The sequence below is a fragment of the Muscardinus avellanarius genome, assembly GCF_963383645.1.
Source record: "Muscardinus avellanarius genome assembly, chromosome: 15".
Taxonomy (NCBI): Eukaryota; Metazoa; Chordata; class Mammalia; order Rodentia; family Gliridae; genus Muscardinus; species Muscardinus avellanarius.
Window position 1 is genome coordinate 54138472 of NC_137801.1, and position 144179 is coordinate 54282650.

The window sequence follows — 144179 nt, forward strand, 5'->3', positions numbered from 1 at the left end:
GAAAATAATCACATAATTCTGAAAAACTAAAATAGCCACAATGCTTTAATTTTACAGTAGTAAATAAAAGAGGAGGCAAAGGCCTTTTTCTTTGTTTCTAAGTAACAAAATAATTGATGACAAATTCTCAGAGATAGGGATGGCCAAGAAACATGAAGATTAATAGTATTTTGTTTTCAATTTTAAGCTGTCTTTATTTTGTGCTGTGTCATGGCCTCTTCTATTTTATCCAAACTGAACCTTAGTATTAATTGCACACAATAGCTTTGCAGTTGTGGTGCTTGTGTAGGGAGCAAACAAGACGGAGAAGATGTATGTGCATAAAGTGACTAGGAAATAGGAACAGCCTGAGGAGGCTCTAAGTGGAAAGAAATCAATGAGAGTGACCAGGAAAATAGGACATTCTTTCCTGAAATTCCCAAATATTTTAGAAATTGACTGCTTTCCCATATGTGAGATGAGGCTCAATCATTTTCATGAGGAAATGTAAAGGTGGATCTGGGATTACCAAAGTATTTGCATGCTATTAATCCAAGTTTATTAAAATGAATTTGAGTCCAAAATTCCAAAGATGATGATCTTAACCATTAGTTAAGAACAGATAGACCAAAGCAAATGATACTTGTTAAATTAATACACTAAGTGCATTATGCTCTAAACTTTACGAAGCACTTTCACCTCCCTGATTCAGTTGACTCTCCCAAGCTCCCTCTGAAATAGATAGCAAATTATTGAAATCTTATTTTTCACAAAATTTAGGTAACCAAAAATCCCATAGTTAAGAAGTTATACTTCAGTGTATGTAGGTTATGCTTTGGGTATTTGATTAGGGTTAAACACAACTCAAAGAATTGGTTACAAAATCCATATGGGTTGTTATGATTTATGAACTCTGGTATTCAACATTAATATAGAAAATGTAGAGGGGACATTTGCTAAGCTGAATGCACAGGTCTTTGGCGTCTTGGACACACAGAACAATATGTAAAGTAATAGCAAAAACAAACAGCTTAGGAAAAGCAAGGTATCTTTGTAATTCTTGGAAAGGATTTGCACCCTATATAAACATGACTCATAAACCCATTGGCAAATAGATTCAAGCTCTTTCAGGGAGAAGTTTCATTTATATATAGGAACTAAAAACTCAGGAGAAGAGAGGGTCAACAACACAAAAAAGATTGACATTACTTAGATACATAATGCCACAATAAATGAGTATCCTGACATTTTAGTTATAGACATTTGATTTTAATTTCTTTAGCACCTGTGCTCACTTTCTAAGGACAAGCCATGCCAGTAATCCTCTCAGAATTTGAGGTGTTGTATATCCTCATGGGATATATTCCTCTAAATTTTGAGAAAGTTCCTTCCTTACTTTTCTATTTTATGGTCACTAGAAAAAGCCAGATTGTATTCATAACTGAGAATTAAAAGAATTTTACTCAATTTCTGCTGTATATGAGCTGAGCAACTTTCAACAAGTTACTTAGTTTTATCTTTTTGGCTTTTCTATCAATCAGTAGATATCTATTGACTTTATATCACATTTAAAACACTATATTTGCCAAAATGGCCAATATGAACATAAGAAAACATAGCATTTGCCTTCAGGTAACTAAACATTAATCATATTTGAACTCTAACTTAAAGTAAGGGAGCAGATATTAGAATAGTGCTGGCATCTGGTAGGTACTCCAATAAATATTTTTAGTAATATAAAAGAATATATGCAGATAAAAAATAAGAAGGAATGTCTACATACATTAATCTTTAATATTTTGGTATTTATCCTATCAAACTATTTTCTATGCATGTGAAAGCCTGTGTATAGATGGTAATATACTATATATGCTATTTTCAACCTGATTTTTCTTCTCTTGATAGCACACATACAGAACATCGTTTAACACTAATATCTGTTAATATTTCCTTAAGAGCTAAACATTTTAGTTTTAAAATCTTCTTTAATAAATGGGATCTGTTATAAACATCTCTTTCTAACCTATGCTAGAAATTTGAGCGTTCCACGGTTCAGTTTTCATATACTTGTATATGCAGATTTTACTTAATCATATAAAAATTTATTTTTGTTTTATATAGGTATGATATATGTATGTGTATATAAAATGTACTTTGATATTATATCATAGACACTTTCAATTGAAGTTGAATATTTCTAATTTCATTCTTTGTCTTGGTGTATATATACAAGTGTATTCAATCATATCCTCACTGGTGAGTAGTCAGATTATTTCCACATTTTAAAATCTTCTTTAAACAATGGTCCAATAAATGTGTTTTTATTGTATCTTTGTGTATTGGTATTTCTACAGGACAGAAACACAGAAGAATCTTAGATAAGAGTTTGCTTATTTTTAATAAATATTGACTGATTGCTGTCCAAAAAGGCTTAGCGATTCACATTTCACTAAGAATGTATAAAAGTGCACCTTCCTCCACATCCATAGCAGCACCATGTTCTGACCCAACATGAACTTTCAGGGATTCTCTTGCTTTCAATTATGAATAGGTGTCTCCATCTGGATTCAAAACCCTCCATAACATAAATTCTTGGTAAATGAATCCAGGTTTTATTCTTCATTATAGTTCTGCCCTGCAGAAATGCTTCTCTTCAGCCAAGGCAGTTGCATTGTTTCTAAAGCCAAATTATTTTTTCTTATTCTTCAGCTTCTGCTCAAGGCTATTCGTCCATCTCTATTTGGATTATTTTCCATCTTGCATCTTTCTTTCTGTTCAATTTTTCCATTTTTCAAGCTCTGTGTTCTTTCTCGGTCCTTCTGAAACTCTCAACTGTTCCTTTCCACTCTTTTTATTCTTCATGTTTTATTCATGTCTGTCTTCTTGCTCTTTTGTGTAATGCATTGTGTTGAGTACAGTTCTTTACATCCTTGTTCGTTGCTTATACTAAATTTCTGAAAATGCAGGATCTCTTTCTCATTAGGATTTTTCATACTGGAACTTAATCTTTTAAAATCAGGTTGAATTGAAGGGATCAGTGAAAAAAAGAGACCACAATTTACTCTGTGAATTTAGGGAATGAAGCAGAGGAAACATTCAAAAATAATGAGCTATGTTTCACACCCGAGTTACTGGGGACGTGGGAAATTCCTTTCTCTAAAAATTAGAAACTAGAGGAGAGCATAGTTTGGCAATGATGATAATATTGCGCAGGATCCATTTGGGAAACTGTTGGGCCATTCAGGTCTTGTAAGCAGCAAGAGGTGGCTGAGTGCAATGCTGACTTTGAAGAAAGTTGGAACTTGGAATACAGATAGAGGCTTTCCTTAATTAATTAATTAACTATGGTACTTGGGATTGAACCCGTGAACATTCTGCCTCTGAGCTACAACCCCAGGCCTTTTTACTTTTCTTTTTGAAACATGGTCTTACTAGGTTTCTGAGAGTCTCCCTGTGTTGCTGAGTCTCTCCTTGAACCTGTAGTCCTCCTGTCTCAGCCTCCCAAGTTTTGAAATTACAGGCATGTGCCACCGTGCTCAGCTCCTAAATTTATTTCATACGCTTTTACTTTGAGGCTAGAATGAACAACACATGGGGAATAAATAAGAGAAATAATTCTCTTCTATGTGTAAACACTATACAAAGTGGAACTGCCTGGCAAAACAAACAAACCAACCAACCATCCAACAAACAAACAAACTGGCCCAGAGCATTCAAACTTTCATTACTCATTAGTCATTACAGGAAACACACAGACATTGGAAGTCTATTTCTCAAGTGATGTGAGTTAATGATGGTCGCACTTCTGACTTTTTTATTGTTGTTATTGTGCGTGTGTTTGTGAGTGCATGTGCATGCATTTGTTTTGTTTAACCTGATGAATATTGTTCTTGGTCCTCTCCGGAGCTAGATGACATTTGGTAGCTGCCCCACACCTGTACAGTTATCCTAGTTTTCAAAATACTGAAATCCTTCTCTATCTATGTTAGATCACTTAGCACAAGTCTCTTCAGTACTCCCTTGCCATCTCCTTGGCAGCCTGAAGTCTTCTCTTAGAACCACTCTCCTCACTTTCACCTCTTCCACTCAGACTTCCTCAAGTGCTGGCAACCCAAGAGTTCATACCTCAGGAAATAGGACCCTCCACAATTCTGTTGCAGCTATGGGAACTGATGGGGTCTACACACTACTGAATCTTCACCACCCAGATGCTTAACCATCATATCACTGAATCCACATATAGCGTGATCCAAGCTCCTCCCTGTTATTTAGAGAAGGAATTACTTGCTTTGTCATCTGAACCAGAAAATTCTTTATTCACAGAGCACCACTTCTTGATACGTGGTTAGTGCATTAATCCAGATCTGCAAAAGCTAGCAATGTTGGAGAATAAGAGGTTTGCTGGGCATATCATGAAGAAAGTTTATATCAGGGAAGACAGATATATGCAAGTCCTTCAATGTTTGCATTCCAAAGTTAATGACAGATCAGATGAGGAAGCGAGCCCATTTGTAAATTTAAGTCTGATTTTTCTCAATACAGACTTTTACCAAGGAAAGCACCAAGGGAGGCTCTGTGCTCCCGATATTGCCAGCATTATTTACCTCATCCAATCTTTCCAATAAAAAATGCTAAAGAAATAAAAAAAACTATTGATCTTTATTTATTGACTTCCTTGTGAGTATAGTTAAAGTTGACAGAGATCAATCACAATAAAGTTAAATGAATGATATAGTATAACACGACCTGTGATTGCAAGTGAAGTTTTAATTATAAGAATGTTAACATTTTCTTGTATGCAGATTGGGTAAGGATGGGATTTTTCAACCAATTAGGGATGCTGGGAGTGAAGGTTTCTTTTATCACCTCACATGTTCCTCAGTAATCTTTTGAGCCTCTTTTGAAGAACAAGGAAGAGGAGGAAGAAAAGGAAGTAAAATAGCTATTTCTCAAATTTCTTATTAAGTCTGTTCACCCTGTTCTTCATTGGAGGTCTTAAGTGAGATTAATATCTGACACTGTTAAGAGGGAGGAAAGAGAGATACACTGATGTGGTGAAACATCCTCCAAAAAAGCAGAATGCCAGCCTTCTGCTTGGAAGAAAAACATAGTAGCTTCTATTTCATGATTCTACCCCATATACTACATCAGTAGGAATTTCCCTTCTGCTTTTTCTCCCATCTCTTTTATGTTTTTTTATCACGAAAGTAAGAGATATCCTTTGGGAAAAAATGAATGTTATCAGTGGAAGTTTTCCCATCCCTTTGTTTGGAGTTTACTTGGTCCAAACAGCTCAAACCCCAAAGTTCTGGAGCTAATGACAATTATTTCTGTTTCTTGTGGAAATGAAAATAGCAACAACAAGTCTTTGCAGGTTCTTGTCCTTCTGACAATGAGAATGTATTTTCCTCAATCATAAATATATTTACTCTTGGTCCATTTGAAACCTAATACCAATTCTTGTCTGAAATCAAGCAATCAGTTGAGAAGTTATATAGATAATTTAAGGGATCTCAGTGGGGATTGAAGCCTACCTACTTTTGCCTTGTTCAGCTAGTGTTATGGAGTGGACACCCCCTCAAACAGGTTCTTGTTACTGAAGACCTATGGCTACTGACATTATTTGTGTGCCCAGGTACATTGGAACTGGAGTATTTATAGGGTCATAGGGGAGTGTTATATCCTATTATTGGTGGTACATAAAATATTGTCATGTCTGTCTTTCATATCTGATTTTAATACTGAATATCTTAGATTTCAAAGTCAATAATATTAGTAGAATTTGAGAAAAGGATATGGTCCTGCTTTCTATGGTTTTCCTATAAGACTTAAAATGATAAACTCTTTTGTTGGTGCTCAGAAACATGTTCTCCATCCTATGTATGGGCTTCTCTCCACTCCATCCCCTCCACAAAAACCAGAGCTGACAGAAACCGTCTGTGCTCTTATGTAAAGGTGAAAGAAATAGGACTGCTTTTCAGGGAATAAATGTTTCTTTGATTTTCTTTTCCTTTTCAATTTTTTGCCATTAATTTTAAACTTTCCTGGCATTTCCCAGGCAATAAGAAGAGAAAAGGGAGGGGTCTCTGGAGGGGGATTCTGGCCCTTCTTGCAAATTAGTCACAACTGGTTGTCTATTTTGAAACACAGCCTGCCTGAATACAAAGAGATCACCACCATCTTTCACATTCAAAGACAATTGACAGTTTGTCCAAATGCAGGAAATAAGGGTCATAGCAATTTCCATAAGGGGCATAGTTAATGTGATTCTGGCCACTCTTAATGCTGCATGAAAATACCAAGTTTTGTGCAAAAATCAGCTTAGAGTGCCTACCTATATCACCAAGAAAAGAGAGACCACCCAGTCTCTTTTGGGAAACCTAAAAATCTCGGATGGCCTAACTCATTTTTAGCGGGTAGTGACTTCAAGCTTCTCATTGCCATTCACTTAAAAGGTTGATTGTGATGCCCACCGTATTTCTCCTGATCCAGGAGTTAGGGTAAGGAGGATAGGATGTTTGGAGGAAGGAAATTGTTTCTTAGGAAATAAAATGTTGTAAATAAATTGTTTTAAAAAGGCTATTTAATATTTTTGTTTTGATTAAAAAGCAGCTCTAGTTCTAGTGCTTGGAGATGTTTGGGGATTCTCGCTTCACGTAGAAATTATAGGACCTTATGGAAATCCCTTACTCTTTCTGTTTTGTTATTTTTCTTAGGTTCTTTTTTCTTACTTGAATATACATGTATATGTAAATATATATATATATATATATATATATATGTGTGTGTGTGTGTGTGTGTGTGTATATGTATAAACATATTTAAGAAAGAATGTATATGTATCACTATTGCTGTGCATTCATCAAATGTTGATGAGTCATATATTAATTAGGATTAAGTTCAGCTACTAGTTTAAAAAAGTAGCAATTGGCTTAGAAAGAAAATTAAAATTTTATTTATTTTTTACCTGAAACTCTGGAGAAATGAATTTCAGGGCTGATATAATAGCTTTGTTGCCCAAAGTCCTTCCAGTTCACCACTCCAATATCTCTAGACAAGAGTCCTCTATCTCATGCTCTCATGTGGCATTGGTGATGAAACCTGCAGGATAGAGGAAGGGTGAAGAAAAAGAGAGCAAAGGAGAAGCATTTGTTCTTCTTCATGAAAGAGTGATAACCACCTTTCACTGCTAGGAAGCTGTGGAATATAATCTTATTTCTGCAAAGTTCTGGTTGAAAATTACATTAATATGAAAATTGGAGAAAAAATGGAGTGATAGTATCAGTGTCTTTTGCAAGCCATTTACCTAATCAAAACACATAACACCAGAGAGTATGTAAGACACTCCTATCCTTTATTTATTGAAGGGATACTTTGGAAAACATCATAGAACCACAAAACTTTCAAAGAATTTTCTAGCAATGCAAGGTACGTCACTATTCTGCTTGTTCTATGACACTGTAAAATTGATAAAGTCATCACAAGAGAAAATATGAGGCCAAAAAAACAATGTAAGTTGTTTGGTATGACTCAACTAATTAGTGTTATTTTACCTGATTGATGTCCTGCATCCTTACCTAAATGTGTTTGTTTTAGGACTTGCTTTGGATATGTAGCTTTGGATGCAAAATGTTATGCTGTCCTTCAATAGTTCCATGTTTTATCCATGGTAAATTCTGGCTTTGAAAATTATATGAGCATTTTTGTTGTTGTTATTCCTTTGTAATGTCTTGGTGCCTATGGCGTTTTACTCTTTCTATCTTTCTTTGTGTCTGTTTTTATATTATACAAGTATATTCCATGATTAATTCACAAATTCTTGTTAGATAACCTGTAGAAAGGTCATCTTGAGTGCTCCTTGGTCAGTAAACACAGCCATGCAGTAGTAGTCAGATGATCAGGACCATGGACAGCAACCCCACACTTCCACCCAAGCTTTGTTTACGTATGTTGAGTGTTGTATCAATCCTGGCACAGTAGAGATTTTATAAGAGATTTTGGAAGAAGAAAACTCTATGAAAAGTCTACCTTGCTTTCTACCCACTTTCCTCATCTTTTCTCACCACCATTCTTACCTTACCAACCAGAGAAATTTTTTCTTCAATTTTCTCCCAACCCTTTATTAATGTCCAACTTCTACCTCTAATACCAGACCATAACAATGGTCTACTTCATATGGTTATTCATAATTTTTTTCATACTACATTTCTTCAACATTTGGCACCTTATTAGTTCAAACTTTGTTTTCAATTCAAGTGAATGTATCAGGCATAATTTATTTGATATATTGCCAGGATTAATTAAGATAAATTCCTAGACTCTTGAGTCACTGGGTCCTGTTTGTTGTCACTCAGCTAAAATGCAACTTGTTCTAATGGTTCTGATTCATTTCTTCATCTTCACACTTATTTTTAATACAGTGACACTAGAGCCCAAGTCTTTATTTTGTGGGTAATTAATTTAAATTTGAGAAAAAAATTGTATAATGAGCTCAGTCACATGGAAGATTACTAGCAGATTTGGGCATGAATTACTTGTTTTTTGGCCACAGACTCACCCTCACCACCACGTTGAGCTAGTCTAACATATTGCTTCTTTGAGACATGAAAAGTAGTCAAATATGAGATGGCTAGAAAAAACCTGTAGCTTGTGGTTACTGTGGAAAATATCTAGTTCAATGACCTTTCTGAAACACATCAAAGTTTGTGCTGTCTTACTCTCCTATTTTCCACATCTTTCTTTGAAAGTAGAACCCTTGAGTATTGCACACTGTTTATTCTCACAATGCAACCTGTTCTAGTTGCTTGGGCTTAGTAGCTGGTTCCTGATGAGCCCTGAACTAAATACATTCATGAGATTAAGAGCTCTCATTCAGGTTTGCTGAGCCAGAATCTTTTTTTCCCCACAGTATTTGGAATTGAACCCAGGGGAATTCTACCTCTGAATTCCCAGCCTCTGAACACCCGGCCCTTTTTAATTGTTTTAAAAGCTCTCACTAAGTTGCTGAGGACCTTGCTAAATTGCCAAGGTTGGTCAGGAACCTGTGATTCTCCTGTCTCTGCTTCCCAAGTACTAGGATTACCAGTGTGTGCCACCACGTCCTGCCGAAGACCAGTTTTTAAAAGTTCCCTCCCTGTACTCCTTATTAATGCTTGCCTTGGTGATCTGTAATAATGTGTGTGACCGTATGAAATTTTTTATTTTAGTACTGATATAATAGTACTGATAATATAATAGTACTGATATAATGCATTTTTTACTTTGAAAAATTCCCAAATGGGGGACTGATAAGACTTGGGTCAGTATAATTTCAAAAGTAAAATTTAAGAGCATTTAAAACATAGCACAGTTGTTTATTTTTTTGTTTGTTTTGAAACAGGTTCTCTATAGGTTGTTGAGAGTCTTGCTAAATTGCTGAGGCTGTCTTGGAACTGCAATCCTCCTGTGTCAGGACTGGAATTATAGGCTTGCTCTACCACGCCAGCTTCGCTTTTTAAAAAATCCAATGCAGTGTCATGTATGTGTGTTTTCCTATTTTCTTCTCATTTTTGTTGTTTTCCTCCCCTTTATATTAATGTGGCCATATCTAACCACATTCACCAGTACTCCATAAGAAGGCCAAGTTGCCATGCAGGAGTTTTACCTCACAGTGGGGAGATATTAGTTAATAAGATCCACCTTGTTCAGATTTATTGCTTTAGCATATTTCATGCTAAAAATATTTTTCTACCATCTGCTAAGATTAGCACTCTAGTGGTATAATAAATTTACTCACCCTGTTTCTGTGATGTAGTTTGGAACCAACTTTATACTTTATTCGGCCTAATTGAAAATAGGCTAAGATAAATGATGCACTTTGAATTTCTCTCTCAGACATACCATTGTTCATTACTTCAACAGGGGATAAGCACATCTGATTGTAATTTTAGTGATTCAGTAAAACAAAAGTTCCCATGGCAAAAATTCAGTGCTCACTATCATCATCATCTAGTAGAATTTTGTAAAAATATTTTATATTGTTGTGCCCTCACATGAAATATTGGCTTTCATTTAAATACAAAACTGGCGGCCATCTTTCCAAAACATGCTGTGAAAAAAAATTCATTTCAGTGAAAATATAAGACTTGATAGATATTCATTTACATTTGAGGCTGAATCTGAAGGCCAAATTTAGAAGTTGATATATTTTTGGCTTATTGGGAAATTTGGTTTTCCTTCTCGTCTTCAGTCTTCTGCTTAGATTTGAATTGTTTTAATCATGTTGAAAGAAAAGACAGAATACTTAAGGTATTTATTTTGTGCTTGATTACTAGAGCTCCATGCCTTTGCATACTTCCTTCCAATTTTCATCCTGGCTTAACCATGACACTTTCTTTGTCCAAGAAGACACCAATGAATGTGACATAAGTGGAGGTTTTATTTTTCATTTTTTATTATTTTATTTTATTTTATTTTATTGGGGACATTTGAAATTGAACTTGGAGGGGGTGTTCTACCTCGGGGCTGCATCTCCAGCCCTTTTTATTAAGTTATTTTTATGTCAAAACAGTGTCTTGGTAAGTTGCTAAGCTTGGTTTCAAACCTGTGATCCTCTTGTCTCAGTCTCTCAAGTACTGGAATTACAAGCATGTACCACTATGCAGAAATTTTAAAAGTGCCTTCTGATTAGCACTTGGAAACAAAGTTTCTATGTTAGGAAGCACAGGCTAGCTTGCTGGAGACATGCAAGCTATCTGACAGAGCATTAACTGTGAGACCAGGCAGTGAGGCTCTCTTAGGTCCCCTAGCCCTGCTGAGTCACCCACCAGGCAACCATATCTGTCTCAGTTTACTCTGTAATTCCATCAGAAGAGTGTTGTAGCTAAGCTCAGTCTAAATTGTTGATCTACATAATGATGAATATATAAAATCATTTTTAATTTACTTAAGACTTTAAAATGTCTTACAATTTAAATTGTGGTAAAAACACTCATAAAACTGTTTTGTTTTGTTTTAACCCACAGATTTCAGTTGCCATTTGTCATGCAACAATAAATAACCAATAAAATTCATGACACACCCTCTACTGCCAAGAAACATGGAACTCTATGATTAGTAGAAGAATAATGGAGAGACCACAGCCTAGAAAAGGTTGTATATATGGGTGAATGGAGATAAAGAACAGTTTTGAAGATCAGGATAAGAAAATAAAGAACCAAACATATGGATTATTACTATTTAAAAATTTTTTATTGGTGCATTGTAGTCATACATCTTAATGGGATACAAGATGGTGGAGACATACATGGACACATCACCCAATTAGCCCTTACCCAATTCCCGCCCCGTTTCTTCCCCCTCCCTCCTTCTCATACTTGGCTTAGTGATTGACTTTGATATGTTTGTTAAAGTACATCAGGTATATTAGAGAATTTTCCCCTTCCATCCTCCCATCCCCTCAGTCACCTTATTGCTCATCTCTAGATTATTGCTATTTAAAAGCATTATAAATAGCATTTTCCCCACCTGTGAAATGGGAATGAGTTTCTATTTAAAGAGGATCCATAATCTACATGATAACTCAAAGCAAGTCTGGGCACAGAGTAAATGAGAGTAAGCATATAATATATATTGCATACTTGTACAACATTTGCATAATGCATATATACGCAGATTTTACATATACATATATGTAGTTATCATCCTGTATGCATAAAATATTAGCAAACAATTGGTCAAGTAGAAAAAAGTTTTCTTGCAGCTATGATATCAGTGACCCATAATGTTAAGACACAATAAACAGAGATGGTTAGACTTTGTTTCTAGCACTTCTAGCACACAGTTGACAGGTGACGGGCATGTCATGGCCCAGATGCAGTGAGCTGGCTACAAATTGGCTACTAGACATTGCCAAAATCCTCTGTGGGATGGTTAGGGGTAAGCCACATTAACAATGCATCTGGGATAATATTTTTAGAAGAAAAGATTTCCTCAAATGTCTGGTTTGAACTGTCTCTATACCCTCCGATATGAGAAAAAATAAAAATTCTACATTATAACAGAAGACATATTTCTATCTACTTCAATTTTCCATGCCCAACCATCTTCTCCATGTAGAAAGAACAATTAAATAATTAATATGTGATATTAAATTATTGAAAATAAATAAAATCTTAGTAATTGAATTCTCTCTTCTTAACATGGACGGTCTGCTGATGAGGAGATGGAAGTCTGTACTTGAGGATAGGTCTCTAAGCACATGCATACTCAGTAAAAGGATGTTCCCCCACATTTCACCAGAAAAGATGTGTTTGGTTGCCAGAAGGTGTTATTTGTGTAATTCAATCAGAATTTGGATCACAAAGATGCAGCCCATGTTCAAGGGAGAACAATGTTGCTACAATTCTCTGACCAGAGCCTTGAGGTGCTACTGAAGTGCCCAAAGTGCTTGATTGTCCCTCCCCATTCATTCCCTTCCTTCTTTCTTCTCTCTTCTCTCCCTTCCTCCCTCCCTTCCTTCTTTCCTTCCTTTTTCTTTCTTCCTGACTTTCTTCTTTTCTGTTTTTGTAGGTAATAAGAACAGAGAGAGAGGAAAGATATATGTTTATTGGAATGTTATCATCTGCTATGTTTCTGATTTTCATCTACCGTTTCTGACTTTTTTCTGTTGTTAAAAATTAAAGCAAGCCTGATGTGGTGGTGCACACTTGTAATCTCAGCATTTGGGAGGCTGAGTCAGGAGGATCACAGTTCATGGACAGCCTCAGCTACTTAGTGAGGCCCTTTGCAACTCAGTGAGACCCTGTTTCAAAATAAAGAATAAAAAAATAGGGCTGGAAGTGTAGCTCAGAGGTACAATGTCCCTGGGTTTCATCCCCAGTGCAGAAAAAAAAATAGCAAATTATTTAGCCTATTTATTTCTCCTCTTCATTATCTCTTAAATTTGTGAAACCCTTGAAGGAGTGAGATAGTTGATAATAAATTCTATCATTTGTCTGTAAACACAGTACATTGTGGTGGTTAAGAGTCTGAACTTTGGGTCTGAAAATCCTGGTTTCCCATCCACATGTGATATTTTCTAGAAGTCTGAAACTAAGCAGGCTGATTTGTTTCTTTGAGACTTGGTTGCTTATCTGTTAGAGTGGTGCACACTTGACATACCAGCATTCGGGAGACTGAGACAGGAGGATTGCAGTTTGCAGACAGCCTCAGCTACTTAGTGAGGCCTTTGCAACTCGGTGAGATCCTGTTTCAAAATAAAGAATAAAAACTAGGGCTGGGGGGTGTAGCCTGAAGGTAGAATGCCACTGGGCTCCATCCTCAGTACAACAAAAAATGCCTCACCTCAAAGAGTGGTTAAGATGATTAAATGATATTATCTATACGACAAAAACGGTACATCAATGCTGCTCAAAAAAGGAGGATATTATTATTTCACTTAAGAGTACATGCTGGACTACATTATGAAATTTCATGGCTCTATACTCTCTGTCCCTAACCCTACTCACTTATGATCAACGGGTATAACACAATTGGCCATGGATTGGGTCCAAGGCCAAGTCTGTGCATCAGCAAAGGCCTTACTAAGTGCTAAGCTCAAACTTGTGGCTATGGATGCAATCACTCTGACATCCTGATCTCACCCATTCACAGACAGCTTTTGTGCTTTCAACCCATGGCTGCTTTTAAATGAAAAGCAGCAGAAACAACATTTGGAACCCTCATGGCAGCTGTAGTTAGAGAAGACACCAGAGATGATTAGTCCAACCTGCTCATTTTTCAAACTGTGCTATACAATATGGTAACTGCTAGCCACATGTGACTAATTAGCACTTGGTATAAGGCTAATCTAAATTGAAATGTTCCATAAGCATAAAATATACCCTGATTTTTGAAGACTTAGAGTTAAAAAAGTAAAATATTATATTAATAATTTTGTATTGATTACACATTAAAATAATACTGTTTCAGACTTGTTAGATTAAATAGGATATTAAGCTCAGTGGCTCACATCTACAATCCCAGCTACTTGGGAAGTTGAAGCATGAGGACTGTAAGCTTGAAGCTTCTTCAACTTAGCAAGATGGTGTCTCAAAAAAGGGGGAGGGGGCTGAGAATGTAGCTTATTGGTAAAGTGTCCGTGGCCTCAATTCTCAATATACTCAACCCTCAAAGAAAGAAAATGAAAGTAGTTTTGCCTTAAAGTTATCTTCAATGCGACTACTAGAAATGTATAATTACAAGTGGGTTCACTTTATGCTCTTACTGGTATTGTTATTTCAAACAAAGCAAATCAGCCTCAGAGGTGTGAAGCAAATTGCCCAAGGTAGCTCAGCTCTCATCAGTAGAACACACTATCATCCTAGATCCCCTGGCTTACAGTGTTTGTCTCAACATGCAACCTTCTCTTGCTGAGAACACACAATAAACATGTATTTATACACATATACATCTACACATGTTTAGAGTGAGATATCGATACACATAGATATTTATCTCTTGACACTGTAAGAGTGAGTCCCTAAAGATGGTCAAGTCGCTGAAAACTGAGATTTTTTTTTAAAACCCTGGCAGCACCTCCTCTGTGACCAGCTGTGCTTCTCTCTCCTCTCTCCTCCTCCTCTTCTCCTTTTTCTCCTTCTTCTTCTCCTTCTTCTTCTTCTTCTTCTTCTTCTTCTTCTTCTTCTTCTTCTTCTTCTTCCTCTCTCTCTCTCTCTCTCTCTCTCTCTCTCTCTCTCTCTCTCTCTCACTGTCTTGGAGACTGTACTTGTTATCCATTTCTTGTTTTGGTTACAGAAATTGGTATTGTATCTAAAACAATTGCTGTTATTAACAGGTTAAGCTGCTGGGATGTTAAAATAAAGGCTTCCCAGCTTTAGTGCATTTTGTTGTAATCATCTCCCAGATGCCTTGTCGGAAATCAATTCAGGTTCAAAACTGGCTGGAATTGGGAGGTCAAGGCTTTGACGGACTAAATATTTTATCTTCTGCTCATGTCTGGAGCTTTTAAAGATGTGGACTGGGGGCTCTTTTCTCATACCCCATCTGGACAAAGATGATTGGCTTTGCCATTTGCCCAGGTTAGGACAAGGTTAAAATCAATTATAATCAATTATTAAGAGTCTTCTGTGGCCACATTGCTTAAAAGGGGATTTTAAAAGTTTCTCAGTTCCTTAACATGCATATCTTAGTTGCTGCTGGAGATGTTATTCTAGAATGCCAAATATAGATGCTATCAGCATCAAGAGTAAATACACAGAATTTCTACCTCCCATTTTCTCGATACTTATGTTTCAGGACAACAGGAAAAGACTTAAAAGATTGAGATAATCATCATTGTGGCACCAAGTTGAAAAATCTTGTTACCTTCTTATATGTGTTAGACAACTAAAGCTATTTATAATTTGCTCACATTGTCAGACTATTTCCTAGGAATATATTGAGATACTCGCTGTAGTTCTTATGTGATCTTTTGCAGTGTGAATGCACATAGAACTCCTCAGTCTAAAAGATTGAAATAAGCATAGATTTCTAATTCCATAATAATATTCAGACAAGCTAGATCTAGTCCTACATTTTATAATAAAAACACTAAGACTTGGAAAATTTAAATGATTTCCCGTAAGTCTTAGAGATGTTTAAAGAAAAAATTATATCACTTAGTTCCTAAATACATGTGTGGCCTTTAAACAGCCAGGTGAATCTTTTCCTTTTATACAATTATTTTCATATATTAATAATTTTCTTCATAATGATTAGAGAAGAAAGCTTACTCATACAAATGAGTATCACTCTCAACTTAGGAACAGCAGATGATTTCAACAAATAATATAATTTTAATGTGTTCTTAAATGTTTGCTTAAGCCGGGCGTAGGAACCCACGCTTGTAATCCCAGTACTTGGGAGGCTGAGACAGTAGGATCCGGGCTCATGGACAGCCTCAACTACTTAGTGAGGCCCTTTGGAACTCAGTGAGACCCGGTTTGCTTTGCTTTATTCTTCATCTCATATTCTGTAAACAGAAGTCCCATGTATTTCCAGGTTTCATCTGGAACCAGTAACTGAAGGTTCAAATTCTACCAGAAAAGTATTCTATTTTGTTTGTCTGTGTCAAAGGAGACCTGTAGCAAATATAATGAGAATTTCTCCTTAGACATGTCCAATAAGAGCTACTGAATGAGGAGTATGGTAGTTTCGTAACCTTCATAGCATTATTTTTACTATTATACTCTTTATGACTTAATTTCCTGTGTCTACAGAATGGGAAAAGATTTTTATCACTTATTCATCAGCAGACAAAGGTCTAATATCTAAAATATACAAAGAGCTTAAAAAGCTTAACACTAGAGCCAGGCATTGTAATGCACGTTTGTAATCTCAGCATTTAGGAGGCTGAGACAGGAGGATTGCGGTTCACAGACAGCCTCAGCTACTTAGTGAGACTCTCTGCAACTCAGTGTGACCCTTTTTCAAAATAAAGAATAAGAAATAGGGCTGGAGGTGTAGCTCAGAGGTAGAATGCCCCTGGGTCCCATCCCCAGTACCGCAAAAAAAAAAAAAAAAAAAAAAATCAAAAAGTGGGCAACAGAACTTAACAAATGTAACATAGTCATTTTAGAGAGTAAATACAAATGGCCAACAAAAATATAAAAAATGCTCAATATCTTTAGAAATAAGGGAAATACAAATTAATACCATGCTGAGATTGTATCTAATTCTAGTAAGAATGACAATCATAAATAAACACAAATAATAATAAATGCTGGTGAGCTTGTGGAGAAATAGGAACCCTGTTACACTGTTGGTGGAACTGCAAACTAATATAGCTGCTAAGTAGACCAGTGTGGAGGTTTCCTAAAAGACTGAAAATTAAACTAATTTATGACTCAGTGTTATCGCTCCTGGGCACATCTTCCTTTGTTTATTTTGTAGAAACACAATTTATATGACTGAACCCTTCAAACTTTTCACTGTTAAAAGTCCACGATGTTCATTTGAATTCTCACTCCTGTCACCCAAAATGCTTGACTGCCAGCCACAATAGAAAGGAAGGAAGACTGATTTAGTCACAGATCTGGAAGTCTCATTCCATGTTAGACTGGTTATATCTGAGGAGCTCAGGACATTGAGGTAGGAATCAGAGAGAGTGAACAAGTGTGGAAGATGAGAGAAATATGTCGTCCCCAAGTTATCTCTCAGTGGTCTACCTCCTCCATCCACCTCCCTGCCTACCTTCGCACTCAGTAACTTCATTAATCCATCAATGGACTTATCTGATGAAATTAGAACACTCATGATTCGAGTATTTCACCTCTGAACATGTTGCATTATCAATATATTAGCTCTTCTAGGGGACATTCTATAGCCAAACCACAACAGGATCCTTGGTTTGATTCTAAGAATAGTTTGTTGCATATGCAGTGAAAACCTGATTCTGTTATCCCAAGGCTACTAAATTGGTAGAATTCTCACTATTTCTTTCTGTACTCAATCTAAGTTTGTAGAATATGGTATTAGAACAAGATTAAAAACCTTTGAAATTCAGCAGGCAGTGATGATGCCATGGTTAGGGAACTATGGAGTGAGATGGACTAAGAAGTATTGTAGTTCTTTATCTACGAAAAAGAAAGAATAAAACATTATTTTGGATGTTTAATACAGTGCAAGTAAAATTCTTATCACAATGCCTGGTACATGGTTAGGTGCTTTTTAAGTGGCCGCTACAATTTTAATATTCATTTTGTGTACTCATCGGATTCAAACTATGGTATTAATTTAAGAGCACAGAATAAACATTTAAAATATATTCATTCATGGTGTCAACCTACAGAAACTGATTGGTTGACAACTTTTATGTGCTGGTGTGCTAGTCCTAGGTGGGAAATGTTAAGAGAGATAACCTTGAAAAATGAAAGGGAGGGCATCAGTGGGTACAATAACAGAGAAAAAATAGGCACAGAATTTCAGTATATTAAATTACAGCTTTATTGCTTGTCAATTCCTGTTAGGTTTGGTAGCAGCCTTGGCTCTTCTCATTGTAGCTACCAGCTCAGAAGACCTGGCTTTGGAATCTGCGCATTCCACATGGACATGCTTTGCTTTGAAGTTGTGGAGACCTTTGTTTATATAGCTCCTTAATTCAAATATCTTATGCTTTTAAAACTGACTCAAACCTAGTGTGTAACTTCCTCTCTGAGAAGAGAAACTAAAACTGTACCCTACCTGTAAGAGTGTGGATATAGTGACAGATGAAGAAAACGGCCCTCCATTTTCTAAAGTACCCCGTGATGTCCTATCCTCGATTTTCCTGCCTGGGTATAGTTTCTTTTTAATTGGTTTTGCATCTGATAAGATGAACGTTGAACATTTGCAGTATGTTTGCCTTCTGCTGCCAAGCACAAGCTCCCCATCACCAGCAGGGCCTGCCATCCTTGCATTCAGCACCAGCATGCCCCGTTCTATTTGGACCTACTGGCTTAGTACCAGACATGGAAGCATATGAAGGAGTAAAGGAGAATGAATAACCCTGTTTAGTTTTTCTTGAAGCAGAAATTATTTTGGAGGAGAGAGTACCCCAGAGGTCCCCTATTTCCTTTACCTTTGTGAAAGGAACACCCTAACTTTAAATATGATTCATGTGGTAAGCGATACATTCAAAGAGTAAACGCAGAGATGAAAGCTTCTATTTATTCTGTATAGCGAGAATACAAATCTGGAAACAGCATCTGCTTCTCATTTAAATGTATTTTTTCTAATTATTTAGATGTATAGAGGCACCAAGCCAGGTTTCAATCAACAACAAAGGTCTTGTGGTATCTAAACAAAATATCATTTCTGAAACCACTGGTCCTAACCCTTAAAATGGCTTAAAGACCTCAAGGTGGCTTTTTAACACAAAGTAGTTGTAAAGCTGGGGCATGAGCCAATATATTTTTGTTTTTTAAGTCAAGTTTGAAAGTAGAAATAAATATTGCTAGAAAGATATTCCCTGATCCCTAAATATACTGCATAATTAATCCTGGTTCAGATTCACCACACCTTTGGAAAAACAAACCATGGAATTTTTGCCTCTTGTTTTCAACAAAGAAGAATGAAGAATATTTATTATTTTGGATGACTTGGAAATATGGGTTAATTATCAGAAACACTATAAAAGAATTCAGTGCCTCAAATGTCAACTCATATAATTTACATCTCCCCAAATTTTACGACTTACAAGAAGTCCAAATAAAGGAGTCTGATCTTTTTTGAAACTCTGAAGCTATTTACAATAGATAGGCTACACTTTAAGAGAAAAAGACATTAGACATTTGAGAAAAAGGGCCCTAAGAACTTTTCAAGCCTCCTTAACTATTCAAGCCTGATATGGGAGCCCAGCCTGTGTGAGAGACCTGTAGCTTCCATGTATCTTCTCAGCCCAAATGGGGCCACAACCAAGAGGAAGCTGGAAGCAGAGGAGAGTCAGAAGAAGGAGAGGGTGTGCTGTCCTGGCTGGTTTAGAATGAGGCTGCGTCACTGTGCTAGAAAGTGGGGAGCTCCTACTTCTGTTTACCCCTCTCTCCATGAAGATGAGGCTTCTAGTGTCCTATTTTTTTTCCTAGTCCTAGACACTACTCTTCACAATTTTTATTGACCTCAGATTCACTTAAGCTAAGTTGATCCCTTGTCTCCTAATTATTCTCTTACCAACTTCTGGCTGATTAAGACTAGAGGCTGAAAAAATGGAGAAATTTTTATTTTCTATTGTTTTTTTTTTCCAGATAATTTTCGATGTGTTCTGTAGATATAAAATAAAGGGCATAAAAAAGAAAAACTTTCTCTCTCTTTCTCTTCCCCACCATCCTGCCTCTCTGGCTTGCTCACCGTACCTATTTTTGTCTTATTTTACTAGCTTTCTAACCTACTGCACTCGTGACCCTCTCTGATATATGATAATTGAATTTAGGGCAAGAGTTTACATTCTTATATATTTTATGCTTCATAACCTGGCTAATTTCAAAAAGGATTTGAGGCAGCAAGAGTAAATGGCACTGGGAGTTTCATGGATATTTTTACTCTACATTTGGCCCATATTCTTTTAGGCTGCATACATTTCCATAACTCTCAACAAGGATTGCATTTGGATGACCTTTTGTCCAGGGCAGAATTTGCAGAATTGCAGAGAGTGAAACATGAATTCTTCGGTGTTTATAAATTTACCAGATGAATTAGATGTTTCTGCCTCGTTTCAGTAATGGTTCTATTTATTTATTTTAATTTTTTTTTTACTTACAAAAGATACATGTTCTATTCTGGAAGTTGAGGACAGATGTGAGATTTAAAATATCTCCTGTTTGGCTGTGTGACTTTGGACAAAGCACTGGCCACTCTGAACTCTAGATTTTATGCTAAATGGGAATAATAAATCAATAGCATCTTTATTATTGGGTCTTTGTGAGGATCAAATGAGATAATGTACATGTAAGACTTAGTAAACAATAAGTCGCTGTGTATTATGCAGTCAGTGTGGGTGAGTGCTTTATTTACTTTAATCTCAGCTTCATACAGTGAGAGAGACCAGGCCCTCGCTCTCTGGGATGCTCTAGGAAAAGTGCCTCATTGTGTTTGGGCTTTATTTATTGAATGCATTTGAATGAGCGATCATTCTAAGAGCAGAGAGTCATTCAATTTGATTTCACAATGGGGTGATGGGTGAAGCTGGAACTGCATTCTCAAACGCATTATCCAGAACACAGGAAACAAAAACACTTTCTAAAAGTGACTCATCTTTAATATCTCATAGCAGTTCTGAAACACTTCATTCATTCATTTTTATAGCAAACTCTTAATTGAGATTGTCATAAACTGCTTGCCGAGAGAGGTGATCATGACCTGGGAAATGAGGTGGAGTAATTTACAAATCGGCTTTTGTCTGGCTGGAGTTCTAGCTTATTCAGGATGTGCCTTTAGGTTATAATTCCACACCCTATTAGCACTATGCATTTTAGGTGCCCACTATATGTTAAAATGAAAAAAGTGCATGATGTGGCTTTCTCCCCTAGAAAGTCCTTTTAACTCTTTTGTTCTAAGAAACAAACACTATCACTTTCCTCCTTTAGAACCCTTCTCTCCTCATCTGTCTACTGTCTATCCAACTTTCTTCCCACATGGACCTTATAAGTATAAAGTGAATGAATGTCCACTGGGCCTTTCCAGCTCTTCTCTATGAAACCAACAGTGAGGTCCTTCTTCTCATAAGTTCTTTACCATGTACAGTCTCCACAGTGTACCACTTTTAAAGGTATTTTATCTTATCCTTCTTTAAAAAATTCCTTACCCCTTATACCCACTCTCACTATATTCCAAGCTATATGAAGAATTCTGACTTTCATGGCAGATGAACTAATTCTGCCTTTTTCTAGGTGTGGTACCTTGATGCCCAGGGATAATAGTAATTACTTCTTAGGGTTGTTTAAAAAGGCAAGAGAGGTATTTTATATAACACATTCCAAAGAAAGTAAACCCTTAATGAGAACCCTTTTCTTGTCAGCATCCATGATAGGAGTGTTAGCATCCAACATTCTTTCCCTAACTCACAGCTCACGATTGGGTAGTGCATATCTATTCATACAAGGAGGATTGAAAAGGCTGAGCCAAACCCTGTTAACAAAACAGTCCCCTGAAGGGCTATAATATTGCTCAGTAGTAATATCATCCCTATGCACTTTATCTTGTACATGAAATCTGGGCTAATTATCATTTTCTCATATAGACATTTAGACCATTGTGTTTCTGTGTCCCTGCCTAGTTCATTAAGCAGGGTTTTACAGCTCCTCCAGTAACAGGATTGCTATTGACACTTTCATTAGACCCATAATTCAAATGCTTGTCTGCCTTCCAAATGGAAGCCTCTGAGTCCAGAACCGCAATCTGGCCACAGACCGTATGTTGGCTTTTAGAACTGTCATAAACTCATCATCACATTCAAGTTCTTGAAGGGTCAAAATCTGCTTTCTTGGTGAACTGTCTCCATCCAACAAACAGTCAACGTGTTCTCCAAGAATAGGGAGCCAAGTTTTCTCTGTTGCATTCTGAAACTCCCTTCCAGACAACTCTCAGTATAGTGTGACTATAGTACAAATAATTATTGTCTATATTTGAATATCAATTATCTGATTTATTCATTCATTCTAGTATCTTAACCACTAATGATCAATCTACCAAATATTATGACAAAAGTTGTAGTGATTTAAGAATGAATAAGATGGCCCCTGCCTTGGAGTATCTTATGGTCTAATAGATATGTGTATAAACTACTATACAATTACATGAAATGTAAAAAAAGTTTTACTACTAGGTTGCCAGCAATGAAAATGGCTTTGATTACATATTTCTGTGCTCTAATAGCTATATCAATGCTATTTTTTCAGAATGGTTCAAATGGAAATAGCCTCTATTGGCCTATGTAGAATTATTTGTAGATATATAAATTATATGAAATGTATCAGAGAACATAAACTTAGGAGCAGATGAAGTCCCCAGAAACAGTTCCAATGAAGAATAAGGAAGATGGGCTATATCAGAGATGGCAATACATCTAGTGATCATGAAAAATACTCAATAAAAATTTGCTGTAAATATCTGGTTTAATTTACAATAAAAATCTTCAGGAGTTTCCACGAGGTATAAAAATTTCTGCTTTTAATTTTTGCAGAAGTAAATATATTGAGCCTTAGTGAAGAAGCAGTAAATATTATCAGACCATATAGCATCAAATGTGTAGTTGAGGTTTTTATACTTTACAGAAGGCTTTTAAATATTTAAGTGAACATGCAACTGTAGGCCATATATTTCAATGTACAGTTAATTATGTGTTATTTAAAAGCTGCTGATTGGGTGTTTTGCTTTTGCTTCCTGGCCAATAAAACTGCAGAGAAAAAAATTGTTTTGGAGTAGTTTCACCTTACTGGTATCTATGCTTTTAAGAAAAGAAAGAGAGAAAGAAATGGAAAAGACAAATATAGTCTTGTATTATTTATTCAAGACCTTTTATGTGAGTCTTGACCTTGTCTAACCACACACATTGGATTACCTGCCTCATTTGGTTCCTTCCAACCAAACTCACAGCTGTATTCCTGAATCAGGAAGGCCCTCCGTTGGAATGGATTCAGACCATTAAGGAGAGGAGGGGAGTGAGGCTGGACTCCACTGCTGATTGGGGTGATGCGACTTCATTGTGCAGTGATACTGCTGCGCTGTTGGAAAATGACTTCAGCATTCTTCCCACTGCATTTCATTCTATTGCCTATGCCTTCATAAACATGTCCAATTGCCTGATGGAGGTCAACGACAGTGTAGAGTTTAGAAATTGTTGCTTGGAAATCACACTCACTTAAATACCCGAATCTGTCCATCAGCCGTGCCATAGCTTATTTCAAGCCCGTGCAGAAGAGTGATTTGCAATCTCCTTGCTTTTCATTTCAAGTAGCATCACTCACTTTAAGCCAGATATTCAGGCCTCTTGAGAAGCCTCCAGGGTGAAGGACATGTTAGAAGAAGCTTATCGAATCTTTCACAACTGTGGCCGGCTGCATCTACTTCTGTATCAAACTCAGTACATCTTTCTTTGGTTTTTTATTTTTAAAATCACACATCCTTTCTTCTATGTGACAAATAATGGGGATTTTGCCACATATTTTCATGATCCAGATGGCTCTTTTGTGGTTCTATACATTTAATTGATCACTGTCCAGGTGGAAAGTGAGGCCAGAATGTCTGGGATAGTAGGAAAGAACATAATGTTTATTTGTTCCAGCTCTTTCTCTTTGTGCTATCTTCTCTTCTTTTGTAAACTCAAATTGCATAACTAAATTTTTTTTCTGTTTTCTTTTTCACTCACAGGGACCTACCAATTTGGGCTTCATCCAGGAGCTGAAAACCGATTACAAATACGAAGCAGATTTCACTACTGGACTTGAACTCCACATTAAAAATAACAAGTTCTTCAAAATAATTGCAAAAGATTCTCACCCAAAAGTAGCTACCATGTGAATGGCAGGAGATCAAGAAAGTAAGAGGTAAATTTTGAATGAAAACATCTTTGCTTCATAACAGTTACACAGAAAGTATTCTTCCAGGCTAAAGGTATCAAGGTACCATTCTTTCTCAGGTAAAGGTCAGGGGATGGAGGATTTTTCTAATCAGGTAAAAACTTAGATGATCCAAGTTCTTTTGTCTGTTGGTCTATCTAGCTGTTAATTGTAGAAATATTAGATTCTTGCTGAAAGGATCATTTTGGAGGAGCAGCTTTGATTAGTAAAAGAAACACTCTGCCAGAAGACCCATAGGGATATTTGACAATATATTGTGTTTCAATTTTTTCCCCAATGTACATGATGCACATTTGCAAACATATCAAAGTCAATCACTGTTTCAGATTTTTTTGATGAGCCATCTTGGGAGCCAGTCCTCAGGAATAGCAAGGGTTCAGGTAAGGGGCAAAGGGCAATAAAGCTCTCAACCCATATTTACCTTAACATTAGAGAGGAAAATAGAAAGTGGGGTGGGCTTCTCAGAATATACAAGGGTTATAAAAACAGATGCCTGCCATTTTAACTTTACCAGTGTGAAAACAGTGTGAAAAGAATCCTCTCTCTCTCTCTCTCTCTCTCTCTCTCTCTCTCTCTCTCTCTCTCACACACACACACACACACACACACACACACACACACATACACACACACACACACACACACACACACGCACATGCATCCCTGTCTTTTATCTATTAAACAGGCTTATGTCCTTATCTATTCTATCCTGCCAGAAAAATTCTAAGAATTGCCAGGCTCATTCCTTGGGCTTTTATAAAGCAGAATTTGAAGAATTGGTAAAAAGGTAGAGCAAGAGCCAGGGCCAGGGCTACCTATTTATTCCCACAGGCAAAGCAAGGAGCTTGGACTACTTGGACTATAACAAAGGACTTCAATCTTTCATGAAAAGGGGCAGAAGTAGGAGAAGTGGAGTGGGCACCTGGGTGTGAATGTGGGAGACTCCAGCAAGAGAAGATGTAAAGATTAGAGGAGTGATGGGAGTAATTTTGAAAGTGAAGGCAGAGACTGAACAGTGAGTGTGGGGACTCACTGAATGAGCTGTTTTGAGGGGCAGATATTAGAAAATAAGAGAAGATGAGAGATACTATGATAATTGCCACAAACTGTGTTCTTGGCTCTCTTCTAATTCTTCAGTGAATGAATAAAGGACAGAAAGCCTCAGTTTCAAATGAAATGTCACTTTACATAAAATGTCTGAACATGGGTGCATACTTTGCTAAGGCTGTATCTACAAAGCAAATATCCCACTGGCTACCCTTACAATGAGATTTTAAAAAAGAGAAAGAAAAACATATTTTTATGCATAAGCTTAAGCTTGCCCAATGATTTTTCTGTTTACTTTATATGATCTAGGTTCTAAAGTATAAGCCTAAAGAAGCTATCCAGAGCCTGAGCCTCAGAGAAATAACTAACTAGTTGTAGGGCCCCAATTTTTCTTCTAAGGTAACAATGTGGAGAAATCAGGAATTTTGTACAAGTAGCTATGGAGGCAGGACTAAGGAGTCACAGATTTTTCAGATTATTTAACATTCAGGCAGTGATTTTTTTTCCTTTGTAATTTTTATTTTGAAGCATGGTTTCACTAAGTTGTTGAGGCTCTTTTTAAATTAATTAATTAATTAATTTTTTATTTTTAAAATTCGTGCATTGTAGTCATATATCACATTGGAGTATAAGACTTGAGAGGATATACAAGCACACATCATCCAATTAGCCCTCATCCAGCCCCCCTCCCATTCCCTCCCCCTCCCTCCATCCCATGCTTGTTTGGTGATGAACTTTGATACATTTGTTTATGTACCTCCTGCGTTTTAAAGAGGCTCCATCCTCCCCTATTCCATACCGTCTAATTGATCACCTTAGTTGCTTCACTATAGGGCCCTTTCTATAGCTCGACCTCTTCATGTTGCCCCTTTCCTCCTATTTTTTGCTGATTAGGGGAAGCATCTGATTTTTATTTTCTGCGATATTTCTCTATGCATGCCGTGTTGCAAGTACCGATCCCACTCTTGACGGCCCCAGTGGTGGCCTGGCTACCCGGTGGACTGATCCAGACCTTGCTGGCTCAAGCAGTGGCCTTGCCTCATGGGAGGCCCCGATTCTGGTCTTGCTGGCCCCGATCCTGGCCTCGGAGGCCCCAGTAGCAGCCTTGCCTCACGGCAGGCTCCGATGCCGGCCATTGGCCCCGACACCGGCCTAACCCCTCAGCAGGCTTCGATCCCGGCCTCGGAGGCCCCAGCACCGGCCTAGCCTTATGGCTGGCTCTTATCCTGGCCTCGGACAGGCAGTGATTTTTGCATCCATAAAGTTGGAACATCTCTCATGGGGCTTTTTCATTAGATAAAGTATGCAAAGCTCACAGTATTGAGGTCAATTAAATATTAGTCACCATAGTTATAGTTTCTATAATTACTAATGTGATGGCATTTTTATTCTTTTCCTCAGTTTCCTCATCTTTGAAATGAGAGGATAAGAATTCAATATTCTCTTTCAACTCTAAAAAAATCTATAATTCATGATTTTAGAAAAAATCTTGCAAGGAACCCATGAGACAACTCTTTTTCAGTTCAAGTCTCTTACAAAGTTTGGATTATTTTATTTATTTGTGTGGTAATGTGTATTGGACCTATGGACATTCTAATATTGTGTCTTATAACCAGCCTCTTTTAATTTTTTTTTTTATTTTGAAACAGCATCTTCCTAAGTTGCGGAGGCTGGCCTTGAACTTGCAATTCTCTGGCTCAGCCTATCAAATACTGGAATTAAAGATGGGCCCCACAAGGCTTGGTTTATAAGCGCTATTTTTAACAGCCACTCTCTGAGAGGGCTCAATATTTCACTTAGCATGTACTGAGTACAAACCATCCACCAAATGAGAAAAAAAGGAATGGAATCTCTTCTCTTTCCATCTTTAAACTAAATTCTACTTGAAATATTTACAATTTACCTTGTAGGTATGGAGTTACCTTGTAGGTACTCAAAAGTGTACATTCTTTCATTTTTCTCTCCCTCCCTTTTTCCTATGTATAAAGGTGTTAAAGTCCAAGGTCTTCTGTGGTGGGAAGCCAGCCATTCATTTCAAAGATGTTTGAACTATTTCTCTTTACTTGATTTGCTTGGTAGCATCTTGGCTGAAGGAATGTAATACTGATAGAGTTGTTGATTGGTCATAGAATATATCACAGTCCCTAAATACATAAAATTAAAAAAAAATCAACATTGTTCTGAAGGAAGGTAGTTAAAATTCAGAAAGAGAGATTCTTTAATTAACTTAATAAAATTACTAATGGAAGCATTTTAACTGCTAAATTTAATTTACTTGTCAAGATATCAGGCTACAAAGAGGAGGGAAGAGTAGGAACTCTGCTTTCCATTATGATGTACTCTATTATAGAATAAATTTGCTTAAAATGAAATATATCACCAAAAGCCATCAATGACATCTTAATTTGGAACAGCCAGTTGAAAAGTAATTAGACTATGAAGCAATCAGTTCTAGTAAATCAGTGTTTCCCTTTACATAAACATACATTTTTTTTCTATTTATACATATATTTTCTATTTATATACAAGGAAGACTAGACCTTTAGGTAGGATGCAGGCAAAAATGGTGATTCTTTTGGCTGTCGGTGTTTCTACTTTACATTACCAAGCTGTCAAAACAAAATGTTTTATGATGGGATTAAAAAGTGTATAAGCATCTGATTTGATTTAGTGTTTATATTTATATGCTGAACCAAGGAGAGTTTACTTATCATAGGGGTTTAAAAGATTTACATTTGTCTGCCTCTTGCTTCCAAAATGCTTTCCAGATCCATAGGCAATCCTGACTCCTTACTTCAATGAAGGAACTCAGTCAAAAATCAGAGAGCTCAGTTAAAAAATCAAAGACCTCCAGCTTCTTTCTGCAGGGTCTCCCTTAACTCATATAAATAAAAGGGGAAAAGGCATTTGCTAATAAGACATAGTTTGTGATGAAGATGGAAGTGGTTAAAATTATTGGTGTATTTAGTATCTGAAAAGCCACCATGAGAAGTTTCTCTGATCTTCTTGGAAATGTGTTTCTCCTCCATGAGTATGAAAAGTTGATAAGGAAGATGGGTGAAACAAGAAATAATTTATAGCTAATTTCATTATGAAACGTTAGCATGAGTTAAAAAGGAGATATAAAAATCCAAGGATCAAATTACTTTGCATTAGGAAACACTTTTGTATATGGAAGAAGTTGCTTTCCTCTCTGCTTTGTAGATATGGGAATGGAGGCCCAGGAAGGGGAAGTGTTTTTTGAGGGCAGCAGAGGTAGTTAATGGGAGAGCTGGGGCTACAAGGAGTGCTTCTGGGCTTCTGGTACTTTTTCCACAACATCTGCTTCTGATGATGGAATCCCATCTGTTATATGCTGAGAGGAGGAGGTGTGAGAAAAATAACTAGAGGAGATATCAATCACCTAGCAAAATATTTATGAAGGACTTCATTCAGATATTAGGGGAGTCACCATTGTCACCAGCCCTGAAAAATCAGAGGGGATGATGAATTATGCCAAGGAGAACATTAGCTCACAAGGTAGAGACTACCTGGCAATAATATGCTTGTGTCAGTGTGTATTATACTGTGGTGGGAGAGAATGAGGTAAGAGAGAGAAATAAAGGACAATTTAATAGGAATTGAAAATAAGATATGCCTTGTTATTAAAGAAGAGATGTGGGGAAGCCTCTGAAGCATGGTTCTGGGATCTGCCAACATGCAAATCACTTAACAGTATGCAAATAACCTCATCCTAATAGAGTAACTCATCTCTGTTCTCTCCACTGACTATTAGAAATGTGATCATCGACAACAATGCTACAAGGTACTATTTCTCCTAGTGGAACACTTTTGGGAGGAAATCTAATATGGATGTTGCAGTGGGAGTATGTATTAAGATGCATAACTGTGGATAGGTGTGAAGTAGCCGAAGACAATATAATTATAAGCAAAAGAGCCTCCGTTTCACTGTTTGAATGAGAGAACTGGACAGAACACAGGAGCTGCAGGGCCCCTCTGCTCTAGGAGTCTAGTAAAAATTCAGTCTGTCATCTCCAATGGCTTGAAGACCCATGTATAACAGGACAATTGCCCTGGGAGTGAAGAAGGCAGGAACTATATAAAAATAGACAGAACAACTTAGAGTTAGCAAAGAAAAGATAAGGAGCACGAAAGTGGGAAATGAGATATTGTTAGTAAAAGAGGTTAAATGGAGTAAGGAGGTCTTTTATAAATGTATCAAGGAAGAAAGTGATCCTCAAGAGAAAAAGGACCAGTGAATAAATGAAAAGAGGAGGGCATGAAATTAATGATGGCTGAGATATTGACCTCCTGCTTTAAGTCAGTTTTTAAGAGAAAAATGAGAAGAAAATTTGGACAGCTGTGAGGCAATAATGACTTTTAAAAATAGGTATCGACAAAGAAGATGAGGGAGAATGTAGAAAAAATTAAACATTGTGGCATGTACAGATTTTAAGTTTCCGATAATTTGTTTTCTAGGGAATTAGATTCCTTGCCTACTAAATATGCACAGATATGGTAGAAGAACAATACAGACTAGAGAGATGTCATAAATTCCTCAATGCAAACTTGTTTTATATAATAATAAAATGGGGATGTTTGGGGAAGCAGACACAGGGCAGACCCTCTAAGTGTCATATAAATTTAGGACATGTATGGTTATGCTTAGGTGGCAGTTGCAATGTTTAGAATGTTGGGGAAAGCTTTTCTCTTTTTGCAGTTCAGGAAATGAAGTGGATACCCCATGTGACTACTATGTGTTGTGGATGCTTTAAAAATAAATCAGAACAGAAAATAAAAAAGAAATAAAAAATATAAATATAAAAATATAAGAAGCCTGACATTGTTTTGTACGGAAAAATCAGATAGATGGTGCAATCACTAAACATGACATGAGCATTAAAATACTACGAATATAGTAAGAAAAAATCATCTCAAAGGAAATTTCAGATCCAAATAAAATTTCCTGGTTAAATCATCAAAATCCATCTCATTGGTGGGAAGCCACTAGATACTTGGGGATATCCTTAAGGAGAACTTTTATTGACTTTAGACAGTGTAATTGTATGGGATAAAGATACCATTGTAAGCCAGGCATGGTGGCACATGCCTGTAATCCCAGTATTTGGAAAGCTGGGACAGAAGGATTCCAGGCCAATCTCCACAATTTGGCAAGGCCCTCAACAACTTAGACCTGGTTTCAAAGTTAAAGTAAAATATGGCTGTGGGTATAACTCAGAGGTAGAATACCCCTGGGTTCAATTCCCAGGACCACCACCAAAAAATAAACTAAAATAAAAGATACACGGGGTATTAGGTATTAGAATTTCATACATAAAATGGGTTCTTGGGAGGGACTTCTTAAGGAAAGATGGTGTCTTAGAATATTTGACCTTGACATTTTCTTCAGCATTCCTATCTAATGGACTTCCCTGACAGATTATAATCAGTGAGATTCCCTGGCTGCTTCTTGGTTTCTCTCATTTTCAGTATTCTTTGTTCTCACATGTTCCTCATGAGTAACTACAATATTCTGAGATGAGTGGCACACCACTTCATTGATACACTTCTATGTGTACTCTGTAGGGATCTTTGCAGCGCCTGCCCTCTGGCAGTTTACAATCTGTTAGGGGTCACCTTGAAATTTGTGGTTCATTGCCAATTCAGCGCTACTGGCCGCTCTTCTCAATTATCTAAAGTTTCTTTTGTTTGCTAATTTTTTTTCTCAAGCATCCACACAGGAGAGAACATTTAAATATTGATTTTCTATGACTGACTTAATCTAATTTGGCATAATATTCCATCATTTTCCTGCAAATTAAATAATCTTGTTGTTTTTATGGAAAAGTAAAATCCCATCGTGTATATTTGCCACATTTTTCTTTATCATCTGTTGGTAGAGACCTAGATTTGTTCCATAATTTGTTTATTGTGCATTGTGTAGCTATAAGCATGGATACGCATGCTTATAAGTATTCTGACTTTGTTTTTGAAAAATACTGAGGAGTGGTATATCTGGGTCATATGGTGGTTCTATTTTTAGTCTTTGGAGCGATTTCCTTACTGATCTTCTTAGTGGTTACACTAATTTGCAGTCCTTCCAATAGTGTGTAAGAGTTCCTATTTCCATATAGCCTTGCCAGAATTTTTTATTATTGTATTCTTGATTATTGCAGTGCTAACTGGAGTTAGATGGAATCTCTGTATAATTTTCATTTGAATTTTCCTAATTGCTAGTGATGTTGGAATTGTTTTCATATATTTATTGGCCTTTTGTATTTCTTCTTTTGAGAAATGTTCTATCAGTTCAATAGCTTATTTTTATTGTTTTCTAGTGCTATATATTTTAGATATTAGTCTTCTATCAAAGTAGCTGGAAAAGATTTTTTTCCATTCTATAGTCTCTTCAAAATCTTGATGATATTTTCTTTGTACACAGAAGCTTTTTGATTTGATGATAATCCTATTTATTAATTCTTAGTTTTATTTTCTGAGCTTTGGAGTTTTTGCAAACAGGGTCTCTTAAGCCAGCACAGCTGGCTTGGAACCTGTGCTATCCTCCTGTCTCCGCCTCCCAAGCACAGGGATTACAAGTGTGCGCCACCACGCCCGGTTTAGAACACTTAAACTAACTTAAACTAACTTATGTTTAAAGGGCATAAAAATAAAATGTCTTGTAATCTCAGTACTTGGGAGGCTGAGACAGGAGGATTATAAATTTGAAACCAGCCTTAGCGACTTAGTGTGGCTTTCAACAACTTAGTGAGACACCGTTTCAAAATAAAAATAAAAATAGGGCTAGGGGTATAGTTCAAAGATAGAATGCCTTTGGGTAGAATCCCCAATCACAAAAATAAATAAACAGAAATAAAATGGTGCACAATAAACAATATATATATTAAACAAAAATATTAATATGCTACATATAAAACCATATAGAAGTCAGCCAGTGCTTTACTTGGAGGTGAAGCAATAGCTGTAAAGATTTTATTTCCTTGGAGAAATAAAAAAAGATAATTAAAATGAATTAAATATAAAATTTTGATAATTAAATGAATATAAAACCATGAGGAAGGAAATAATAAAAGTAAAAACAATAGTGAAAGAATAGAAAACCTAAAAGTAGCAAAAGATTAAACAACCTTAGGTATTAGAAAATTTATTTTATTTTAATAATAATATATTTTTATAAGTTACATTTGTACATTATAATTTATGTTTTATATACAATAATTGTTTAGTTTATTAATTATTTTATTAGTTGATAAAATCTTGTCCGCATATTACAGGGGAACCATAAACACAATTTTAAGTTGCTATGAAATGTATTAAATGGCAAAAGCTGCCTGGTTTATTTTATGCTGTTAGCATTATCTGATACCAAAAATAGAAAAGATAATAATATAATAAAAATTGATAGCCTTCTTCCACTTATATATAAATATAAAGAAATTTGAAATATAATAATTCTACTATTCATGATATTATCTTCCCATCAAAATGGATAGGTTCAGGGTATATTTGAGAAAGCGTAGGGAGTCTCTGCATTTCTTATTTTTTATCAGAAGGGAACTTACTGTGGGAAAAGTGACAGGCAAATAGAAAAGCTTCAATAAAATATGGCAGAAATGATTAGATAGAATAAATTTTTAAGAAATTATTTGATTCTGGATAGTTTTGCTTGAATATAGGGACTGAAACTGGAGTCAAGAATTAGTCACAGTTTTTTATTTATTTATTTAATTTTGTGTGTGTGTGTGTGGTACTGGGGATAGAACCCAGGGGCTTTCTACCTCCTAGCTACATCCCCAGCCCTATTTTTTTATTTAATTTTTATTTTTTTATAAGTGGAATATATTGAGAGTGGTGTACATTTACATTGTATTCATGCCCTTCCCCCCTTCCCCTCCCCCCAATAAAGAGTATCCAGGTTAATCATGTTGTATTTATGCTATTACACATATTCGTATGTAGCTCCTCTATTGAACAACCTCAGCTTTCTTCCTCTCCTATCCTTCTGTTCAAGCTTTGCAGAGATTTCCCCTCCATCATCTGGAACCCCTCTCGTATTACCACTGCTCCCTAGCTTGGACATATTAGAGAAAACATATGTCCCTTCTCTTTCTGTGCTTGACTAATCTCACTTAACATAATGTTCTCTAGTTCCTTCCATCTTCTTGCAAATGCTATTATTTTATTTTTCTTTATAGCTGAATAAAATTCCATTGTGTGTATTTCCTATAATTTTGCAATTCATTCATCTGTTGATGGAGATCTAGGTTGGTTCAATATTTTGGCTATTACAAACTGTGCTGCTATGAACATGGGTATGCATATGTTAACGTAGTTTTCTGATTTCAACACCTTTGTAAAGATACCCAGGAGTGGTATATCCGGATCAAATGGTGGATATATTCCCAGTTTTCTAAGGAATCTCTATAGTGACTGAACTACTTTGCACTCCCACCAACAGTGTAAAAGAGTTCCTCTTTCCCCACATCCTCGCCAGCAAATGTTGTTGTTTGATTTCTTTATGCTTGCCACTCTGATTGGGGTTAGATGGAATCTCAGCATAGTTTTGATTTGCATCTCCCTGATGGCTAGTGATGTTGAACATCTTTTCATGTATCTATTGGCCATTTGTATCTCTTCTTTTGTGAAATGTCTATTCATTTCAGTTGCCCTTTTCTTGATTGGGTTCTTTGTTTTGTTAGTGTAGAGTCTTTTGAGCTCTTTGTATATTCTGGATATTAGCCCCCTATCAGAGTGGTCCCAGCCCTATTTTTTATTCTTTATTTTGAAACTGGGTCTCACTGAGTTGCAAAGGGCATAAGTAGCTGAGGCTGCCTGAGAACTACAATCCTCCGGTGTCAGTCTCCCGAATGCTGGAATTACAAGGGTGAGCCACCACGCCCGGCTCACACTTTATTTTTTATTGTTTACATTATTTTCAAAGTGAGAGTTGTCTTCGCAGAGCAATTAGAAATCAGCATCCTGTAAAAAATTTCCAATATAGGTAGGTAAGTGCTAGGCACTGCACATGTTTCAGAGAGGTGAAGTTAATTGTTAGTTACCATATTTGCCATGTATAGTGGGCAACTCCATTGTATTTGTTAGTGACTCAACCCATTCATTTCTTCTCACTCTCTGTCTTATCTTAAAAGCTCTCATTCTCTCTCCCCTTACTTTCTTCTCTCTCCTATTTCCTTTCTTTCCCTCCACTTTTCCCCCTACCCTGTTCCTTTTATTGCTTTGGAAGTTTGGTAAGCAGGGGCTTTGTCCAGAGAAGCTTGCGCGGCACCCTCCTAAGAGAAGAAAAAGCTACTTTTAAATGCTATCCTTAATTTATGGGTAAGAGCTGCTACTGTACCTGTGTGAAGCTCCCACGAGAGTTTGCTAAATGTGTCTCTGCCAATACCAATGACCGAAAGAGACCTTCCATTAACTTCTGAATTAGCCAAATGGGACAGAGCTTAATCTAATATGCGTTATTTCATTTTCTAGGTTACTTGTTTTAAAGGAAATAAAGTATACTCATAGGCTGTCTAAAGCTGTCCTGGGAGATGTGCATGGAAGGACTCCTTCTAAACAGTACTGAGAAAGCTGGGCGCATGCCTGAGGGCCCAATTTAGCTTGGTGGATGCCTCTCTCACAGTAGGCAAAGCAAGCCCTAACTCCAAAGAGCTTTGAGAGAAATTGCACATTAGTGAAAATGATGAGTGCTTGCACTGAAACATTAGGATGATGTAGACAAAGAAGGTATCTCTGCTGATGCCTCATCTGCTTGGAGGTAGCTCTTCTTAGAGTGACCACTCTCTCCTCTTTGGTCAAGTATGACCAGCACTCTGAGTAGTGTAGCCATTATGGGAAGCAGATTGGGGGTTGATGGGCTGAAGCTAAAGCCTTCTGAGGAGGTAGAATAGCACAGTGGAAACAGAACCCAACTCACTGCTGGTAATCGAGTTGCTCCTTCCACTCATTCATTCATTAGCTGGATAGGATTGGAGATAACTCCTTCTGGGCCTCAGTATCTTTACCCATAAAATGGAGATAATAATGTTAACATATGTTCCAGGAATATCATATTAATCCAATGAAATAATAAAGAGGAAAGTGTTTATAAAGTCCAAAGTATCATATAAATTAAATTCTTTTGTGTGTGATATGATGTACGGAATGGTCCAACAGGTTAGTGAGATCTTGTAGGTATCTTGGCAATGTCCTCTTAACTCTCTAGGATTTTCGTGAAAGCAAAATTTGCTAAATAGAGCTTGATATAAGCAGTGCTCTCTCTTTTTATAGCCCTCCTTTCCAACTGCCAACCCTATTCATGGGACTCAGGCATGTGCCAAGGTTAGGCAGCTTAGACATGGGGTGTGAGCCATAACTTCTAAATCAGTTTTGGAAGAATGCCAGAGCATCAGTTTAGAAAAGTGATTGGAGTGTCTTCCTGAGGACAAAGAATTACTTAGAGAGTATATCTTTCAAGAACATGTTATTGAAACTTGGAAAAAAAGAGTTTTAAAATGTGAGAACACTAGTATTAAAGGCACTCTAAACCAATTACAGTGTATTTACTTAGATTTCAATGGGGGGATACCCTTTTCATTATTCGCAAGCCTCAAGAACATTAGAAACACTTCAATGAAGACAATATAATACCCAAATATGAAGTAGGCTGTTGTTTGTCCATTTAATCCACTTTCTTGCTTTTACCTTCTTCATGGAGGCAGAAGAGCACTTCTGTGTTTTTAGAATGCACAATGTACTCTGAGCAGACAGTGTACTTTTGGATAGTTAGCACCCTTTGTCCTCTGAAAAATATGTTATGCTTACCCTGCCCTAAGGTTCCATGAAGATTCTGTGTCTGAATTGGAGCCTTGATGGGGACATGGCTAAAGCCCAGAGTCCTTAGCACAGAAAGATCTAATCACTTCAAAGTGTTTAAGGTTCATTCTACATACTTTAAGAAAAACTTCCTTGGTTTCATGGATGAAAAACAGGGATAAGAATATGGAAATCCAAGGGTGGTCGTCCAGTAATTTAAAGGTCCGTTGTCTGCAAGACATTGGCTACTTTTAACTAATACAAAGACTTTCATCACTTTAGTGCTCTTAGCCAGAAGATGGAGATTAAAATGAAAGAATACCCAACTTTTCCTAGGAGCATGGTTTTCTGTAGTGCATTGGTGATTCTCAGAATGTCCACACATACATCAAACTGGGGTCTCTTTCCCCAGGCCAACTACAAGGGTCTGGTGTGTATAGGCTTCTTTGACCCTTGTTTTATTTCTATTTATATGTTTTGGAAGACTCTCCCACTTGGACAGGCCCTGGCATTATTTCACATCCATAGAATGGTTCATGGTGTATCCCCTGTGTTATGCCACCTTACTTAGCCTTGCATGTCACGCTGGTACCTGGCTCCTCCTTCAATGTGTACAGACATGCCCTCATCACCTACAGGTGACTGAGTCTGAACACTGAAACTTCTGGGCCCCACCTTTGTAGTGACAGTGACTGGCTCCCTAGAGACAGGTGAAGAGGTGAAGAGGACTTTTGTCAGAATTTCTAGGTCTTTTCTGATTCTTTTCTTCTCACTGACTGCTCCGCTCCTTCTAACAGGAGCTTCACCATCAGGTAGACTTGTATTTTATTTCTATCTCTGTTATTGACATCTCTGTCACTTTCAGCCAGTTACTTCACATCCCTGTAGCAAGACTTCTTAGGCAGGAAGGCTTACTGCTAGAACACACAGATTCTCCAATTATGATGACTTAAACATGATTAGCCAGAGAATCTAAGCTGGTTTCAAGTTAGTAGGCAGGTGCCACTCCACTAAGCATTCAACTCCGTTGGCTGAGAGAAGCTCTGCCCTTGGCGATGTGTGGTTTCTAAGTTTATAAAGCATTGGTGGTTACAGGCTATGGAAAAGCACACACAGGGAGCATGCACCTTATTCCTAATAGTCCTGCCCCAGAAGGGGCAGTCACTTATTCCACAGTGTGTGAACAAACACTAGTAATGAAGTTCTGCAGAAGAGGGGCTGGGAAAGATGTTTCAAAAACTCCAATGGATGCAAAAAGAAACAGGAGTTATGGCATGCAGCTGCCTCTGCCATATGCTAGGCTAGGTTACTTAGGCTACCATTACTTGTATAGTTCTGAGCATGGGCTGATGTTGAATTATCTTCTGCCATTTACTAGTTTTGTGATGATAAGTCATTTAAACAGTTTTCACTTCAGTTTCTTCATCTTTAAATGGAGACAGTTTTGTACATATCTGATGAGATTATTGTGAAGATTGGTTAAGTCATATAGAGGACTTGGGACAGAACTTGACACCTGGACTACTTAATGAATGTTAGTGGTTTTTATTTCTCAGTCAACCCACTTTGAGTTCCTGCTAAGACTCAAAATTGAGGCTTATGACTGAATAGGATAGTCATTTCCTTTGTGGTAGCTTTTAATATAGGGTTCTTCTATGCTTAATGGTGGTTTTAATAATAACAATGCCTACTTGTTGAAATCATAAAAAAAATCCTGAAATTTCAAACACAGATTCAAGGAAAGAGACAGAAGCAGAAACAGCATGAGGAGGATTAGAGAGACTCCTCATCAGCCTGGCTGCATCTTTCTTGAATCTGTGTTGCAGTGACAGTGACGGCTTTCTGTCCAGTCTTCCTTCTTTTCCTTACTTTGCTGAGGCTAGACTTACAGCACTGTGGAAAGCCTTCCTCTGCCTTCTCCAGCCTCACACACATTTTCCCTACAAAAGGTCCCATGCATTTAATCCTATCTTGACATCTACTTTTGGGAGAAACTGAACTAACATACAAAATAAATATTTTACACATATGTACTCAGCATAAAATAAAGCTCTCATCCTTACTCAAACTGCAAGAAACCCTCTTTTGAGTGTTTGTTTGTTTGTGGTACTGTGTGTGGAACCCAGGGGCTTTTCTACCTCCAGGCTATACTCCCAGACCTATTTTATATTTTATTTGGAAATAAGATCTCACTAAGTTGCTGAGAGCCTCACTAAGTAGCTGAGGCTGGCTTCAAATCTGTGGGATCCTCCTGTCTCAGCCTCCCAAGTACTGGGATTACAAGCATGCCCTGCTGGAGCCAGCCGGTAAAAGTACGGGTTCTGAAGAGAGGTGTGAGGATGAAGAATTCAACTCTTAGAATTTGATTCAAAGAATATTTAATTCTAACAGGGTGGGGGGCGGTGCCAGCCTACTATCTCTTTTGGCCGACTCCTGCTCCTGGGTCAATATCTCTACTGGTCGATGACTACTCCTGGGTCAGTATTCTCTATTGGGCTGAAAATGGGTTTATTTTTCTAGAGGTATTTATGCAGTTACAGGTCAATGCACATACATTACAGGTAGGTTCATCAGTAATTCTTGTGCCATTACCATCTGATCTTCTCTCAGAACTTTTACTTTGAACATCACCACCTGATCTTTTCTCAGACCTTTTACTTTGAACTTTCTATAACCCCAAACCTTGTTGACTCTGGGAGAAGGACAGTCAGCTGAGTCAGAAATATTATTTTAGAGGAAAACATTAATGGCTTCCCACAGTGCGCCACCATGCCTGGCTGGTTTTGTGTATCATTACTGAAAGCTGATGCAGTCATTTCATTTATGTGGAGAGTGTCCAGGTTTCTATACTAATTAGCACTATCCTCTCCAGAGTACAGACTGTGAAATAGGTGCAAATAAGATTGGATATACCACCATGCAACTGGACTTTATACTTTGGAATGTAAAAGATATCAGCTTGGGTCAGACAGTGCTGCCAACAGCACAACCACGGGATGTAGTGGAGGATCCATCTGAGGGCTCCTCTGGAGTAACATGCTTGGAGCTGTGGCAAGTGAGCACTTACTGGACTTTGTGACAGATGCTGGAACCACACAAACAAGGCCCACTTTCTCTTTTAAGTACTCACAGGCTGGCCAGGGATAGACAGTTAAATATGTAGTCACACTCTCACCTGATGGGTTTTAGGATAGGGGTCAGTTCTGAGAAAATGCCAAGGAGGTGCAGGAGAGTCCTTCATCTAGAGTAGAGAAGGCCTCCTGGGAAAGGTGGAAACTCAGCTGTATTTCAGAAGTCAAAATTGCCCAGCAGAAGAAGGGAGGGAAACTGTAAGAGCAGCTGGTATCTGGGTTTGAGAACCTCATAAATAATCTTTCTGTCCCCCTGGGGAAGCTGCCGAGCTGGTGGGACCAGGCAGGAGCCTGGGCATGTAAAAAGGAACCCACGGTTTATGCTCCAAGAGTGAAATCTCTGATAACTTCCATAATATAATGGGTCAGTGCCACCATACGGTCTCACAGAGCACATTGTCATAGCCATCAGAAGAATGTCCTTGAATTGCAAACATCTGTAAAGTTTCTGGATGCCCAAGTACATATTCATTACCAGTGGCTTAATAAAAATTATAGAAAACAAAGAAATATTAGAAATATATTTTTCAATTTTCAATCAGTACCTCTTCATGATACAGTTTGCTCCTTTTATATACTTGTTCTGAAACCATATGTGTGAAACATCAAGGGATGAGGTGTAGAATTAACATTTTAAGTTTTGTTAATGATTTTACATGCCACTCTTAAAATACAACAAAATAAGATCATGTATTTGGGCATGCCCCTTTTAGTTTTATCATTTGTTGTGGGTTAAATATATCTCCCCAAAGTTCATGTGTTAGAAACTTAATCCTCACATTCAGTTTTTGGTGGTTCTTGGATGTGGGTTTTTGGTAGGTACTTAGGGTTAGATGAGGTCCTGAGAGTGGGGCCCTTTGTTGACATTAGTGGCTTTGTAAGATGAGACTAAAATTAGTGTATTTGTTCTGTCTCACTCTGTGATACCCTCTATCATATTATAATACAAAAAGAAGGCTCTCACCAAATGCTGAGAAGATGCTGGCACCAAGTTCTTGGACTTCTTAACCTCTAGAATCATAAACTCAAACAAACCTCTATTTTTTATTTATCATTCAGTCTCAGGTATTTTGTTATAACAATGGAAAAATGAATAAATTCACCATGATGTTTGAAGAGTCATGCTTCCTAATCTCACTTCTTATCTTTTTGTTCTTCCTCCCTTATTTTTTTTCCAACTACTTTACTGCCTCTGGAGTATGAGAGTTTTTTTTATAATTCAAAAAAAATTATTTTAGTCTTTTAACTTTTTATTGGTGCATTGTAGTCATACATCTTAATCAAGAACAAGATACTGATTTTTGTTTCACCTTCACTTTACTTGTGCCAGCTAAGTTGACCACACTTACCATCACCTTCTGAACCCTTGACTTTCAATGGAAGCTGTGCTCTGTGGACGCATGAACCTGTATAAAGTTCCTCCCAGTGCATGGACACTCACATCCCAAGATACTTTTCCTTCCCTCCCTGATCCGGAGAACAGCCTGCCCCCATCTCAGCTATTGGTTTGAATGGTTCCAATATCAACAAGAACTCCTGGTTTCCCATTTCTACTCACTGATATTAGATGCATTCCTGACTTCTTCCTTGCAGCTTTTTTTGGGTAAACTGACCCAGAATGACTTTTATTGTTCCCCTGCAGGAACCTACAGGTGTGAGAGAGCCTCTGATAGAGGCTCGCATCCTTCAAGTAAAGTCCACCTCGTTAGGCAAACCCAGAAATATACTTATCAGTCAGAACGAAAGCATTGATTTTTACCTATGATATGCTTTTAAAATAGCATATATGTTCTTTATATGTAAAAAAATATATATTGTTTCCCTTTCACCCAGCTTTTCCTGAGAAGGTAGAATTTATGTAAAACCCAACATACCTGGATGGTTTCTTAAGGGTCTGGGCCTGAGGTCCTGTTTGCTCCACTGCTACTTCACTCTGCCACTACTGAGAACTAACATGTTAAACACTTGCCACACTCAAAAATATTTTATTTTATGCTAATTGGACACAGATAATTTTAATTTGGGTTATGATCCAAGTGGAGTCGTAAGTGAGCTATTATTTTAAGCCACAGCTATCTAAGTGGCCCCACCAAATTTCTTTCTGCCATTGAAGAGCATGCTCCTTCTCACCCTTTTAGATTCTGCTAACACAGATATTCTTTAAAAAAAAAAAAACAGGTAGGCTTCTCCCATCTATGTGGTTCTTCTTTGTCTGCCTGGTGCTGTGGAAGGGCAAAGGGCATTTGAAAGCATTGGTCTTCACATAATGCTACCACCTTGCTCTTAGCTTCTTCCATCACCACATGAAAGTTGCAGTTAAAAAACACACATCAAAGAGTGAGTCCCATTGAAAAGGCGAGCGCTGCCTGCTGAGCTGGCATTCACCGCTGGGCCTTTTGTTTCAGCGGCCACTCTGACTCTCCTCCACTGAGCTTCCTGTTAACTCTGGTGTGGGTTCTGACTTGCTCTTGATGATATTGGAGTGTGTGTTTGTGGCACTCACTTTTAATCAGGCATTAGAGTTTCTGAAGCAAGAACTTCTTTCTCCAGTGTGTTAAAACTTTTGAATGGAAACTTCATGTATGGCCAGATTTGTGCTTAGCCTTGTGGTTGTATTTTAAATCCCCAGACCTACCATGCATTTCAGGAAAGGAAGTTTCAGGTGGGTTTTATTTTTTTCTCCTTTATTGATTTTGCTTCCATAGAGGGGAGTTACGTGGGGAGGATGGCAGACGCATCTTTCAGTCTGTCTGCACCCAATTAGATTCACCCCATCTCCTTGACTCCCTGTTTTGCCTGCAGGTCAGAGAGTATGAGGGATTGACTCTTAGTTATCCCAGCCACTCACTTGCAGTCAGTGGGCACCTGCCACACGTTCAGAAGGTTGGACTGAAGTGGAAATTGCATAACCACATATATTTACAAGTCTGATAACTTTGTAGATATCTTCTATGGGGTAGCCTGGCCTGCCATAGCTGGTTAATAGGAGACTTATTTGTTATAGCTCTGCTAATGGCCCATCAATTTGTGGAGCATCAACATTGAGGATTCTAAAGGATCTTTTGCTTAAGTTTCAGCCAGAACCAACATTAGGCCCAATTGTGCATCAGACAAGCATGTCTTCCTTAAATTTGCTGTTTATCTTCTTTTCCTATCCTCTTCATCCACATTGGTCTTTAGGACTAGAATTCTGAGTTTTCAAGCAAAGCAAGTCATGAAGCCTATGATGGACTTAGTATTCTAATGCTTTCTGTAGCTCTTCTACTCCTAATACATACCCTCTGCTCTAAGCAGAACAGTGCTTCCATTGTTATGCATTTTCATAATTTGAACATTCATAAAGACTTAATGGCTGACTTAAGGAAAGGAAGGTACTGCCAAGATGTCTTTGAAATATACCTCTTCTATTTTGCTCCTGCAGATAGGAAAAATGATTCCTAGTGTTGTTCTAGGGCTTAGAACATAATACCCAAAGAATGGCATGTTAGAATGCTGAGTTGAAGTGGACAGGAGAGTCTCAGAAGAAAGAAGAACTCTTATCTTCCCTTTCCCTCCAATTCCCTATTCTTTTTTTTTCTCATAAAACCCAGAAAAGTCACTCTCTGAACTATCTCCCCTGAAAGTAGTCATAAGGGTCTTATGGGATAGGTGTTCTGCCATATATGCAGAGGAAAGGAATGAAGCTGTAGAGGTGCCAAAAGAACATAACAAATAGGCCTTAGAAGGGGAGTCCTCCTCCCACTACTACATGGGATCATACCCTTTGTTGTCCAATCATGTTTCTCCATAATTATCCTTTCCTCCCTTTCTTGGACTTTGCCTAAGAACATTTTTCACTGGGTCTTTGGATCTTTAGTTTTGAAGTCTTCTGTTTTCACAAAATAATTGTTAAATAATTTGGTTATGTTGTCTCCTGTTAACTTATCTTTTGTTACAGGAGTATTGGCCATGATGTTGTGATGAGTGGGGAGAAGGTGTAGTATTTGCACATAAACTACACAAATCTTCCCATATACTTTAAATCATCTCTAAATTGCTTATAATATCTAATGCAATGTAAATGTTATATAGATAGTTGTTATGTAATATCATTTAGAAAATAATGACAAAAATGTGTGTTAGCATAGACGCAATATTTTTCTTAATATATTTGAATAGTATTTGGTTGAATCTGCAGACATGGAGGGCTAACTATACGTGCTGGCAGTATGCAAAAGCTATAGTTATTGCACTATTCCTAGTGCCCAGCAGGAGGCAATAGACTGAAAGTCAGCTTTCCTTCTTCCATACACTTAACCAACACTGCCTCCTCAATGACCCTTTCTCTCATCACTTGTATGCCTTTTCCCCCTCTACTTCAACCCTACCTTCCTTATTGTTCTGACCTCCCACATTGTAAACTCTTGATTTTGGTAAAGGAATGATATACCCTTTGGGGACAGAAACTAATATATAATTTTTTTCATGATAGCCTAACTGTATTCATTCACTTTTTCAAAAATATTTAGTCAGCTCTAACTGTTAGCAATCAACTAGATACTAGGTAGGAGGATGAAACTCTAATGATGAATAAAACAGGCACTATTCCTGCTCTTGTCGAGTTGATAGTCCTGAAAGTGGGAGCAGATATTTTATCAAGGATTTTGCTCTCAAGCAGTACATTTTTAAATTGATTAATTGTAGAAAAATTATTTAAAACTGCTAACAAAAACAATGGGGAATATAATAACCATGTTCAAGCCCAGAAATAGGCAAGATCTCAAGGAGGTGAGGTAGCAGTGTGCCACAGCCATGGCTTTGTGCAGGAACAGTCTGGGTAGTGCCTGCTGCTACCCATGGCAGCCCCACCCTCAAGAATGTCACCCTGAATATGTCTCAGTCATCCTGTGTCTTTATTTCTTTAACACTTAAAATCTGAGTAGAAATACTAGATTGTGTAAGTCTATACTCTTATCTGCTAACAGTATGAAAAGGGACATCTGGGCCATCCATCCTCTAAAATGGAGGTAAGGTTCTTTTGTGTGTTCGTTTATGGTTTATGGTTCTAGGGATTGAACCCAAGGGCATTCTACCCCTGAGATATATCCCCAGCCTTATTTTATCTATTTATTTTTATTTTGAAATGGGGGCTCACTAAGTTGCCAAGGCTGGCTTTGAACCTGTGATCCTCCTATCTCAGTCTCCTAAGTACTGGGATTACAGATGTGTTCCATCGTTCCTGGCTAAGGCTCTTATTTTCAACAACATACTCTTTATCTGTGAGGAGCCATGCAAGAGTTTTAAAATATTATATGAATTATAATGGGAAGCCACTAAGGTGTTTTAAGATAGCATGGATATAGGTCAATGTATGTTTGCAGAAGAAATTTCAGCGACATTATAGAAAATCTAAAACAGAAACCTAAAAAGCAGTATGTTTTCTACAAAAATTTTAAACTTTTAATTATTTTATTTGAATTAGAAGTTTTACATTAAAATAATACATGCATATTTTATTGATTTTTGTAATAATGGATACTATAATAATCCTCAACTCTCTGTGGCTGATTTTATTTCTTATTCACATAAAGTCCAATGCAGATGTTGCTGGTTAACAAATGGTCTTCAGTATGGTCCTTCAGGGATCCAGGATGTTTGCATCTGGCTTGTCTAATATTTCTTTTGGCTTTGGGTTCTTCTGCTGGGAACTTGGTGTTTGACCAAAGATCAGTGAAAGAGATGAGGCAAAAGATCTTGTGATAAATTATTTATGTGCCATGCCTAGAAATGCTTCTATCACTTCTTTTCACATTCCATTGGCTAAGCTTTAAACATGTGGCTATCAAACTGCAAAGGAGGCTGGGAAATATAATCTCAGCATCTACAATGTAGCCTACATAGCAGCCTAGAGGACATGAATAGCTTTAAAATGTGTGGGCACAGACTGCTAATAATAAAAATTAAATTAAATAAACTTCTACCTCCCAGCTCCTTCTTAGTCCTTCAAGTCAAGTACCTTCAACATTTTTTGAAACAAGGAGCATGTATAACAAGGAGAGTGACCTTATCCTTAGCACTGTGCAACATACTCATTACAAAGAAGGAGAAATTATTAAATTTCAAATTGCATAAGTAATGAGGAACCAGAGTACAGTAAGTTGCATTGCCTGTCATTAAGTGGAAGCATCAAGATATCTCTATCACTTCAGAGTGTCTCAGTCTTAGCACTGCTCACATTTTGAATTGGATACTTCCTTATTGTCAGGGGATGTCCTTTGTTTTATAAGATGCTTTTCAGCATACCTAACTGCTATTCATTAGATGGCAGTAGTTCTTTTCCTCTTCATTGTGATAACTAAATGTCCATTAGTATTGCATATGTGCCCTAGAGGTATAATTACCCCTGGTTAATAACCAATGGCAAAGAGGTTGAACCTGGGAGACTCAGAGGGAGACAGGTAGATCCTGTTTCTATGAGTCTCAGATGATGGCACCACTGAGTTTTAGGTAAGAAAATCACCTAAATTCCCTGTAGCTGGAGATGTAGATAAATGAGTAGTTTGATAGATAACATCTATGGACACTTCCGTGACAAAGACCATGAAAGGTGCTCTGTCCCATAGTCCCATGTTAAAATAAAGTAAAGGCTTTCTCCATGACTTCAAAGGATGCTAGCCTCATGTTTCACTTTGTCTTTTGGTGAAAATCATGATAGCACTTAAACAGAAGTTGGAAGTGGGAGGACAAAGAAAGCTGAGTATCAACTTGATTTATCTACTGCAGCCCATACTATCTTTTTTTTTCCCCCTGACGTGCAGCCCCCTGGTGGATAAAGATTTACTCTACAGCTCTGATTCTGCTGCCCTGTGGAGACAGAGACATTAAAGAAGAATTAAGAATGAAGACAAGTATATTGATCTCCCTCACCAATCTCCTTCAACCGATACCTCTTAATCACAGAACAAATTGGAGTCCTAGTAAACTACTTTAATGAGCATCCATTCTATTTCTCAGTTCACATGATTGGAAGGGAAGCTATCTTCCTGCCTCCCTACCTGCTTCCTCTTTATTTGTGTTTGTAATTCACTCTCGTACCACATCTATATTTCATTTTATGTATACATGCATACATATATTCACATTTTATCTGTGTTTTGCTGTATCACTGGAGGTTTATTATTGTAGTTCACTGTAAGGCACCTGAATATTTTGCAAGACAATGAGCCTCTAGAATCTTGGTTTCCAAGGAACTAATTTTGTGCAGCGAGAAGGGGGGAAAAAAAACAAAAGGAAAATAGTAACTGTACATCTGGTTTCTAGACAGTATTAGGATGGCAAAACTTGTTCCCGTCTGAGTGAATTCAGTGGATTTGTATTATACAGTGCCTGCTTAAAACATGTAGCCAAATCAGAGCTGTTCTTTAAATTAAAAACAAACCCCATGGCTTTCACAGCACTGTGTGCTTCGTATTTGCAACTCTGTTCAGGTGAAACAAACTCTTATCCCAAGAGAGTGAGCAGACAGGAGAGCTCTTAGTGTACAAGCATAAATTTTTTCCTCCTTCCAAATGATATTTTATAAAATTGTAAAGGAAATTGACACCCTAAAGTGCCTGGGTAATGCCATGTCATAAACTTCATACTGTAAATTGGAGAGCTGGGAAGGCTGTGTTCTAAGCAGCAGTCTATGTACCCAGAAACTAGGTCCAAGCCCTCAGCCCTGTTCCTGGCTTTGTGCCACTCGAGGGAAATTTTCTCAGGGTCTGGATTGCCCATCTCAAAAATGTGGATGTGTGCCGGGCGTGGTGGCGCACACTTGTAATCCCCGCGCTTGGGAGGCAGAGACAGGAGGATCGCACAGGTTCGAAGCCAGCCGCGTGCGCTGGCTTAGGAGACCCTGTTTCCAAAATGAAAATGTAAAAATAGGTCTGGGAGTGTAGCCTGGAGGTAGAAGGGCTTCCAGGAACCCCAGTACCAGAAAAAATAAATGTGGATGTACACTTTTTATTCTCTTCCTTTCTCTGTCCCCAGATGTACTTTGTATTATTGATATTCAGAAAATAGATGAGCCAATGTTTATGAAACTCTTTGAAACCCTAAGTAAAATAATCTATGCAAGACTAAGTTGTTATCAACTGTATTGTTATCCTTATCATTACCACGTACATACAGTTGCATATTTGCAAATTACATACAGTAATTATCTGAGTACATACAGTAATTCAAGTACCATCACTAGTACTTGACATTAGTATTTCACAGCAACTTGCAGGGAAATAAATAGTTCTGAGATGCTTTCCCTCGACAGTTGTTGATTATTTAGTGAGGGGGCTTAGGACTTGTTAGATGCTGTAATTAAGGGAATTTTAAACTATATCTTCTAGGGGCTTCATTTAGTCTGGCAATATCCTATGCTCTAAGAAGTTTCCAGAATCTTAGAGATTTAAGAGGAAGGAGGGAAGGACTCAGTGGAAGGGCACCAAGATTTGTGTGCATATGTATTTCTGTCAATCCATACCTCAATATGATGGAAAATTACAACTGACCAAGTAACAAAAAAATCTAAGAAATATCTGAGTCCATTTTCTCCAGTGCTTCCATTTTTCAGATGAGGAAACCGAGGCCCATAAAAATCAAGTGACTCTTTTAAAGCTTGTATAGTTAAAGGTGTCAAAACTGGAACCAAGTCCAAGTCTCTGAGTTTCCTGCTCATTGCTTTAAGACATATAAGAAAAAAAAAGAAAGAAAAAGAAAGAGAGAAGGAAAGAAAAGCAAGGTTTTTTGACTCAGTTATGAGATTCCCCAAGAGTGACAGCCCCAGTTTATTACCACTTTCCATGGAACCCTGAAAGAGTAATTGACATTGACTGGAAAGACTCGACAAGCATGGATTGGAGGTATGGATGGCTCTATACCTCTATACCTCTATGGATGGCTCTTCCTCTAGAGGAAGATTATGTTTGAGCTTCATCCCTGGAGAGCCATGCTGCCATCTTTTAGTGTGAAGTTGTGTCCCTGTCCCTCTTGGAAGGCAAGTAGGTGGGGTCTTTTTATAGCTGGGATGTAAAAAAAGATTGTCAATTCCTGCCACTTCGTTGATGCTGACCACAGAATACACACAAAAGTTGTCTGTTGATGATCGCAGAGGTGCTGATTTGGGTGGAAGAATAGGACAGCCACATTATTGCAGAGATTTCTACTGACTGTACAAAGCATATATGGTTGACACATTCTCCAGGTGGTTCATGGGCTGCTCGCTAATCATACTAACATTCTTTTTTAATCCTGGATGGCTTCTATCATGAACATTTGCCTGTGACACTTGCAACTCATATAGTCCCAGTTTGATTTTCATCATCAAACTTGATTTTCATCAGTGCATCTTCTATTTAGGAGATTCCTTTTTTCTCAGTGGGTCATCAGAGGCCACTCTTACTTTAGTAGGCTGACATTTGAAAAGCCTGAATTTTGGTAGAGAAATCCATATTATTTGTAGAAACATAGATAAGTAATTTTTACAACATGGCACTGAAGTTTGTTGTAGTGTTAAGAATACTAGAACAGAAGTCAAAGGACCAGAAAGCACATCCTGACTTACTTACCAAGTCGCTTTGTAATAAAACAACTCACTTAACATTTCAGGGCCTCACCTTTCTCTTCTGTAAAATGACAGAATTTGATTAAATCAATTCTAAAGCCCCCTACAGTCATAAAATTATAGGAATCTAAGTGAATTGAAAATTGATGGCACGATTTAGGAGGATGCTTCCTAGGTGATGGAACTTGCAGAATATGTGATTTTAATTCTTCTGAAAGACATAAAATACAGCAAATGGCCCAAGAGCCAGAGCCCTGAAGTATTGAAGCTTCCAAAGAGTGAGTGGATAGCTTTATTTTTATTCTGTATCTAAAGCACCATTTCCACAAAATGGTAAGAATATTTTCAGCCTTGAGAACTAAGTAATTATATAACCAAACATTGGCTATCATAAACAATATCAATGTTTCTTGTCCCATGCTATGGACTGGTGCACCATCTAAGGTCTTTCCTATGGGTTCAAGAAAACTGGGGAGGAGAAATTAGAGGGCAGACAGAGAAAAACTGAATGATGCATGTGCTTCCAAAAATGGGTATTTGGTGGCAAAATGTCACTTAAAATTCATCTAGTATAACTGAAAGATAATAACTTTAATGTTTATTTAGCTTTAGCTAATGAGACCAATCTTATTTTGTTATAATCTCATTTCATATACATACCCCCTACACACACACACACACACACACACACACACACACACACACTTCAATCCAGTGGGCCTGCACTATGCACTTTGTTTTGCCACAAACTCCATATAGGGAATTTTCCCCGTATTAGTTGTGGCCACAGAATGCGATTTTTCATTGCAACACAGAAATACCACAGCAGAGGTGTTTCCTTATTGCCCAATGCAACCACCATAAAATTCCGTTATGTGTGCCTCCAACTCTGAGATTTGAGGAACTGAAGCAGTTTCAGAAGGAGATGTCAAGAACCTCTCTTGTTTCTGCAAAGCCATCTTAATCATGCCTGCCTCTTTTCTTCAGGTTGATTTACATAGCAGCGTGACATTTCATCATTAAGGAAGCAGGTCCCAATCTTCTGTGTCTTTTTCTTGGCTTGTCTGGCAAGCAATTCTCTTTTGCAAGCTATGAAATCCTTAAGGAGGACTTCCTGGCAAGGGAAAAATCCTCAGTCATCCAACAGTCTCTCACTTTTCTATTTTAAATCTTGGCCATGCACATATGGTTGGGCATGTGTGTCTAAAAATTTCTTCCACATTGACTAACTTGAGCTATTTAATAGATTGTGCTGGCCGTGGGCCTCTGCAGCGAATCCTGTGATGCTCATCTCCCTCCCCTGGGAAGCAGGAGGCGGCCACACGCATTTGCCTTTGTGCTTTCCTTGTAATCTCCCTCTCTTGCCCTGTTAGAGCATGAAAGTTAAAACCCGGTTCTTTGCTCATTTTCTTGCAATTAACATTGGCCCTACTCTCCCACTTCCAACAGAAAAGTGAGATCTCCAAATACCTTGGTTAATGTCCCAGCAACTGAACCTTCCCCAGGGCTTTGCTGGGGATGTTCTAACACATTTCTAAGGACAGGTGAGCTTGAGGACGTTTCTAGCCTAGCTCTCCAAGGTGAGAGAGAGAGAGAGAGAGAGAGAGAGAGAGAGAGAGAGAGAGAGAGAGAGAGAGAGAGAGAGAGAGAGAGAGGAGAGGAGAGGAGAGGAGAGGAGAGGAGAGGAGAGGAGAGGAGAGGAGAGGAGAGGAGAGGAGAGGGAGAAAGTACAACCTTAACTTGTTCTCCAAAATTAGAATCCTTTATCTCTAACAGTCTGAAGCACAGACCTGGGTTCTATTAGGTTCTCAGAAATGATGGTTAAAGTGAATTTAAAGACAAAGCCAGCTCCAGGCAACTTTGCTTCTTCTTCCAGGTTGTAGGGAATGAGGCCAAAGGGACGCAGGGCAATGGCAGAGGCATGTGCCCTGAGCCCATCCCCAGCTGTGTCTCCTCCTAGTAGGAAGCCCAAACCCCCATGGTTTTCTCAGCAATTTAGCAACTCAGAGAAACTGGCAGAATGATACCCTGTGATCCAAAAGAGTTGACTATCCTGCCAGAAGGTGAACTGTTCTATCTTCCCAGAGAAGACTACTCCTAAAAAAGACAAAGGGCAGTAGTAGCAATAGAGGCAGCAGTAATAATAACAATAATAACAATAGCATGGGGATGAGCAGTAGATTAACAGGAGTGGTTTAGAAGCTTTAAGATGGTACCATCTCCAACAATTACACATATTGTAACATTCTGTGCCTGGACTTTTTGGCAGTGTCTTGAAGCTCAATGCTTCAAGATAATATCACTGCTGCTGTAATAGCAGTGATATTATCTTCCTGCTGGAGTGGCCCCAGAAATTTCATTTTTTGTTGAATGCTAAAGACATCCCCTGAAGTTTATCACAAACAGCATGAAGGAATAAAACTCCACGTGGCTGGTATTTGGTGGATCTTCCTCCCCACTGAAATGACAAGCCCTTAAGTAAAAAAGAAAAAAAAAACGTCTGAAGGGTGTGTGATGGATGGGACATTGGGCTTACCTTCTTGGAGGGGTGCCTTGGCAGTACACATGGTCTGAAACTTTATATAAAAATAATGCTGCTACAGTAAATGGGAAGAACATGTTGTCGTTTTTGGACTCCAGACAAAGGCAAGAGTAAACATGCATTAAAACAGAATCTCTATTTTTAACTTACCTTTCTCTTTCTAGAAATCACATCAAAATCAGATAACACAGAATACTGCATACCTTTTAAGGATATAGTCACCTCATATCATACTTCATAAAATCATTAATTCTCCTCCCACTGGAAGGGTGTAGCATGTCTGAAGGCACTGTCAACATTTCATTTTTATTTAAGAGCTCAGCTTCATTCCCAATTGTCATTGTCAGTCTGACTTCATAATGCATTTAAGGACTCTTGCTGTGTTGAACAAACATAAGGATGTTTAAGTGCTCCTGCTTTCCTTGATCTCAGTTTCCTCACACATAGGGAGCCCTTTCTTCATTTTGAATCTCTAGTTTTTGCTTTGGTTTAGTGCTTTCTGAATCCAGATGTGCCACGTAAGGGCATGAGTACCAAGAGTGCCTCAGGTGCAGAGGAGCATGAGAAGGGCTGTGCGTTACTGATTTGCTTTTGGAAGCACGAGAGCGATAGTGGGCAGCTCTCTGGGGACCTTCCCTGTGGCCTTTCTGCTGGTCTTCTCTGACTCCCTCTGACTGAGAGAAGAAACACCCAGATACTGGGTACAATCCGGGCTTTCCTGACACACTGGGTGGGGTCTGTTCCTGATGAAATGTCAGACAGCTGAGTAGAAGAAACGAACGCTCCACAGAGTCCTCCTGGGGTGCCTCAGTTCCTGCCATGCTAACAGCTACTCCCTTTGTCATCCTCCCTCACTCTGTTCTTGGGTTCCCACTTAATGCCTGTGACAATGCTATGAAGCAGGAACTGCAATTCTCTGCATTTCACTGGTCAGGAAACTGAGGCAGAACACAGCTTTGTGACTCTGCCAGGTTACAAAGCAGAGGTAGGCTGCTGGCACCAGAACCCAGACTCGTAGCCACTGTGCTCTGCCTGCTTCCTTCATGCAGACAGCTGCATCACATCCCACTGCACGGAGAGGTGGAGTGTGAGGTGTCATGGTACCTGTAAAATGCACTATCCTTTGGCCACCAAGTAGTAGGAGACAGCAAGGCTACTAAGTGCATTAGGTTTAATTTTTATTTTTCCTTGTTTGTATTGATTCTCACTACTTTACTTCCCAAGACCATTTTGTAGTCAGTGACACTTTATTTTATTTTATTTTATTGGACACTTGCCCAGAAATACAAAAAAGAGTCCTTGGGTATAGAAAAGTTTTGTCTATAAAAATCCACACGTACACGTGGGGATAAAATGTGTCATCATGGCTTTTGTTAGTACAACCTATTATCCAATGGACAATTCAACCCACATGAAGAAATAACCTGGAAATTGACAGTTTGATTACCTGCATCCTCTAAGTCAATTCATTCACATACAGTACACCAGAAGAGGCAAAGACAGTTTGATGAACATTTGGGACTTTTAGGAAATTTAAGAATATTTTCCAACATTGCAAAAAATGTCTGGTAGTATTCATTCTTCTAATAACTACCAACCTTAACTATTCATACAGAACTATGTTGGATGAGGCCAAAGATAGGATGACATAGTAAATAAGAGCTCCTTTTTTGGAGTATTGTAATTGGGAGAAATGATGAAAAATAAAAGCTCACAAAACAAAGTTGCAGGTCACAAGAAAAAGTAACAAATTATTTAATCTGAGTAACTTGAGTATTTTTCTGAAGTCAAAAGGTAGGAAAAGAGAGAAAGAAAGAGAATTAACATTTATTACAAAACTGAGTGATTTCATATGTTTAGTTATGTGTTTTTTTTTCATACAATTACCACAATAGCTTTATAAGGCAGAAACAATTATTTTCTTGCTTTAGAGATGAAGGAGCAAAAAAATCCCAAAGGATGCCTGACTTGCCAGCAGATAGTTTACCCTCTCAATGACACTCACCATGGTTCACAAAAATAGTGGCAGATACTTGAAATCAGGCTTAGGCTGCAGTGATCAAGGAGGGTGCCTTGGGAGAGATGGGCTTGAGCCAATCAGGATAGAGAGCATGTGAGCAGGACGTGTTAGCACCTAGAATCCCAGCTACTCATCAGGCTAAGGAGGAGTGTTGCAAGTTTGAGGCCAGCCTGGGCCATTGAGCAACACCTTCTCTCAAAATAAAATACAAAAAGGGCTAGGGATATAGGTCAGTGATAGAGCACTTGACTAACATGTACAAGGCCCTGGGTTCAATCTCTCTCTCTCTCTCTCTCTCTCTCTCTCTCTCTCTCTCTCTCTCTCTCTCTCTCTCTCACACACACACACACACACACACACACACACACACACGTGGACAAGGAGAATCAGGGTCATTCCTGTATGGAATCAGTATGAATAAAATGGAGAGAAGACCACACACTTAGTCAGAAAAAAACTTAAAACTTAATGGTAATATGACATTTCTTTGGGTGAATAGTTGGAGATAATATTAAGAGATATGAAGTTAAACCTATATAAATATGAGCTAACTATGGTGAAAGGACCTATAGAACTATAGGATATACATGCAAATTACCAATTTTCCTATCATATTCATACAATCAATCTAGATAATAACATTAATAAAGTTAAATTCCACATTAGATTTATCAAAATATTTTTCATATCAAGACTCAAAGTTCATGTTAAGAAATGAACTCTTCTCCCTGTAATCAGCAACATTTATTGGATCACTCTTGGGTCGAAACATGTTGTGTCAATCCCAAAGCTTGCCGTGTTGCTCATCACTGGCTTGATCTCACTATGATCAAGAAATGATATTGCTGTGAATCCAAACATGTGGATTATTTTCTGTCAGGGCTTCCAAGGGGGCTAGAAATGGAGAATAGTAACTTCACAGTCTTCTCTCTGGGACACCTATAACTTTCTAAAATTTTCCTTTCCCTGACTTTATAATGTTGCATTCTAAAATATTTAGGTGGCTTTGGTTATTCTCTCCATAAAAAATTAATGATCATGGAAGTATTATCATGTTTATTTTAAAGCAACTCTTTTCTACATTTTAATTAAAAGTTGTAATTCACCATCTCTTGACCAAGTTATCTTAAATCTTCATCTTATTGGTAATGAGTATTGGGCTGGAATCAGAGAGAAATATAAGCATTACTTAATACAGACAGTAAAATTTCAGTGTTTCTAGAGATATGATTCTATTCATGTGCAGTGCTAACTCTACCTTTTTAATTAGAAATATCCTCCTGGTTATGCAAGAAAACTGGGAAAGGGATACTGCCTTACTCATATATTCCAGGAGAATCACAAGTGAACAAAAAGCAGTCACAATACAATGACTGTTGTGTTATTAAAGCACTTTAATAAGGTTAAGGTTACTGCTTCAATTACGGTGAGATTCTCAAATATCCATTTCTTTTCTAAGAAATGAGCTGTATGTTCCAAGATGTACGGTACTCCTCTGGATAGTCATGAAGCCACTTTTTCTATGTATTGTACAGATCTCAAAAGGCATACTACCATCACTAGTTCTTCTTCCTTTTTAGTCCCCTGTCCTACCTTGGGGAGTGATGTCCTAGAAAGTATTGGATTTTCTATTTTAGGTCTATGCTATACAAGATTAAATAGTATAAAATAATAATACATCAAGGGGAAGGCCTGTAAACAAAGTTTCACTACATCTGGGTCATTTCTATGCAATATTACGTTGCTATATGAGCTTGGTGTCTATCTTCTCTACCCCCAGCTAAAATCATGTTTGTTAAGGTTTCAATCTATAATCCTTTTCTTACAACAAAATCTTTCATAGTGCTGAAAGTATCCTTTAAGAATAAAAGTGGAGTCAGCCTTAACAACTTAGCAAGACCCTCAGCAACTTAGCAAGACCCTGTCTCAAAATGAAAAAATAAAAAGGGCTGGGCTCAGAAGTAGAAGTAGAATACCCTTGGGTTCAACCCTCCCCTCAAAATTCACCCCCCAAGAATGAAAATGGAAGGAGTGAGAAGGGCAGGAAGCAGGAGAGAGATAAAATAGAGAGAGAGAGAGAGAGAGAGAGAGAGAGAGAGAGAGAGAGAGAGAGAAAGAAAGGTTTTTATTTAAAAAAAGGCCCACCCAGTTGCAGCAGTGCAAAGACTTATCTATATGCATTACTTTGATTTCAAATTATTTTTAGCATGGCTTTTATTGTACTCATTGTTACATACATAAATCTTTAAAGTAATACGTTTTGTAAGAAATGGTCATAAAAATTTACAGCCAGTAACTTTTCCCCTGTCCCTTACAATGATATTCTACTAAAACCATTAAATGGTTCTCATTAATGCCCTTTAAATGATTGTGTAATGACCCACAATCGCTTGTAAGTGAACAACCATTAAAGAATTACCAGTTCTTAGCATGCTTTTAAGTACAGCTTAAATACATGGGAGGTAACATATAATATATTAGAAAAAGCATTAAATTTGAAATAGTAAAAACACAACCATCACAAAAGAATGAGTAGGTGCGCAACTTTACCCTGTAATGACCATTGCTCCCACTGAACACATGATTTTTATAGCATTTGTTCTTTGTATTGAATATACCTTTTTGGGGATAATAATAATAATAATAATACCATGCCACAACAGGAGTAAAAGTGCATACAAAAGCAAATGAAGAAAATAATTAAATTCATGTATAAGAGATATCAACCCATCTCAATGAAAGTGAACAGTCTATTCCTCAGATAATTTATGCATAAGGGCAGATATTCATTTTCCCCCTAACCATATGAATATTTGACATGAGATAGTCTAAACACCCAGGTGATTGCATTTTTTACACATCAAAGTTTTCTGCATCATGGACATATGGCCAAAGGAAGTAATAAATCTAACTGAAGGTATAAAGTCAGATCAATTCTCTGTGACTCCAGACATATTTGGTAGCAAGCTTACTTACTCATGTAGATTTGGGCATTTGGTTTACCCAAGCCTACAAGTCAAGACTTTGGGGGTATTTATTTCTTGAGTTCTTCTACATCTACCAGATTGTGTTTATACTCACTTACCATTAATGGTGCAAAAGAACTTAGACTTCAGAAACCTCATCAACAAATGAACCAGAGCACAGGGTGTGCATGAAGCCAGATTGCACATGGGAGAAGAGAAAGTCAAATGTATTAACTTCCACCGGCATCTGCTTACGTTGAAGGCACCCAACTGAGGGAGAGGGAGCGGCAGGGGAAAAGGTAGTATTGGTTTTGGAGCCAGAAAACAACTTTAGATAGCTGAGATAAACATTGAAAGATCCCTTACCCTTTAGCTATCACCTTTGCCCTCTCCTCACCTCCCGCACTACATTTCTGATCTCTAATAAGGTCTTTTACCCTCCCCCCATTTTTTTTTTTTTTTTTTTGGTGGTACTGGGGTTCCTGGAAGCTACACTCCCAGACCTATTTTATTTTTGGAAACAGGGTCTCTTAAGCCAGCAAGGCTGGCTCCGAACTTGCGCGATCCTCCCGTCTCCTCCTCCCAAGCACGGGGATTACAAGCGTGCGCCACCACGCCCGGCATCCCTCCCCCCATTTTGTAAGTTGCCTTTTTATAGGACGAATGAATCAGGATAGGGAGGAAAGTTTTATTTTCTTAAATGAGATTAAATTTACAAAGGTGTTTAAACTTGTTTTTTTTATATCATAAAAGTTTCTGCTTAGTCAGGCACAGTCAGTGACACAAACCTACAATCCCAGTACTTGGAAGGCTGAGACAGGAGGATCACAGGTTGAAGGCTAGTCTCAAATTTAGCAAGAACCTGTTTCACAATATAAATTAATAGATGAATAAATACATAAGTGAATATATATATATATATATATATATATATATATATGGCTGAGGGTACAGCTTGGAGGTAAAAATGTCCCTGGTTCAACCCCATTGCCAAAAAAAAAAGAAATAAGTTTATCCCTCACTTCCTTGGGGAACCCTCCCCTTACCGCATATGCTGTTCCCATATTCTCATAATACGTATCACATACTGTTATAGTGACCTAAGATCCCACAGGGCAGAAACCATGCGGGTTGCTTTCACAGACTGATCCCTTCACCCATTCATGCTCATTAATGCTCAGAAATTAAATAAATATCAAGTTATGAAATATATCCAGAAAGGTTGCAAAAGAAGTTCAGTTGGCCAACAATAGCTGGATAATTCTAAGTAGATGTCTATTCAGGAATAAAACAAAGTTGAAAATAAGGAAACTGTCACCAAAAGGTAGGAACAGAGACTGTGAAGAACGACTTGAGTCCCTGGCATTCCGTCGTTCCTGGCTGCACCTTTCCCCTTTGCCGCATTGTCCATCTCACTTTCTGTTGTCTTCGCAGCACCTGTGCTTCTGGTCTCTTCTTTTTCACCCTCCTACCTGCCACAGATTCCCATTCCCTCAAAAGATGTTCTTGCTCTCACTTTATGCCCATCTAAATCTTTGTGCTTCTGTTTTTTAAGTCTTTGTCTTATCAGGAAAAAGGGGAGATTTTCTTCCCTGTGACTACAGTTCTGAGCTTCAGTAGGCTTATAGCACCTCCTCGGCACCCTGAACCCTAACGGAATGCTGGGAAAGAATGCTAGACAGAGAGAAAGGGTTTGGATCAACTCGAAGATTATTTTATTACAAAGCTTTTCCCTTAACTGATATGTAAAGTCAATCAAGCATAGAAACAAAAATTAAAAAGAGCAAAAAATAAACTCTTCCCAGTATTTTCTTAGCTGTGTCACTTGGAATTCTCATGAAGTCAGGGACCTTTACCATCTCTGACTGGGAGAACACATCCAACTTCTGATCCTTTCCCTGATGCCTGGCAGTCGCCGCCACACTGTGTGCTGCTCAAGCAACTCTATTTCGCTCCATTTTCTATGGAGAAGAGCAGCATTTTGCTTTGACTATTAGAAATCCTCACTAGTAGGCCGGGCGTGGTGGCGCACGCTTGTAATCCTCGTGCTTGGGAGGCAGAGACAGGAGGATCACGCAGGTTCGAAGCCAGCCGCGCGTGCTGGCTTAGGAGACCCTGCTTCCAAATAAGAATGTAAAAATAGGTCTGGGAGTGTAGCCCGGAGGTGGAAGGGCTTCCAGGAACCCCAGTACCACCAAAAAAAAAAAAAAAAAATCCTCACTAGCCATGCTGTTCAGCACTGAAGTAGAGTCACCGTGAGGGCCATTTTTCCAACTGTTCATATTGATTACAACATGGAATGAAAAGGAGATGAGGTTCCAGGAGGTAATTTGGAAGACATAGGATGCTGTGGTCCAAGATGGAATGTGGTCAGGATACGTGGTTGGATCTTGCTTCTAGAAAGAAGCATGGAGTGTTGGTAGGACATCAAAGTGGCATATCCCACTTTATAGTCTTGTTTATAGACCCAATACTGCTAAAACCTCCCATAAACAGGGCATGAGCTGACTTTGAAGTGAGGGTGACTATGCTTATTGTCTTCCCAGCAACTTTTCTCTTCCTTCAATGACCAAGAAGAACTTACCTTGCTTGGTCCAGAAGACTACATACTCAAATCCCCATGCTAGTCACAAAAGACTCTTCAAGGATAATTGTTCATGATAAGTAAATAAATAAATAAAGTAGGTTTGGCTTTTTAGGTAACTTCTGGAAAAGTTCAGATTGTGGATTTTTGGTATTGTGTTAGTGGCTGGCTTAATTTTAACATTTATAAAATATTCTATGGACATAATCCTGAGTGTGTTTGGCTTCCTGGGAACATTTGATGTGATTTGCCAAACACCAGGATTAAAGCAGCACAGTTAAAACATCTACAGAGATACAAAGGCTTGGCTCTCAGATAGTCTAAGAGTAGGCAGGCAGGATGACTATAATAGTTTCATGATTTAGAATACAATGTAGTATTTGCCCTTTGTCCCTCCTTTCCATTGTAAATTAATCATTAGAGGGCTCTATCTGAAGCACTTTTTTTTCTCACTGTGTATCCTGTTTCAACCTGCCCCATGCGGGTAGCTGCACCTGACTGTAATTTGGGAAACACAAATTGCAGTGGTTCAGCACTTTGTGACTCCTCTAATAAGTGAATGTCAGTCCTATCTTCTGGCACAATTCAATTCAGAAGGCTGCAATGTATCATTAATGTATTAAAAATGTTGTGTTTTTAGGCTGAATACCTGGAATTAGTTGGGAGCCTGACAATCCCAAACAGACTTTTTTGCAGTGCTTGGGAGCCTCGAGGAAGCAATTCCTATTTAAGCATCGGCTTTATCAGAGCAGCCCAAGTACTTCAAAGGTCTGTGCAGGATGCTCAAAATAGGCACCTTGCCAAACAGAAATTGAAACACATATACATACTAGACTATTTGCCTTACAGAAATTAATTTTCAGCTAGCAGCACCTAGGATTATTTAATATTTATCTTTAGCTGCAGGAAGATGAATCTATTATTTTATGAGTTGATTTTGCTATTTTACCTGAGTGTTTCAGTCAGTCTTTTCAGGATGAGGTACTTATACCTCCCCCATGCCTTGCTCCTGCCTCTTGCCCTATATTTTAAAATTATTTTTATATTCAAGGGAATATTTCATTTTATGTCACTTGATTTCCCCAGTTGGCTTGCTGGAGAGAACTGACCAGGTTCTTTTCATGATCCAAACAGGTTTTAAGGTTCAGGCTGAGATTGACTATTGAATGGAATCAGTTGTGGAAACAGGTGTTGAAGAAGCATTCTGGGTTGGAAATAAGGAAGGAACCCTGAGTTCCAGAGTCCCCTTTGCTTTTCTGACCTGGGATAGGTTTTTTTTTTTTAACTTCATCAGAATAACCTTATCCTCTGTATTTAAGAGTTTTAGAGTCAATATTCCTTGCAGAGCTATTCTCTTAGTGTTTTCTATCGTTCTGAAATGCTACCAATACTGTACAACTTCTCTTTCCATTGCTAAAACTCTAAAGGATTGTGCACTCTGTTGACTGTTTGTGCCTGAGAAAGTAAAGCACCAGATAAGGAATATGTCACTGTGTAGAATAACAAAATGACTGATAGAGTATCAGGGGGACTTGAGTGTATAAAAAGCCACAATATTGCAAAGCACCCTGTAGATGGGAAGTGTTAAATATCAATGGAGCATCGCTGTGTCTGCAGCGTCAGCACACTTTCCTGTGACCACAGTAAGAGAGATGCTAAAATGTCATTTCATGGACCACATTATGTGCTGCTTACGATGAATATTCTGGCCATGGTTTATTACATTTTTGATAAATTGTAACTTCTTTGGCCCAAATTTGGTTAGCTTATCTCTAGTACCATTTAAATATCTTAAAAGACTGAATTTTCCCCAAAGATTTAATCATTATTCAGCAGCAGTCTGTAACCATGTGGTACTAATTTAAATTACTGTAGCAATGGACAAGTCTCTATCCAGAAATTAATAAATGCAATTTATAAGGAATGTTAAGTAACAACTAACAATTTAATGCTTTGTGAGTTTCAGCCAAACTGATTAAATAATTAAAACAGATTTCTAGGGATAGGAGAAGAGATTTTACCATAAAAGAGATAAACAGTTTGGGAATTGTATGCATTCTTTTAGACATTTAAGATAATTAAATCCAAAACCTATGTTAAAATAACACTAAAGGTCTGGTTTAAATCAACGGTGGGAATTGCTAAGTTAAGAGTTGAACACCAACCTCAGTGTTGGCTCTATTGTTTTAAATAAGACATTTGGGGACTCTCAGAGCACTGGGTCAATTTATAGAGCAGGCTCTTGGTGGGGCGATTTTGGTCTCAAGCACAAATGAACAGATTAACTGGAACTTCCTTCTTGTCACAATATCTACAGGCTTTTCCTAAACTCGGCTTTCACTAAGACGTTTACTAAATGTCTGGAATCCTCCCATAGTTGTGGCTCAAACCTAATTTTTTTTTGTCCATTGTTTTAAAATCTTTAACAGTAAGATTATAAAACAATGTTAATTCCTTTAACAGTAAAGGAATCTAGAGATCATAGTTGTTCTGATTCAAAGCTAGTATGATGTATACATATCTGAGCTTAATATAATTCATTTTTGCAATGAATTTTGGAGAGCTCATATATGTAGAATACAAATATGGTTTTGTGATACAAAGATTAATAAGACACAAAAGAATTCTAAATGAATAATGAGTTCATAGGCAGTTAAAATAGATGGTAACTTCTTTGCTAGAAATGACCATTGGTGACAATAGTTCTTATTCCTTTTAGATAAATTTTTAATCATTTACATAAATGGCTCAAAAAGTGTTCATCAATCATCTCTTATGTTGTATCTGTACCCTAGGAACCCCAATGGAGAAAGACCATTTAGCCAGTTGTTCCAGGGCCTCCTAAATTAATTGTGTGAAAGTTACATGGTAATATCTCCAAGATGGACTAGAAATGTAAAAAAAACTGTTTTAAACCACCTTCTTGAGGGAACTTAGTGCATGCTAGCTCATTAGATTTTCACTGAACTAGCCATCTGTTTGGGGGCCAAGTAGATGCAAATTGAATGTTCTACTGTACAATAGCTTTAGAATTCATTATCTTCCAATCTGAACTTATCATACTCCTCTCACAATTTACTTTTCCATATATGGTAAATAATTGTCTTGGTTTTCCTGGAACTGAAGGATTTACCAAGATGTAGGTCTTTTAACATCTTTTAGCGCTAAAACTGGGAAAGTCCCAGGCAAACCTGCATGAGTTGATCTTCATATGTGTTCAACAACCCTTATCTTTTCTATCCTGATTTATTATGCTTTCACCTATTTGGTCCCTTTGAGATTTTTCCATTTCTTTTTTCAAATCCCAGTGTCCACCACATTCCACCATGCATTTTATTTTTCCTCTTTCTACATTCTCTCTGTTATTGCCTTGGCTCAAGCAACATCATGCATTTGCCTGACCTCTTGAAGCAATGTCCAAACTGAAGGCCCAACTCTAGTTTTTATCTCACCTCAACCTCTCCTCAGTGCAGCCTCTAGTTATATTTTAAAAAACATATCCACTTTAAGCCTGTAGAGTTACTTATTGCATAAAATCCCAGTTTATGGAAAAGGCCGTCCATCATCTGATTCCTGCTAAGATCTCTGGGCTCACCTCCACCCTCACTGCTTCTTTAACTCTATCCTCTAGCCATCAATACCCACTTGGTGTTTCATGAAGGAATAATGCTTGTCTATACTTCTATGCCTTTGGCTATAATATTTCTTTTTTTTGGTATGACCTTCCATATTTTTTGTCACTAGAGAAGTAACTCATTATTTTTCAGGACCTAGTTCAAACATTACATTCTTTTGTGAAATCCTTCCTGCCCCCAAGTAAAATTGAACATGACTAATTTTGTGCCAGATTATGTCTTGCTCCATTATTATGTACCTGTGGACACATATTACCATTATTTGTTTAGCCACTTGTTATAGTTTGGACTTAAAATGTTCCCCAGACTTGATGTGATGGAGGTGGCCATGTTTGGAGACAGAACAGGGCTAGAGGAGATGAATCTCAGGGGACATGGCTGAATACAGTGTGTGTCCTGGGACCCACCCAGATGCAGCAAGTGTCTCTCTGACCTTTTTGATCTTTGAGGCCCACCATGATGCCCTGAAAATCTCTAAGCCTGGCTCCTGCTGGCCAGCCAGTGTAGGGGGTATACATATGGACTGAAATTTCTGGAGATGTGAGCAAATAAACTTCCTCTAAGTTGTGGATGTCAAGCGTTTGGGTCACAGCAAATGCTAACAGGAAGACTGGTAGTCTAAGATTGTCAGTAAAGAGAACCTAATATACTAGTATTTATATCCATATTTTGCTATTACACCTGACAAATGACAAACACTCAAATAATAGTGGAGAAAGTGAAGAATCTCCCTCTCCTCGCATCATGGGACCTATCCTGAGACAGCATGGCAGTGGATGTGAGGAGCTATCAGTGCCCTTCTGAGACCACTTGCTTAAAATTCAAGTCATTATGTAGCTACTCATAATTATACTGTTATATCTACTATCTGTTCATGATAATGTCTATATATTAGATGGGCACTCTTTCCCCCTTTGCTATCCTTGGTTCAAGTCTGACAAACACTGTTGAATGCCATTTCTTTTGCCTTTATCCATGCAAACTCAAGCCTTTATTCATATAAACTCAGGCCCACTGTCCATTGCAGACCATGTGCTTCCAAAAAAATTGCCTTTTCTCTACTTTTCTTGCTTCTTCTTGTTCTAAGGCAAGTACGGTGGCTCCGTCCTCCCATGTTATGTAAAAATTGTGTAAAATGTGGGCTTGAGGCACAATTCTGACCAGTGAGATGGCAGACAAATCTGCTTGTCTTGTGAGAGGAAACCTTCAGAAAGATTCCCTCTCACTAGAAAGGTACACAGAAAGATTCTCTTCTTCTCTGAATATTTTCCCATCTGTAACATCTTGAATTGCTGTCACCATCTTGTGATGCTGATGGAGGCCAGCCCACAGGTTGAGCCAACAGAGACCAGTATAGCAGGAAAACAGAGTAACCAGTGCTTGCTGCCTCTATGGGGTCTCTGATCTGCCTCAGCCTGAGTCCTGAATCTCCTTTTGCTAGACATGTTTAATGCAGCTAAAATTCTCATCATGGCATATACAAGTGTGGCATTGTAATCTGAGATGGTCAGGGCTATTTATTGAGTACACATCACCTGATCCTTCAGAGGTATGGATTAAAAAGTTTAACATATTCTTGGAATAAAGGCAGAAGCTGGGCACCCGAAGCAAAATCAAACTCTGTCATTTGTTCAATATGTTGAAAAAATCAATAAATGAATATTCTGTTCATGGAGTTTCATTAAGTGCTTATAAAGAACACAAACTCGAGGCATTCAAAACCCTTCTGAATGAGCTAATGATCTCATTATTAGCTGAGGTCATGATCTAAATCACTCTACAGTAAAAAAGAAAGTAATAGATATTATAGTAGTGATGACAACATAAATTTATTGAACAATTACTATGCACCAGGCACTAAGTCTGTCCCATGGGCATTTTTGCATCAGCTATATTTTTGTTCTCAAATATTATCCTCACAGACTACTTCTAAGCCTAAAAATACTTACATGTAAGTAGACTTATATGTCTTCCTCATTGTGTATGTGTGAGGGAGAGAGAAAGGAATGAAGCGGGGGAGAGAGAAAACCATCATCTTGCCTGACTTTGTCATATGCTCAAAATACCATAGTATTTCTCTTTACCTTCATCGGATTATTTTCAGTGAATAAGCGAGGCATTTTAGAGCAGTCCTAAGTTCACAGCAAAACTGAGCAAAAAGTGCAGAGTCCCCAGATCTCTGTTCCCTTGCACTTTCCAGGCAGTCGTGTCTGGTGCCACCGTGTACACTTGTTGGCATCGTGAGCCTACCCTAATGCCTTCTTATCACCCAGAGTCCACAGCTCACAGTGGAGTTCAGTGTTGGTACTGTGCATCCCATAGGTTCGGGCCTGTCTCCACCAATGTCTTATTCTGAAGAGTTCCATTGCCATCAAAATCTTCTGCGCTCAGCCTAATCGCCCCTCCCTTTTCTCTTCACCAAGTTTCCAGAACATATAAATACATGGCCTCTTCTTCTGCAAGCTTTTGGTTCTTCTTATCACACACACTTTTTGAGTTACTGAATTTATTTCCCGCATTTTCTGAAAATTCCTTGAAAAATGTCCCATTGACTGAGATGCTGACAGTTCAGTGGCTGTTCCCCTGTCAGGCACTCTGTCCTCCCCTCTGTAACAGGAACCCCATCTATTCGTTTCTCTGAGCCAGGAAACTCAGGCTCACAGGGGGCGCTCTGCTCTCTTCTTTTTCACCTATAACCTCACTGGCTAAGTCTGTCTTCAGAGTCTAGATTGCACAGATTTCTCCCAAGGAAAACTCAGCTTTTTTTTTTCTGTCTTCTCTTAGGCGCTCGTCACTCTCCTCAGGGCTGCTATATTGACCTCCCAGCTTCTCTTCATGACAGCTATCCTATGTAGCGATGTCAGGGTAGTTTTCTATAACATTGTTTTCTCCCTGGAACTCCCTGTTTGAGATACTTTTGCAGTACCTCTTTCTTATGAAACAGCGCCTAAACTTCTTGACTGTGAGACCCTTCACCATCCTAGTAAGGCGCCACCTTCCCTGTGTGCCTCTCGCCACTTTCCCTCCTTGCTCTGTCTTCTGTCCAGACTAAAGCAGGCTGTGCCCTGAATGTATGGACTTCCATAGCCACATGACTTCGCCTCAGCAGCTCTCTCTGTGTGGAGGGCCCTCCCTCTCCTGGCTTCGATTACCCCTGAGGCATGTTGCAAATGTCCCCTGCTTTCCTATCAATCTTTCCAAGCCACCTTTAACATATCTATTTTATCAAAACTAGTGTGTTGTTTTGTGAGCTAAAATATGAGCTCCCTGAGATGAGGAACTATATTTTTCATCTTATATCCCCTGTACCTGGAACTTGTGTCTACAACATAAGCTTCTGTTAAACTAAGGCTATGTGATACTGTGAATAGTGTGGTGGAAGTGCCACGAAGGAGAGGTGAGTAGAAAAGCTTCATTCATTCATTCACTCATTCAACAAATATACAGAAAGTATTAACAATGAGCCAGGCACTCTTATATGTACAGAGCATAAGAGTGAACAAACAGATGAATATTTCATAGTTCATGGGAATTAACATTCTTTACTACATTCTATGAGGAGAAGACAGATAACAGTGAGCTTGGCAAAGAACTAGTAGCATGAATGAGTGGAATGACTGTGCTGTAAGACACAGGTAGTGATGAGAGTGAGCAATAAATTGGAAGGTTCCTGACCCATGCAAAGGCATTTATTTAAACTCACATTCAAACATCTTTGACAGCAACTACACAATGCCTGCACCATGAAACACATTTTGGGGCCATATTTTGCCAGTGGACATTTTTTAAGGTATATTACAAAGCCATTTTTGTTCTAGGTCTTTTTTGAGAACAGGAAAAGGCAATAGATCTTTGAACCCTGGCAGAATTTTCCTAAAGGTCTTAATGCTGGTATACTTGGTGACAGCACCTCAATTTTTCTTATTATGTTTGTCCTGTGCTTGCCACATTACAATATTTTCTTAGAAGCCACAAAGTTGTTCTGAGAAAATGGTCTATTTGTATTCTCTGGAAAGAATAACTTGTGTTTTGGAACTAAAGTTCAAATTAGCAATGAAAGCTAAACGGAGCAAAAAGACCTATAGGTGCTAGCACATCAAATTCAGAAGTTTTGGTGCATTAAAAGTAGTTTCTCCAATCATCATTTTAAAGGGATAAGTTGAATAAGAAATATGCCATTAAATGTGTAGGTATGACTAGATTGCAGATTAAAACATAATACTTTAATATTGAAAAGACACTTAGAGAACATTCTATATTAAACCCCTTGTAAATAAGCAATGGAAATAAAATCCAGGAATTGGTAGTTTACTCAATGTCATGTACCAAAATATGCTAAAATAGTTAATAGTTCATCTTCTTCCATGTATTAGTAACCAAGGGTTTCAAATAATAGAAATAGATTGAAGAAGTTTCTAGCTGACCAGACATTTGTGTTTTTCCAAATTTCTTTGACCTAAATGATCAACTCTTAATGAGGAAGACAAAGGTGGCTGTTGATGGATTTGGATTGATAGGAAGATAGAAGGATGGTGTGTGTGAAAGTTTACTTCAGGCTGAAAATTAATGCCAGAGGCTTGCAGAATTATATGTCCTGACAGTATGTGGGAGAAGGGTACTGTTTATTAATTTATGCATTCATCCTTTTACGTATTCATTGATTCGTTTTATATTTTCCAAATGCTGAGTTCTTACTACCACTTACTTTTGAGCTAAGTACCACGGATGATATAATGATGCAGAACGATCCTCCCTCCATGGGCTCAAAGATCTCACTGTCCATGCAGGAGCCAGCTGCCCAGGCAAGACCTTATGGTATGCTGTGACATGTGGACATCTATGTCGGTCCTTCACCTGGACTCTGAAGGCAATTTCCTCCAAGTCAAGTGCTGTATTAAAAATACTTTACTGTACACGCACAGTGCACTAGTAATCCTCTGAAGAACCTTTCTCCCTCAAGCCAAAGCAACCTGCTCAGAAGACATTGCAGGGAGGCTTGGCTTCTTTTGAAGCTATAATCCCCTCCAGTGACGTGCTCTGGTGTCTCTGTTCCACTGTTCCCAGAAGGACCACAGCTCCTGAGTCATAAGATGGCAGTCAGTCTCTGCAGCCATTGGCTCTGAGGAGCAGGCATTTTTATCGTCTGCAAAATGAAGAATTAGCCGCCTGCTTGAATCCGCCGTCTGTGTGTTGGTTGGGAGTTGTTACGAGACGTACCCCTGACAAGAGCCGAGCTGCCCAGCCAGCCTCCCTTTATCGGATGGGCCAGTGCCAATCATCATTGTTCTCGCAAGGTGATAGCAGGAGTTGTTCCCTGTTAGAAGATGGTGGCATTCTGGCAGGGTCATCGTGGTGTTAAGATGCATAGCATTTGTCAGGTTTGCCTAGGACTTCTGGAGGTTTAGTTATGAAACTTGTTAATTGAGCTATAAATATAGCTGCAGCCTTTGCCTTCCAGTAAGGCAGTGTGTTAATTTGGGTTTGGCAGGGGGATGGTGCAAGCTGCCAATGTTATGTTAGGATTAGTAACGTGCAGTACATTTTAACTCCACTTCCCCGTGTGCCATGCCGTCCTCCTCTGTTTGTTATCTTTGCGAGGGGAGAGAGATGAGGAGAAAGCAAGCTCATCATCGGGCATCTTATGTTAAGGATATTTATCTGTGAGCCTGTTTCGCCCTATAGATCTCCAAGTAGAGAGTGTTAGAAAGATAAATGAAGGAAGCCATGTGTGCTGCACCAGAGGGCTCAGGCACAGCCTTCTGTCTGAGATTAGTGTAACCACAGTTGGGAACAGGGGTGCTTTGTTATTTTTTTAATTATTGTTCTTGATCCCTCGAAAGAACCCCTCCTGATATTCAGGATATTTATCTCTACTTTCAGGTGAAAGCGATAATAAATACATTCTTTCTCTTTCTTCTTTGCATGCAGAAAATTGCATGTGGAATGGAGTGGATTTGTTTGCTCATTTGCTTATTTCTCCCCCCTCAAATTGTCATTAGAGGGTAAATTGGTCACTTGCTCATCTCACTGAGAAGTTTTTAAACTACACATAAGAGCATCTTTGGCTACTGCATTTGTGCTCATAAAGGAATGGAAGGCAGCAGCTGCAGAAGTGGCTATCACCATGCCAGTTCAGAGATGCTTGATGAGTATCAGATGAATGAATGAATGAATGAATGAATGAATGAATGAATGGATGAATGAATACCTGAGTAGATCTCAAACAGTGTTCAAGAGCAGCCTTTGAAATTTAACCAGAAGGCCAGGTCTGCTCTTTCCTTAAAACGCATCGGTGACCTGGAAATAGGTCGGCAAAAATGTAGAAGCCTGTTTGTTTGCATTATGATAGAGGGGAGGACTAGCTTCTAAAGAAATAGTACAACTCCCTCTTCCTCTTTGTCCTCCTCCCCTTATTTCTTCTTCTCCTTCTCCTTCTTTCACCTAGCTTGAGTAGAGGTGGGAAGGATGTAGAAGCCTAACATCCTCAGGCTCTCTCCAGAGACAGTGCTGACTAACCTGTACTCAAGTCAGCCAGCTATTAACTGTAGTTCCTTAAGTCCTTTTGCTATTTATTTGAAATGCATTTTATAACCCATCCAATAACCTTGCTGTTAACCGGCAATTACAGTCTGACATCTGAATACAAAGAATGTGGGACAAGCTACAGTTGTACGTAGAAACTTTTAAAACAATGTCTCCATTAATATAGTCTTCACTAAAAAACAGTATGAGGAAATTATTATAGCCCCACTAAATTCTGGCATGCTAAAAAATGGCTGTTTATTCTTTGAAAATTTGTACCAACTTAATGATTGTGAAATTGAGATAATAATAATAATAATAACAATAACAATAAAGAGCTGCCGACTATACCAGGCAGTCAAGCTTCCTTGAGTTCCACTCTATTCACGGACTTGATACAGCCTGGACCAAAATTAATTCCAACTATTTGAGGTGGACAGTAAGTGGGTGCTACTCATCATGTGGTTACTTAGGAGTCTGAAGACTCTGGAGTCAAACCAAAAGGATTATTAGCATCTAACTCAGGGCTGCTATGGCCAGTTATGAGTTTGGGTACTTAGGCACCTGGCCGAGTAGGCGAGTGGGGGCTGGAATCGAGCCCTGAAACTGCTTGCCAAGCTGTGTGCCCCAGCCTAGGGCTGCATTGGCCAGGAGGAAGGGCCTCTCTGTGAGTCCTCTGCCAGGGTGGAGTGCCTTTATGTAACTTGCACAGAGATGCACTGTGTGCCAGAGGTGGCCTTGGCTGGAAATAACTGCTGACAGGGGTTTCTGTCATTTTCCTTACGTGTGTGTGTGTGTGTGTGTGTGTGTGTGTGTGTGTGTGTGTGAAACACTCCTGGGCTCTACCTGCTACTTTAATCACCCCCCATTTGTGGGTAGCAGAAGAAATTATCTAGTAGAGGATCTTGAAAAAGAAACTAAGTCTGGATAGATCTACCTTAGTTGTTTAGGAAACTAGCTGCCCATAGGTAGCTCACCCCATTTGGGTGTTTGTCCTGGTTGAAGAGGGGCAGGGGAGAGGCCTGACCCAGTCCAGTAGTCTTGGAAATGAGAGCTACTAATTTTTTTGGTGCCGCTGAAGATGGAATCCAGAGGCTTTCTACCTCTGGTCTATACTCCCAAACTTAATTTCTATTTTATTTGGAAACAGGGTGTCACTAAGTTGCTGACAGCCTCACTAAGCAGCTGAGGCTAGCTTTGAACCTGTGTGATCCTCCTGTCTCAGCCTCCCAGGTACTGGGATTACAAGCATGTGTCACCATGCCCGGCTTAGAGAGTTCCTAATTCTAGGAAGCTCAGATGACCATCTTTTTCAGATTTGTGTATTTCAGTAAGACAGTTACAATTTGGTCTTGTTTTTAAAATTAGTTCAGGCTGGAGTAGTAGCAAATGCCTTCACTTGAGGCCCAGACAGGAGAACTGTAGGTTTTAGACCAGCCTCAGCAACTTACAGAGACTCTCAACAACCTAATTTGATCCTGCTTCAAAAAAATATAATAAAAAGTATAGGTGGTATAGCTTGGAGGTAAAATGCTTCAGGATTCAATCCCCAGTACCAATAACAAAATAAACTTTTAAAAATTGGTTCAGAATCCAGGAAAAGAGGTGCTCTTTATTAGGTTCCCTATATGATCAATGAGACTGTACAATACCTGATCTCCTGCATCTCCATGCCCAAACTTAGAGTTGTTCTTTCCAGCAGAAACCATGAACTGGAGCGCCATTGGCTGGATCTAGCCATATCACTTCTCATTTGACTCTCAAGAGTGTCTTTTGAAAATAATTACACCAATATTTTTAAATAGGACATTGCATGTACACATAAAAGTCCTGGTCTTATAAAAGGAAAGATGGGAAATCTGGCCCTGTTGGCCCTGCCTCCTCACATCATAACAGGCAGCCGGAGTTGTATTCCCTTTGCCACGGGGCATTCACTTTTCACACTTCCTCTGTCTTCCCCACTCTCTGTTAGGTCTCTGGCTGGGGATGAGTGCTAGCTACCATTTATTATTCCTCTCATCATTTTTGTTTTATAGTAAATGAATGTCTCTCTATTCTTGTGTCCCTTTCAAAGGCTGATAAGGAAAGCTCCACGTATGAAGAAACATAGGAGACAGCAAATGTCTTTATAGAACCATAGATTCTTTCCATATGCTTAACACATATTTTTACTGGATGATTTACGCATTATGCCACCTACCTGACTCCAATAGATAGTAGAGTTTTTTTTTTTAGCATTTCTTAGAAAAGGTCGTTAGGTTTCTCTTAAAATACAGCTAGTGAATAGGAATGTCTGCTTTCCTAGTCAGCACGTTCTGTCATACAGAAGCCTTCCCTTTCTCGATACCTTTTCTCCTGCACCTTGCATGCAGTGATATGGCTCAGCTGTCTGGAGTCAAAGGAAGAAATACCTTGCTGGTAGTTTTTAATTTCTTCACTGATATTTCTTGTTTTCGTTCTTGGTATGATAGAAATTCACTTCCTCCAAACTTTAAACTAAGACAGAGTGAATTTCACTGACCAATGAAACAGTATGAACCATTTTCAGAAAGAACCTGTAAGAATCAGTGTGAAATGATCAAGTCACCACTCTTCTCTCTGACCATGAGTGAGGACTATCCAGATAATGGCTGCTTGTGCAGCCCTTGTCCCTGGGCAAGTCATGCGGTTCAGCCACCATCTCCGTGACAGATCAGAGATGGACAATGGAAAGCTAGTGAGGTGTGTGTGGGTGGGGGTGGGGGCTTTGTCCATGTAAATTTTCGAAATTTCAAGGTGGATTTGAATGTTGCAAAACTGGCCTATATTAGCAGCTTTAACATTTGAGAACCATTCCTTTGTGTTTATTTTATAATCGCCTGAAATAACACTGCATTCGTTGCATGCATTATATGCCTTCTGAATATTAGACAAGTTTCCATCCCACTGGAAGAGAAGAAAATCTCTCTGAATATGATTATACCTGTGGCCAGATCTGTCAATAGTCAGGACACTCCAGAACAGGACATAAAATCTGCCTCCAGGCAGAAAAAGAACAATATGACCCATTCCTTATTTGAGAATATATCATGCTAGGCCTGTGTGCTATCTTATCAACCTGGAGTTTTCTCTGATAGGAGAACAAAAAAACATGTAGAAAGCAGTTACCTTCCATGGCTGGGAAACATGAAGAATAGTCTTCAACTCCCAGCACCTTACTGAGTTCCTGCTGTGCTTGAAATGATCCCCACTGTCCTTGAACTTGCTGATATACTTAGCTTTTTTCTGTAAGCCTTGAGTTCCTGGAGGGAGATGGGTCCAAAGTGTACTAACTAGTATATAGTCGTTTTAATAATTTTAGTATCTTCCAAAGTTCAGGCAAGACTCTGGTTATTGGTAATTCTATAGCCATGAATTATATAACTATTGATTATATGAACCTTCCTTGTCCTACTATGAAAAGATGGCCTTTTCAACTTGGGGGTTACTTTCAGGATAAATAAATTCTTAATAATTAATCATAATATACTATTTTAAAATAAAATCCATCCATCATTTCATCTATTTGTCTTGTTGTCTCCTTTTCTGTTTCTGTCTGGCTGTATGCTTAAGAGTAACAAGAAGGAATTAAATGGAAATTAGAACAAGGAAACAGATTTCTGTTGCTTCTCCTCAGAGTCTCTCCCTTCCCCTATTCCCTATTCAGGCTAGTTGAGAGGTAAAGGATAGAAGTGGTAAAGGTAAACAGGAAGCCTGGGCTCATCACAGCCATGCAGATGGGAAAGCCTTTTAGACCTCCCAGGTGCTGGCTATTTTGGGAAAGGCTCAGGGGGAGGACTTGACACCCTACAGGAAGGAGGCCCTGGCTGCAGCTCTGGAGGTAGTTCAGCCATTTGGCTTGCAAGGGGCCTCAGTTTCCTCCTTGGTGACCTGAGAGTCCACTTCAACATGAAAGAATTCCCTTAAAGTTTAACACTTCAAATTTGCTAAGCTGTTTTTATTACTGTTCTTCCTGAATACATGGCAAGGAGAGGCCATGGAACATTTTTAGGAAGGAATAATTTTCCCGACAAATTTTTGGATGGTTCAGTTGGCCTTCTGTCTCTGCCATCTCTGTCCTCAAACCTCTTTTTAGGGCACAGCCTTAAGGAGTCATAATGAGCCTCCTGTGGAGCCAGGGAATCTTCACCTCTTTCCCTACTTTAAACTGAAGCCCTTAATGTATCCACTATCCCTGTGTCCCACCACATGCTGCTTGTGAAGTTGGGGACTGGAGAAATCAGACCACCTAGAAAAGCTAAAGTATGTGATGATAGGGGCAGAGCTTCTGGCTCTGCTCAGCAATTTGACTCTTCTAGCATGGAGAGGCTCCGTGAGAGGAATCCAAAAGGCACTGAGGTAGGGTTTACCTAAAGAAGCCAGAGTGCTATGCGATGGGAGAGTTTTCCAGCCCATTTCTATCTCAGACCCTCTTTGCTTCTTTTTCCACAATGCTATGTGTTCCACATTCTACCTCCCACCTCTCTTTCCGGGGATAAGATTTCTTTTTCCATTTGTAAAGCAGACAAGCATGATTTAAGGTTTCTATGTAAAACAACGGGGTGTTGGGTCAGTAGTATTTTATTTGGGAAAGGACTGCCCATTTTCCAGTTTTTCTTCTGGATACTCAGATGGTTCCAGCACATTACTACAGGGCCATGTAGAAATACCCTCATCTGTCAGGCTTTGGTCTCTGAGGTGTGAATCCTTGTGAATCATTGCCGACATCTTATGTCATTTTTTTTTTAATGGAAAATATGTGGAAGCCAGAGTGGTAAGGTTGTGGAGTGAATTGGGGGAGAAAAGAAAAGGAGGATTTCTGGTGATTCAGTTGGGCTTTTCTGGGAAAGCAGATGATGTGAAAAGACTGGGAAAAAATGATCAACATATATTGCCGTTTTATGTCTGTATCATGAGGATGTTTAGTGTAATAAGAATTAGCTAAAGGGGAAGCTTTGTGATCTTTGTCTTGGATTGATTTGCACTTCCTAGTGTCAGCTTTCCTAACCTTGCCCTGCCCTGCACCAACCTTCATCCTTCCATAGTGAATAAATGGAGTTTTTCTCAGCTTCCTTTCTTAGTTAGCTATCAAAATTTGAGATGTCACTCAGACGCTGAAGGCCCCTGTGACACTGTTTTAAGAACATAGGGTTTTCCTGCTGTCCTCCACCAACTCCCTCCTTTCTTATTGGCGGGCCCGGGATGCATGCAGCAGCACACACATTTTTCTGCCTGGCGCCCACCACCAGTTTCAGACATGGCGGAGCTCCTGGCCTGTTTGTGTATAGAGCTGTCTGAAATGCATTCGGGATCTCTTGAGGTGAAAAGAGTTATATAAACAGAGAACGCTATTATGGATTCTTACTACAGATGGAAATGACTGGGTATTCTCAAAATAAATAACATTTCACATTTTTATAGATATGTAACATAATATGCATGTGTGTGTATTTATATTCTTTCCATCTTGAATACACAGCCTCTCCTTCCTCAGCACTTGGATAAGCCATTCATTTTGCCTCCTGCTTTTTTGATTCTCTTCTTAAGAATTCATTTAATTGTTGCCAGCATTTGGAGAGTCAGGATGAAGCGGTTATAGGCTTCCTGCTAGCTCCCGCCAGATAAGCCTGCCGTGGCTATAGCAGTTAGGAGAGCTGAATGCTGAAAACACTTAAGTTCTGTTTTTCCACTTCCCCTCTAAAGAGAGATCAATCAGCCTGTGGCTCAGCATAATTACAAATGGAAACTTACTAGAAGAGGTGCCCAGAGTTAGAGGATTCAGTGTAAAGTACTTAGATCCAGAAGGTGCTTGTTTAGATATTTTAGGTGTGCCCCCATCCCCTTTTATTGACTCTATATATTTATTTTATTTGAGTTCTGAAGGGCAAAGCATGCATGCCATGACTCATTTACATTGATCTACTTTCAGTAAAACAAACAAGCAAATGTAGGTAAATGAATGATAAGATTATCACTTTCAGAACTGCTCTGTTTCCACAAGGGGGATCTCAAGTATGGGTGCCCTATGCCTGGGGTTTGCAGAAAAGTGCAAAGATGCCAAAGATTTATCCTGAGCCAGGGAGTAGGAAGATTGGCATCCACAAGTCCAGGCAACACAAGGCGGACAACAGCTGGCTTTGCCAGCTCCACCTGGCTCTAATAAAGGACTGGCTAGCATCCTTGGCAGTGGCTGTTGGGGGAGACAAGCAGAAGCCAACTGCCCCGAGGCTGGCCAGTTCTGGTAGAAGGAGGTACAGGAAAGAGAGGTAACTGGGTGAGAGGGCCTCAGGCCCTCAGTATGGTGCTGAGAAAATGACTGACTTCTGGGAATTCAGGCCAATTAGAGAGTGATCCTTTCACACTCGGCCATCTGGAGATGCCTGTAAGGGAGTACGCCTATAATTGGGAAGCAAACCTCTATGACAACTTCCAAATTTTTAAGAATTTGATAAAATTTTAAGCTTAGGCTTACTGAATGCTCGATACATAAACAGGCCCTTTGCTAGGTGCTAAGGTCACTAACAACAGCAATCATATTAGTGATGATACCAGGATGAGGATGACAGTGATTGCTCAGCTTTAATGAGCACTTACTAGGTGCCAGATCCTACACCGTGTCTCAACCCATATAGTCCTCGGAATCTTTCATCATGTAGGCATTGTTTTTCTCGTTTTCATTTTAAAACGAGTGACTCAAGACTAATGAAGTTTAAGTAATATTCCCAAGGCCACAGAATCCTGTGATGTAGCTGGGATGTGAACACAAGCAGTTCAACTCTTAGTTTCTATTCTAGACCAGGCTGAAAAGTAGATGGTGTTTTGTATTAGTCAATTAGGCAGGAAGACATGAAAAGAACAAATAATAATGATTATAAAATAGTTAATGGTAATAATAATGGTAACATAATAGAACCTCATAGTAATGCACTGTGCCACAAAGCAAATTCAGATAAAACATGATTATTGGATTTTATTCCTGGCTTTAAACTCACCTGTATTAAAAAATTAACTGCACAAAAATTCAACCTATATTTTTAGAATTAACTAACTTGGATCCCATACATAGAGAAATGGAGGAGTCTCAATGCACAGTAATAATGTAGTAATAGTAGCCACTGATATTTATTGACCATGTAGCATAAGTAATGCCAGTTCTTACAATCATTTGGTGAAGTGGTCTTGCCACCGCTGATGTACAAATGAAGGTCATGAAGCTCAGGTGATCTGCTCAAAGGTCAAAGTGGAGCAGTTGGGATTGGCCCAGAAATAAAATTACTCTCAGCCTGCCTTCATTCTTTCTTTCCTTCCTTCATTCTTTTCTTCCTTCCTTCTTTCTCTTTTTTCTTTCTTTCTTGATACTAGAGATTGAATCAAAGGGCATTTTACCCATGAGCTACACACAGAGTCTTTATTTTTTTATATACAGGGTCTTACTAAATTGTTGAAGCTGGCCTCAAACCTGTGATCTTCCTGTCTTAGCCTACCAAGTACTGGACTTAAAGCTTATACCACCGTACCCTGCTCAATGTTTTCTTCACTAAACCATCCATATTGCTTCTCTCCGAGAAAGTGGAACTATGAAAAGACTGCGTGTGGTCCAGTAACACACAGGAGGAGCACATTTGATTTCATGCAAGGAGTCTGTATCAGAGGGAGGGTGCTACCCTTACACAGCTCTTACTGTGTACCAGTTACTCTACCGAACACTTACTCTATATTATTTAATCTTTGTAAAACTCAAGTCTAACTGAGCTTTATGGATAAATAGAAAGCACCTAAAAGGCTATAGGGAGAGATAACCAATCTAAGCAGAAGGAATAGTATATAAAAAGGTATAGAGGCATGAAATAGTAGTGTGTATTTGGAGGAACTAAAACCATTTTGGTATTAGTTGAGCATGAAATGCAGTGCAGAAAGGGACAACGTGGTAGTGGGGGCTGTAGGATAATGATGAGTAAAGACAAGGTGGTGAAGGCAGAACCTCAGAGACATCCTAGAGGGCCTGGACCAAGGATGGCTCTTGTCTATCAGATATTATGTGAGTGGCAGAGTGGAGGGAGGGAGGAAGGAAGGAAGGAAAGAAGGAAGAAGAGCAGGTGGAAATTTAATATTCTCAACAAAATTTAAAAAGAAAATGTGCTTTCCCATTTCATTTATATCAATAAAGAAACTGATGTTCAGATAGAAAGATAGAGAAATTTAGCCTAAATCATGCAGTTTGCAAATGGCAGAACCAGGCTTCAAACTTGATTCTGCTGGCTCATGAACCCACATTTGTTTTATAATCCCAAAATGTATTTCTTGAAGTAGCTTAATTCCAGGCATAGGAAAGGAAATGAATAGATACAGAGTGGATAGAAAGTTTCAGCAACTTCAGTTCTTTTCATCCAAGATTGTCCTATTGGCAGAATGATGGATTCTGTTTTACAGAATTTTATTAAAATTACAGATATTACCATTGCAATTTTGAATGTTTTAAAAAGTCAGTCAAGAAAGATGATGTTGTAAGATGGAATTGCACAACATGTGAAGAAAAGGACCAATTTTATTAAAGGTGGAGCTTCTCTAACTTCTTCCACTAGTTGGGCTGCCAAGAATGGCTGGTGTATCATGCATGCACAGATGTACAGGGGTACTCCATAGAATGCTGGCTGATCTTATCTACTGTCTCAGCCCCAAGCTATCTTCACACACAGGAAAGGATTCACTTTCCTAAGTCACACAAAAGTGCCATATGGGTTTTCAGAAGCCATCCTTATGAAAGAAACATTAGTAAATTGGAAATTTTTATTAAAAATTTGACTTCATCTCTACATTTATATTAAAGGATAGCACAGTAACCACTGAGTAATTCCTACAATGGTAGTATTTATTTAGTATTTCAAGTTTTATGGTACCATCAACCTCTATACCAATTGTCTGTTAGCTTTCCCATGCATTTAATATTCTTGGTTGAGATTCTGGATTATTATATTTGGTGTGGGTTTTGCTTTTATTTTGTCCTCAAAAGAGTGGAAAACAAATGTGATACAGGAGTCAAAGAATTATCTCTTCTACTCAGTAATTGACTGAATGTGGCTAGATTAGTTACTTTCTCAGAACTCTACTTATCTTTGAAATGAGTATGTTGACACCCACTTCACAATGGTGTCTCTTAGGTAGTTCCTGGTTTGGAGTGAATGCTCAAAAGTAGACAATATCAATAGATCATTGATATAGTAGAGTCAAGAGAACACCAAGCTGGCTTTGGCCAACCTGGCTTGGAATTACTCTCTCTCCAGAAACCATAAGTGGGAGATTTATTCTGGGGACCAACAATAGATTATGGACTCAAAACAGATGAATACAGAGAGAGGACTATAAGAACCAGTCTCCAGATGTCTTGACTCCACACCATCTCCAGTTCACATGTCTATATTAGTCTCTTGGGACCGTTTTTTGTTAGAAATTCAATTCAACTCAGCCTCTATTTTTTAAATTAGTATGAGATGTGCCATAAGTATGCAGCTACATAGGTATATGATGTAAAATATAACCTGCTATTATATGTTAGTATATATAATTTTAGTACCTAAATTGTCTTCTTTATGTCTTTGAATGTACCTTTCCAGCTACATAGGAATATGACATATAATATAACCTGAGATCATATATTATTTTTAGTGTCAAAATTGTCTTCTTCATGTCTTCAAATGTACCTTCTCAGTGGTCATCTATTATGACCACTCAGTATAACATCCAGCCTTTCCCTTCACCTGTTTTTTCTTCGTATCATCTCTTACCTTCTAACATACATACTACTTAGTGATTAATTTACTCATATTTTGCTTGCATCCCTGCCCTGCTAGAATACACGTCCCATGAGGGTAAAGATATTGATCTTTAGTGTTAGTGGCCTTTCCCCCCCAGTGCTTAGAACAGTGCCTGTAATTTAGTAGAAGTCAATATTAAAGATAATATTAAATTATATTACTGTTGGTTCCTTCTAAAATTTCCAGGCTCTGGTATCTTAATTATTTGCATAAACTTTTCAATAAAATTCAATTTTTTTCTTCAATAGTCAAGATAAAACTCCAAAAATCACAATTCTAATTAACATACCTGAAATTTTTATTTGACCCATAATTTATGAGAACAAAAGTCATTTCCCAATTGAGTGATATGTTTCCTCTTGGAGTAAGAGGCCTAAAGGTTGCCTTTGTCTATTTCACAAAAATAAATAAATTTAAAGATATCTTCCATCTGTGAATGTTCTTACTGTGTTATTATTATAGGAGATTTTACAGTTACAATGCCAATCTTATGTATTGTCTAATATATTAAAGACTTAAATTTTGACTCAAAAAATGTAGTTATATTGCTCTGAAACAAAGAAAAATTAAAATCTGTTCCAAATCTCTCAATGTGGAAAGACTTGTCTGTAAATTATCAACTCAGTGTGTATGTGTTGTTTTTAAACTAATGGTTATTTTGAGCAAGAAAAGAGCTATAATTTTATCATCTATGCATAATATTTGTATGGAAATTACAAGATGTTTTTGGTAATTTAAAATTGATCCACTGAATTGTGAGATATTAGTTAAATGGCTAAGACAGAATGAAGTGACAAATAGTTTTGTAAAATCATTTTTTTCAATGTAATGTAATGGAAACATAGATAAATTACAATATGTTTGTGTTAAAGAAACATTTAAGGAGTCAACTTATAGATGTGTGTGAGCTGAGGGGAGGGATGGAGTGCTCTTATAGGGAAGTAGAAGATGGCACATAATTAAAGATCATGGACAACTTGACTCATAAATATGAGTAGAGATCTTTCACTTTTTTTGCTGACTTCTTGCTCTTCTTCCTTATCCTGGAACTTTGTTTTGTTTAATTAACAATTATTTTTCTATTCCTCTCTTTGACAATCTATTTTGACAATCTCTTTGACATTCTAATTTGGGGGGTGGGGAGAGGCTTATAATAACAGGAAGAACTATGAGGAAGGGCTAAGCGGTCTTTGTCTGCAGGTCATGACCCATGCTTATTATTTTTAAGGGGTGAAGATACAGCAGCCATGGTGTCCAGAGAAAGGAAGCTGTGGTGCTGGCTTGCAGGGAGCATTTCAACCCCAGCACAGTGAGCTTCCCACGGTGCCATCCTCAGCTAGTGGAGGCTGAGCTCGGGCTGTAAGCAGTGCATATTACTGTATAAAATTTACTGCAAACGGGAGTGATATGAATAGAGAATGTATACAGTAGCTTACTGCGTGCTAGCAGGTCTTTTCTGGGCTCCTAAATGTTAACTGGATAGTAATGTAAGTTATTACACTCATTAAATTAGGCCACAAACAAGTCAACAGTGATTCAGCAAAATGGCTTTGTTTGTATAGTGGAAGGAAGTCTGATAGATATCCAGTCACACATTTATGGCTAAATGGATGAAGATTTTAACATTACAGCCTAATAAAAACCCCATACTGTGTGATTAAATAAGAGGGAAAGCAGTAAAAAAGAGAACGCGTAATGACGGTAACATGTAGGTCAGTTACAATTTAATTGTCATTGCACTTCATTGCTAACATATCAATTCTCTGCTGCTTAGCTGAGCAGAAAACAACAACTTAACATGTACACTGGGCCCGCTGACGAGTCGTCAAACCCCCACTTCCATCACCTGCTTTTGACTACTTCCTTAACAACCACATGAAGTCTTCCTGCTTTAATAGGATAATCTCGTTGAAAGCTCCTGCTGATTGTTTCTTCCTATGCTCAATGCATCAGTGATCAGTAAATTTACTTCACACTCTACATAGATGCTAAAATTAGATTGTTTGCATTACAACTTTCAATACTTCTGCAACAAGAAACACCTGCCTGCAGATTTATATTGTTTTGTTTAATGGTTTAAAATAAGGATAGCCTCACAGTGGCGATACCTTGATGTACTATATTGGAGGCACACAATGGCTGATCATTTTTCTTACTTATCCAATTTGTACTGTATTTCTTGCCATATAAGGTATGGCTTCATTATCATTAATTGCAGCTTTAGAAAAACCGAGAAAGTATTTATTCTTGCCAACTTTGCTGCAATTTTACTTATTCAGTGCAACTAAGAAAAGGAAGGGGGGGATAAAAAAAAAAGCCCTGTATATTTAACTTTTTTCCCTGAATCTGGATAATTCACACAGATCTCAAAGGGGATCTGGCACCTTTTTTAAATGTTAGCTCTAAAGAATTGTATGTCTAGCACACTTATGCTGATCTATAGTAAAGACTTAGCCGAGTACATAACTGAACTATTAATTCAGGTGCCTAAGGTGACATTTTTTATCCAGCCTAGCATAGTTTCTTCCATATAGAATAGAATAGAGTGCAGTTCCTAGTATAAAAAAAAAAAAAAACGATCCAGCACAAGCAAGATAACTTTATTAGAATGATTAGAAACGTCAACAATTTTTTTCTCATTCCAAATTTCATTTTAATTCCAATTTCTGGGAATTGGGCCCATAGATTCCAAATGTTAGTATGTTTTCCTTGATTGATTTTCTTCCCTTTGCACCCCATTATACCTCTTTAGATAAATAGAATCACATATCATTTAAAGGCAAGTACATGAGCTTGGATTTCAAAATCATTGGCAAGTGAGGCCAAACCCCAGGGATAATCTCCTTTTCCAAGTGTTATCTAGAAGCAGTCTCTGAGCAGTAAGAATGCTTGGGTGTGCTCTTTAGATTTGGGAAGGGCCTCATGCCTGCTGACAAGTGTGGCAGCTTATGGGCCTACCGTTCTGAAACAAGGATCAGAAATGGATAAATAATCACTGGAGACTGTGATCATTAAGAAAATATTGATGAGTTTCCTTTCTTGGGTTCATTACTTTTCTTTATTCACTATGGAGCAGAAATTTTTTCTTCAAGTTCAACCAGGGAGAAGACTAAAGTAGTACAGTACTTTTGGTTTCCATGGTGCTACTTATAAAGATTATGCAAAGTGCTTAATGAATAAGTAACTCCTCTTAACACTTTGCAGATGAGACACTTAAGAGATTTGGACAAAAATAACAATATGAATAAAAAGTTAGCGGTGGTGCTCCAAATGCCTGATTTTCCATCTGTACTTTTGTCTACTCAATTGCACCAGAAAAGTGTCTTTCTTCTATTGATATTATTTTTTGACATCCATTCTAATAATCAGCACAGGCCACATTTGTCCCTCTACCAAGAGCAACTTTCTTTTCATCTTGGAGAATCGTGCCTTGTGGAATTGGTGAGGTTCGTGGCCACTGGGACAGGAATGCTGGCGATATGCTGAAGTGGCTTATCTGGGTGCATGCTGCAGATATTCCCACCACAAGTCTGGGGCTATCTCATTACGTTTTGTTTTTTGTTTTTTGTTTTAGTTGAAAAAAAACATTTTGTCTTTTTTATTTTAATCCATTTTGAGTGTTTATATGCACTTCTCTCTGTTACTGTTAAAAATAAATTGTAAGTAAAAGACTCATTTTCACAAGTAACATGTATTATCCAGGGGGAACACATGCATCGATTTTTCCATAAAAATTGAGCTTCTTAGATTTACAAGTGCCTGGCCAGCTATATATAGAAATGTGATAAATTCAAATGCACAACAATAGATTTAACAATGTTATTACCCAAGGAGTCTGTTTTAACCATTTATTAACTTATCTGAAAAGGATCAGAAAAAGGATTGGAGGAAATGGAGTTTTGGGGTGATATTATTGAATTATATCTACCGCTTGTTTTGCGTTTACACCTTGGTGAAATAATGTCATGCTCATTTTATTTTTGAATCAATGGAACTTGGTAAGTTTCCTAATGACTACCTCCCTTTAGTGGTTTGGAGAGCAGATTTATCACCCAGAATATTTACTGTCTTGATTTCTTGATCTACTTAGTGGCTTCAAATGGTAAGGCCAATCGATGTTTTCTGGGGCTATTTTAGGTCTGTTTCTCTCAAAGTAGTAGATTCTCATCTAGGCATGGACTAAGGGAGAAAGTGCCCTTGTGTGTGTGTGTGTGTGTGTGTGTGTGTGTGTGCGTGTGTGTATCTGATGCAGTGCGTGGTTTGGCAGGGTGGGCTTCTACCTTCTTCATCTACTACCTTTTGAAAGCTTATTTGAGACCTTGACACAGTTTTGGGAAGCTCATTAGACTTAAGAATGATTGCAAATGAAAGAGGATGCACAGTTACTCACTGACATTCATGCCTGCTTTTTAAATCTCAGGCAGCATTGTTGCGGATCTTGATTTCACACTCAAATGCTTAACCCCACATTAATATGTGTCTTCTTCCTCAGGATGAACACAGTTGCCTTCCCTGCCTGGCGTTATTATTCTCATTTCCCACCAACAAAATGGATTGCAGAGAATTTAGAGGGGAAAGAAAACAACAAAGTCATCTCAAAACTTTCTCCATTTTTTTAATGCAGTGCGTATTTCTGAGTGCCAATGAGGAACAATCTGGTACCATGCACCATGTAGATTCTTCTGGGCACTTAGTTTCTCAAATAAAATGGCGGGTATTTTCATCTCCCTAGGGTCATGCCAGATGTCTATTTCTTTTTATCTTTTCTTATTAAATTATGTTTACCTGAATACATCAGGTTCATTTCACCTAGGCAGGATGTCCCATTAGGCATGACAAGTAGAAGGTTGCAAGATTAATGCTCTTCTTGAGCTTGAATTAGTGTGTCAGCATCTTTCCAGACCCGGGACCAGAGTACATAGGAAGTATCCCATAATGGATCTTAGCCTCTAACTGCACTGCTCTAATATTATTCCTATAACAGGACTACTTTTAAAGAGCCTCATTATTGGCTTCATTAGATATGTTACTTGCATCAGTGGCTGTAGTTACGTGTATAATATAGGAGAGGTTAACATAGCATATTTTTTTATGTATTATATGGCATACAGCTTGAAGTAGCCAAAAGGTTTATGGCGATGTAATTGGTAGTTAGTGTGAAATTTGTAAGACAAATAGACAATATCTAGGATAACCCCTCTAATCCTCTTCTTTCAGTTTTTTACAGCCACCAAAGGGCCTCATTAAAACAGCAGTCAGCACCTTAGTGAAAAGATACAGTGCTTAGAGTGCCCAAATGTGACAGAAAAATCTGCATTTTGTAAATCTGACACCTTTGATAGATTATACAGTGTGAAGCCATTTCTTCTAAGCATTATGATAACGCTTAAGGTTCTCTTCTGAATCCAACTTTGCTATATTCACTAGCTATAACAATGCGAAAAAGAGCCAATTGAATAAAATGAAGCTCAGAAGGTGGAGAGGAACTTTTTTCCCTATGGCACAAAGCGCTCTGCACACGAAGGGGCTGGAACACAGCCGTTGGCATTTTCAAGGACCACTTCATCTTGGGGGTAACATTGTTTTAAATATGAGGATGCTGCTTATGAACACACAGTGTTTATGTGAAACAATGTTAGGCTTCCAGGATGGAGGAAGAATATTTTATATTCTGCATGGGAAAGATTACTGGTTTTTCATCTTTTTAAAAAAATAGAACTGTTTCAAAATAAAGAATAAAAAATAGGGCAGGGGGGTGTATCTCAGAGGTCAAATGCCACTGAGTTCCATCCCCAGACCTGCAAAAAAAAAAAAAAGAAAAAGAAAAATAGAGTAATGTTTTACAAGGGTACTCTGGCTAAGGAATTTAATGAAAATCTTAGTTTTCATCTTCCAAGAGAGGACTGTGAAACCTGGGGCTTCAGAATTAAGGGGTCCGATGGAAAGGTGCAAGACGGCGCATCTCCTAATGCCATTCTAGATGGCTGCAGCACCGGTGGAATGCAGTTAGGTGATGCCATGAATAGAAGCACCAAAGCACTGCTGCAGTTACTCTGAGCAGAGTTTGCCTCTCTCCAAACTCTTGCCCTACCTTTCCCCAAGCCAGCAGAAATATTTGGCTTGATGCCTTTCACTGAGTCTAGTCCCTGGTGACCCATTCCGAAAGATTTGTGTGGACCACCGACAACAAAGATGGAAACTAAGATTTGAGGTTCAATAGAAGACATAGTCTCTAAAAGTCATATTCATGTAAATTTATATCTTCATGATAGCCATAGGGGAGGAAGATGTAGAACACAAAGTTTGATGTAATTTTTCTCTATATTGGCCCAGAATTTTAAAATGTTTACTAATTACAACTGGACCAGAAGAGAAAAAAAATCACATCTTTTAAGTTCTTTGTATCTATCTGTGATTAAAAATTGTCCTTGTACAATTATTTTTAGCAATTCTGATAAAAGTATAAAAGTCCACATCCCACTGTCCCAGACCTTCAATTTTTCTGTAAATAATGTTGGAATGAAGTGCTTCTTTAAAATATAAACTTTTAAATAGATGGCTGGACCATTTTGACCTATATTCTTTATGCACTTTATAAGTACTGATGGCTTAGTATGATTCAAAAACATTTTATGTTGTTTTTAATCCATAGTATGACAATTGAATGTTATGTAGAAGCAGCTCTAACTCGAAGAAAACACATCTGATCATTGTTTATATTTTAGTATTGAAAATCTTCGGGGACAGGTTGGTAATCAGATTTATACATGCCAAGGTAATCACCTTTTTTGTTAGATATACGTAGCCATTGATACTTTATGAAATTTCATCTTCAGAATTTTATGTATACTCATTTTGAATCTATTTACTAAAAGGGTTTGGTTTTTTCTTCATTGTAATAAAAGAAACATTTCCATTTAAATGATTCCATTTAGGTATTTGCAATTATTAATATAGCTTACAAAAGGAAACATTTCAATGACAGGAACCTTGAAATGAATCCTTGAGAATTTGGAATGGATATTGCTTTCTCATACAATAATCTGGGGCCAGTCTCCACTTTTGTTGAATTCAGTGATTTTTTTTTTTTTTTTGAGGGTCAGAGCTATTAAATTTTAGTCAGTTGCTAGAGGGAGTGGCAGGCCTCTTGGCTCAGACATCTACTTGAAATTATTCTTTGAGAGAGAAAAGAGAGAGAGAGAGAGGGAGAGAGAGAAAATTGCCTCATCAGACCCATCTTTCAACCAACAAATCCTGTGACTCTCACTGTTCTTAATTGTTGACCTCTACCATCTGTGTCATGCAATGTGGTAGGAACTCTCCCTTCCAATAAAGATCCATGCTACCTCATCAGAATGTACTTGTTAAAAGTGATAATGGTTCACAATCGGTACTTAGCCATGTGGAATACAACATCCTCTTTTAAAATGTGGAGGTTCCGGGCCTAAATTAGTACCTTTGGTATGTGAGTCATTACATTATCTAAAAATCATTTGATAGAAAGTGAAATATCTGTGTGCTTTTGTTATCCAAAGAGTTTGAACTGCTGAATTTATTTAACTTGGGTAAGGATATTATTGTGTGATGTCTACAGCTAATTGCTGAGTATTCTTTACCCTTTAAAATACTGCTTTTATAGATATTGTGTTAAACCTGAAAATGTATTTTAGAAAGTTGTATGCTTTCTTGTCAAATAAATATTTGAAACACATGTAGCATTATATTAGTGGTACAAGACTTAAAATTCACAATCTTATATAGTGAATTCTTAGTGTATCTGGCTTGCTTTGCCCTGCAAAATGAACTTAAAGGGGCATTCTGAATAGAAGTGCAGGTTTAAAATTCAATGGATTATTCACATCTGTTAGGTGAGAATTAAAGAGCTCTGAAATAATGTATTCTTATCTTTTAGAGCTATCACTGCCAAAGGCTACTGACTAGTAAGTATCAACATCTGTGTTACTTCTTCTTTAAATTTCCTGATTCGATGTGTCTAAACATTTCATTTACTCTTGGAATTTTTCAAAGTAGTTTTAAGCCTGTGCTTGATGTACTATTTCATTGAAAGTTATTATTAGCAAATATTAGTTAAGGATTATATGTACAATTAGCCCTAAATAACATTAACCAAATGTTGTGATTCGTATTATTGAAAGGACGTCAGACTCTTGAAATGGTAAATAAATGAATAAAAATAAATAAAGGTACCTGTATTTTGACAGTAATATTCCACCTCTGGTTTCCTCATGTGCAAGCGTACACACACACACACACACACACACACACACACACACACACCACACACACAAACACACACACATGCGCTCTCTCTCTCTCTCTCTCTGTCTCTCACACGCATACGCACACACACACACATTCAAATGCCTTTTCTTTCTCTGACAAAAATATTCATTAAAAACATTTCACTGTGCTGCCTTTTAATATAGCACGGGCATTCAACCTGCGCGGGAAGCTTCCTGGAACCGCACAAATACTGTGTAATTATCTGGTGGCTCCCTGCTGGCTGCTGCATATTCCAGGCACAAAGTGAGCAGCGCGTTTCCAGAGCCGGCTCCTGTCTTCATTGTCCCTGCTTGGACTATGAAGCCTCACTTCATTATAGTAGACCTGATCAAACTTGATAGATTTAGCCATTATTCTTGACTGTGTCAACTTTCCAGTTTTTTTTTTTTTTTTTCTTTTCCCTCCCTTCCTTGGGCTCTTTTGTTTCGCCACCCAGGGAATGCAGAATATTCTGAGTCTAGGTTTTCTCTCTTTCTTGCTTCTTCTCTTTCTTCCTTTCCTCCCTCTCTCTGGGCTCTCTCGATCCCCCTCCTTTCCCCTCCACCCTATTTCTTTCACTCTCTAGTCCTCTCTTTTCCTCCCCCCTCCTACCCAAACAAACCATGGATTCAACAAATAATGTTTCTTCCACATCATGTGATTCAAGGAAAATAAGGCTTGCAATTTTTCTCTCAATTGTCCTCTTTGGTTTTGATTTTTTTTTTCAGTTACTATAAAAGAATTCTGCAGCAATGTTGACACACAAGGCAGAAATTCTTTGAAAATCCTTTTCTATTTCCTGTTAGGAGCACAGTCACTTTTGCTCTGTGATGTTGTGGTGATGGTTGGGGATTTTTTTTTTTTTTTTGGTCTGTTTTATGACAACTTTCAAAGAGCACTTCAGAATTCATATTTTCAAGGATCATCCACATCAGGGTATCTTATCAAATTTTTTAAATGTTGCAGTACAGTTTCTTTGTAACAGGCATTATTAGAACATTCTTTAGGCGAATACAGATGTTGATACAACTGGTTTAACAAAACAGATTGCTTTGTCTTTTTAATATGGCTCTCACAAAAATTTAAGGTAACAAAAAAAAATAACACAAGGTATAGTATAAGAACTAAGATCATGTTGATCTTTCACACTGTCATGAAGCAAGTTAACTCATATGTCAGGAATTATTATTCAACTAGAAATTCTCAGAAGGTCAATTTATCATTAATCTAGTTAGTAAATCAAATATTTTGTGGTAAGATTATATTACCCAGGTTATAGTTTTATTTTGTAATATATATATATATATATATAATATATATATATATATTATATGCTAGCTATTGTGATTTATATTATTGGAAGTATATCCCTTTGGTGGAACTTACGTGCTATTTAAAAGCAAAAAAGAATGCTTAACACTTAATGCTGAGGTCTGATTATAAAGTGCAAATTATTATAGAAAGTCTTCTCACTCTCCAATGTCCCTCCATACCCCCAAAGACTCCCAATACCCCCTTATATTTTTCTTTTATGAAAGCAAAATTCAGGTTCCCAATATGATGCTTTCCAACAAGTTTGCTCATGGGAGTCTTATTGTTCCTCTGGTTCTCTGCCACAGAAATAAGGTTAAGATGCCTAGTGTGGCTTGAATTTAGTATGATCCTACTTAAATTAAAAATAAAATAATTATTTTTAAGAGTGGCATTTTCAGTCACACCAGAGGCTTCGTGGCATCTTAAAATGTAAATTGCTGCGAAGCTACACAAAGGAGAAAGGGAAGATTTCGACGGCAATCGCACTGATCACTTAATTCACTCGCTGCATATCCACTTGGCATAAGGTAATTAGAGTGCCACACTGCTGTAAAGACAGAAAGCTTAGGGTCCCGTTCTGACTCACCCAGACGATAATACATGATTAGAAGTCAGTGACAGATCACAACTGCTGAATGACCCACCAAGGTCTTATCAAGGGCAAATCGCATAATTAGCATGCACTTCTCTGGCAAAGGAGTACAGTGCTATTGTTCTTGCGCAATCAAATTAGCCCGGCCAATGAGGTCAGTGTTCTGCGACCTCAGAGACATTGCATGTTTTATTTCCCCTCTTCATTTCTCTCTCTCTCTCTCTCTCTCTCTCTCTCTCTCTCTCTCTCTCCCCCTCTCTCTCTCTCTCTCTCGTGCACACACACAATACACAATGTGCACACATGCACACACACTTCAACTGAAGCTAAGTTCTGTGGACACTCAAAACCTGTTTTTAAAGCATCTTTGAAGAACACTCCATTGACTCTTTAGTTCATCATATACGGAATGAGGAAAGCAGCTAATGTAGTCTGACCCTGCGGGACACATATGTAATGGAGCTACTTTGACATAAATTCAAGCATCTATTGAGGCTTAGATATCTCATTATTTTCTCTTAATATATCTATAGCATTCTCTGTGTACTAATGAAGTCTAAATTTAGGCTGCAGGTCTCTCTTTTTTTCTAATGCTAAAGCAACCCAGTTGATCTGACCACTCTGCCTCCACTCCATCTACGTCTTGCTCAAATTGTGTATATTCTATGGCCCTAAGATTCTCCCAGTAAGGATGGTGTTTTGGAAATGGCTGAAGCTCTTCCTAGCTTTAGACTATCTGGCAGCCAGGGTGCCACCACACTGGGCGACCAACTGTCCATGTAGTATATCTGTCACAGGGTCCAGAGCTTTTCTTGTTGGGTGACATGTTGGTCTGTGGTCCACAAAGTTGGCATCTACTTTTCATTTTCAACAAGGTGGGGATCCATGCAGAGACCTTCAGCAAAACTGACTAGCTCAAAGGCTGTTTGGTTTTGCAGCCTGAAAGTCAGTTTCCCATTTGTTCCACACACTTGGTCATGTGTTCACTACACATACTACACATGAAACGTCACTTGGCACTCAGCACTGAGAAGAAGCATATGATATACTTGCCCTGCGGCTTCCCTCATCTTACCCCACCCTCTCCGAACCAAGACACTACCACTCCTTTGCACTCCTGAGTCCCATTTTGCTGATGATACCTGCTCTCGGACTTTCTATTAACTCTTTTAAAGGCATTTTTTTTTACATTCTATCACATAAAAGCCTAGTTTTGAGTTCTTTAAGGACCATAAAGATAATTCATTCTCTTAAGAGCTAAATAATTTTAAATTTCATTTTCTGAGTCTTGCCCAAACATGATTCACAATTTACTACTATTAAGATAAGGCTCACATGAGCTGAGATTTCATGACATTTTCGGAAACATCGAGTCCAAATTTTAGTGCTAATGAGAAGTCTGGGGAATATTGATTTATGTAAAAGGGAGGAGTTCTGGCTTGGGGCTATTGTTGGGAGGGTGGGGGCTGCAGGAGGCTTGGGGAGATTTGGCTATACCTTGCAATCAAGAAGCAGTGGACTGAATATTAGATTACTTGAGTCTAGTCCTGAACTTGGCCAAGTTTTTTCTCATTCTTGGCCTGGATATCTTTATTTGCAAAAAGACTAGATTTGGCAACTGTTTCTCTGATCTCTCCCAGCAATACTATTTTATATTTCTAAACCTCACGTGGAAACTTTGCCCTAGTCCATTTGGTCATATGTGCTAATCAACTGCGGTTGTCAGAGTTTGTATATCAGGCTTGGACCATTGTAACTAACCAATAGTAATGGTGAGCTATAAGAGGGAAACCTTGGGAGTGTAATGCCCACAAGGAAAAGAGAGCTGTGAGTATATCCCAGTATATTCTTTGTTTACAAGATTTCATCTTCTCCCATCCTTGATACATACACCTTCTATAATTAAACGCTAAGGAAGGGGAGAAGCCAATGAAAGCACAGCTGATTTATGTTTAAATAATACATTCCCAAAGTGTCACTGATCAGGCAAGTTTATCTTTGAGCCCATTAAGTAATTCTGGCTCCAACTTGGCCTCTTCTGTAATTGTTCTATTTTGTGACGCTTACATTTTAACAGGCAATGCATCTTTTACAACTGTGTCGTAGTGCTCCTGTGTTTCCAAACATATTTTCTTGGGCAAATGAAGGTTTTTGATTGACTTCTGAAACTGCACCCCTTAGATATTTTAAGAGAAGGAGAATTAAATTAGAGTTCAGAAGTACAGACTCCTCCCTGGGACTTTATTTCAAAAGTATATTTCATTTATTATAAACGCCTTGGCCATTTGTGCCATGTGCAGAGATGAAATTTTTTCTTATAGAGTACAAAGATAATTTCTAAAGGTCTTGTTGATTGTGCAAACACAGGGACATTTCCCTTCAATGAAAATTAATACTGTCTGTCTATAGAATGGTAGCACTATTCAGCATGCCACAAAAGTTCCTGGAAACATATTTATAGTGATTATGATAACTCTTCCATCCTCCTGGTATTTAGCCTTCATGGTATCTTCTTTTTGATGAAAAATATAGAGAATTATGCACAAAGGAGCGGTTTTTATACTTGGAATGGAAATATTAAAAAGAGATCCATTTTTACAAATTGTCTAATAGAGATTTTACCACATCTGTAAAATATAGACACTGCATCTTACAGCACTGTGTCTACTGTGAGGGTGTGTGCCAATTTTCACAAAGTGTCTATTTTCATATGTGTGCTCGGTGTACATTATATGTATCACATATAAACATAAATCATGGTATTCAAAGTCTCCGGAGGGACCCCCCCCATCTTAGTCATCCTGTGCAAACCATGAAAGTCCCCTAACAAACGGGATTAAAATTCACTCCTTTCAACTATCCCAGGCATTTATTCCTTCCTTTTCATTGAGCTACATTTGTCTGATTTAACAAGATAAGATTTGAGTGCTGATGCAGCCGTTGTTAATGTAGCAGCCGCATCCACCATACCATCGACACTCGGCATCAGAGGAATGCATAAATCAGGTATTCAAAAAAAATTAGATATGCAGCACACCAGTTTTATAGTCCCAGCCTCTGAAATTGAAATGGCCCAGATTAATGTATTATATCTTACACACTGTCCGAGTGAATCAACTTTAATATATTGAACAGATTCGCAGAACAAGACTTTGTTATCTAAGGAGCACTCGGAAGAAGGAATTGACCTGAGGATTTGATTTGGTTCAGGTAGTTCATGTTGTACAGCAGCATTTGAATAGTTTCACATAAAAATAAAATTTGTATTAGAAATATTTCACATCATTTCTGGGCTCATCCACACAGCAGCTTTGCAGAGCGCCAATATTATAGAAACAATGTCCGGCCAAGATATGATTTTAACCTTTGCATCTGACGTGGCAAAACAATGTAATTGTAATCTTAATGCAAGCTGCTGTTTCTTGGCAAGGCAGCTTGTACAGGCTGACTTTAACAAGTTTGGATTTTGACTAGAAATGAAATGCCCATTGAATTGCTCATACAATAGAAGCACCACAATTTGTAGCATTCCATTCCCAAAGGCTCAATCGGAGCTGAAGCTGCTCTGAGAAGAAGCTGCTTTTTGTACTGTCGGATGCCATTTCAGGGACGGACTGGCTTGGATGGATGCTCGGTTGTGAGGACAGTAGCTCTTTTCTTTGCCAGGCTGGGATAGTCACGATGAGAAAATCATTTTGGGATTTGAAGCCAGGGAGGATACGATCTTTCCCCTAATTGCCTGGAGAAGAGGACATATGGGAAGGAGAGCAGACACTGAAGTCTAGAGAGAAATGTTTTGAACTTGGGGGATACATGGCAAAGTGTTTCATTCTTCCATGACTTTCTCTTTTCTATTTCAAATCCATGCACATTCTAAAACATCTTCTTTTTGTAAATCCAAGACCTGCAAGATCTCTTCCTCTGTGACGATGATGGAAACTATTATCACATCTTATACTTCTTGGCCATGTCAGTTATGTGGTCCACTGTCGCTTCCCTGTGCACAGAGGTCAAATTCTATCTACTTAATGCATTTAACAGAACAAATGCCAGCAGTAGTGGTGATTTTCTCATTGAATTCATGGAATCTGTTTTCCTAAAGAGTTTTGAGTGAGTGAAATAGGCAGAGGCAGCCATTTAATGTAAAGGCAATAAATAGATACATTAAAGATCAAATGCAAATTTCTATTACATAAAGATGCCAGGTAAACCAACCACCAACAGAGGCACTCTTCATGGTGCAATGGCATGCCCCACCACCCTGTTGGCATTTGTAGTAATCCATCTGCTTATTTCTCCAGTTAGTCTTGGTATTTTTCATATCTTTGGTTTAATCCAGCTTTCCAAAGATTGAGAGTCTATGTAATCTAACCTGGTAGTGGCAACTAAAAGTTCATTCATATCATGGGCAGATGGCCTACACCTTCGTTTCTCTGTGGTCTGTGGAGCCATATATAACCATGTCTGACACCAGAAATCTGACCATGTTTTTATAAAGATTCCCCCTTCTGGTTTTGTCTGTCTGAATCTTATCTACTCATCAGGTGCCAAGATGTCATTATTGACTGGGAACCAAACCACATCCCTTTTCCCTCCTTCCCCACCATCCAAATCCAAGCTGGATACCCAGCTTGCACTCTCCTTCAATCCTGCATTTTCCTGGCCATGTGGTTTGCCTCTTAGCTTGTAGCTGTTGCTTTATATCTCTTTCTCCCAAGAAAATTATTTCCCATAGGTATACTGCTAAGTCTGAGCACACTTTCTGGCATATAATAGGGTTTCACTAGATATCAGTATGATTCACTAATTCATTCAGTAAGTAAGTATTTTTGAATGCTTCCTCTTAGGCATGATTCTAAGCTCCAGGGACATGACAGTGGACATTACCAAGCCCTTCCTCTCACAGTGCTTACATTCTAGGGCAGGAGAGAGAGATTAACTGCCATTAAATGAAACATTTGAAATGGCCACTATTTAGCTCTATGAAATCTAGAAAAATGACAATTTCATATGGTCTAACCTAATACACAGTATGTCATGTGGAGATAATGAACACATCCATGCCATAATGGTGTTTGACAGTATCCAGGTCATGTTGCAGTTAGAGCTCCAGCTTAAGGATATTGTACTTTAATATGATGAATACCTACAAAAAATGATCAGAAAATAGTGAGTTCCAGGAGTCAGGTGGAATAGAATAGTTTCTCTAACGATTACTGAGAGAACAATCTATCCTGCCCTGTTAGGTATGTGTTACTCTACACCACTGATGTGGCACTGGCAGGCCTTGCTTCTAGAATTGAGGACCATGTCATATCCTTAGACCCTGGAGAACCAAGAGGCCTACTTCCTGTGTCTGAGCTAGGGTATGCCTGTGACTGACAGAGACAATTTTTGTTCATAACCTCATGCCATACTCAGTGATTCCACTGAGTCACCCTGCCCCTTTGGGAAGAATGGATTTGCGGGCTGGTGAACCAATGGAGATGGGACTAGGTAGTTGGTCCTCCTCCCTTGAGCCAAGAAATGAATGTCAACATTTGTAATAATACTTGAAGTGGCAAGTGTGAGCCTTACTTCCTCTGCTCTTTGTCCTATTCAAAGACCATTCTGAGCCCTGTCCTGGATCCTCTGAGGAGAGGCCCTCACCTGGTTCAAAGTCCAGGACAACAAAGGGGCATGCTTTCCTCCAGCAGGCACATTTGGTGCATTAACACAGCATGTTCTTATAATACCCAGTTTTGACAGTGCATACACTCCGAGTATATATGGGAAAGTGTCAAAAAAAAAGTGCTAACATTTCTACTAGTTTAGATCATTAATTTTCTCAAGGAATTACTAAGTAATATTACTTTTTTTTTAAAAAAAAAGAAAACTCTCCTACGCTTCCATCTCTGAAGTTTTATTTTAATATCATGTGCCCTTAAACTGTTTTTTATTCCCCCCAACTTAGTGTTATTTTTCAGATTAAAGTTCATAGTTCTTTTATATATAAATAGGATTAATATTTTTATGGTTTTTAAAATTATACAGTAAACTATGCTGTTTGGTAGCTTTTGCTGGGATTATAAAAGCCTTTTCAAAGAAAGAAAATTCAAAGTAAAGGAAAACCAGGAGTAGCCGTTGCACAAGGGGTTGTTAGGATAGCTCTTTTCATCTATAGTCCTGGAGTTATAGGGTAGCTCTCAACTGGTGATTCACCATGGCTGACTAAAGCTCAGGTTATATGTCTTGTTTGGAACAACTTATTCTAATAGGCTGCAATAATGTTTAGAGAAATCTTAGCTACTGTTTCCTAAGCATTAGTAGTGTGTCCAATCTCACTGGACAGACCCTGGAGTTTGAGGAGTCTCTTCTCATTTTACATATAGGCAAATTGAAGCCCAGAGGGTGCATGGTGCATCCAAGTCTTCATCGTTAGCAAGGGACAGAACCAGTGTCTAAATCCAGGTTTATGCTTCTGCAGCCTATGCCCCCTCTACACGACTGCTCGGCTTCTGACATGGCAGACTTCTGCAGGTAGCAGGCACATCCAAACTGTTCAGCAAAACAGTGCATAAGTCATCAGGAGTTTGTTGAGGTTTGCATCTAAATTAAAATTGGGGCTCATTGTGTATCTGTTCCAGGCTTGATTAAGGTCATCTTCTCCCCACTTTGCCAAGGGCTTGATCCTTTCTGAGAGCTCTATTCTTGATCTCACTTACCCTGACATCTGACATCAGAATGCCTTAGCAAGTAAACTGCACAAAGGTTGAGACCTGCCTCCTACTCTTGCCCTGAGAAACCTTGGAGATTTACAAATCTCCACAAATCTCCACCATCCCCGCATCATTCTTTTCATTAAGATAAAAACGGCTCACTCCCCATCATCTAGATTTCCCCAAGGTTTCTAGAGACTAGGAGAAGAAACAGGAAATGCTATATTCTCTCAGGCACCTCTAACTCTTAAGTTACTGCTTTCTCTGCTCTCTCCACAATGCTCAGCTGTGTTTAGAAGCACGGATTTTATCCCCTCAAGTGATACAAACATGAGTTATTATTATGCCTAATATGCATTTATTGATGCTTTCACAATAGTAGAGGGTGATCTCAGCACAGAATTTCAGCTTTGCCCCACCCCTCTCAGACCACCAGGGGGAAAACAAAAAAATTCCTGTAAAATTATTCTCAGAGTGATTTAACACAAGTTTTTCTTGTTCTATACTTTGCATTAGTCTCTACTTTAGCAACTAAAAAGACCCACTAATTGGCCATCTTAAACCAACAACCATCTGCCACAGAGATGATTTGGGGCGCTTTCCTGGGAAGGGCAAGGTGCTCCAGACATGTTTTATACTCATACAGACTGCCTTTCACACTAGGCTGATCTGGCCTTACCAGATGCCAAGGGCAGCTAGGAGTATGTCCTCTCCTTTCTTGGACCCCTTCCACGCATATGTTTTTTCCTTACTCCAGAAACCAGGTTTGGGGAATCTTTGAGGCCATTACTTACTTCAGGGACTGAGAGCTAGTTTCTGAATCAGTTATTGTTGGGGTCTGCTTAACTGCCTGACAGAACTTCCGATGAATTAGCTACATGTAGCGCCAAGCGCATTGGTGTCTGCACAACCACCTGACAGAACTTCTGATGAATCAGCTACACGTAGTGTCGAGCACAGGTCTGAAGAACCGCCTGAACTTCCGATGAATGAATCTGCAACATGTGCCGCCGAGCGGATAAGGAGGACATAACTACTCCCCTTGCCCCCGCTAGCCTAATTTGGTAATGTTGAGCCTTATTGGCTCATATAATGCTTCCGTGCTCGTGAACCCCTCGTGCATTGGATAATGATTGGCTGCAAGTTATGTGCTTTGTGCATGCAAGAGTGACTTTAGCATGATAGGTTAGAATCGTTTCCTGTTGGAAATCCCCCTTGCAGTTATTTGCTTTAAATTGGGTTGCCTGAGAAAAATAAACGAGATCCTGCTTGACACGTCTCTCAGCTCCATGTGTTGCTGTTGTTCGGGGCTGTCGGCACTCAGCCTTCCTTTTTAGCCCTACCGCTGATGGACTGGACTGTCAAGTTATTACTCCTTGTTTTGTTTTTCTCTATTCTCAACTACTATGAGATACGAAGACCACATGGACATGAACCAAAGTCATTTCTTCCTATCCCAAATTAGGCTTGATTTGGTTGTAATTCACATGTAAATATGCTGTCCACAATGCCTGAACTAATCAACTATGAGATGAGGCAGATATGTATAGTGATGATAATATACGATGCCTTCCATACGTTAGGCATTCTCTGTGTACAGTGTTTCATGCCTAGCATATGTCATTGAAGCTTTGTCACACAAAGCATTGTAGGCACCAGTAACACATTCTACAGGTGGGGAAACTGAGACACCAAGAGTTTCGCGACTTGCACAAAGTTATAGAGCTGAGAATCAGGAAGCAGGATAACTTGAATGCTTGTTTCCAAAGTACAACTTCTTAACCATTTTTCTCTCTTGTGTCTCTATACCATTTAAAGAGAATGGTCCCCGTGGCTTTGGGTTAGTAACAGAGAAATTCTAAAGTCCATTAAAGCCAATTAAAGGGAAATAGAGGTGCTGTAGCTTCAAGCAGTTTCTTTGACCTCAGCAAATCTTATTTTTTATTTAATTGTTTACATTTCAGGGACAGCTTCTTATTTTCACTTAATAATCTAGCTCATTAGAACATTTTATAACAAATCACTGCTTATTCATCCCCACTTTGTGATTCTCCAGAATTTTCTTACAGCATGACCTAGCCTGAGACCACCAAATGAGTCAATATTCAAATCAAAATTGAGCATTGGGATAATGTTGAAGATGGGTAGTTGTGGGAGTTTTGCTGACTTTACGGTGCTTCTAAAGGATACTGTTTGGATGGGGACTCCTGTCTCTGTTGCTCATCTTGCATGCTCAGGATGTTTGAGTTATGCTTACCTGAACTGCATGGCTCTCTTATGTCCCTTGTTTAAAAATAGTATTCTGCTAGTGGGAAGCCTTGTGAGACTCAGTGGTGTGTAGCACTGGAGAAATACACTTTACCAAAAGCAAGCTGCTCATAGGCTCTCAAAGGACCCTATGTGTCCGGACTTTCAGTCACATCTTTATGAAGAGGGATATGCACATGTGAGAGAGACTAAGAAAGTCTTGGCAATATTCTCAAAGCTGGTGTAACAATACCAATTTTTAAAAAAGTTAAAGTGGAAAACTAAATCATCCAAAGGTTTTGCCACTTAATATCTAGATGCTTTCAACATCAGTATCATGGGAACACAGCCATAGTATTTTCTTGGCCAGGAGCCCTAATGGGGTGGACATTCTGAGAATATTTTTTTTCTTTCAGGTGGTGAAAAGATTTTCTTAAGCTTGGTATTTAGGGAAGAAAAGGATTTTGGAAAATACTAGTCAAAATACTTCTTTACCAGTTGAGTGCCAATGTAGAGGTGACTTGATCGGTCTTTGTCACATTGCTAATTCCAGAGGCAGAAGGGAAACAAAGTCCTCCTGTCTTCAGTTGTGTCTTCCCACAGTCAGTTCCAGCTGGGTTGTCCTTTTCTGAGTGGAAAACAGCATTGTTAACTACAAAATTCCACTTTGGACTTTAGATAGATTGTTCTGTTTCCAAGAGTCAATACTATTATTTCCTTGCAAGAAAGATTTAGGACCCAGTTTGATGCACCGTGATCATGTCTATGTGGGATGATACACTGTATGTCCAAAGCCCCTTGTCTGCACCTGTGAAAGGCTTTGGAGAGCTGTAAGACACCACCCCACACTTTATTTTGAGGCTGTGCCATTGGGCAAATCTAGTATTTCAGAGAAAATAACACAACCTAAACAAAAGCAGGCCTCGGATCAAACTGATCTTGTGTTCACCCTTCCCTGAAAACATACTTGTTCATGGAAGACATGTGGAGTTTCAAAACTATTTGAGGGATGCAAATAATGATGTTTTCCTAGAAGGAAAGTATATGTGACTGGGATGAGGAGGTAGGCATGCTGTGAACACACCTGTGAACAGGAGTCATGTCCAAGTAAATTTAATAGGATGAAGACAGATTTTTGAAGTTAATGGCACAGAGTTATTAAAGTATATATGTTACAAAATGTAGAAAAGACCAACAAGTAAGGGTATGAGCAAGCTCGTGAAAGAAGACAAGACTAATTTTATGACTATCATCACTTTTGTTTTTAAGAAAGTTTTAAAGGGTTCTTATTTTAGCAACTTTGCTCCCATAGATACCATCAGACTTTAAAAACGAATGTGAATTTCTGTCTCTAATGTTAACAAAATTCATCAAATATCTGTTTCTATTTCAAAATTCCAGCTTTTATTATGTCATTCATCTTAGTAAAATTGAAAGCCAGTAAGACCCCTCCTCTGCCATGCCAGGCTGGAGTTCTTGGTGCTGAGGTGAGTCCCAAGGCCACTGGTCTTCTGCTTTCTCCTAGAGAACAACCCCTGCCTCCTCCTCCCCCTCTCCCACCCGTGGTACTGCCACTACCACACACCAGCATAAAGCACAGATTGCTGCCCAGCATCTTGGAGAGGGGCCAGTGCATTTGTCAGGAATTGAAAAGTTTTGGAGCCAGTTCGAGGACTTTCTGGTACACGAAGCGTTGGCTGGGAATGTGGTGACTATTAAATGGGATGTTAATTTTCATGAATATTTTCCCCATGGTTGTAGCTTGTGGTCATTGAGCAATTTAGCAATCACCATGTGGTCTGTTGGACACACGGCCTGGGTGAGGTTCAAAAAATTAGCAGCCAGTCAGTGGGGAGAAGGCTAGCGCTCAAAATCATATGTATTTTCACTTTTGTTCCTTTTCTCCCTCCCCCGAATATCTACCCACCTTAGGGGACGATTCCATCTTTATTAAAACCTTAGGTGCCACCATATGCCTGAGCTCTGTATGTACCTCCCATACTGATGTTCCATCACATTTTTAGCTATTTCATTTTAGCTCGTGACTGTCAGACTTGTATTCTGGCTCTAAAATCTATGATTCAGTGACTCCTTGCTAGTTCATTCCTTGCCTCATCATGTAGAATATATTGCATCATTAATTCCAAGAACATTTAGGTATGGATTGAGGCATGCTTAATTTCATTCTTTTCTTCAAAACAATAGGGTTTGTTGGAGTTCTGGAAGTCACAGAGCAGTAAGGAAAGAAACTTTGAAACAAGTGCGGCAGAATATCATGGTCTCTTGTTTGATGCGAATACCACCTTATCTTTCCACACTACTTTTCTCACATCACATGATCTCCATCTGCTTTCACAATATTCTACAAGGTGTCAAAGGCAGGAACTCTCCCACAGTTGCTTCTTTGTGGAAGCCTACAGTCCTTAGAGGTGAAGGTGGGTTGCTCAAGGTCACACAGCTAGAACTAGAAGACACTTCTCCTGCCTTGGCTGCATTATCCTTCCTCCGCACTAGCTTTTTCTCCCCTCATAACAACCAGGAATTCTACCTCTAAGCTACCCCTCCAGCCCCATACCTCCCCTTTTTTGGTAGTACCAAAGATTGAACCAGGAGTGCTCTACCTCTGAGGTATAACCCCAGGCCCATGTTATTTTATTTTATATATTTTTTGAAAACAGGCTCTCCGTAAGTTGCTGAGGTCCTGACTGAATTTCAGAGGCTGGTCATGAACTTGCAATCATTTTGTCTTAGCCTCCCAAGTACTAGAATTACAGGTGTGTGCCAGCAGGCCTGGTTTATCCTTCAGAATTTTAATAAGTTAAAATGAGCCATGTTTTCTTGCTCATTTATTTATGGTCCAATATGCTTTCTTGAACAGAGGGGAATGAATGAAAATAGCACATATGCCCTAGGAGTTGTATGTGACACATGAACCTTAGTGCATCTCATGGGTGCAAGGGGAGCAATATATTGTATGAATAGTGTCTGACATCTCCTTGATGAGGGTTTGTCTGCCCTCTGCTGTGTTGCCCACTGTGTTGACTGTATTAAGAGGAGCTACTTAACAGAATCACTTCCATAATCCTCATGATCTAATCTTGACTCATGGTAGAACCAAGAAATACAACTTCTCAAGATTCTCCATTTCTGGGATCTCATACTGCTTTCTGAGAGTTAGATAGTAAATGAATCTGAAATAAATCTCCAAACCTAAGGATAATTACAAATGTAATTAATATACAATAAATTATATTATATGTCTATATTTTATGAGCACATTTATACCTTATGTATTTATCCTCAAATATATGTTCATATGTAGAAAATAATTAACATAACATTTCTATTTGATATTGTCAGAAAATAAAGTGGTCTATATATTTAAAATTAGGCATCTATATTTAAACAGTTATCTTTTAAGGGTTAGCTATTTTATCTAGGTGTGGTAGTACATGCCTGTAATCCCACTATTTGGGAGGCTGAGACAGTAGGCTCACAGATTTGAGGCTAGCCTCAGCAATTGAGCAAGGCCCTCTGCAACTTAGTTTCAAAATAAAAAAATAAAATAAAATAAAATAGTGCTATGTGTTAGCTCAGAGGTACAATGTCCCTGGACGTCCAATCCCCAGTACCAAATATATATCTATATGTTTCCAAAGCTTATTTGTTCTGTTCTTCTAACACGCTTAGGTATGGTGGCTTTGGAGATTCTTGGTAGCATTCTGTCCATTTTATTTTTGTGTCGCCTCTATTAGAATAGCCCATCTAGTGTTTAGAAGTTTCCATCTGATATTCTCTAATGTTCTTGTTATTTGCTTTCTCTTACCTGTCTTTAGCAATACCCATGGTATTGTATACCCATGGTATAAAAGCATAAGGATTATAACTAAAATAGGAGATATAGGCTCTGAGTGATTAAGTACAAACAAATGATGGAGGAGCAGATTATTATATGGAATAGTACTCCTGACTTGCTGATCCAGGGTCCTTGGTTTGATGTTTTCTTTGGTTTCTGGGGTGGGATATAAAGAGTGCAGGTTACCTAATAAGTGAAATGTTACTCCCCATTAAAAACAACGAGGTACATATGAATGCTTTAAATCTTCCCTGGATTAGCAGTGTTTAGTCTGGGATGATGGAAGCACAGACATGGAGTGCTACCGGCTGTGAGGAGTGTTTTTATTTGTGTTTGTCAAGAATGAACCTAGGAGCAAACTACAAAAGGACATCGCCTGTTTAACGGAGGCTCTGGCTTGTGTTTCTGGGAGCTTCACAGCGTTTGTTCGTAAAGCAGCATGAAAGAGTTGATTTTCATTTTATGTTGTGCTTGTGAGGCATTAGCATGATGTTCTAACACTTGTAAATGAATATGGCTCTTGCCTAATCTGTCATTTTAATGCCTTATAGATTTTATTTCACTGGATGTTGTACCAGATTCTCAATAATAATAATCAACTGCTTTGTTGTTCTCTTGCAGAAATTAAATTTCTGCAGTGAGTGTGCAACTAATAAAAGATGTTGCTTGAGGAAACAAAAAATAAATATGATGAATCATAAAAGTTGGGTGGGGGGAGAGGGGAACTTGCTCCTCCATGAAAGACACTTACTGAACCAATGGCAAACATGTCTGATTCTCATCTTGTCAACAGCTTAATAACCCTCACAGAATCTTTAGCCACCGTACTTACATCTGAGCATTAACCTCATAGGCTTGGCGCTTTCCACAATTTCATTTAGAAGCATTAACAGAGAAGGTGAGGTAGTAAAATCACCATTTTCTTCGCTTTGCACGCTGAATAAGTTTGCTCGGGGTTGCCATTTTGCACTCACACGTACCTTTTATCTTTTCCCCTGTCACCAGCTATCCAGAAGAGTAGCATTAAAGGCAGTGGTGTGGGACTCAGAGTATTGGCAAAGACTGTAAAGTGGAAAATAAACAGTGTGTCTATCACCAAGCTACAAGAACACAGCACTCATAGCAGTGAAATGACAGTCAGTGGCAAGCAACTAATTGGTCACCAGCTTTGGAGAAAATATATTTTTCCAGACCTCTGTCATTTACCATGTTCTTTAAACTCATGAAAACACTACCAGGTTGAAGTGTTGGCTCTAACCTCCAAAAGAAAGAAAATAGAGAGTTAAGGCTTGCAAGGCTGGGCAGGCACTATGGAGACTGAGTAATTGGAAGCATCAGCTGCTAGGAAAAAAGCTGGTCTCCTGCATTATAATAAATTCACCCTACTGCACATGGTAGTATGTAGGTCCAACTCCAGAAGTGTGATGAATGTTGGCTATCACACACTGTCTTCCTGATCCTGAATTCAGAATGGTGACCAGGATTTTATTAGTGACACCTGTTTTGCTCATTTTGTCTGTCTTAGAAATATTGAGACATCGATGAGATACAGGAAAGCAAGGGGGACACTTTCATCTTCTAAGAAGGGAGGCCTAATACATAAACATCAACTAAGGGAAAGAAAGCCAAATGTGAGATACAAGGTAGCTACAGAGACAGACCTATAACTATAAAGTAATATTAAATTTAAAGATATTAGAAGTAAGGAACCTTAACACATCATCAAATTTGCTCAAGAACACAGGCCTGTAGACTAAACTTGGACATACTGTATAAGGAAGAGAAAGAATAAAAGCATTCTTTAATTCAAATAATCCACATAGGGTATCCCCAATCAGTATATCTTAACTGAATGGTGCATTAGTGTGCCCTGAAACATTGATCTGGAAAAGTAAGACATGTTCATAGGAATAACTAACTAGGTATTTGTCTTAATCCACAGATGTTTAGAGTCTAAGAATTATAGGACAGATTAAATATGGGGTAGCTTTACAAATATAAACACTGTTGAAGTACTAGTAAGCCTTGCATCTGTTGACCACTGACGGAACCCTCTAGAACTGTACCCGTGTGTGTGTGTGTGTGTGTGTGTGTGTGTGTGTGTGTGCGCGTGTGCACATGTGTTGCCATTTTAGGGAGGGAAAAGGCCACTGGCTTCCCTCTGATTCTCAAAGAGCTACAAGACCAGAAGGGAGCTGAAAATTGCTCAATTATATAAACCAAAGGGAATTAAAAAAAAAAGAAAAAAGAAAATGAAATAATAAACTTTAAGGAAATTTAGGATCTAGTTTATGTGAGTCTGCTCTAAATAGGAAGATTGATGTAAAGACATTTTTAAAAGTTGTTTATTTTTATGACATGCTTTTAGTAAGAATAAGAATCATCTTAGAAATTCAAATGGTGCCTTTGTATCCACTGTGACTTCCCTTCCACCTTGAAAACAAATATATAATCTAAAAGGTGCTCCAACTTCCAATTACTACCTCATGTGTAATATTTTGTTCTCTCCTCTCTCTCTCTCTCTCTCTCTCTCTCTCTCTCTCTCTCTCTCTCTCATCTTTTAAAAAAACCACATGCTTTTTCTAAGGATCTTCATTGAATAATACTTGCAGTCATCATTATGATAATATGCCTCTCTCGATTACATGGAACATGATGGATGCAGGATTTCAGCTGCTGTGTTAGAAGCCCATCCCAGTGCACATGTGTGCATTCCTGTGGCTTGCTCCCAGCTCAGGGCTAGGCCTGCCGTTGTTATTGAGGAAGACATGTTTCTGGAGTTGCAGGATCCTCTGATGGGCAGATTTATCTCAAGGACTATGTGTTGGCCTTACCAAGCTTTCCTTAGAATTGCATAGTGATTTAAAATGTTTCTCCCTAGCCTGGCATGGTGGCACACGCTTGTAATCCCAGCATTTAGGAGGTTGAGAATGGAGGATCGCGGTTCCCAGACAGCCTCAGCTGCTTAGTGAAGCCCTCCGCAACTCTGTTTCAAAATAAAAAATAAAAAATAGGGGAAGGGGTGTATCTCAGAGGTAGAATGCCCCTGAGTTCCATCCCGAGTATCACAAAAATAAATTTAAAAAAGAAAAAAAAAAGGTTTCTACTTGACCTCTTCTCCTTCCCTTCCTACCTCCTTTCTTTCTTCTTTCTCTTCCTTACTCAAAAACATACTTGGAACACATGGCCTGAAGACTCACCCATCCTCTCTTGCATTTCTTCCCATGTTCTTTCACAGGCTGATAAACTTATTGCATATGGAGTCCCATCTTGGCATCTGCTTCTTGGGGAATCTCAAAATTCACATTCTTAACATGATAATAAAATTCATATTTTTTTCCATTCACTATATGCCAAGTAACATGATACTGTTTTGTCTCGTTTAATTCTTTCAAATCCCAAGAGATAAAAATTACTTTTATTTTGTAAGAGCAGTTACTGCGAGAGGCAAAATAATAGCGATGGCAAGAGATTATAGAACTACCATTGGAAGAGTGTTCTGTTCTACACCAGAGCCCACAATCTCTATGACATGGCTATAGTTCCTTTATAGCAATTAAAATGACCACTTCTTCCAAATCATACTGACAATAATTACTTTCTTTGAGTGTTTCCTCTTGGATGTGACAAAGATTGAAAAATGAGGGGGTCAAGCATTCTATTTGGCATTCTGTCAGGAGTATGTGACCTGAAATTCCTGCTTTTATATTGGGATGTGCAGAGGATTTGGATTTCTCTTGGGAACCTAGCACCCAAAGGCTCCTCTGCTCTGTTGTTCAGGCATCTCCTCTCTTTCATCCCCACCTACCACCTGTGACTCTGAGTACTATCAGAGAAGTCTAGGTTAAAAGCTGAGGTATTTTTAAAATATTTTTTCTTTTTTTTTAAAGAAAATGGGGAAAAATGTTTCTCTTTTAAGGTTTCTGTTTGTCAGTGTTTGCTCGACAAAGTAGAATTTTCACAGCACAAGTCCTTAGCTCAAGAGCTCCACTCAGTCAGCAGTTATTTTATATGCTTTTTATCCAGCCTTTCTCGTTTAGAAAGAGGGGAAAAAAAGAGAAATTTATCCACTCAAAGTGAGCTTTTTGCTAAACTTGTGTCTTTCCCTTGTTTGTCATGTTAATTACATCCCAAACAACCCCCTTTCAAAGAATTCTGCAATCAAACTCTGAAGCCCCATCAGATGTACAATGGCTTTTCAAGTGGACTGTTTTTTCATGCAATAATGAATTTAGCATTATATTTACCTTTAAATAAATGCAGATTCTGCCTCTTTGTATACGTGCTCCTTCATATACTTTGTGACCCACTGTGGTAAGATATTTAATCTCTTATTTCCTGATTTCCTTACCTATAAGGTGGAGATAATATTTCCTCTTACAGGGTTATTATGTAGAGCATACAATAGAACAAGCATTTAATTCATATTAATGTTTCTCAAATAAATAGGCTGATATTGCCAAGCTAATTATTGATGATGCTACTTGACAATTCTATCATAGTTACATTCTGTAATTCACACACACACACACACACACACACACACACACACACACGCAAGTTTATTTGTAGGCTTGTTGGCTGAAAGCATTTGTGGGCTCAGATACCTTTGGGAAGCAGTCTTCTCTAGGAATGGCTGAATCTATGCATTCTTAACTGAATGAACACAGTAGGTTCTTAGAGATTATGACAAAAGTGTAAAGGATACGAGGAAGAGAAAGAATGTAGCATATAATGGCTTTGGCCCTTCAAAGTGAAAATGCCAAAGCCAAATGAAGGGTTATTTTTAAATTTATTTTATGTTAATAGAGGACTACTTATTTAAGTGTTACTCAAGTTCACTTTAGCATTAACATTGAATATGGAAATTCCATATGACAAAAACACTTGAGAGTTAAACCAATGAATAAAGCACTACTATTATTCCACTGCAGAGGTAGGGTAGTAATGACTATTTTATGACTCTGCAAAAATTTTTTTACTTACCTAAAGTGATACTATACCCATCTTCCAGCATGGTCTACTTGTTTATAAATTTCAATAAGCAAGATACTGCTAAGGAAATACTGCTAAAGACATGCAGAGTTTTGCCAGAGAATTCAAAATTTAAGTACTAAGATGATGGCTCAAAGTTTTGTAGGGCAAATGTAGATATGGCAGTAGTGGTCTAAAGTCTGAACACTATCACGTTAAGAAGAACGTGTTTATTTATCTGTCATAAATAAAAAAAAATAAACTCACTTTGGAGGGAAAGGCATTGATGTGGTTTCTAATTAGATGATGTTGGCTGGTTGCATCTTGATCCTGAGGAAATCTAGGACTACAGTAGGGCCCAAAATTAGATATGTACTACAGAATCAGTAGAATTGGGCTTTATAAAGCTTAATCATCACATACAAGAGGAAATAGGATCACAACTCAACGATCACTTAAGAATGAGAAATAATTATTTAAGGTAATTTGTGGGGGTCCTTGGTCCGGTGTTGGCGTGGATCTTCAGAAGGTCTATGACAGAAGCAAATTTGCCTTTTAGCCACTACTGCACTGTAATATTGTCTTGTAGCATTGGCGTATTCTATACAGATATTGTATCTGTTGTATTCCCTCTTGCTGAATCATTGGATGGCTCATTACAGGCCCATATTATTAATTAAATAAAAGATATATTAAATCAATGTGTTTTTCTGAGCAGTAGAAATACACAAAAAAGGAAATCAGACAATACTACTGGCCTCAAGAAGACCACTAGTGACAAATATGTAAATTTCATTAAGAATTAAATTTGTATTTCTTGGCACATCAGTCTCCAAAATGAAGTGTACATATTGAAGGTGTGGAAAATTCATATTTGATAATATTAGAACACTGGGTGATATTAGATAATATTAGAATGTCCATTTATATTTTAAATGATAAATTAGGTTTAATATTGAATATATGAATTTACATATATTGCATGTATATCATTATCCATACATATATGCTCAGATACTTGAGTAATAGAGAGTTAGAAATTTGGAGACACGTACATGGTATTTTATACCCACTGGATGTCAGTAAACAAATGTTGAATAAAAAGATCCATATCTTAAGTTAGTAAATCTTTCCCAGATACACAAAACCCTACCTCATCTCCTTTTACTCACTGTGCCTCTGTCTGCTTGTTGACTCAGCAGCCAGCTGGCCTGGATAACCAATACAACTCACATTCTTCTCTTCCCACCCTGCTTGTTTGAGTCAATGAACTCAGAGCTCCTAATTCAGCTATTTGAGTCAAATAGAATAGAGTTATTACTTTTGAATCTTTTTCTGATATTTGCATAAGATAACACCTAGCAAACTTTACAGAAGATTCAGGCCCCAAGGGTGCCCCAGTTAAACCTAGTATCATCTGAACTTCTCTAATCAGCTCCCATATCAATGAGTGTATAGAGACCACCTGGATAGGTCACCCAAAACTAGAAAATGGAATTGTGATGAGGTTTTGAATTCTTCAAATAATTCTCCTCTAAAACTTTTGTTGTACTTACTTATACTCTCAGCCTCATCACTATGAATTTAAAACCAGTGATTCTTTGTTGTTGTAGGTTGTCTATACATTGTAGGGTGCTCAGCACTATTTCTGTTCTCTACTCAGGAAATACCAGTAGCAATCCTTTTTCCTTCCCCATTTTTGTGACCATAATTGTCTCCAGATATTGCTAACAGTATTCTCTGAGGTATAAAATTGTCCCTAGTTTAAAGCTACTGGGTTAGGATAAAATAATATCAGGCACTAAAAAAATACAGAGTAGTTCAACAAACAATGGATTAACCATGAAATTCAGTTCAAAAGTAATACAAATATCTAAAATGTAGGTAATCAAAAATGATTTATTTGAGAGGTTAATGTCAACTCCAATCCACTGTTAATCATGATAGTTTTGAGCTGTGACTAATAATGAAATCTTACTTCTCTCTGATCTTTCTTGACCATTTGGGACAAAGATTTTGAGAGATGGGAAGTGGTTACAAAGGTAAATGGAGGATCTACAGATAAAATAGCAAAAATTGGTGAGGTATTATTAATAATTCTGCTGAATAATCAAATGAATCTAGACTTATCAGGGAATTCTGTTGCTGGTCTGGTAACATCTTTGGGAAGGGTGCCCAGAAATAGCCAACAAAAGGTAACATAGTACAGAGGAGAAGATGATTCTTTTAGTCTCATTACTAAAATGTGGCTCAAAGTCAGTTTCACAGCACATTAGCAAAGTGCATGTTTTCTGGATGAACTAGCTAATTTTACTCAAAAGATTTCCTCTCATTTATAATTGGGAGTCTTTAAATCTTCAAGCAGTAATATTATGAGGAAGGCATTCAATTATGTATGAATTGAAAGTAAGGATAGAGTTGCTTGACCAATATATATCTCTCTCCTTTCCCATGAGAACTAATGGAAAAACAACCCACCTACCCCAAATGGGCTACCTGTCCATTTGCTGGATTTATGTCAGATGGGGAGTTATTAGAAAACCAAGATATCACTAAAGCAACTTAGGTCAAAACTGTCAATTAAATGGAGAAATTATGTACAAAATTAGGATTTTTAGAGACCCAGATCTTTAGGCAGATAGCTAGGTCCTGAAACCCTTTGAAATCAGAATATAGTACAATGACCCTCTGGGGTAAACCTTCCCATTAAATTTGCAATTCTTCAATGTTTGATACTGTCCAGGGAGCAAATGAATTAAGACTTTCTTTGTAAAATTTTTTTCTTCCTACCTGGCCTAAATTCTGACTCCAGTTCCTCTGTGGATTGTAAATAGAAAGGTGCATGACCTATGACAAGTCCCATCTATAGTTCATGCTTGTGGAAGTTAAAAATGGCTCTAGTTAATTTTTTACTATATTTATACCTATGACTATGTAGTTTATCAAATAACCTAAACAAAATGAAAAAATAAACAAAAAAAGGATGTTGTTGGCATGCAAAAGCATGTGGAATAAAAAAGCAGACATATAAAAAGGTAAAGGAAAAAAGCTTTTGGATACTGCATGTGTGTGATGATATAAGTTTTAAGTTATATTTATATCATATTGGTTTATCTTGTATCAACTGGATGTATAGGTTTTAAATACATTTGAATATTAGCTTTTGCATAATTGGGAGGCTGTCATCACCCGTTCATAGCACAAAGTCAAAAGACATTTTAGGAACTGTTTACAACGAATCATGAGTCATTTGAAATAAATTTGCAGGAAGCTTATTAAGTCTCTCTTTTCTTTCTTTTTCCCTTTTTTGAAAAACTACAAAACACCCTAAAGATCATTTCTCTAATGCATTGGTCTGTCAAATCTGTATAAACAAGTATAAATGTTAAAAAAGTAAAGAATACTAATCAAGAGACACAAGACATACACTGCTTAATAAATCTTGCCTTCAATTTATTTGTCTAGTATTACAAAGGCAGAGGAGATATCAATTAATATAGGCAAAGAGGACCCATAATTTATAATTAACTGGCAAGTGGTTTGTAACAAACAGCAGCATCAAGTCTAATAGCCGGTAGAAAAATAACTAGTGTTGATTTGTCCCTCGGCAAATTAATAGAGTGCTTATCAATGACAGGGTTACATAAAACTGCTAAATAAATAATCATCAGTGAGTTCGAGTGAAGCAGATCTTTAACAAGCTTAATCTGAACCTCTTGACATCTGTAGACTATGAAGAGATTAAATGGTAAAAAAGGGAAGATACAGTGTGCACATTGTAAGCCTGCTCAGTAACTGTACAAGATCATGTTCTTATGTAATGAGAAATAAAGAAACATTTTTATTGCAAAATTACATTGAAAAATGATTTTCATTATAATTAGACTGAAAATTATAAAAGATATATCAAGGAAATACTGAACTGAATTTGCCAGATGAGAATTTCACTACATCTCTTAACAATGAAAACACATAATTTAGTCACTTTTGATCTATTTTTGCTCGTTTGCCTCCTTATTATCACTCACCTTTGTACATGCCAGGCTTTCCAACACATATGTCACCACGGCCACATCCATAAGCTTATTTTGGGCTATTATGGTTCCGCTATAGAAGAAAATTTATTATGATTCTGTAGTTCATTTCCACTCTCCCTTTCTAACTAACCCCCCTCCCACAGTCATGTCTATGGATTCTAAGGTTTTTGTTACAAGGACATCTTACGACTCAGGGTCTGTGCTGTGCATCATATGCTTTGCTATGGATGAACAACCCTGCATAATACCTCAGCTCTTGTTTTAAAAATCATCCCTGTTTGTAGGTATATTAACATTATATGCCACCTAATTTTTCTTAATATATGTGTCTTTTTCAATGAACTCAACAATGCCTTTCTAGATTATATAGTTTAAACCTCTCACAAAATGGAAAGATGCCCCAAATACTAAATAGAATTCTTGTTTTCAGTGCAGTCAAAAAAAGAGATATATCAAGGAAATGTATATTCTCATAGGTGCTCCTTTGTGGAGCAAAATATATCTTAGTCCATGTGTGCTGCTATAACAAAATAACTGAGACTAAATAATTTCTAAAAAAGAAAAACCCACAAATTTTATTTTCTCATCACTCTAGCTGCTGAGCAGTCTATGATCAAGGCACTGGCAGTATCAGTGTGTGGCGAGAGCTGCCCCCTGTATCCATAGGCACCTTGAATGCCTGTCCTCTGGAGGAGACACAAGCATGTCCAAACAAGGCAGAAAGAAAGGAAACTTGTGTGAAACCTTTTTTTTATGAAGGCTTTAACTCTCAGTCATAAACAAGCTGTCCTCCTGACCTAAGCACCTCCTACAGGACCCACTTCTTAATTATGTTGCATTGGGAATTTGTTTCAACACAAATTTTGGAAGAGACACAGGCATTCAAACCTGAGGATGTGGCATTAGAAAGTCATGTTTATACTCATTTTCCAGTGTTTTGCTCCCTAGGGCAAGACATGTCCTTATCGCATTTGTACATTTCTAGGGCTTGGAAACACCCCTCTACAGAATTCACAGTTACACTTGGTTTTGCTCCTTTTGTGGACTATCAGTCAAGTCAGTTGAAGATACAGTAGATTGTTTTACATCTTAATTTTGAGATATGCCTTATTTTCTCATTCTAAATGTCAGGTACCACTAAAGGGATCTTCTAAATACTGAGAGTTGGAGTAAATGTGTGCATGTCTTTAGTGTCCTTGGTGGCTATGCTGAACATGCTACTCTGTTGGAGAATTTAAATTCCCTGACAATTCTCATATCCTAGTCATTGGAGAACACTGCTCTCCTAAGCTTCAGACCAAATTCATAACAATCTTTGGTACATATCACCCTTAATATTGTCTATATGAATTTTATTTCATGAACTAGAAACTGAACTTATGTGATTTAATAGTATCAACTGTCACTGTTTTACTAACTTGATGAAATAAAAGGAATCCTTAATTCTATTATCCTTCACATCCTCTGTATCCATACCTACCAAATAAGCCACCACATCATTTTAACTATGGAACCCAAAGCACTCACTAATATTTTCACTGCCACCACCTGCAATTTGGTAATGGTTTCAGTGGTAGGAGGAATAATGACACCCTCCCCCCAAAATTATGCGTGCTCTAATCCTCAGAGACTGAGTGGAGACTTTAGCATAAGAGCCAGATCTGTATCCACCACCACAGCACTATTGTGACTTCTTAGCTTGTCTACCTCCAGATTCCTTATCTTGTATTATTTTGCATAAATTTTCCCCAAGATTATCTTTAAAAAGTACAGATCTGGCTCTTATGCTAAAGTCTCCAAGATCTCTCATGTCATGTATGCCTTGTATGGTTACCATGGCATATGAGGCTCTGCATGGTCTGGTCTCAGTTTTCAACTTTAACTCATATGCTGTCCCTTCCTCTTGCTCCCCCTTCTCTACATTCCACACACACAAAAATATATTCTATGGGAAACACATATTAGCTTAATCCCAGGTTCTGTGAAACACCACTAACCTTTCTGGCTCCTAAAGGCTGATTTATGCTGACCATTTTACATGGTGTGCACATCCCCATGCTTTATTTCTGATGTATCCCTCAAGCACAGCATTCTGCAGTGCTCAGTGCAGGGATGACGTTCAGGGCTATTTGTGCATCTGCTGTTCTTTGCTTGACTTAGCGAGCACCTACTATATCTAGCTACTCTACTGTTCCAAACATTTTACAAGTATTAACTCATTACTCCTCACAATAGCCCTTTGAGAAATAGTTTCATCTTAATTTCAGGACTGATAAAATTGGAACATAGGAAGGTTAAGTAATACTCCCAGTTACAAAGCTAGTAAGAGATAGAGTTGAAATTCAATCCCAAGAAGTCTGACTCTAGAACTTGTGATGCAAACACCACTGTCTACCTCCTCTGTATATCCCTACTGGTTGACTTAGTAAACAGGGGAGGGAGTATCTGCACTCTTTTTTCTTTGTGTAAATAAGAAACTCAGTTATTAAATATGCTTTCACTGCAGAAGTTGGTGACATAATATAGTCATAGATGCTATTCCCTGTGGTTTCATTAGTTTTTTATTTTTATTTATGTATTTATTAATATATATATATATATATATATATATATATATATATATATATATATATATATATTTGAGGGTCTGGGGATGAAACCCAGGGGCATTTTATCTCTGAGCTACATGCTCTGCCCTATTTTTTATTCTTTATTTTGAAACAGGGTCTCATTGAGTTGAGGAGGGCCTCACTAAGTAGTTGAGGCTGTCTGCGGACTGTAATCCTCCGGTCTCAGCCTCCTGAATGCTGGAATTACAAGCATGTGCCACTATGCCCGGCTATTTATTAATATATTTTTATTAGTGCATAGTAGTCAAACATCTTAATGGAATAAAAAAAACTTGTGGAGATATACATGCATACATCACCCAATTAACCCTTATCCAATCCTGATCCCATTCCCTCCCCCTCCCTCATTCTCATGCTTGATTTAGTGACTGACTTTTATATCTTAGTTTAAGTATATCATGTACTTTAAAGAGTTTTCATCTTTCCCCCTCCCATCCCCTCTGATAGGTCACCTTAATTTCTCCTCCATAGGGCTCTTTCTTCAACTAAAGTTCCTCCTATTACCCATTTCTTCCTAGTTTTCACATATTAGGGAAGGTATCTGATATCTTATTTTTTATGACATTTCCCTGTAGATACCATAATTTTGCTCTCTTTTATGGCTGGGTAAAATTCCATTGTGTACATATTCCATAAATTTTTCTTTATATATATATTTTATTGGTGCATTGTAGTAAAAACTTGTGGAGATATACATGCACACATCACCCAATTAACCCTTTTTAAATCCTGATCCCATTCCCTCCCCCTCCCTCATTCTCATGCTTGATTTAGTGATTGACTTTTATATCTTTGTTTAAGTACATCCATCACAATGGAATACAAGACTTGTGAGGATATACAAGCACATATCATCCAATTAGCCTTTATCCAATCCCCATCCCATTCCCTCCCCCTCCCCCTCCCTTGATCCCATGCTTGATTTGGTGATTAACTTTGATATATTTGTCTACATACATCATGTGTTTTAAAGAGATACCATCTTCCCCCATCCCATCCCCTCTCATTGGTTACCTTCATTGCTCCTCCATAGAGGCCTTTCTTCAACTAGATCTCCTCCTATTACCCATTTCTTTCTAGTTTTTGCATATTAGGGAAAGCATCTGATTTTTTATTTTCTGTGATATTTTTCTGTGTATGCCGCATTGTAAGTTCCGATCCCACTCTTGAAGGCCCTTGCACTGGCCTGTCCACCCAGCAGACTCTGATCTGGGCCTTGCTGGCTCCAGCACTGGCCTTGCCTCATAGCAGGCTCTGATCCTAGCCTCGGAGGCCCCAGCACCAGCATTGCCATAAGGCAAGCTCCTATCCTGGCCTTGCTGGCTGCACCTACGACCTTACCGCATGGCAGGCTCCGATCCCGGCCTCATTGGCCCCGGTACTGGCCACACTCCTTGGCAGGCTCCAATCCTGGCTTCGGAGGCCCTAGCACCTCCCTTGCCTCATGGCAGGCTCCAATCCTGGCCTCGGAGGCCCCAGCACTGGCTTTGCCTCATGGCAGTCTTAAATCCCAGCCTCGCTGGCACTGGCATCAGCCTCATCCCTCAGCAGGATCCAATCCCAACCTTGGACAGAGGCCCCAGCACCAGCCTTGCCTCATGGCAGGCCCCAATCCCGGCCTCACTGGCCCTGGCACTGGCCTAGCCACCCAGCAGGCTTCTAACCTGACCTAAGAGTCCCAGGCACTGGCCTTGATGTGCACAGGGATCTGCTCTCTTTCACTATGAGCAGGTCATCTACAGATGTTCCCTTCCTTTTTTTCTTTTCTTTCTTTCTTTTTTTTGGTGGCACGGGGGTTCCTGGAAACCCTCCCGGAGACCTATTTCTATATATATGTATGTAAGTATGTGTGTGTGTATACATACATACATATACATATACACATACACACACACACACACACATATACACACACACACACACACACACACACACACACACACACACACACACACATATATATATATATATATATATATATATATATATATATATATGTATGTATATATTTGGAAACAGGATCTCTTAAGCCAGCGAGGCTGGCATCAGACCAGCTCAATCCTCCTGTCTCTGCCTCCCAAGAGCAGAGATAGCAAGCGTGCGCCACCACGCCAGGTGTTCTTCCATTTTTATTTTATATTTATTTATTTATTTATTTATTTATTTATTTATTTATTTATTTTTGGTGGTACTGGCGTTCCTGGAAGCCCTTCTACCTCTGGGCTACACTCCCAGACCTATTTTTATATTTTTTATTTGGAAACAGGGTCTCCTAAGCCGCGCGGCTGGCTTTGAACCTGCGCGATCCTCCTGTCTCTGCCTCCCAAGCATGGGTATTACAAGTGTGCGCCACCACGCCCGGCCTTCCATTTTTATTTTTTAATATGAGAAAGTAGTACATGTCTTTTGTTAAAGCTGGGACCCCAAATATTTAGAGGCAATAAATTTTGTTGTCCTTCCAAAGGCAGAGGTCCACAGCTTCACTTCGGAAAGCAGACTCTGCTGTTCCATGTATACCCTGGCCTCCCACTCTGTGCAGAGGAACTCAGTGGCCATGGGGGCTGATGACTCCCAGAACATGCAGTGTGTAGGCCCAACCCAGCTATGCGGGGCTCCCTCTGATATCCCCCAAATCGTTTTGCCACTTAGCATGTTTTCCAGAATTCTCGAGCATGTGTGGCGGGAGCAGTCAGTCTACTTTTGGGGAGATTTCCTCCAAGACTCAAGGTGGACTGGACTTGATCTGTCTGGCCCTCCAAATTCTGGTCACTCCACCACTGCTGCCACCATTGCCATCTCGGTTCTCTCCTGAACACCTTTCCCACAGAGTTTGTTTTCCAGAATTCCTGAGCATGTGCGGCAATAGCAGTATACCTTTAAGGACATTTCTTTAAAATTATGAGGTGGATTGGATTGAATCTCTGCCTCTACCAAATACTGACCACTGTTGCCGCTGCCACAGCCATCTTGGTTCTCTTTCAAGCACCTTGTTCACACAGCATGTTGCCCCAAATTCCCTAGTATGTGCGCCATTAGCCTGCTACCTTTGGGGCGATTTCGTCAAATGATCAAGGTGGATTGAATCAGATCTCTGCCTCTCCTGAATACTGGCCACCACCATTGCCACTGCCTCCACCATATCAATTCTCTCCCAAACATTTTTCCCATACTGCATATTGTCCAGAGTTCCTGAGCATGCGCGGCAGTAGGATTCTACCTTTGGGGCAATTTCTTCAGAAGATCAAGGTGGGTTGAATCAGATCTCTGCCTCTCCAAAATAATAGCCTCCACTGGCACCAGCGCTGGCAGCACCGTGCTGCTGCCACCACCACCTTCCTCCTGGTTCTCTGCTGGGCTCCTTCCTTACATAATATGATGTCCAGAATTCTTAAGCACGTGCGGCAGGGGCAGTCCCCCTTCGCGGGGATTTTTTTCCAAAAGTTCCAGGTGAATTGGATAGAATTTGTCTGCATATCCTGAGTCCTGGTTGCTGCTGCCACCATCTTGGGCCCCTCTCCACAATATATATATATAGAAGACAGTATGTGTGTTTTGAAGAGGTTGTAAGATTGAGCACTCAGCAGCAATGAATTTTTTCTCCCCTACAAGAGTGGAGGTCCTCAGCTTCACCACGTAGAGCAGGATCTGCTGTTTCCGAGCACACCCCAGCCCCTGGCGCAGCAGAGAGGATCACGGCGGCCAGGCGTGCTGAAGTCCCAGGACACATGTCTCAGCTCCTCGCCTGGCACTGCCTGGCTCCCTCCACCACCCAGGTCATTTTTCTTACAAGGTATGTTGTTACGAGTCCCCAGCATGCGCAGCTGAAGTGGTCTTTTCTCTAATCCCTTCTGGAATGTTCTTCCAAAAATTACTTTTCTGGCATGGAAGGCGCCTCCTTGTCCTCTTGCTTCTAATTCCTCCATTATCCATTCTCTCTCCTGTATTCTAGATAGGAAGTCGCGGCTGGAAGTGTCTCCTTAAGTTGTCCCGATCTGAAATTAACCCCAAATCTAGTGACCAGGGATTTCCTGAGGAATGCTTGTCCTTTTTGGTGGTTGCGGTCTCCAATGAGACCATGGCCACTGCCATCTTTTTCTGGAGCCTCCCTATTCAATAATTTGTTATCCACTTATCTGTTGATGGACATATTGGCTAATTCCATAGTTTGGGAATGATGAATTGTGCATCTATGAACATAGATACTTGTGTCTTGGTTTGGTAGTTTGGTTTTCTTTCTTTCTTTCTTTCTTTCTTTCTTTCTTTCTTTCTTTCTTTCTTTTTTTTTTTTTGTGGTACTGGGAGTGGAACCCAGAGGTTTCCTACCTCCAGGCTATATTCTGAGACCTATTTCATATTTTATTTGGAAACAGTGTCTCACTAAGTAGCTGAGGTTGGCTTAAAACCTGTGCGATCCTCCTGTCTCAGCCTTCCAAGAGCAAGGAGGATTACAAGCATGCGCTACCACACCCCGCCTTAAAAATCTATTTTTAAAAATGTAGAGCAGGGCATGGTGGTACACGCTTGTAATCCCAGCATTTGGGAGGCTGAGACTAACGGATCGTGGTTCATGGACAGCCTCAGCTACTTAGTGAGGCACTTTGCAACATAGTGAGACCCTGTTTCAAAATAAAGAATAAAAAATAGGACTGGGGGTGTGGTTCAGAGGTAGAATGGCCCTGGGTTCCAACCCTAGTACCTCCCCCCCAAAAAAAATATAATAGTGCTAATTCAAATTATCTGTTTCATCTTGAGTAAGTTTTTTTTTTTGTTTTTGTTTTTGTTTTTGTTTTGTTGTTGTTGTTAGTACTGGGGTTCCTGGAGACCCTTCTACCTCTGGGCTATACTCCCAGAACTATTTTATATTTTTATTTGGAAACAGGGTCTCTTAAATCAGTGAGGCTGGCTTTGAACCTGCAGGATCCTCCTGCCTCTGCCTTCCAAGTGTGGGGATTACAAGTGTGCGCCACCATGACCAGCTTTGAGCAAGTTTTTATAGCTTTTTCTCCAAGGAAGTTTTTCATTTAATCTAACATATTTAATTCTTTGATATAAAGTTGTAAATAATATTACCTTATCTTTAAAGTGTCTTGAAAATCTTAATGATACCACCTTTCTTTCCTAAACTTGGTCATTTGTCTATCATCTTTTTAATAGTTAGATTTCCCAGAAATTACCAATTTTATTAAAAAATTTTCTTTTGGCTTTATTGATGTTTCATTGCTTTTATGATTTCATCTCAAATAATTTTATTTGTTTATTTTTAATTTATTTTTTGCAGGTCTGGGGATGGAACCTAGAGCCATTTGACCACTGAGCTACAACCCCTGCCCAATTTTTTATTCTTTATTTTGAAACAGGGTCTCACTGAGTTGTGGAGGGCCTCACTAGGCTGTCCGCGAACCGTGATCCTCTGGTCTCAGCCTCCCAAATGCTGGGATTACAAGCGTGTGCCAACACGCCCGGCTCAAACAATTTTAATTTCTTTTTTGTTTATTTTAATTTAACTTTTATGTGTCTGTAATTTTTGTTTCTTATGGTGGAAGATGACTTCATTAATTTAAGATGTTTATTTTTTTCTAATAAAGATATTTTCTGTTATAAATCTCCTTTCCCTAACTGAAGTACTGTTTCATTAATTCCACATTTTAATAGATTATGTTTTCATTTGCATTCAGTTCAAATTACTTTATTATTTCTCTTTTTTATTTCTTCTTTAACTTATTATTCATCTAGAAATGTGTTGAATTTTTCAGATATTTGGGAACTTTTCATAAATCTTTGAGTTTTGACATTTTATTTGATGTTCACACAGTTAGAAAACATATTAAGACTTCAATTCTTTTAAATTTATGGAGACATATTATGTGACCTAGAATCTGGTTCTTGGTGTTTGTTTAGTGTACATTTGAAAAGAATCTGTATGTCTCCTTCTCTGTCTTTCTTTATTTCTCCTTCTCTCTTCTAAGATCTCTATGTCCTACAGCTTTTCTTTATACCAATTATAGAAATATAAAGATATTGAAACCCTAAATTGCACTTACAATTTTTTCTCTATGTAGTCCTCAGTTTTGCTTTGTATTTTAAATATTTTTCATTAATTGCAAAAACATTTAGTATATTTATGCTGTCTTTATGAATAGACCCTCTCATCACTAAGGTATAACCCTCATTGCCACTGTGTCTATTCAATCTGATATCAATATAGTCACTCAGTTTTCTTTTGGATAGCCTTATGTTGGGAAACCTTTTTCTATCCTTTTACTTTTATTTATTTCTTTGTCTTGGATTAGCTCCTTATAAATAGCATGTTAACCATTCTTTAAAAAAAAAAAAAAAAAAGCTAGAGCCAGGCACGATGGAGCAGGCTTGTAATCCCAGCACTTGGGAAGCTGAGCCAGGAGGATCGCACAGGTTCAAAGCCAGCCTCAGCTACTTAGTGAGGCTCTCAGCAACTTAGTGAGACCCTGTTCCCAAATAAAGTATAAAATAGGCCTGGGAGTATAGCCCAGAGGTAGAAAAGTCCCTGGATTCCACCCCCAGTAACATTAAAAAAAAAAAAGCTAAAAGTCTTTGCCTTTTAATTGATATATTAAACCATTTTTATTTAATGTGATTTTTTATATATCGCTCTACTTTTGTTTTTTCAATATGTTTCTGTTACCTTTTTTGTTTCTTTTAGATTAATAATTTGTTTACATTTTTATCTCTTTTGTTAGCTTATTAGCTATAACTTTTTGAGTCTGCTTTAAGGTTGATAGCATACATCTTTAAAAATCACTTTCTATATAAAATATTAGTATTATATGTCATGTAGAGTATAAAAATCATACATTAATTTCCCCTCCAAGTCTTTATGCAACTGTCATACATTTTTCTTTTATATATGTTATAAAACCCTCATTACAGTGTTAGTATTTTTGTTGAAACATTTTTCCTTTTAAAAAATTTAAATAATAAGTAAAACATCTTAAGTATTTTCCCATTTGCAACTATTTCCAGAGCTTTTCATTGCTCTGTAGACTACTGTATTTTCATCTGGTATCATTCTGGCATCATTTTCTTCTTTCCTGAAGGGCTTTCTTTAATATTTTTTATGAAGATATACTTGCTTTGAAAATTTCAGTTTTTGTATATCTAAAAAATTTTCACTTCACCTTCATTTTGAAAGGTATTTTCTATATGCATGAATTATAGGTTAACAGATCTGTTTTTCTGTTTTCTTTTTTCTTTCTTTTCTCTAAATATGTTGCTGTATGGCTTCTCCTTTGTGTTGTTTCTGAGGAGAAATCCTCTACCATCTTAACTGTACATCAGCTATAAGTATTGTGGCCATTCTTCCTTTTATATGATGTAACTTGTGATTTTTTTCTTTATAATTGTTGCACGTGGGTTTATCAAAATTCTTGGATTTGTGGTTTATAGTATTCATTAAATATGGAATTTTTTCAGCGATTCTTTCTTCAATATTTTGCCCTACCTCTGTTTTTTACTTGTAGGATCTCAATTACATTGATATTAGGCAACTTGAAGTTGTCCTTTTACTTGATCATGTTTTAATTTTTTTCTCTTTTTATTTAGGTGGTTTCTATTGCTATGTCTTCAAATCCACTAATCCTTTCTTCTACAGTGGCTAAGATGTGTTGATTCCATCCAGGTTAGTTTTCATTTCCAGAAGTTTGATATTGGCCTTTTTAATTGTTGATGTGTTGTTTTACCTTTTTAAGTGCATGGACTACAGTTGTAATAACTCTTTTGATACCCTTGTCTCTTGATACTAACATCTGAGTTTACTTTGGATTGGTTTTAATTGATTTTTTTTTTTTTTGGCTAATTAGAATTGTCCTCTCCTGTTTCTTTTGCATGTCTGGGAATCTATAGCATTGCGGTTTTACCTGCTGAGTGCTACTTATCTTTTATTTTTATATTTCCAAAAATATTATTGTTATTTGTTGTGAGATGTGACTAAGTTACCTTGAATGTTTCATTTTGGAAGGCCTTAAGTGTGTGTGTCGGGGGGGTACTGGGGATTGAACCCAGGAGCATTCTACCTCTGAGTCACATTCTCAGCCCTATTTTATTTTTCATTTTGAAACAGAGTCTCACTAAGTTGATGGGAGTCTTGCCGTGTTATTGAGACTGTCCTTGAACCTGTAATCTTCCAGTCTCACACTCCTAAGTACTGGAAATATAGGTATGCACCACTATGTCCAGCAGAAGGCCTTACTTTTAAGATCTTTAAGTGTATTCAGAGCAGCAGTATTTGATCTAGTGCCCACTAATAAAGCAAGAGACTTCTGTGTACTCCTCCCAATGCTCAGTGAATTATGAGGTTTTCTTGTCTCTCTGGTGGGAACAGACACTCTCTGTGTAGACACATGAGAGTGACTGTTTTCTCTAATTTTTTTTGATGTTTTTTTTTCCTGGCCTCAGGTAGCTTCATCACAGGCTTGGACTCTCTCGGGCACTCTAGCTGCTTTTGTCTCCTTATAATCCCACTTTGTTCTCTCAACTGAGAATTTTGCTGGGTTCCGCTTGGTTCCACATCTCTGAGACACATGGAAAGCATATGCTACGACAATTGTAGGGCCCTCTCATTTTCATTCTTTAGAGACTGCTGTCCTCTGTTGTCTTATATCTAGTGTTTTGAGAACCATTATTTTGTCTGGTCTTTTCATTACTTCACGCAGAGATTACATACAGTCAGAGGCAAAGTCAAGTCCACATTTTTGTTACTCATATTGGAGCTTCTTCTCAAGGAAAATGATGTAGGATCTAAAGTCTGAACTGTTTTGATATACTCTAGTGGACTAGAAGCCTTCTCAACTTTAGTTGCCAACATGTGTTTGCAGTTGGTGGCTCTGGACACAAGCGAGGTGTGGAGATAGCTTCTAAAGAGTCTGTCCTAATAGTTCAAGCCACTCAGCAAGGCCAGCTTTACTCTGTAGACTATGGCACTGTCTGTAGCTAAAGCTGTATTCGGACCTTCTTCATACTAGGATCCTATAATAAAAAGTCATACCATAAAAATGGACACAGGTTTTTCTTAGAAGACCCATAGTTTTGACCTGAAAGATAAGAAGCTAAATCTGAGGCTCCAAAAATTATGTTCAGTGTTTTGAGCACTTGGTGAGAAGTTTTACCTTCTGCATTCAATACTGTTTTTTTTTTTTTTTTTTTTTTGTCAGATTTTTACCAACTGAATCTCCAAAAATTGTCCCTGGACTTGACATTTCACAGGATCATTTGCCTTTTAAATGTGTCACTCAATTTTGTATGACTGATCAGCAGAACCTAGGACCAAACATTTTTAATAAAACTTTCTGCAGTTACAAAAGACAGCATTAAGTCCTCACACCATGTTTTGAAAGGCTTTAGAATTTTAACATTGAAATAGATGTCAGGTTGGAGAAAGGAAAAAAAAATCACTTTTTTATTTTTAGCTCAAAATTAATGTTTCCACTTCAGGGCTATCAGAGCGATGTCTCCACACTTTTCCAAGCATGCTGTTTTTCCAGGCTTATGTAACTCAGAACTTACAGGCCTTTGCCATTCAGAGGAAGATCAGAACCAGAGCCAAATTCATCAAAGACTGATTTCCTGAATTGTTTCTCTACATGCTTTAGGATCAATTCATACTTTCTTACATGCCCAGTGCTGGAAATTTCTAGGAAGCATCCAGATTGCTTTATGGTTCTTGAACTAGTCTCCTAACAATATAACATATTTTCACTTTATTATCCTCTGCTGTAGTTTCTCATGAGTAATCTCCTGTTATCTGCTTTTAAGATGATGGTTCCTATGCCCATTGATAAAGCCGTTCATCTTTCCTGTGTCTGATGTCTAGGATACCACTTTTTTACCAAGAGCACCAATGCAGGTGGCCTCACCTCTTGAAGGTACCCCTACCAGTTGTTGCCAACCCATACCTGTACAAAGATTCTCCAAGTGGATGGGGAATCTTCAGGATGTAGGCCCTGGCTGTTGTTCCCACTGCTGCTGACTTGGACTCTGAAAATATCAGTGGGTTTTGTGATACTGATCTTTGTTTTTGCCTATTTTCCTGTCGTCATCCCACCTCAAGACACAAAGAAAATCAGCTTTGAGCTGGTATATGGAGAACAGATGGGAGAAATCAAGATTTAGACATGGACTACTAAAACGATAAAGAAAATATTTTAAAAATGACTGTATGGATATAACCCATTTAGGATAAAGTGGTCAATTGGGAATTAGAGTCCAGTAGCTACCCTTGAAAAACAAATCCCATTGTGTGATATTTTATGCCCCAGCACAGGCAGCTCTGCTTTAATTGATTTTCTATGGGTCAATGTGTTTCCCCTAGGAGGGCCTCTATTTTTCATGCAAAAATATTGGAAACAAACTTGTACTACTTGTCCTTTGAACATTCCTAAGTATGTCTGAATTCTCCGCTGAATACCTTTAAGTTTCAAGTAGATTTCTAGCAACTCTTCAAATAAATATCTTAGATGGGTATCATCTTGGAAATGATTGCCAACAAATTTCAGGTGCCATAAAATGGTGCAGCCAAGAGAGCTGGACCAACTACACAAATCATTACGGGTATCTGTTGTACTTTCTTAAAGACCAAGGCTGAGTGGCATTGGGTGTTTTCTCGGTGTTTGAGGCCTTGGAAGATCTAGAAAAAAGGTATGTGAGTATACATTTCAAATATATAATCAAAACTGGAATGATGCGCCAAAGAAATAGAGCCAAAGCTTTAATTGAACTCATTTACCTGGGATTGTATGGGGTGCTTTCATATTTTTTGTGTGAAAAATATTTCCTTGAATGATAGCAAAAGAAGGGGAAGCTCCCTTCATTGAATGTGCTTTCTAATCTTCTTTATAAGCTTTTATATAATTGGTAGCACCTCCTGCATTGGGATCAGGGCCTGGCAGCTGTTGGGAGAACTTGTCGCCTGACCACCTTTGTTGGCAGCCACATGAAGCTGCCCTGAAGCGTAACCACTGTTAACCTTCTCGTGCTTTTCAGCTCATGCTCCCATAACCTTTACATGTTTCATTTTAGAAGTGCATTTTGAAAGTAACATTTGTTTATATCTGATTTGATAACTGGATGAATTTTGGGGATTCCAATGGACTGGATAAAGCCAAGGAGATTAGAGAAGAGAGAATCATTAAACATTTATAAATAAACTGATGTTTTTTTTCAGATAGTACCTTTAATTTGAACTAGTTATTGCTCTAGTTGTCTCCTATTTCTATCTATATGTTCATTTTTAAATTAATGGTGTATTTTTGGATACCCAAATATTTTGTGGCACTCTTAAAAGAGTTAAATCCACAATTATCATGCAATTCATGTGGTTGCTCCTTTTTACTGCATTGCTATTTGAATAGAGCTCTTTATTGTTCTGGTCTCACTCTATTATGTTTCTAGGAGGCAAAGTGTTTCCATTCTAAAAAACACTCCATATTTTTTTGCATTGGCTAGTGCTGGACATAATGATGATAATAATAATATTTATTTATTTGAAGAAAGTTGTATTTCTCTTTTTAACCTAATACCAGTTTAGTGTATTCCATTGTACAGACAGCACCATAATTTTATTGTAACAGTAAAAATTTGTATAATGATACAAATTTGGTGGCTCACATGTAATACTTCTGGACAACTCAGCATATCATACTGCAATTGAATAGCACTATCCTGGTTTTATTTTGATAATTTATATAAATGTAAAATATTAGTTGAAAGTTGCTAAAAATATCCTTAATCTCTATGAACATGTATTAACTTATAAACAAATGATATTTAAAAATCTTAAAAAAATTATTAGGTACTGGGGATTGAAGCCAGGAGCATTCTACTTCAAAGTTACACTCCCAGCCCTATTTTTTATTGTTTATTTTGAAACAGGGTCTCACTAAGTTGTGGAGGGCCTCACTAATTATCTGAGGCTGGCCGCAAGCATGTGATCCTTCCTGTTTCAGCCCCCAACTATTGGGATTACAAATGTGTGCCACCATGCCTGGCTAAAAATAATTTTAAATAAATTGATAGATAAATTCATCACTATCCTATGCTTTTTCTAGACATGACACTTAGGCCATTGGCAGAGGTCACTTAACTAGAAGTTTACTGGAAGACATCCACTTTATTAGTAGTCCATTGCAATTATACTTTTCACTAGATGATTAGAAGTGATTTATGCATAAACTTTAAAATATTGCTCAATACATTGTGACAGCCTTGTTTTTTGGAGTCTTGACAATTATTTCTTCAAAATGAACAGTATCAATAACCATGTGTCACATTACCACTACCCAAAACAAAAAGTAAACAAACTAAGATACCACTTCTCAGCTGTGCCCTTCTTTTGCAAGAGGTTCTATCCATATTTCCTTGAGTGCTCTAACACTTGGTGTTGGATAGCCAGGTATCATATCAAGAACATGTCAGGGCTGGAGTTGTGACTGAGTTGGTGGCAACACACTACAGAGTCAGCCATGGCATCAAATGCCCTCACTCAGGAGGGAAATAGAGTTTTTCTTTCTTAGTTCTGAAACTTTTTCTTGGTAGCATGCAAGTGGAAAAGGGCAAGATCTTTAAGAGAAAGAGAGAGAGAGAGAGATTAAAGGGCTCTGAGAATTTTGAAATGGGAAAAGTTGGCAGATGGACCAAACTTAGCATCTCTAAACTGAAAGAGACTTTAGGGATCACCAGGGGACCGGCATGAGTCACAGGCTGGCATTTTCCCTTTTCTCCCTCCTGCCCACTTGCACCATGACTCCAAATCAGAACTTGAACTTTAAAAAATGTGAACCATCTCACTGTTGGATGCATAACAGTGTGTTTCTATCTAACCCCTTTCTGTCCTCTAGATTCACTAATCACACTTTAAGAATCATAGTGAACTGGCATTCTAGGAGTCTGGAAATGATGGGCCTTTACAGAACTAGCGAGGCATGTTTCTGCCTGGCCAAGGTGGTGGAAGATGCAGGCAGAGTGGTCTGTGTTAAACCTTGTCCCAGGTGCCATGTCTAAGCCAGCCAGCATGAACTTGGTACTGCCCAGAACTTTTGTTTAGATGGCTGAGCTCTTCCCCGTACTCTTCTGACCTAAAACAGGCTATGTAAATCTTAACTAGCAGCTAGTCTTATCCTGTAGCTCTTTTTATACCCTTAAAGCACATTGTCATGGACTTCACTATGATGTCTCCATTCTAAGCTTTCTCTCTGGCATTTAGGCTCTTCTAAGTCCATCAGTAAAACCCAACCCCAGACCTTGATACAGCTATTTAGGAGGCTCTTCTTATGCATACCTTATGCCACTGAATGCTGATGTGTGCTTGGAGTGAGGGATCCTTAAAAAATCCTGTTGACATTGGTCTAAGATCTCTCTGTCTGAGGTACTATCAGGGAATTCGCAGGGCATTCATCAAAATCAAGCTGATGCAAGCATGAATACTCACAAGAAAGAACCCTTTTATGCTGAAAACTGCTGAAGGCTGGAAAAGGGGCTAATTTATTTAAATTATCCCTCTAAGTGTCAAGCCCCACACTTTCTGGAAGGAGCTGACAACTGTGGGTTAACGAAAGTTTTCTCAAATTTATAAATAAATTAGTGATGGTAGAACGTTAACCTGGGAAATCAGAGTAACAGAAAAGTAATCGCCATCAATGTTGATGCAGATGTAGGAAAATACAGTTTTCTACTATTAAGCTTTTAAATGTCAGCAAATGGCAGTTTAGTAGATCATTTGCTAATAATGATTAAATTTCTCATTAAAATGTTTCCTTCATTATTCTTCAGGTAGAAATGTGTAATTCAATGATTGTTACATCAATTATACTTAAAAAGCTCATTAAAATACTGAAATATTATCTCTACTAGTCAGAGTACTTTAAGAGTACTGTACTAATTATAAAAGAAATAAACTCTTATAATAGCACCATTTGAACTGATGACTTATAAATTCTTAATGTAAAGCTAACATGTAAAGTTTAAATCAAATATATAGATCCAATAAAACAAAACCTTTTTAATCTTGTTTTACCTTCAAATGGACTCTGATTATTGTAATTAAATAATGCATGATATAATAAAGATCCAGAGTGTGTGATTATTTCATTGGCAATTGAATATTGGTGCTTTTTATTTATGCAAGCAATGTATCACAGGCAATATGCACCAAGCATTAAAATATTGATACAATTACACCTAGAATGCCGAACCAATAAAAAAAAACTGTGACATGACTCTGCTGATAATACTAGGACAGTTTGAAACCCTTTTTAAATTTTAATACTCTGATGTGCTTGGTTATGCTAATTTTGCTAAGAAATAATGCCTCCAACATTCACTGTTATGCTTTTTATTCCTGCATGTGAACAAATCCAGCTTTGCTCAGCACAGCTAACAAGTAGAGTTTGTTTCTGTACACATCTGACCTTTTGTTTTTGTTTGAGAAATAAAAAAAGAGATAGAGAGAAAAGTAAGACTTGGGATTTGTTTGATAAGAGTATTCACATTGAAAGGATCTTCCTCTAATATTCTCATTTACTATAGTCCTTCAGAGTTCTTTTAAACATGTAAGTGCTTTTTGTTCTTAAGGCCTCTTTCTCAACAGAGTAAGGGGTTAGAGAAAGTTTTCTTTGTATCTCCTTTATTATTAAATCTCTGGCAAGTGACCACACATTGCTCTAAGGCCATCCCATAAGTCCTTAATGGAAGCAAGAGATGACAGGATTCTTCTGCCATGTGCACACCTGGGGTTCAGTGTTACATAGCTGACCTGTTTTCTCACCTGTGAAATTGGGCCAAAAATGCCTTTGTGTTCTGTGCACAAAGGAGTACTTTAATACATAATTATTGACAGAACAACAGAAATAAACTTTTTGTTCACTTGGCTGCTGAGATGTTAGTATGGTTCTGCGGGCCTTCCTTCTTGCTTCTGAAAGATTTTTGGATTCCTACCCTGGGGAGAGTAAATGTTGTTTTGGTATCCCACCTGACAGCAGTATTAACACAAAAAGGTGCAGAGATTCAGAATAGGATAGCTGTGAAAGGAACCAAGAAATAATCACATAGTTTACTTTTCCTATTTTATGGAGGAGGTGCCCCAGGTCCAAGAGAGGTAAAGGAGTTACATCGTCATGCCTTGTGTTGACCAAGTGTCAGATCAGAGTAAGATCTGATGAAATTTGTTTTGCATCGTATCAGACCTTTCTCTCAGGGATGGTTATCTGGGAGACCTGATAAACAGCCCAGTCCCTAAGCAAAAGCTGTCTACTCTCTTTGCTTTCCAAAGAGGTAGCTTTGAAAAAAAAGTGAGAACTGTTGAGCTTCTGAACAGGCTATGTGCATTGTAGCAATTTAATTGTATTTTAAGACCCTAGAGGTGTACTCTAGAGCCAATAACTGTGTAAGTCCCATCCTCACCTGTCCTTCCAGAGACTATAGTTCCCCTTTTAGCAATGTCAAGTGTATTTGCTCCCTCTTTTCCTGTATGAATAAGTAGCAAGGACTGGTGATGATACAGCACAGTTGATCATCATGAATGTCTATAGGATGTCATATTTATGCTCTTATGTTTAGCTTAAATCTTATTCAGGTTCTAATAGCAAACAGTCCAGTTACAATGGGCTGGCTTTGCAAAGCATCTGCTACATTCAGATAAATAAGACCAATGTGTTTGAAGGGCAAAGTTTCAATACAAGTGGTCTGCCATTTCATTTGTAGATGCAATTCCTAGGCAGCATAAATAACAAAGGGGAAAGGGATCATTTACTAATTGATTAATTATCTTGTAAATGAATAAACGAACTGTGGCGTGTTCGCTAGGTGTATGCAGAAGCCTGGACTGCTTTCTTTCCTCCTTTGAGTTTGCCAGCACAAGTGATGCCCAGGCTCTGAGCTCTCGAAGCTCACACCTGTCACTCCAGCCGGAAGGCCAAAGCCACCAAGCGCTCTCGTCCTTTCTTAGCACTTGAAAACCACTCCTTGTCAGATGCAGGTATGGTATGGACGTGTCTACGCATACAGAAAGAAAAGAAAATTAAATTGCATTCAAAGCTCTCCTCTAAGTTAACAGTACTATTGGGGATGAGAAACTGTTCCTTTTTTGCCTTTATTTTTACATTCTATAAATGAGCAGAGACGTGCCGAATAACAATCTTTTGTGGACTGAAAGTGCCGAGGATTAAAGATCAGAGAGGAGTGTTCACAAAGTGCAAAAGCTGGCGGGGTTGCTTCGCCTTGATAACCACAGAAGAGCCGATAATTAACATTCCCGCTTCCTAGGCAAAGGGCAATTGGCCTTCCAAAGGAGCCCCATTGCAGCGCTTCTCTCCCTGTGCAGAGTGGCTGATTTAGTCAGGAAGGTGACAGTTCAGGCTCTTTGCTGGGGGAATTTTTCCATCTTCCCAGTGCCTCCTTCCGACTTTACCATAGAGACTGTCCATCACGGTTGTTATATATGCAGGCTGAGTGAGCCCGCAGGGGATCCTAGTTATTTACACTCTTTTTCAAGCTTCGAAGCTGTTATAATCATTCGCTGTCAACTTTGTGCTGACACCGAGTTTTACTTTGTGTTTTTTATGCTCGGTTTGGGTCTAAAATACTGGCATCTATACCCTACACTGTAATTCCGTGGGTGACTGAGCTGACCAGCTGCATCCTGTATTGCTAACAGAGCCCTGGAATCCTGCTCCATATGGAAATTTCAGGATCTGTTGATTGTGGACAATAAACAGAGTTCCCTGGCTTTGTGCGTTTAGCCCGGTGGTGGCCCTCCACTGTAAGCCTGGCTCCCAGTTTTATCTGATTATGTTTTTGTGTTTCAGAACAGGTAAGTATCTGTCATGTTTGTCCCTGAGTAGTAAAGTTAGAACAGCCAAACTTTCCCTCTGCAAAACCTAGTGTGGTTTTCTTCAGCAGTTACTTCTTTTCTCTAGCTCTCTGTTAAAAGGGACAGGATTTGTGATCTCCCATCCTGTGCCCTTCCCCTCTGCCTGTGTAAATCAACATACATGCCTGAAATGTGTTCATGATTCCGATCGAAATAGAAGTATTGTCCTGAGTGGTATGAATGACAGGAGACAGATTATAAAGACCCTGGGTAAGGCCACCAAAGGGGTGTGAGCGATATGCTTTTAGACTTCATCAACAGACATTTGCATGCACAGACTTAAATGCCCTGTGTCCCAGTCATGCGGGGAATAAACACCTTCCCCTCACTTGGGAACAATATTCTTTCCATTAAGCCCAGAGCCTTAAACCTTTAATGGCAGGGTGGCAAACGATTTCTCCATGTTTAAAATGGACTATGTTTCCATGCACCATCTCCATCGCCAGTATGAAAATTTCATGTACATCAGGGCCCAAAGGGAGTGATCCAGAAAATGATATGACCCTGTTCTTAACTGGACTTGAAATAAAGCTGGTCAAGGAGCTTGTGTGCTTGGCCAATGTAATAAAGTAGACAAATAATTACCGAGCAAATCAAACACACTTACACCTCAGATGATTTTGAAATATTATCTATAATCGGGCACTTCTGAGCTAGGAGGAAAGGTTAATAAAGTAATTTAAAAAAGATTGTGTGGAGTATTATAGAATCAGAAGAGGACTGGCGATCATAATTGTTAATCTCCTGAAACACCAGTTCTGAATTACACAAAGCAGATATTTTAGTACATATTCTTATTGTGTATTTCACTTATTGCTGTATTAGCTTGGTTAATTATCCTTTATAAAAATCTTACTTTCGATTTTTTTGGCACAAAAAAAGTTGATATTATTCTAGCAGACCTGCAGTATGTCAGTCTTAAAACACATAGGGAGACCTGTATCTTTGCAAATTAATTGCTTTTATGTGTGTTCCAGAGAAGAGCGACACTGGCGTAGGCACTAGTTCTTCTGGTTCTCGTTGGCCTTGAATAACAGGGGAATGGTATAACTTTTGTAGCTATAATTGTTGGAATAAAGAACAGCAATTCTGAGCTTGCTGGTGGTTGTTAAATACCTTTCAGATATAGCTCGTGCGTAGTTGTAGACTATATGCACAGAAAGATCCATTTACATTTTAAAAATATGTTTTTATCTAAGGTTTTACATGAATGTAAGTTTCAGTCGCCTTTTTATTAAAGAATTAATTTGACACAGAAGAAAAATAGGAGTGGGGGGGTCATGCTTTGGAAAACACAGCCCCTATCTTTACCACTAACTAATGTGCCCCAGGGTAGATTGATTATTCTTGTTGATATAATAGGACTAACAATAAGATCTATCTCTTAGGAATTTGAAAGGATATATGAAAGAACTGTTAAACTTCAAACACAAGACAGTATGTTGACACACATTTGTAATCCCAGTACTTGGGAGGCTGAGACAGGAGGATCACAGGTCAAGGACAGCCTCAGCAAGCAGTGAGACTCTTATCAACCTAAGGAGACTCAGTTTCAAAATAAGATAAAATAGGGCTGGGAGTATAGCTCAGAGGTAGAATGCCCCTGGGTTCAATCCTCAGTACCACAAAAACCAAGCAAACAAACTTCAAACACACTTGCTAAGGATGTTATTCATAATACTTTTTTTCCACTAAATTTCTGTGCATATTATGTTATGATTTGCATAGGTTTAGTGATATCTCATGTTTAGTCGTGTAACTATTTTTCATTTTCAATTAGGCTCATATATGCTAGAAATAGTTTTTAACGGTTTCCTATACAAATGATTTATATTTTGAATTATGCATTTTGCTTGGCCCTTCTGGTCCTGCTGAAGAACCTCTTTCTCTGTCTTTTCCCAATATCTCAAACAACCAGTGGGTATACTCCTCCTGTGCTCCCACATTTATTCTGTTCTTGAGCTCCTGTGTCTGTGTCTGCCTTGTCACAGAAATGGACTAGTGATCACTTTTCCATGTCAGACCTCTGACCTGTCCACAGCATTTGGCCAGCACATTGGAACCTTAGGGTGACCCTGGACCTCTTTGACTATGTGCTTTTACTTAGCTTCCTACTACTGCTTTATGTTCCTCCTCCTCCTCCTCCTCCTCCTCCTCCTCCTCCTCCTCCTCTTCCTTCTCCTCTTCCTCCTTTTCCTCCTCCTTCTTCTCCTCCTCCTCTTTCTCCTCTTCCTCTCCTCATTTTTCTTCCCACCTGCCTGCAGAGGCCATGTGCTCTGCCCAGCCCTCCTCTCTTCTCCTCACCTCTCCTCAAGCTCCATCCAATCCTGTAGATTAGATGCTGACTCTGCTGGGGGCTTCCCCTCTCAAGCTTTCAGCCATTATCACTTGTGAGAACATAAACATATGTCTGGCTGCATCTGTGTGGAGTTTTATGACTAGTGGAGGTTACCATAGCTATCTGAAGATTTGAGGAAACTGTTATAGCTGCGGTATATATGCCTGTATATTAAAACAATTATGAATTGTTAATTTGATATGATTTTGGTGTCTTCATAAAATGTTGAAGCCTGGTGAGAGTGTCCCCTACTAAACAACATTTGTTGTAACACTGAACTTTAGACAGTGTCTTCTACTCTTGTCTACCAAGTGTTAGCATGACTTTAGGACTTTAGGGGTATGGCACCCAAGGATGCTGAGAATTCTTTCAATGATTGAATTGAAGTGTCTATTAGGTGTTTTGAGGGGTGAGAACTTGTCCTGTGCAGGTCTTGATAAAAGTTTCAGTCAGGACCTCAGATGTTCAGTGTGCACCATTGAAACAATGGGGCAGCTGATGTGTGACATTTCCCACCTTCTCTTGGGATCACTACCAAGTTCTTGTGGAGAGCTGGATGGCTTTCTCAAGGAATGTACACAGGAAATAACCATGATGTGCTGTGATAGGTGTCAGGGGAAGGTGGGGGCCCAGAAGTTGTGGAGGAAAATCCAGAGAGCAAGGAGATGTTGCTTCTCCACTTTGACAGTCAGCCCTCATCAGGTCAGATGCTGTGGCTGCACCTTCAGGACAGGAAGCCTCTGATAGAATCAGCCAGATGATTAACTGGCCAGTCAGGACAGAGAGCTAACGGACAATAATTTTCTCAGTAACATTGTCCTTTGTTTCCAAATAGAAGCTCCAAATGCAATTCAGTTGGTCTACATGCGTGAACTTTAAAAGACAGGAGATAGGTAGTGTGTGATTTCAAATATGAAAATATTAGCTGTAAGTCATGATGGCCACAAATTCATTGGTAAAATTAAATTGATAATATCAGCTCTGCATTGTTGATTCTTCTCACTCTTCTGCTCTCACTCTTCCTCCCTTTTTTCTTCTTTCTTTCCTTTCTCCCATCTCTGCATCATTACTTCTATGCTCTCTTCCTTAGTTGAATATGATATAGATTGCTTTCATTTATTATTATCAATCTAAAATGATTTGTTTCATTTCCTTGCATAGGATACTTATGTGTTTTATTGCATTGTTCAATGCTTATTATCTTTCTTTTTCTACGCAAGGTTAGTGTTCTTGCAACCTCTAGAGATATAAAAATACACACAGTAAAAAAATAAATAAATGAAAAACAGAAGAAAATGATACAGTACAATTTTGTCTGTTTTTATATAAGTAAGGTCAGAACACAGCAGCATAGGACTTGTTTAAGAAAAAAAAAAAAACAGGATAACAGGATTTTGTGCTATGAGTTCCTGGGATTCAACACAGAACAGGTTAGAAAAGTAATATAGTCATAGTAATTACTTTCATCTGGCAAAATATTTCAGTCAGCAATGACTAGCAATAAAATAAAATGATCACCTTTAGTATATCTATTACAAAAACAATTGTCTAAAATAAGAATGGTTTAAAATACTTGATGGAATATAAAGCATTGATAAGAGACTCCTCTTTCTGTCTACCTCTCTCCCTTTGTCTCTCTCTCTCTCCCTTTCAAATGTGTGCATAGACACATACACATATTTTACATGCATACACACACATGTACATATGCATACAATTATTTCCTTATTGTCCACAGAATATGTTAATAGCAATTTACTTAAAATATAGAGCTGTTTTTTTCAGGAAAAATACCTCAATTAAGGATTTATAAATAATATACTATTATAACTACCATATTTTTTAAATGAGTTTTTCTTTAGCTTTTAAGGTTTATAGAAATCACTTATCTGCTCCTTAAAAGATTCCTATTCTTCTTCCCTTCGCTTTTTTTTATAAATATAGTGAATGTGAAACATCATTAATCCAGTCCTAATATCATCTGATAGTAGTTAATCCCTTCTTAGGCAGAGCTTTTCTAGGGCCTTTGGAATATAGAAATGTGCTTTTACTGTTAGGCATTTTATTTAAGGACCAATCTATTTTTAATGCTTAATTGTCTTCTGTAAAAGACCACCAAGCAAAATGAATATTGCCTTCAAAGTTCTTTCCCAGGGAATCTTGTGCTATTCCATAGCCCATTATTTTGTCTGTTAAGGTCACAGATCAAGGGCGACTCTGTGCCCGTGGTGTGGATGTGGCTATAGGCTCTGACAGGAAGATGCAGCCTGCACTGAGATCCTAATCGGTCAGAAAAAGTCTATTAAGTTTGAGCCCTTAAGCTGTCTCAGCCAAATCAAGGCTACTAAAGTTACATTTGTTTCTGTGATGACCATTCATTTTGGTCAAATGAAGAAATTGCTCGTGTGCATTTTGTGGCTCCAGGGGCAAAATCCATGAATGTCATGTATCTTTTAGCTACTCTGCTTTTTCAGACATATTATTGAGAAGACACTTATGAAAAAAATCATTTTTATTACAGCTGTTTATAAGTCACCTTGATCATAAAAGAAAAGAAGCAAAAGAGGTAATCAGAAACTTGGTTCCCTTCTCTTGGTAAATGAGAAAGTGGAGAAGGCAGATGGACTGAAGTATGAGAAACAGAAATGCCAGGTGTGGTACTTGGAAGGCTGAAACAGAAGGATTATGGGTTCAAGGCCAGCCTCAGCAACTTAGTGAGACCATTTCAAAAATAAAAATAAAATAGCAGTCATAAGTGTTATTTTTTTGTGTGTTATTCTTTCTAATTTTTGAACTTTTCGTTAGCTAGTTGAAGGGTTCCATTGTGATACACATGCTGTTAATCTGAACTTTCTTTCTTTCTTTCTTTTTTTTTTTTTTTTTTGGTCATACTGGGAGTGGAACTGAAGGGTCCGAGAATTGCCCACCAACCCAAATAACGAAGGACTCACAAGAGATGTAAAATGCAAGCAAGGTTTATTGTGCTGCAGCTCTGTCCCGGCAAGCCAGGAGTCAAGACCCAGACACTATGGTCGAGTTTCTACCCATAGCTCACTTCACAGTCTGACTTTATAGCCCCAGGAGGGAGTGGTTACACACATCAGGGCCCGCCAAAAGTCTGAGCCCGCCAACCTTAGAATACAACCAATCAGATACAAGGACAAACAAGTACAACCAATAATTTTAAAACATGTATCCACACATCAGAGCCTGCTAAAGACTGCTTAGCTCCCTTATGGTATGTGTTCGTTCTCTAGGGCTGCCTCCCCCACCCACCTTGGCTGGGCCAGGCTTATCTCTGCACTGAGGAATCTGCCTGGAGAGCAGATTAGCATGGCCTTGTTTGCTGATCTGGCTCAGAGATATGGGGATCAGGTCCCATGTACAAAGACCTTGGTCGGCAAGCTGGAGATTAGAGGCTTTGACCTGGTGGGTCCCCTACCCTGGTCCTTGAATCCTGCAACCTGGGCAGCTGGGCTTAGTTAACTTCTCATGCTGGGGGAGGAGAAGCGCTTCTTCCAGTCTGCTTTCCAGCACCCCTACAGAACTCATAGGCTTTGTAGCTCCGGGCTATACTCCCAGACCTATTTTATATTTTATTTGAAATCAGGGTCTCACTAAGTTGCTGGGAGCCTCACTAAGTAGCTGAGGCTAGTTTTGAACCTGTGTGATCCTCCTGTCTCAGCCTCCCAAGTGCAGGGATTACAAGCATGCACCACCATGCCCGACCTGAACTTAACTTTCTAGTAAGACAATGTTAAAAACTAAAATTAGGCCGGATGTGGTGGTACATGCTTGTAATTCCTGCACTTAGAAGGCTGAGACAGGAGGATCACACAGGTTTGAAGCCAGCCTCAACTACTTAGTGAGGCTCTCAGCAACTGAGACCTGTTTCCAAATAAAATATAAAATAGGTCTGGGAGGATAGCCCAGAGGTAGAAAGCCCCTGGGTTCCACTCCCAGCACCACCAAAAAAAAAAAAAAGCAACTAAAATTAGGGCACCTGGTATGTGCATTGTTTCATCCTAGTGGAACAGTAGAACTGTGATATGTTTGTGGGTGAGAGGAAATCTTAGGAACCACATTTTACAATTGAAAAAATATTGAGGCCTAAAATGATTGAGTAACTCTCTTGTACAGGCAACTGATAGCAGAAAAATTATTAGAATCTATTTGGATTCTAATGACTACACTTTTCCTCAGAGATGTTCATACAAAACTTTGTGAACTCTTGGGAGAACAAAATTTTTCTTAACGCTCATCATTCTAATAATAAAAATATATGCACAATAGTAGCTATTGTGTGGATCGAAAGTCAGACTGACTTGATGAAAATACACCATGGGAAAAGGACAGTCTCTTTAATAACGTGTCAGGAAAACTGGATACCCACATGCAGTAGAGTAAATGTAAACCCATATATAGCACCATATAAAAATTTAACACAAGCTAGATTAAAAACTTACATGTAAGGCCTACAACTTTAAAAGTTTAAAAGTTTAAAAGTTCTAAAAGAAAACATGGGAAGGGAGCTTCTTGACATTGGTCTGAGCAATGCTTTTTTGGATATAATTCTTAAAGTGCAGAAAATAAAAATAAGTTGGATAGTATCAAGCTATAAAGATTCTGAAGAGCAAAGGACACAATTACCAGGGTGAAAGACAATCTAGAGAATAAAAGAAAATATTTAAAATCCATACAATCTAATAGGAGATTGATATATAAAATCCATATGGGACTCAAACAACTCAATGACCATAAAACAATAACCCCACTAAAAATGGGAAAGTATCTGAACAGACATGTCTCAAGAGTAGACATACAAATTGCAATAAAATATTTAAAAAGTCTCAACATAATAAATCATCAGGAAATGGATATTAATACCACAATAAGATATTATACCTCCTAGAATAGCTATGATTAAAAAGACAAAAGAAGCCAGGCCTTAGGGTGTGTACCTGTAATCCCAGTACTTGGAGGGCAGAGACAAATGGACACAGATTCAAGGCCAGCTTCACCAATTTAGACACTCCTAGTCTCAAGATAAAAGATAAGAATAGCTTATCTTTTATAAACTCAGAGGCAGGGTGGCCCTGGGTTCAACCTCTAGCACCCCCCCCCCAAATAAACACATGTTGGCAAGAAAGCTGAGAGAAAAAAACCCCAAAACTCTTGCATGTTGTTTGTGAGAATGTAACTTGATATAGCCATTATGGAAAACAGAAGGAAAATCCCCCCAAATTAATATTAGCACCACTAATAAGAGTTAGCAATCTCACTACTGAGTTGATATCCAAAGAAAATGTAATCAGAATCGCAAAGAGATATCTGCACTGCCATATTCTTTGCATCACTACAACCAAGATATGGAACAAACTTAAACATCCAAAGGCAGGGAATAAAGCAAATGCTGGATGTGTGTCTGTGTGTGTCTCATACAATGCAATATTATTTCACTTGTGAAAGGATATCTTGTTTGTGACAACACAGATGAACCTGGAGGATATTATGTTCAATAAAATAAGCTAGGCACAGAAACAATACATAATTTTGGAATCTAAAGAAGTTGAACTCTTGGAAGCAGAGAGTAGAATAATGCTTATCTGTGGTTGGAGCAGGAGGAAATGTGGAGATGTTGGTCAAAGGGCATGAAGTTTGTTGTGTAAAGCAAGGATTCCACATACGCTGTGTTGACTATAACTAATAATACCGTATTACTACTTAAAATCTAGATCCAAAATCTAGATCTCAAATGTTCTCACCATGCACACAAAATAGTAACTATGTGAGTTAATGGATATGTTAATTAGCCTGATTATGACAGTATTTTACTATATGTGTACAAAGTATCCATTGAAGTCAGGTATGCTGGCACACTTCAGTAATTCCACCACCTGGGAAACTGAGACAGGATGATCTCAGGTTTGAAGCCAGCTTCTGCAACTTAGTGAGTCCATGTTTCCAAAGAAAAAAATAAAATAGTTCTGGGGGTATAGCTCAGAGGTAGAATGCCTCTGGGTTTGACCCCTAGTATCACCAAAAAAAGTATATAAATTTGTATATACATGTATATAAATGTATATAAAATGTATATAAATTTTATTTTTAATTATACCTCAATAAAGTTGGAGAAAATTAAGTCACTGGCATGGATTGGAGTATAGCTCAGACACTTGTGAAGTTTCAAGTTCTCGGAGCCTCAGTTTTCTAAGTTGTAAAACAGTTAAGAAAACTGTCCCTACATCAGAAGTCTGTTGCAAAAGTTTTGAAAATACAGATAGAGCACAACACACCAGATGTGGTACATTATTATTATTTGTACAGGATGACTATCTAACTTTGTAGCTTAAGGCCTACCTCCCCTAACTCAAAGAGAGAAAAAAAATCTCTAACATTCCACAAAGGAAAAGAAAGCATATATGAGCATGATATGAAAAATAATACATTTACTAAGATTGCATTGTAAGAACTGAAAATATATAAAAATGATGGTACTTCAATTTGGCATATTGTTATGTTGGAGTACAGCTAGCAGACAGATGTAAAAACAAAGTACAGATGTATCAGTTTTTAGTCAAATATGATACATGGAAATCCAGATTTAGAGAAAGATTGGTTATAGGGTCATTTTTTGTTTTACAAAGCAATTTAGCATAAAATTATTTTAAAAGAGAACTTCCATAGTACCTTTAACGTGATATTTTATTTTCTGGAAAAGAATAAAAACTTTGTAAGAACTCATTTTATTCATAGAATGACACACATCTGTTGAATGGATAGAGTAAAAATTGAAGTAGAGAGGAAAAAGAACATTGTTAAGTTAGGAATAAGTCAGATAATAAGACATACAAAAGTAAAATAGCGTGGTGGCGCATGCTTGTAACCCCAGAATTCTGGAGGCTGCGACAGGAGGATTAGGATTCGTGGCTAGCCTCTGTTACTTAGTGGGGCCCTTTGCAACTCAGTGAGACCCTGTTTCAAAGAAAAGATTTTAAAAGATAGGGCTGGGGGTGTAGCTTGGAGGTAGAATGCCCTTGGGTTGCATCCCTAGTATTGCAAATAAATAAATAAATAAAATAAATAAATAAATAAAATTGCAAGAGAACTTGCACTGAAACTCATATGTTGTTAGTAATTTTCAATAATACATATTATTAGTAAACTGTGTATTCTATGTGTGTTTGCATGTGTGTGTGAGTCAGTAGGATAGACCTAAGAGAGAGTTGTGATTGTGCTATAACCTCTCTGGATGGCTTTCTGATTTGCTATGACTTGACTCCTCCCAAGTCCTTTAGGCACTGGCACATGCTTTTAAAATACAGCCAAGTGCACTCCCATCTCATCTTCTCATACCTCTTTGAATTTGCATATTTTACTCTCAGTGCATAAAGTTTTTTCCTTCACCTCCCTAGCCGCCTGTGTTTGTCAAGTTTCCACCAGTGTGAAACCATCGATTCAGTAAGAGGAAAGATTTGTTTTGGCTTGCAGTTTCAGAGGTTTAGTCCAGGCTCACCTGGGCCAACATGTTGTCTATGGCTGTGACAGGATTGTGGTTAGCGGCAGTGTATGGTGAAGGGAACTGCTCATGTCATGGTGGCCAGGAAGAGAGGAGAGAGAGAGAGAGAGAGAGAGACAGAGAGAGAGAGAGAGAGAGAGAGAGAGAGAGAGAGAGAGAGAGAGAGAGAGAGAGAGAGATATCCCAATATCCCCTTCAAGGGCATGCCCCAGTGACCTAACTTCCTTCAACTAGATCCCATCCACTACTACCTCCTACCAGCACCATGGGCTGAGGACCAAGCCTTTGATACATAGACTGGGAAAGCTCAAAATCTGCACTACAGGAGGAGGGGAGAAGGAAACTCTGTAAAGCACACGATGTGCTAATTCATATCATAGTCAACCACTAAGCCAAGTGTGAGAGGGAGGGATGGGGAGGGAGTGCGCTGGGGACTGGGTGGAGGCTGGCTGGGTGATATGTGCATTTATGTCTACACAAGTTTTTTGCTTCATCATGATGTATAAATACAATGCCCCAACAAAAAAATTTTTTAAAAATCTGCACTGTGGAGCCTGACATGGTAGTGCACACTTGTAAGCCCAGCATTTGGGAGCCTGAGATGGAGAACTGCGGTTCAAGGACAGTCTCAGCTACTCAGCGAGGCCCTTTGCAACTCAGTGAGATCCTGTTTCAAAAAAAAGAATAAAATATATGGCTGGGCGTGTAGTTCAGAGGTAGAATGCCCCTGGTTTCCATCCCTGGTACTGGAGAGAGAGAGAGAGAGAGAGAGAGAGAGAGAGAGAGAGAGAGAGAGAGAGGGAAGGGAAGGGAAGGGAAGGGAAGGGAAGGGAAGGGAAGGGAAGGGAAGAGAAGAGAAGAGAAGAGAAGAGAAGAGAAGAGAAGAGAAGAGAAGAGAAGAGAAGGGGAGAGAAGAGAAGGGGAGAGAAGGGGAGAGAAGGGGAGAGAAGGGGAGAGGAGAGGAGAGGAGAGGAGAGGAGAGGAGAGGAGAGGAGAGGAGAGGAGAGGAGAGGAGAGGAGAGATCTGCATTATGGCATTAACAAACTTTACCTCTTCTAGGAAGTGTTTCCTAGGATGCCATTCCATTTCTGTTAACAGTTAAAGATGTGCAGTCATGGTTGAACATTGTCCTACCTTTGTCTTGACACATACTTTGAATTCTGGCTCCATAGTTTATGTAAAGTTTGATCAAGGCCTGACCTGATCATGCAGGGGCTTGATGTTATTCACAAATATCACTGAGCTAAAGCCATCACATGCTGTTTCTGAGAGGATTTGATGAAATATGTAAAGCTTTTGGTATAATGCCTAAAAGAAAAAGTTGGTGCACAATCAATGTCAATATCCTACTTTCAGTAGCGCACTGTATCATACCCATTGGCCTACTGTTACAAACTCTGTTTCCCCCATTAAACTATGAACAACTTAAAGGAAAGCATTAGGTCTGGTCCAGCTCATATTGTTTAAGTAATAGGTCAGGTTCATGCAGAGTGTACCAGGTACATATTTGTGAAATCTAATTGAGACAACACATGAGCATTTATTTTTATAAAATATAGGAAGTGCTGGGGTAAAACTATGTAAAAGATGATAAAGAAGAAAGGAAAGAACAAAAAGGTAAAATGAAGTAAAAAGGGTGCATATCACTAGACGACTCTTCAGATTGCCCTCAATTAATTAACAAGCTTTCTTCGGGAACATTTATTCAACCAGTTTTGAGTCACCCTAATTACAAGGGCTTTTTTTTTTAGTCCACTAACATGTTACACAACAATGTGTTAAATGTCTTGATGAAACAGAGGACGATATCACTAAATGATCTGGCTAGATATTCTATGAAACAGAAAGGGATAGAACAACAAAACCTACAAAAGAAACAAATAAGCAAAACTCCAAACAAATCAAAACAAACAAAGAAACAAAAACCAGGAAAAGAAAGCAAGAGAGGGAGGCTGAGAAAGAGGGAGGGAGGCTGAGCCTGGTGTGGTCCACAGTGAACCCCAGATAACTTAAAGTGATTGCTACTTCTTTCTCAACATATATAACTCTTCTGTGTGATAGTCAATTCTATAATTTTGCTAGGGATATGTTCCAAATAGTTTTTTTTTCTTCAAATAGAAAGTTTTATCTTCTATAGCCCACATTAATCCCTGGTCAACCACAATTAGACTAGGATTCTAAATATTGGATTTTCACAGTCACATCTGGACTTTTGTTGTTGTTGTTCTGTTAGTAACCCTAGAGCTAATTTGTCTGGCCTAAAGCCTTGAACTTAGTTAAAGCAGCCAGGTGATACCTTAGTATGTCTTGACTTATCTTGGGCCTCAGCTCCCTCTTAACTCTGTTTGTTCTGCCCTCTCCAGCTTGAAGATCATTCTTCTTGATGGAGACCATAGAATCAAAACAGGAGTTGAATAGTTCTGTTTTCTTTGTGACATCTGTTAACATTTTGCTGTGTGCCCCAATCAATGTACCTCTCCCTTTGTTCTTCTTTACAAACAGAGCTTAAAATAGCTTTCTGTTGTCCTTGGCAGTTTTTCAGCCTATAGTCAGGCTTTAACCCTCCTGACAATATTCTTACAGCAGTTTTTTTTATCTTGGCTCCTCATCATGTTTTCAGCCTTCCATTTTGGGTGTATGTCCTTTTATATTCTGTATTCAATAGCTTTAAAAAGGGAAAAAGAATGCTCTTTTCATGTTATATTGTTTTTATATATACCTTTGAAATAATCTGTGATTATTTTGTCAAACTTTTAAAAATAGGCTTATTTTGTCTTTAAAAATTATTTAATATGAGATCATCTTTACAATTTCTCTATTTGGATGCCTGCTTTTCTAAATTCTAGGGTAGATATCTATGTCCAGAATTATTTTTCTAGGAACATAACATGTTCTAAAATGTCATATCACTTGCTTCCAAATTTCTTATCACTTTTAGCCCACCAATCCAATCTTATTCCTTTGTTAAAATTAAATTACATATTCATTGTAGTATTAGTCTGCTAAATGGTATGTGTGTGTGTGTGTGTGTGTGTGTGTGTGTGTATGTATATATATATATATATGTGTGTGTGTGTGTGTTATGAGTTATATATATGTGTGTGTGTATACATTTATTCATATATATGTATATATGAATAATAGGACGAATACATTATTTCTGCCTCTTTCCCATGTTTTCTTTTAAGAAACCCTGGACAACTCATTTATAGTAATACCTTCTAAATCACACTTCTTGATACAGCCTTGTTTCAGTTTGAAAGCTTTATAGTTTTTGCCTTTTTATCTTTCATATTTAAGCACAGTTTCCTTAGTTTGGGTTTTTTCAGCCATATGTGTTTTTCCCAGTCTTTGAAGACTCTCTACTAACAATAGTTCAGAACACCAAATCTTTCTTGTGCCACCTAGCCATTTTCCAAAGTCTCTATATGTTCTCAACCAAAATCAAAGACAGATTCCTCACCAACTGTGTGTCAGGCCCTTTAGCTTCTTGCTTGTGTCTTCATGCTTCTAGATGAACAGTGATCAAGTCTCTTAGAGAAAATATTGATTGTCACATGGAATCACAAAAGACATTATCATCTTTCCATACATTCTGCATTTTTTTTTTTGGTAGTACTGGAAATTGAACCCAAAGGCACTCTACTGCTGAGCTACATCCCCAGACTGATTTTATTTCTTATTTGGAAACAGGGTCTTACTATGTTGCTGAGAGCTTCATTAAATTACCGAGGCTGTCCTTGAACCTGTAACCCTTCAGTTTCAATCTCCCAAGTACTAGGACTACAAATGAGTGCCACCATGCCTAACTTCCTTCTCTTATTTCTCACAAGTTCTAAACATGACCTATGAACTTGGTCAGGAGTCAATCACTCTTTCCCTCCACTTCAGTTTCCTGTAGAAGACATTAAAACTCTTTCAATGTGACCATCTGAGAATTTCTCCTATTCCATTTTGAATAAGAAGAAAGTGGTCACTTGCTTTCTAGAAGCATCTAGTTACTAACCATGGAAGTAGCTCCCTATACACCAGTTTAAAATTTCTTCTTTTAGCCTCTTGAAATCAGAT